This window comes from Miniopterus natalensis, chromosome 10, assembly GCF_054644295.1.
Source record: "Miniopterus natalensis isolate mMinNat1 chromosome 10, mMinNat1.hap1, whole genome shotgun sequence".
Classification (NCBI taxonomy): domain Eukaryota; kingdom Metazoa; phylum Chordata; class Mammalia; order Chiroptera; family Miniopteridae; genus Miniopterus; species Miniopterus natalensis.
Window position 1 is genome coordinate 77,221,216 of NC_142090.1, and position 130,747 is coordinate 77,351,962.

Consider the following 130,747-nt stretch of genomic DNA (forward strand, 5'->3'; position numbering starts at 1 on the left):
CGTATTTTTCTATCTTGGTGTAATATGACCTCAGAGAAAGGTTACTAGCTTGGAGCAGAAATGTTACTTCCTCCTAGTGTCGAGGTGAGCGCTGTTCCTTCTAGGGCTTGGAGAGGATTGTGTCCCGTGAGGTGCCTGCCCAGGATCGCCCAGTGCTGTCAGCAAACAAAGGCTCTTGGTGGGAAGGGTGAGAGAAAGCGTGTATAGGTACAGAGTTGCCATATGTGAGCAGCTCTGGGAACAGCAAAGTTCTGTAAATCATCCTGTTGCAGCCAGCTTAATGCTCTGAACAACAGTAAGAGCCCCCGTGCAGAAACCACCTGGCGGGCAGACTGCAGATCTTGCTCCAGGCAGAAGTTCTCGAAGTGGGAGAGGAGAGAACTTGGAAATCCAGCCTCGGGCCGCCCCCTCTGCGGTGCCAGTGAAGGGGCCCTGCCACAGTAGGGATCCTCGCTGCTGATTACAGCCAGTGTAATTCTTTCAGACTGAAGACTGCTCCCCAGTTGACTTCAGAGTCCACAGTGTTCACTGGCCGCCTCTTGCGTGTCCAGCATGGCGCTGGGTCTTCGGGAGGGATTTAGAAGACTCACCATCCGTAGAGTGATGTGTGCTTTACACAGTGTTTTCACTGAAGGTGGTGTATATTTTCGCCTTCCTGAGGGGTAAGAAAGGGTATAGAAGTGGTTTCCTTGGGAAGAGAAGTAAAATAAACTCATCATAGCTCAAATGTATTGATCATTGACCAGACTTATTTACTGAATTCTCGTATTTAATTCTCACAACTGCTTTACAAGGGAGGCACTGTTCTTATCCCCAGTTTGCAGGTGACAAAACAGAGGCTCAGAGAGATTAAGTGAACTGCCAGGTCATACCATTAGGATGTGGCAGAGCCGAGGCTCCACGCCAGCTAAGGCAGAGCCTGCAGTCTTTGGGGTCCCTATGATATGCTGCCTGTTCCCCTGTTTTGACACTTAGTCCTGTTCCTCCCCTAGGGAGAGACATTCAACAGGCATTAAGAGCCTACTGTGTGTCAAAAAAAGCTCTACTCTGGGGATGTATTCATTCATTCAACAAGTATTTCCTGAGTGCTCACTATGTGGAAGGCATTGTTTTGTGCTTGGAGCACATCAGTGAACCAAGCTCTTTACCCTCCTGGAGCTTACATTTTATTGGGGCAGACAACTCACAAAATATGTTTAAGGAAATGGTGTATATTAGAAAGTGATAAGCTCTATGGAAAAAAGAAACCCTGGGGCGCAGTAAAAGGTACGAGGAGTGCTGGAGTGGGGTAGGAAGACAGAATACACTTGTAAATAAGGTGGGTAGGGGAGGTCTCATTGAGAAGGTGTCGTTCAAGTACAAACACTGAAGGAAATGAGGAAAGCAGTGGTACCTTTACATAGGAAACAGCATTTAAGACAGAGGTAATGGACAATGCGTGTTGTGTTCAAAGAAAAGTAAGAAGGAAGTGTGGCCAGATCAGTGGCCACAGTGGAGAGCAATAGTGTCACATGTGGGATCCAGGCCATGGCAGGCCTTGTAGGCCATTGTAGACTTTGACTTTTACTCTGAGTCAAATGGAAAGCCTGGCCAGGCGCTGAGCAGAGGGCCAGCATGTTCTGACTTCCGTGTTTTAAGCACAGCCCTGGCTGCTGTTTTGAGAATGAACCCTAAGGGGGTAAGGTGGAGGCAGGAAGGCCAGTCAGACCACTGCAGTGAACCAGATAACAGACGATGCCCAACAGGCCTGTGATGGTGAGAAGAGTCAGATTCTGCAGGTTTAGCAGGTCGTGAGACCAACTGAAACCTGGTGAAAAGAAAGCTGTTTTTATAAAAGAGGAACCTCAAGTAGGAACTTGTGAATGGTGATTTTTAAAACAGAGAAATGGAGCCAGCTAGGAATGAACTATACTTATAATGATTCAACAGAAAGCACAGCAATTGTAAAACTAGAACAAATAATGCAGTCTTTGTTTTTATTACTTATATAATTAAATTCAGTGTATTCATGCAAATAAGCAAACCGCACTAGCAAAACCACTTCACTTATGACTGTATCCTCGTGATTGTGCTGTGTGCAGCCCATAGAAAGAGTATTTTAGGAGCCATTGCTTCTTTGTTTTCCAAGCTGAACTTGAATTGAAAGGAAGCAAAAGCGCGCATATTGTTTAACAGTTCCTGATCTCTGTGACTATGGACACCTTGTGATTATGAGAATTCAAGGGGGGGCTGTTTATTTTTTCTTCTTACAGATTCCCTCTATAGGACACAAATTGGAAAACTGAAGTAGCCAGGTGGATTTAACATCTCTAGCTCATGAGAGGAGGAGGAGCTGTACCTGGTGAGGAAGGCAGTCATCCTTGGCCTGTTGTTCTTACCCTCTCTGAATGTAGCAAAGGAAGCGTTTGCTATAAGATGGACTGGATCATCATTTGATCTTTATGAAGGTGAGTGTGGGAAGGGGATGTGCATCAGTAGTGCTTACTGACTGAGTCCTGGGTGCCACCACTCTGCTGTCTTACTCACCTTTGAACCCAGCTTGCGGTCTTTTAATTCAGCCTGACATTGCTCTTGACTGAGGTGCACACTGTCTTTAATGTTCACAGTTCAATGACAATCTTGCTTTCTGCTCAGCCACATGCTTAATGGTCTGATATTAAGGGAACATCATTCTCAGTGGAGCTTGCTCTAAAACGTGGACTCTGATGCTGGCTTCAGTTCTGAACATGACGAGCTAGCCTGGAAGATCTATACACTCCTGCTTGCCGGTGGCAAATTGTGCAGCCAATATCGGACTGCAGGTTAAGAAAGCTGTTTTTGTAAAAGAGGAACATTAAGTAGGAACTTGTGATTGGTGATTTAAAAAACCAAGCATGCCTGTATTATTTAATTAATATAGCGCTTTAATCTAATGAAGCGCTTTAGTCTAACGGAGTGCTTTGATTAATGAAGTGTCTTAATTAATGAATCGCTTTAATCTAATGAAAATTAAAGCGCTTGATTAGATCCCAGCTGGGAATTGAGCCTGAAACCCCGGCATGTGCCCTGACTGGGAATCGAACCAGGATCTCCTGGATCATAGCTCTGATGCTCAAATGCTGAGCCATGCCAGCCAGACTAAAACATATTTTTTTAAAAAAGCGCTTCATTAATCAAAGCGCTTCATTAATTAAGCACTAGATTAGATCAAAGCACTTGATTAGATTAAAGCACTTGATTAGATTAAATGCAAGTGTCCCTGAAGGAAACTACTATGGATAGATGTCTAGGCTTATTCTCTTCAAAATATGCTTAAACCCTCAAGGCATTCTTATTAATTGGGATCACTATTTCTGGAAGTTCTAGCCACAAAAAACAAGAAAATGAAATAAGTAAACAATACTATTATTATTTGTGAGAATTAATTAGAAATAACAAAAGTTCAGTAAGGAGCCACTGCTAAAAACCACATTTTGCATCTCTGAGGAAAAGCTTACAGAAGATCACCCCTGACTGGGCAGAGCCTCAGACCTCAACTTGCTCACTGAAGGCAAAAAGGGACATTAATTCTTACACTAAACTTTGTCTACACTCCAAGCTGAGATCAGAAGAAAGGGAAAAGTTTGTGAACTCTATATCCAAGAATAAACGAGGAGGGCCGAAAACTAAGGCTTCCTTATTTTTAACCATCTCAAAATTAAACCAGACATTCTAGACCAAGGACCACTGTTATAAGAATCTTGGATACATAGTCAAATTTCTCACATTTTTTAATACTCTGATTATTCTTCATATATCTCACTCTATTACCACACACACACACAGATTCATGATAAAATTTTAATAAGAAAAGAGCCTATGAGTTTGCTTTCAGGAACCGTGGTAAGATCCATTCTATCCTACAACCAGATTGGAGAAACCCCAAGGGATACAGAAGATGGTAGCAGGGACTGAGGTTGTCACTGGGCTGGATTTGGGGAAACAATGCCAGGAGTTCAAATGTACCTGAAACTCCTCTTGGAGGTACAGACAGGTCCAGCCCATGAGAATGGCTGGGGAGGCAGGGATAATAGCCTGAATCTTGGAGGTCATCGCAAAGAATATTAGAATATTTCTTTTGGTTTCAAAATATCTCCCTCATAGCGTTCAGTACACGGATCTTTACAAGTGTGTCTGAATCTAAGAAAATTGCTTCATGGCAAGGCATACGGTTTTCCTGTTGCCGTGGAAACAGGAGCTCTCTCTCATACACACATGCAGACTCTATCTTAGTCTATTCTCAGGGAAATGCCTTTCATGCCTTCTCCTTCTGGCGTTCTTTCTACTTCTAAGAAAGGCATTCAGAGCCCAAATTTTACTAATTCGTACCATCTAGTTGTCCATAATCTCCTTTGTTGACATTAAAAATTCTGATTTTAGGTTTTTCTTCAACATAATCTCTCCTGGAAGTGAAATAACCTATTACTTACCCCTTCACCTACCCCAGCTTTTCTCTCACTTCCTAAAGGGACATAGGTTGGGGGCTCGATCCCCGGAGGGGGGGCGTGCAGGAGGCAGCTGGTCAATGACTCATCATTGATGTTTCTCTCTTTCTCTCTCCCTTCCTCTCTCTGAAATCAATAAAGATACAATAAAAAAAAGAGAAAAAAACCTATTTCGGATGCTACATGAATCATGACGCAATTCATGTATTTTATTTCCTTAAATATTCTCTACCCAAAATATTGTTTTTAACTGGCAAAAGAGCAATTCTTCGGAAGAATGTTGATGAGTCACACGTGCATGTGAGTAGGGGACTGTCGTTGTCTGGTTTGGTTTTCAATCTAAATCAACTTGAGAAGAAACTGAGGAAACTCAGAGGAGCCATTGGTTTCAACGAGGCCTCCTGGGCCCTGCAGTCCGACCGCCCACCGCCCAGTCCTCTCGCGAGCCGGCTCCGAGCTCAGGACCAAGCACAAGGCCGGTGGCTGCGCGTGGGAGCCTGGCCCGGGGCTGCACCCCGGCTGTGGGCTTTCGCTTCCCTGAACGAGGCCGCGCCACCGGAACCTCAACATGAGCGACTGGAGCTGGGCAGCGCCGAGCGCCCGACGCCATCGCCCTACTTGGGCCTCACGCCCGGGCCCTGCGGGGCGCGCGGGGAAACTGCACAGATACGTGCAAAAGAATGAAGCCAGACCCCCTCCTTACCCCACGCAGTCCTCGGACTCACAGATGCGCGTCTGCAGGATCGGCTCCACCGGGTACCGAGGGTTGGCGCGGGGGATGCTGCGCGCACCCTTCACCCGGCGGGCTCCCTTCTAGACGCCTCCAGTTGTTTCCATCCGGTCCTTTAGTGCGTCACATCCGGTTAAAAAGAAATCCCAAGCTATGCCAATTACAAGGATACTTTTATTACATTAAACTAAACAAAGCGTGAGAACCGGAGGAAGGTGGAGGAAGTCTCATTTAAATGGCTCAGCCGACCACCTTGACACCGGAAACGCTGAAGCCTAAGGAACCTCCTTCCGCAAACAGCGTCGCTGACAGGATCAATGGTGGCCGGGGCACGTTGGCGTGGGCACGTCATGCGTCCTACGTCACACGCCCCTCTCAGCTGGGCAGAAGGGAGGGCTGGCTGGGGCCGCCGCGGGGAGGCAGCCTGGGGGCGGGGCCACGGCGTTTGGAGGGAAAGTTGCTCTTCGCGTCGGCCGCGTTCCCCCGCGAGGATCCCGCGTCTGCCCAGCGTGCGGCCTCCGGGTTGCGGAGCAGCGCAGCCGGCGCAGGGAGAGGAACTGCAGCGCGAGGCCTGATGGGGACGCGGGAAGCGGAGAGCAGCTCCTGGCTGCAGGATGCGTCAGACCGGTGAGTGTGGCGTCCGGCTTCTCGGGACGAGCCTGCGGGTCTGAGGAAGTTGGGTTTTTTTTAAAATTTTTTTTGGTTAATCCTCACCTGAGGATATTTTTTCCATTGCATTTCAGAGCGAGTGGAAGGGGGGAGAGGGAGAGAGGGAGACGTCGATGTGAGAGAGACGCAGCGACTGGTTGCTTCCCGCAGGCGCCTCAACAGGGGGTGGGACGCGCCCCTGATCGGGACGTGAACCCCGACCCTTTGGTGCACAGACGCTGTGACCACTGAGCCGCACCTGCGGGGGCGAAGTCGTTCTTGTAGATGGGCATCGACGGACTCGGCAGGTATGTACTAATCGACCGTGAAGTGAAGAGCCAGGCGTGCTCTAAGCCCATGAGAAGTGCTCCTTTCCCGCCTCCTGATGGCTCAACGGCCCCCGATCCGCCAGGGGCTGCGAGCTGGCCCCCAGATTCCTAAAGGGCTTACAACCCAACACACACAAAAAACCCCAAACAATCCAGTTAAAAAAATGGGCGAAGGACCTGAATGGACGCTTCTCCAAAGAGGATTCACAGATGGCCAAGAGACACAAAAGCCGCTCAGCACCAGGAACCCTCCGAGGTGCAAGTGAAAACCACGTGAGGCGCCGCCTCCCTGCGTCAGAGCGGCCGTCACCCGGGCGTCAGCAAAACGGCGCGTGCTGGCGCGGATGCGGAGACGGCCCTCTGCACTGCGCCCCCAGTGCAGTTGGTGCAGTGGCTGGAGAGCAGTGTGGAGTTTCCTCCAACGATTGAAAATGGAACCGCCTTATGGCCCAGATTCCACTTCTGGGAATTTATCCGAAGAAACACTACTTCCAAAGAATATATGCACCTCTCTGTGCTTTGTAGGGTTATTTACAGTAGCCAAGATCTGGAAGCATCCTAAGAGCCCATCAGTAGATGGGTGGACAGAAAACTGGAACATTGGCACCCTGGAATACTACTCGGCCATAAAAAAGGAGGAAGTCTTGCTTTTGGCGGCAGCAGGGATGCACCTGGAGAGTATTATGCTAACTGAAGTAAGCCAGTCAGACAAAGACAGGGACCACATGGTTTCACTTAAATGCGGAATCTAATGAACAAAATAAAGTTGCAGAATAGAAACAGACTCATAGATGCGGAAACCAGACAGACAGGTTTCAGAGGGGAGGGGACCCTGGGTGAAAAAGGTGAAGGGATTAAGAAAAAACAATCCAGCTCAGACGCAGACAACAGTATGGTGATGACCGGAGGGAAAGGGGGTGGCGGGAGGTAGAAGACGGTAAAGGGGTGATAAACGGCGATGGAAGGAGACTTGACTTTGGGAGGTGAGCACACAATATACAGATGAAGTATTACAGAATTGTATACCTGAAACCTATGTAATTTTATTAACCAATGTCACCCCAGTAAATTAAAATTTTTTTTAAATGCAACTCTTCTGAGAGCAATAATGCCCAAACCCCTCACATGTAAAAATAAAGAGTGGAGAAGTATCACAGCCATTTAATTAATACACATATAATATTTTTTAGGTTTTGTGACATTTGTGATTTTATCAGCTTTTAAAATTTTGTTATATTGTCTAAATAAATATCCATGTTTATATCTTAAAAAATCACTCGCATGTGAGTTTTTCTTTCAATAATTTGCTTATAGAGTACACCTCTTGGAAATAAAAAAGGGCATTAATGCCACTGTCACCATCCAGAGCGGTGTGGGCAGATGGACAGCTGCTCTACTTGTTCTGATGTCTTGCCTGCTGACTGGATAGGTGGCTGGTGGATTGCCCTCAAATCTTGGAATATTGGTTCCAGCTTTAAAATACGGTTTCTCATCCTGTTTTTACCGCTGAATCAATGTGAATTTGAAAAATCATTCAACCCCTTTATGTCTTAGAGTTTTCATATGCAAAATGGGAAGAATATCTGTCTGTACTTCTGTCCGGAGGAACTGTCTAACGCCATTGAAACTGGTTATGGCCATCACAATTTGATGGAGAGGTCTGATCTCAGGGCAGCACACAGATGCAGGCTGACTGGGGAATTTGTGGCACCTCTGTGGCTGGGTCCCACAGAAGGTTTCTGGAGCGAGACGCTGATTGGTGGAGTTCTGTGGCTAGAGAAGACAGATATGGTGTTACTTCTAGAACAGTGGTGCCCCAAAGGGCCAAGTCCAGTTGGGTCCGATCTATAGCCAATGAGAAAAATAAGAGTAAAGGTGGTATGTGTGTATCTGTGTATGACTGTGCGTGTTGTTGCCAGCTGTTCTGTCCTCTGAAATAGAGTCCTTCCTATTTTGGGGTGGTAAGTGGGTGTTTTTAATGTACGTAAAATGAACTCGCCCACAAGTTTCCAAAGTCTGCTTGAAAATGTTGAGCTGAAGGACAACCCTGCTATTGTTTCCTAGATGTTCTGTGACCTGGTTTTGCCAGTCAATGATTAATTTACTTTGGCCAGAAGAGATAATGCCAAGCTTTGGAAATTTACCCAGTGTAGTTTCTTAAGTGAAAGGACACTAACATTTATTGAGCGTTATACCTTGTGCCAGGAACATGTTGGTGCTTTCATATCCGTTATTGCATTAAAATCTTCTTAGTAATTCTATGAGGTTGGAAATATTACATCCATTTAAAATAAAAGAAATCTGAAGCTCAGAGAAGACAAGTTACTTGATCAGGTTCCTGAGTTGTTAACCGGCAAAGTATGAATTTGACCTGAGTTTGAGCCCAAAGTCCACAGTCTTTTAACCTCACTAGCCTATTCCCAAAACAAAACCACAAGACACATATTTCAATCTGGGGTATACTTTCGATGTTAACAAAGGGCTATTTGGGGACTGGCATTTTAATCCTGAGACCTAAAAAGAAATCATGAAAACACTTTAGGGGTACAGGAGACTCACTGTTAAAAGAGATAATCTTGGCTTGACCAAGCCTAGTTCATCCATGACACCAGGGCCTCTTTCTATCTGTAAAGTGTGTGAGGGAACCTGAAGGGGTCCCAAGGCCAAAGACCAAGTGGGACCCAGTGCCTAAGTCACACTGTGGTCCTGAGTGCATTCCAGAGCTAGACGTAAAGTATTCTGGATGATCTCTTTTTTGGTATCATCTGTCCTTGATTGTCCCCTGTCCCTAAGAATAACTGATGTTGACTGGATTTCATGACATAGAAACAATTCATTTGCTGTTCAGGGCCATGGCCAGGAATTGCCCTTGTATATAATGATACATGAGCCAGGGTTTATTTCTATATTTAATACCTTGTTTTATCTGTGATTGAAGTCTATAAAGAGGGCAAAGAAAAGCTAATGTCCTGAATTTTCAAGGTTTTAAGGGTAAGAAACCAGTTCAAGGGAAGGCAAATCCTTTGGACAGAATGACCAAAAGTCTCGTAAGCCCCAGGTTTGCAAACCTTAGTTAAAAATATAGAGTCCTGGTCCTCCTGCCTAAAGGTTTCTATTTAGTAGATCTGGGGTGGGATCCTGGTGTTAGTGTTTTAACAAACAAATCGGGATTCAGTGCAGGCAAAAGATTGAATGAACATACACTGGGAAACAATTCTAAGATATATTTCCTTCAAGGGGGATGTAATGATTTACTTGCTAGATAGAGGCTTATCCTTTATAATTTTTCTTTTCAACTGATAGAGACAAAGGAAAAGCTCTTTTTTACTCTAATGCTGAAAGGAAACCACATAAGCCTCCAAATAGTAACTCCTTTTCTGCATATGTTTCCATATAAAAAATGGGCCAAAGAGAAGAATCCTTAGCTGTGGAGAATTTCAGAAGGTTGAGGTTCAAGGTGGGGGCAACTACCAAGGAATGCTGAAGACCCAACAAAAGACACCCTCACACAAGCCCTTCATAATAACAAGGAATGTGCTGGGCCTGGGGAAGCATGAAGGCCACAAATCTGGACTGAGAAGTCACTCTAATTCAAAAGTCCTTTGGAATTTCCAGATGGTTCTGTTTTTATCGCGTGTACAAGTCAGCCTATCTTGCAAATGCTGCAGGAAAATGGCAAGCCCTGGCTGGCTGCCACGCTTCTCCAAGGTCACGCATCACGAGCAGGGCTGTCTTCATGGGTGTTCGTGGGCAGGGAGCCATTCTCCTTAATCAGCCCTGGACTGAGCCAGTTGTCAAATATATTGAACATTGTCCCTAACTGTACCAGGGCCTTTTGGGCAAGTTGTTACATAGAAGGTCACAAAGAGTGAAGAGCGTAAAGAGTGCCTTGAGGAAGGAGAGCTGGAACCTGAGGCAACGTGGCAGGAGGAAGAGCAAGGCATACAGATAAAAATACTTAAAATCCTGTCAGCTACTAATTGGGGAAACTAGGCCAGGGATGGCAAAGTTTCTTTAGGAAAATCAAGGCTGAAGGCAGAGTCAGAGATCACAATCCCTGATTGATTACTAATGTCTGCCAAGAGTTCAACAGTGGGTGTGTGTGAGTGTGTGAGATACTCATTAGCCCTGCTCTAGTTGACATGGAGCTACATTTGAAACTCTTTGGCCTTTGCTGATTTTTGTTTTCAAAAACACACAACAGCTTTTTCTTTCTACTCATAAATATACATGACCATCTACATGCTTCTTGAAGAAGAGATTGATAGTAGTTTAGGCAGGATCTATCAGAGATATCTAGGCTAATGAGCAGTAAATGCCACTCAACATATGTCTCTAAAAGCTACGAGCAGGGAAATCCCTACAGGTTGGCCTTCCCTGTGTAGTCACTGATTCTCTTGGCAACACATGTCCAACGCATCAGGTTCTCCCATTCCCTGGAAGTAACTGTCACCCTCAGATCTCCTGAAGTGGATCATGACTGTGGTTGGACTTATAACATCTGTCCCTGGGCTTCACACAGAACACATGGTAGATTAATATGAGTTATGACTATGAAATCACCAGCACTTCCATCATAACTGAGCTCTCTAGAACATCTGTACCACTTTGATGGTGGTGTTATTTCCATTGTGTCCAGCTGAGTGGATGAGAAATGGTACAGAGTGGGCACCCACCTTGCTTCTGTATTGTTCCTCTGCCTGCCTTTTGGCTATTTTTTATAAAATCAAGTTTCCTTCAGTATTAAATCATCTTGTTTTCAGGGACACCCTTCTCTTTAGAAGGGGTGTTTCCATTGGAAAACATCACCAAATTTTCTAACACCAAAGAATTCTCTTTGAAGTTTGACCTGAAAGTTTTGTGCTTTGGGCTTTTTGGGAGTTGGTGTACTTGTGGTATTGGGTTGTTTTAGTTGAGGTTCTCCAGAGAAATAGAACTAATAGGATATGTAAAGATGTATCTTTATCTATATATCTTTATCAATATATATGTATATGTATAAAGACATACATATCTTTATATATCAAGATAGGATAGAGATCTTTATACTGTATATTGAGAGGTCCCACAATCTGCCATCTGCAAACTGGAGAACCAGGAAAGCTGGTGGTGTAATTCAGCCTGAGTCTGAAGGCTAAAGAACCAGGCAGTGATGTCCAAGGGCAGGAGAAGATGTCCCAGCTTTACTTTTTTGTTTTACTCAGTTCCTCAGTGGGTTGGATGATGCTCACCTGCCTGGGTGGAGCTATTTTCTTTACTCAGCCTACTGACTCAAATGCTCATCTCTCCCAGGAACACCCTCAACAGACACACTTAGAAATACTGTCTTACCAGCTCTCTGGGCATCCCTTAGCCCAGTCAAGTTAATACATAAAAATTAACCATCACATGGGTTGAGAGCATAGAGCCTAAATCTAAAAATCATTAAGATTTAGAAAAATAGTGATTTGATTTCTAATGCTAATTGTAGAAAAAATGCCATTGGGCAACTGTGTGGGGAGATACAGGGGAAACAGCAGTAGGATGGGGAGAAGATAGTTTTTGGCCATTTAACCTGTTTTCTGTTAAGTGAATTGATAGTTCTGCTTGTTGAGTTGTCAGTATAATTTAGGAGTTCAAGAGCTACATCTGACTTCAGATCCTAATCCACTGCTTATTAACAGTGTGACCTTGGGCTAATTATTTAACCTCTATAAGCCTCAGTTTTGTCAGTTGTAAAATGGATGAAATAATAGTTATATGTTTTCAAAGAATCAACTTTTGTTTTCATTGATTTTCGCTGTTGTTTTGCTTTTCTCTTTCATTTATTTTTACTCTAATCTGTATTGTTTCCTTCCTTCTGTGTGCTTTGGGTTTATTGTGCTCTTCTTTTTTTGTAGTTGTTATTGATTTGATTTCTTTTTTCTTTTTTAATATAGGTATTTACAGCTATAAAGTTCCCTCTAATCATTGCCTTCACTGTATCACATAAGCTCTGGTATGTTGTGTTTTTATTTTCATTTATCTCCAAGTATTTTCTAATCTCTCTTGTTATTTTCCTTGACTTATAGGCTATTTAGGCATGTGTTGTTTAACTTCCATCTTATTTGTGAGTTCCCCAAATTTCCTTCTGTTAATTTCAATTTCATTCCACCCTGGTCCAAGAATACATTTTGTAACTTTAGTCTTTTAAATTTTGTTTCATGTTTAAAGTTGTTTAAAGTTGTTTTAGACTAACATATTGTCTAGGCTGCAGAGTGTTCCACGCGCACTTGAGAAAAATGTATTGTGTTCAGTTAAGTGTTTCATAGATGTCTGTTAAGGCCGATTGGTTTATAGTGTTGTTCAAGTCTTCTCTTTCCTTGCAAGAATTGCAGCCCTGGATAGTTGCGTCTTCTCATGGAGTTGCCCTCTCTATTCATTCTTCAAGGAAGCCCCCTTTCTCTGAACTTTAAATTACCTGGTTTTCTCTCTAGCTTTATATTAGAGTGGAGCCCACAAGTCTCTGTTGTTGGAGATGACCCACCACGAGGACCAGCATATGCATATCTTTAGGCCCAGATTCGTCAAGGCCTTGAGAATTCCGAGGAGCCCCACACCATCTTTGTCTTGGGGAAGTCACTGCTTTCTGCAGGCTCTGAGGGCACTAATCCAGCCATCTTTGGTCTTACACAGAATCATGAATAGTCATTATGTAAAATTCTTTTAATTGATCTTTTCACTGTTCATATTAGTTAAGCTATAGTTAGTTGCCTATAACACTAATGCGCAAAAGCATTATACACTGAAATGCTATAACTGGACCATTACCAAGTTATAGCGGAATACAAGCCAAGACATCAAGATTAGGGGCTGGAAAACACACTCTCAACCTAAGTGCTGAAAGCCACCACCACTCTGGATGAGGAAAAGCACTTCAGGGTCAGCTCTCGTGACTGAAAGTGAGATCCTGGGGACCTGGGAAAAATTCAGCGGCTTTTTCTTTAATTTTCTAATCACATGTTTGCACCAGGCTTAAACAGCATAAGGAAAATGAAGCGGGGAAACTGCGTCTCCATCCAGCTGCTGTAACTCCCTCTCCTGCTGGTCGCTGTTAACGTCCTGGAAAGAGGGGTCTGCAGTTGCCTCCTGGTACTCAGTCCCCTGCAGTCGTCAACATGCAGTGAGCAGCCTGGCTTCCCCCTCCACCCCTCTAGAAAGATCAACAGGGATGATGCTCTCCTGTCAAGTATAATGTCTGGGTTCATCATTCTCTACCTGTTTGAGAGTGCCGAGTGAATGAATTGATCCTCACACCCCAAACCTTCTCCTCCTTCTCTCAGCTTCTGGGGTATCATCTCATTTTTCTGCCTGCAGCTCTGGCTCCCTCTAACCTCCCTGGCTCCTCCTCTTCCTCTTAGTATTAGTACCTATAATGACATAATCTATATCTCCGGTGTCTGCCTGTGACTTCCATGCTTTGAGCTGTAAAGGCCTGCTGGACACCGACGTCGACACCAGTATTTAGCAGATATCTCCAACTCAGTGTGCCTCAGACTGTACAAACTGTTCCCTAAACTGCTCCTCTTCGTGTCTTCCTCAGTCCCCACACCTCCCAGCCTGGAAATGCTGAGTCATTAAATATTCTCTCTCTCTCTCATCCATTATGGTTCTCACAAGCCTTCTTAGATGTCTCTCCTCTCCATCCCCACTGCCTTCCTAGCTATCTCCCTGACTATAGGCAATCCTCTCTTTCTAGTCACATTGCTACTGGAATTTTCTTGATATCACAGATCTGATCAGTGTCAGGCCTTAGAGGTCTCCCAAAGGGAGGTCCCTGTTAACCCAAAACAGTGCAGTTTTATGTTGGGTGTTCTGTTACTCCATCTGGTTAGCATATCCTTTCACTCTCAAAAGCCACCCATTTAGATGATGAATTACATGGTCATCCTACCACGGCTAACAGGATAGAAGCCAAACTCTCTGATCTGGCTGACCATCTGGCCCCAGGCTGACTTTCTAGCTCCATCTTCACTCTGGCCACCTGCCTTTCCTTAGACATACTAAACTGTTTCCCATTTCCTTGTCCATACACTTCTCTCTTCCTAAACATCTTTCCCCCATTTCCAACTTCTCAACTCCTCCTTAACCTTCACTGCCCAGCCAAAATAGCACCTGTTCTGTGAAACACCGTATCCTGCCTCCTCCAAGCCCAGGCCCCCGTTGTGATCCTACAGCAGTAATTTGTTCAAACCTCTGTTACGGGTTCTACTTTGAATCTGGCACGACACCTGGCACATGGCAGGTCTTCAAAGTACTTTGAAAGAGAGGCTTTAAAGAAGTGTGAAACCACCAGTATTTTCTCTGGCTCTGATTAGAATTAAGAGCTTTTATTCTCCATCTGGGACTTGCTTGAGAAAATTCAGCATGTCAGAGCCAAGTTTCTCTCTTCTTCATCTGTAAAGCCTACCCATGTGAACCCAATAGGGTGCTAAGAACAAGTCCTGCTGTTGAGGTATAACATGGTGAAAGAAGGAGTGAGATGGGCCTCCCAATCTCCTGTCATCTGTCTCCTCAGCCTAGGGCCTTTTAGGGGGGCCAGGAGATTCATAGATGTGGCAGATGGTTAAGTAGAGAATGTACCTTGGGAGGTCAGAATGAATTCTCTCAATACGAATGAAACTAATTAGAAGAGTAACCATTTTTTGAATATGCACATGGGTCAAATACTGTGCTAAGAGTTTTATATACCATTTCTTTATGTGAAGCCCAACTTGTAAGATAGATATTGTGAATTCCCGTTTTATACTTGAGGAAACTGAAGCTCGGAGAGGTTAGGTAATTTACCAAGGGCACAAAGCTAGTAAAAGGATTGAGATGCATAATCAGAATAGTAATAATGCACATGTATATGCCAGGATCTCTATGAAGTGTGCCGCTTGGTCCTTACAACCACCCTATGAAGTAAAATACTATTATATCTCCATTATCAAATGGGGAAATCTTTAAGCAACCAGCCCAAGGTCACGTAGCTAGTAAGAAACTGTGCCAGTCAACTAATTCCAGGTCTTTTTAAATTGGCTCCCTCAGCTCATTCTCTGTTGCCAGCATCCATCTGATACTCTTCCCTTGCTTCTCAAAGTGTAGTCTGTAGACCAGTAGCATCAATATCACCTTGAAATATGTTAGAAAGATCTTGAGCTCCACTCCAGTTCCAGGGAATCAGAATCTGTTTTGTAACAGACCGGATCTTGGTCTATCCCAGTGTGTCTCAGCCTTGTCTGCATGTTGATCTCCCTTGGGGAGCTGTCAAGATTTCTGATGCCTGGGCTCCACTGGCAGCATTCCACTTTAATTGTCTGAGTGTGGGCTGGGTACTGGGCTTTTAAAAGCTTCCCAGGGGATTGTGATGTGAAAGCAGTCTGAAAACCACTGTTTTAAGCAAATACAGCCATTGGTTCCTTCCCTCCCTCCCTCCCTCCCTCCCTCCCTCCCTCCCTCCCTCCCTCCCTCCCTCCCTCCCTCCTTCCTTCCTTCCTTCCTCCTCATGTGCACCTAACCTTCCTAGGTATAAGCACAGCTTGTTGGGGAGATGGACAAACAAACAGTTCCAATATAGTAGAATAAACACTACGAAAATCCTTATCCCAAGGGCCAGGGGAGATCCAGAGGCGAGCCTAATGTCCAAGTGTGCATGAAGGAATCAAGGCAGATTGCTCAAGGGGAACCACATTAATCTCAAGGATGAACAGGGGCTCTCCTGGATTTGTTAGAGGAACAGTGAGCTGGTGCAGGTGATTTCTGTTTACTATGAAAGTGACATTCGTAAAATTTTAGGCTATAACATATTGTAGAGATCATTCAGTGAATCCAACGGTTTCTAACTTCTTTGACTATTGCCCACATTAAGAGATACATTTTATGTCTCAGCCCAAAATATATATAAAGTTTCATGGAACAGTAATTACCTTCACTACGTGTGATGCACTTTGATTTTTCTAGTCTCTCAATACTCTTTCTTTAAGAAAAAAATACTGATCATGCTTAACTGATCCACTGATGGATTGCCACCCACAGTTTGAAAGACCCGACTTAATCCCTTCGATTTCCCCGAGGAAACGATAATCTGGAATAACTAAATGGCCTGGCCTGAGGAGGACAGAAAAAGGTTTTCAGATTCCAGGGTGAAGGACTCACAGTGTTAGACATGAAGAAAGCCTTTCCATGGTATTGGTTGTTGGATATCCCAAGGGATGTGCCTTCCCTGGAAGTCCTACCCATGTTCTCGGAGGCCAAGGCACAGCCCTGTAAAGAAGACAATGTGGTGAATTAATAAATGAGGTGTCTGGGTCCTTTCTAGCCCCACTGAGATATCCTGGATGTATCAATACTATGGAGCAGGAATTCTCAGTTTAGCTAGGTTTGGGGAGTGGTCAGTGCCACCTGGGAGCGGGGAGAGGTCCCTTTTAGAACCTGTTAAGTCTTTGTCTAGTGTACAGGACTCCCAGCCATTCTGATATGCACCCTCCCCACTTCAAGGCCAAAATTCCAGCTGACAATAAACCCTATTGCTCTGGTTGATGGGGGTGTATCCTATCACCCCAGGAAGGAAAATCAAAGGTGAGGACTGCTGACCTCTCAGGGAATGGTTCCCTACCTTTTAGGTTTCAGAGGCTAAGAAAAATTCAAAATGAGTTTAGGAATCAATAGGGTGCCAATTTTTCACTGTCTCAAATAACAAAATTTAAAAACCCCAAATAAAAAAGAAAATCTCCCCAAATCTACTATTAAAAGAGTAGAACGGACATAAACTAAAGGGAAGTCTTATAAATTGAATACATTTAATTTAAGAAATTTTAAAGACATTTTTAATTCTGGTAAATATACATAACATATCATAACATTTATTATCTTAACCATTTTTAAGGTTTTCAGTAGTGTTCATTACATTCAATTGTTGTGTAACCAACCTCCAGAACTCTTCCCCTTGCAAAACTGAAACTCTGTACCTATTGACAACAACTCACCAGTTCCCTCTCCCCCCAGCCCCTGGCAACCAACATTCTACTTCCTGTCTCTATGATTTTGACTTCTCTAGGTCCTTCACGTAAGTAGAATTGTTCAGCATTTGTCTTTTTGTGACTAGCTTATTTCACTTAGCATAATGTCTTCAAGCTTCATCCATGTTGTAGCATGGGTCAGAATTTCCTTCCTTTTTATATTTTTATATCTTTAAATATGTTTTTATTGATTTGAGAGAGGAAAGGAGAGAGAGAGAGAAACATCAATATGAAAGAAACATCAATCAGCTGTCTCCCACACACACCCCAGCTGAGGACCGAACCCATGACCTGGGCATGTGCCCTGACTGGGAATTGAACCAGAAACCTTTCAGTACACAAACTGACGCTCCAACCAACTCAGCCACCTGGCCAGGGCAACATTTAGCCTTTCAAAGATAAAAAAACAATGCTGCATTGTCCTAATTTTTCTTGTTCCACTGTGAACACTTCATCACAGCCGGCGTTGGTCTGTAGCTTCTGCCTGGAGTTGCTGTCCCAACAGATATAAACTCCTTCTGGAGGCTGTTCACCCTTCACGTGAGGATTTCTGGATTCTTTATATGTTGCCTGACAAGAAAGATAATTACTGTAAATCATAAAATATCCATTAAGCAGTTCGGAAAATTATACAAAAGCCATTAGCTGGATTGCACTAAGTATGAAAAACAAGACAGTTTCTGTTATTCAAATGATCAAGCTATCACTGGGAATTGGCTGTGGGTCACTATCACTGCAGTATTGTGAAGTGAAAGTAACAGACAGGATTTCCCTGCATGATGACTGAGTTTACAGAAATCCTAGGGGAGATGGCCTGACTTCCCCAAACTCCTGTTTTTCTGAAGTCCCGGCATATTGAGCTAAGTAAATTTTCTGCTTGGTGGGGCTTAAAATTTTTTTTAAATTGTACTTTTTTTTTTTTTTAATTCTCACCCAAGGATATGTTTTTTTCCCCACTGATTCTAGAGAGAGAGGAAGAGGAGGTGGAGGAAAAGGGGGTGGGGGAGGGAGAGGGAGAAGGAAAGAAACATCAGTGTGGGAAAGAGAAACATCAATCAGTTGCCTCCCCCAGGATCAAACCTGCAACCTGGGTATGAACCCTGACCGGGAATCAAACCTGCAACCCTTTGGTGTATGGGATGACACTCTAACCAACTGATCCACACTGGCCAGGGCTTAAATTGTACATTTTAAGTTATTTGTGTGCTCCAGAAGAAACTCTTTTGTTATTGAAACTCATAATCTATTATCAAATAACATTAATTCAGTAGAAAAAAAATCCTGCTGCATGAAAATGAAATTCTAATAGTAGCTGTCAGACTCCTCATTAATATTGGTCTTAACAGTATTTTTCACTTCTTTACCCGATCCTTGGTGGAGGTGGGGATGAAGGAACAGAGCAAACTTAACATTAGTAAGCCATCTGTGAGAAGATATACTGGAAAAACCATGTAGTTGTATGTCTGAACGTTTAATTGAAATGTTAAGTTTTACTGAAGAAATTACAGATTTCTTCTCATTCCTCCCTGGAATTTCAATGAATCACTATTTCAACAGATTACAAATTCTGAAAAGTAACAAATCTTCATTACTGAAACCTATGAACCTGCTGTTTGCATATGTCATATCTGAAATTCCTTCCTATGTATCCTTTCCTTTTGTGCTCAGCTCACAGAAGCAGCTGAATTCTGGCAATGTTCTTACCTCTCCCATATTTCTGACAGTCAGAACTGAGTATAAGACAGGCCTCATGGTGTGCTCTGTTTTGCTCCTTTCCCCCACCCTTTCTTTGCTACATCTGTGTGCTTTTAGTGCGGCACATTTTATTTTCCCATCTGCATGCTTTGCTTGAAGCTTGATATTTACATGTCATAATAGAAAATGTTGTAAATGTCTGAAGAAAAGCACATTTCATTATAAAAACGGATTATTTCACGATGTTTAGGTCTGCTTGTTTCAATGAAAAGACTGTAAGAGTGTTTTGGGCATTAGTATTCTAGAATTTGATATTTGTTCATCTGCTCTTAATCTGCACATTTTGCCAATGAGAATGATACGAAAATGTATCTGCATCCATCCAATCATTTGATAAGACCTCTAGAATCTTCTTCCATTCCTACCATTATTGTGGATCAGGCTCCCCCCCCCCCCGTGGTGTAATATGCATAACATAAAATTCACCATTTTAAGAATTGTTAAAAGCAGACAGCTTAGTGGCATTAAGTACATTCACATGGTTGTACAACTCCGTCATTTTTTACCTGGGTACTGCAACAACCTTCAAAATCCAATCTTGCTTCTAATTTTGCCTCCATTCAGGAAGGAAATAGGAATCTTATCTCTGTCGACTTATTTTCACCCTGTGCACAGGAGAAAAGGGGGAAAATGGAAGGCGCAATATTTGCCATTTCCTCTGTGCTTTAGGCGTCATAGTTGCTGAGAATGGGATGTAGGTAAAGTTCTCGGGGCACAGGAGGGCATGGATTGACGGCTCCTGTTCCTCTCCTGGTGCAGGTCACTCCTTGCTCAGGACATCACAGCCACAGTGATGGTTCTGTGAACCTAGAAAGTAGAAATGCTCTTAAACTCATTTGGCATTCACATGTCTGGGCACCAGGAGCACAAAAAGACTTTTAGAAGTACAATTGTTAGCTTTAAAATGTGTGGAAATCATTTCAAAAAATTAAGAGGCAAGACTGTTAGATGGTTAAACTTTGCTCCGGTGCACAGGAGCACAAAGCAGCCCAACCAGCCTTGTCCGCGCCTGGGGGCGGCCGAGGCCGAGGTCTGCACGGAGTCTTGGGCCTCCTGGGAGGGCGGGCATGTAGAGGGCAGGGGCAGGGGCATCAGAAAGGAGGAGCCCATTGATGCTGACCACTTCAGGTTTCCAGCCTTTGGCAGTGCGGTTTTGTATCACTAGATGTCAGTGTGGACTTTCCCAGCGGCCACCTTCTCTCCTCCTCAGGGAACTTCCCAGACATCCTTACCCAGGGTCCTTCTGCAGCTCCTGGCAAACACAGGGCTCATCACAGAACCAAATCGATGCCTGCTTACAGATTTGGACTTTCCAGAGTTCTTTTAAAGCACAGAAAGCCTGAGCCAAAGGCTGCTCTTCGTAATGCCACGACTTGCTCATCTGAGTGCTTGCATTGCGAAGGCAGCCTGCAGGCGGCTCAGGCCCATAATGGGAAGTCCAGCTGGCACCAGGGTCTTTTAAAAGCAGCATGTTACCTCAGCTACCTGTAGTGCCCACCTTCAGGAAACCATGGTGGCCTGTGCTACCATGGCGTGCAGAGAGAGGGGCAGGAAGCCAAGAAAAAATATGGATGGTTGGGCACATAAGGATTTTATGGCCATGTTTACTAGTGTGTTTTTTTTGTTGTCTGTTTTTGAGCAGCTTGCAATCGGGGGCTTCTGAAATCTCAAAGAACAGTCAGTATATTAGTTTCCTGTGGCTGCTCTAATTACCACCAACTTAGTTGCTTAAAGCAACATAAATTTATTATTTTACAGTCCCAGAGGTCAGAAATCCAAAATGGGTCTCACTGGGCTAAAATAAAGATGTCAGTGTTCCTCTGGGAGGTTCTAGGGAAGCATGTATTTCCTTGCCTGTCTAGCTTCTAGAAACTACCGGCATTCCTGGGCTCATGGCTTCCTTCTGTCTTCAAAGCCAACAACAGCTAATCAACATATTGTACTTCACTGCTCTGCCTCTGTCTCTCCTCCTCCCTCCTTCACTTATAGGGGAATTTGTAATTATGTGGGGCCCACTCAGATAACCCGGGACAATCTCCTTATCTCAGGACCTTTAATTTATATCTGCGAAGTCCCTCTTGCCTTGTAAGGTAACTTATTCATAGGTTCCAGGGATGAGGGCATGGTCATCTTTAGGTGAGAATTTTTTTGCCTATCACAGTCATTATTTTAAAAATAATATATGATGCAAATTTTGAGGTAATGAACTTTTTAATAGGCTAATTCACTGTAATAGAAAGCTGCTGTTTGTACAGTAGACTGTGCTGGAAAATAACAAGGCCTAAATTTCCTTTGCTCATGGAATGTTAACAATGAAGAAAAATAAATTTGCCACACCCAGCATGAGTATTTGGTTGCCCTCCAATGACTGTGCAGAGCACTAACTCTGTGCCTCCTCATTTTCAGGATATCTGTCCTAGGAACAGCACCAACGAACACACACAGAGCAGGAGACATGGTTCCAGCACTGAGAAGCATTGTACAAAATGAAATCCAGTGCTCTGAGAAACCTGGCTAGGGTGACTTGTTTAGACCTCCATGCAAATCCAGCATTGCATTGGATGCCTAAAGCCAACAGAACTTAATTAACCCCATGCCTAGCCACACCTAACGGCTGACTTTGTTCTGTCTTGTAAAGCTGAATTCATCTCCCCACTTCTCGTACTTTATCTTTCCTACCTAGTGCTACAAGGGACCAGAAAGCTTACCTGTCACCCTTGAGTGTTTCTTCTCAGCCAAAGACAATATCCAGTTGGTCTCCAATACCTGTGGAGGCTACTTTCTTAATAGCTTTTGAGTTTACCCTACATTAGCCTCCTTGTCTTCTATTTCACTGTGCTTTCCTCCCTCCTATCAGTAAATTCTTCAAAATACTGCCTGTGGTCCTTCTAGACTGCAAATACAATCATGCTACTTCCTGTTTATGAAAGTGGTTCCCTTCTGCCTTCTGGATTGACTCCAGCCTCTTAGCCCAACACATCCAGCCAGTTGGACTCAGCCTCAACCCCCTTTTCCAGCCCGTCTGCTCACCCTGTCGCCTCCTGCTCTTCATTGCAGTTCTAACGAGCTGCCTGCAGTTCTTTGGGTGCTCAGAGCTCTGCCTTGCTCATGTTCCCTCACCTGGAATGCCTGCCGATGCTTGGGCCAGCGCTCTCAAGACTCAGCTCAGTGTCACTTCTGGGAATGCCTCTTTGTCCATCACCCAACCCTCATCCTGGCACTCAGCTCCAGCATGCATTGGCCGCTTCACACTTGAATCATCTCGTTATTTATCCATGTCCCCTGACCGTAGGCTATGTGCTTTTTGAAGGCAAGGACTCTGTTTGGTTTAACTTTGTATCCCCAGAGCTAAGCACAGGGCCTGGTACATTACAAATGCTCAGTCACTTTTTGTTCAAGGAATGAAAATATCTCCACTATGGGCCCCAAGGTGTCCTGAGGTTTCCACACATTGGGGATGACCCAGTTTAGGGCTATGTTCTGAAACCTACTGGGATTAGACCCATATCCCTAGAGTGCAGCCAGCTCCCAGCCAGCTTCTGGGAACTAGAGGGTGGGGCGAATTGAACACTAGCTCTTATGGCTCAGTACTCTCTTGTTGCCAGGGAAAAATAGTCCTTCAACTGGGAGCTAACCATTTCCAACCTGGCCTCACCTGGGGGCATGCATCAGTCAGAAACTCTAGGGAGGGGAATTGGCCCCTAAGATATGGACTGTCCCGGCTGAAAAATATAGAAGACAGCAAATCTGAAACTCACAGACTGTGTGGTAATGACAGCCTGAGAAATCAGCAGCAATTCAGGACATGTACTGTCACCGCTGTTCCTCACAGTCCACAGCAGTTACCGAATGTTTCCTGTGTGCAAATTGTCTTGGGATTCTAGGAGCAGACACTGTAAGGAGTTAAAAATAAAACAGAAACAGAGCTCCTGGACTTGGGAGGCACATGAGTCTAGGCCTAAAATAAAGGGCTTGCCTTAGTTGGGGCTTTTCACTACCTTTGGGGGAGGAGATGGTCAGGGAAAATGTCTTAAAATACTTTTTAGTCATTTATGTATAACCACAGTGATTTAACAAGTGAGAGGAAGCAGGGAAGGGGGTGCATATGCATTGGAGGAGGGACCACATGTATTATGTCGCAGAGAGCTATTTTTCTCTCCAAGCTGTTCACTTCTGTAGTCTGGGAAAACCCGCTGGTACTGACCCCATGACACACCTTTCCACTAGATTTAATATCTTTTCAGAAGTATGATCCTAATAAAGATCCAGGATTCCTTTATTCCTTTATTTGTGTGGAATCGGAAAGATTTCTTCATAATGAAGGAAAAGCATCATGGGTTGTGGGTTTTTTTTTTTTGTATTAAGGGGTTTAAAATAAGGACTTTAAAAGATTTTTTAAAAATATATTGTCTGCAAATCAAAGTGGATTGAGACTAGAGCATAATACAAAAATTTAAGCTCTTATTAATACTCCATACCATTTTGATAAGCAAGAATTAAGTTATTTTTATTGTCAGGTGCTGACATTGTTTCTAGCTGTTTTCAGGAAGGAAAATGATTCCAGAATCTATGTTTGACATAGTTTAGGCATCTGGTCACCGACTGATGAACATAAAATGCTTCACAATACATTTAATCCTATTCAGGACCCCAAAGACTCCTTAGTGAAAGTGTAAGTTAACTACCCTGTAGAATCAAGAGACATTTTTAATATATATATGTATCCCATGAGAAAGATGTAGGTTTGTCATCATGACATGTAATATTGTCATCAAGATTAGTGGTGTACATACTTACTAGCAAATTACTGCTAAACAATTATTAATAATAAATCCTTAATTGTGAATAATGCATTAAAATTACACAAAGTGCCCTGGCTGGTGTGCCTCAGTTAGTTGAGTGTCATCCAGTGCACCGAAAAGTCACCGGTTAGATTCCTGGTCAGGGAGCATGCCCAGGTTGTGGGTTTGGCCCCCGGTCGGGATATGTGCAGAAAGCAACCGATTAATGTTTCTCTCTCACATCAATGTTTCTCTCTCTCTCTCTCTCTCTCTCTCCCCCCTCTCCCCCCCCTTCTTCTTTAAAATTGGTGTAAAGGGGAAAAGAGCACACAAAGTGATAAAATCAATTGCAGTGGGTACCAGTATATATTAAACTACACAATTTACAAGCTGCTGTAGGTAATATGCAAATTATTGCAACCTGCTGGGAGTAATATCATTGAGATGAAAATTTGTTTCTCTGTTAACACATTTCAAAGTATTTTCAAATAGAGACCTGGGTCTTTTGGATTCAACTGCTCTGTGAGACTGGTCTTAAGATTGGCTGCGTTATACAGAGGAAACAGGTCTAGCCAGGTGAGGTGACCTGCCCTAAATCCCACAGCCAGTGCTAGACAGAGCCAGGGCCTAACCCTGGCCTGAGCTCACTCACTCCATGGTGTGTGCTCACAATCCTGTCATGATTGGCTCCATCCTTGGAAGACGGGCATGATTGATTAAAAAATCAATGAGAGTAAAGCGAAGGAAGAATTTGGCTTACTCATGACAGAAAAATAAAACTGTGTTATGTACACTATATAAATTATTACTGTCCTCTGAAAAATTACCCAACAATGTGATTGCTAAGTATTCCTAACTTTAGTTTTAGAATTTAAGATAAAAGTTTCTAATCATCACTAAAGCCCTAATCAGTGTTTTCTGTAGGGTGTATTAAGATAAACTTTAATGTTTAGATGGTCCATTTCTTTCTTTAAAATATGAAATATAACAATAGAAAAAGGGCCTATTTAAAGATAGGTAATTATACATACAGTCCTTTAGTTTGGAAAAGAGACTGGGGAGTGTGTAATACTTACTAGAATACAGAATAGGGTAAAAGAAATGAAAAGGCAAAGCATGGACATCTTTTAGAGGGAAAGTGGGATGGCAGAGACTTTAGTGGTGAAGAGGCCAGGCTGGTACTGTCCGCAGGAGATCCCGGGTCTGAGCGAAAGGATGGCTGTGATAGGTCTCCTGCCCCGTGTACATCTGTTGTCTCACATAGCAAAGGTCCAATCCAGCATAGCTTTAAAACAGTGGCCAAGAGAGGAAAGGGAAGCACAAAAAAAGAATAAATGCCAAAGGGAAGAGACTCACTGCAACTGAAATTCAAACCAGATAATAGCAAACCGATCAGATATTTTTATTGATGAGCCCACAACTAGCTTATCTGTTCCAGAGCGGGTTTCTGGCCACCCATTCTGTCAACATGAAGTGCTTTAACAATACGCTCTTATTTTGTACCCCAAAATTCATTGGTCAAAATATCATCATTGAACCATGTAAGGAGGAAGAAAAACAGAGCATAGGATAAAGCTTCAAATAGTAGGAATTTTAAAGAGCTGGAGCTCTGGTTTCTTGAAGAGTGATGAGACATCAAAACAACAGTTCTGATTATATCCAGGAAAGTGTCATTTAGACCAGTGCTTCTCCATGTGTGGCCTGAGGGCTGGGAGCATCAGCATCATTGGGCTGCTTGTTAGAATGCAAATTCTCAAGGCCCAACACTGATCTGTGGAATGAGGTTCATTGAGGGTGGGCCCAGTAGTTATTTTAACAAGGTCTCCATGATTCTTTTGTCCACTAAAGTTTGCAAAGCATAGATTTAAACCGTCAAATTGCAAAAAATTAATTCAATAGCAGTGGCCAGCATTTCACAAAAGTGAAATGGGATGGAAGAGGGAGAGCATCCAATGAAGCATGGGCATGAGCTCATAAAGCCTGTTCCAGCTCTGTATGTGTGTGTACACCTGTCTGTACTGATTTGGGAGAAGTAGCACTTTTAATTTTTGAAGAACTGGTATGGTATCATAAAGGAGCTACAAATTTTGAATGAAGTCAGAACTGTTTGGTCGACAGTAAAACATATTGACAGCTTAATGTGGATTCCTGTTTAGAGAGAGAGTGGGGAGTGAAGGGAAAGAGCCAAGGAAAGAACCTTGCAGGCTAAAGTTTTATAACTCCAGAATCGTCCTGGGGGCAAAAACCAAAAGGCCCACCCAAAGAGAAAATGGAAAGGACATCTGCCACAGGAGAGATGTCAAGGAGGATAAGGTCAAGAAACAATTATTTAAGTAGAAATATTCACTAACTCACAGATCATTTGTTACACTGTCACAGGTGCCAGGCACTGTGGTGGACGCTGGGAATACAGACGTGAGGCCTATCATGGACCAGATTGTTTAGTGAAAGCAAGATCAATGATAATAATATAATAACATGACCAATGCTGTAAAGGAAGTATTAATACAGCACTGAGTGGGAATACTGAAGCCAGTCTGTGACAGTAGGTTGGGAGTGGGGTGACAGGGGACATCCACATGAAGAGGGCATTTAATCAAAATGATGACCACATCTTAACATGGTATTCTATTTTAAAACTAATCAGTGACTGCATAGATCAGTGGTTCTCAAACATTAGCATGCATCAGAATCTCCTAGAGGCCTTGTTCAAGCACTGTTGATTCAGTAGGTGTGAGGTGGGAAAATCTGCCTTTCTGACAAGTTCCTTGGCAGTGCAGATCCTGATGATTTGGGGACCATACTTTGAGGATCACTATCTAAATGTCCGAATTAAGAGTTGTGCTAGATGGTGTTTCTAGAAATATTATTTAAAACAAATAAAACTTAGCTGATCCACTCTTTTATACACACACACACACACACACACACACACACACACACACACACATTTGTTTGTTTGTTTGACTACATTTTGATGGCTTAGTAACTCTCACTAGAATATTTTCATATAACAATTTTTATTATAAATGTTTTACTTAGATTTAATATTTAGCTTATGTATTTGACAGTCAGACATTTCTTGTGTGTGGCAAAAGCATGCTTGCTATGTGCTTGCCAAAATCATTTCCTTTTCTTCCTGGGAGCACACACAAAGCCACATTTCCTGACCCCTTTGCAGTTAGGTTAGACCATGTGAGTGATTTCTGCTGACATGGAGAGTGGGCAGGAGGGAAGCAAACCCTCCCAGGCATGGGTAAATCTTTCAATATCTGCCTTTTTTCTTTGGCTAGCCAGGTGTGCAGGATCTAGTGAAGGACTCTGAGAGGTCCAGGGGCCTGCTTAGCCACCAGTTAAGAGCCTGGGTCCTGAGTCACCACATGGAGAAGAGACATCCAGGATTGCCTCTCAAGTGGGGAACCATTTAGAGATGAGAGGGTGTACCAAAGGATCTTGCAATGTGTTTTTGTGGCATCACGGCCCTGAGGTTTAGGGGTTTGTTTCCTCTGTGTAGCTTAGCGTGCCCTAATATGCTGTGCTTGGCACTGAGTAACACATGACATATTTATGAGCTGAACGAATGATCATTACAAATCCAATTTTTATCCCTTATCTCCCACATTCAGCCTGTAAATGGTCTTCTCATCACTCATTTACTCAACAAATACCTATAAGCACTGCAGTGTGCTGCAGTGGTGATAAAAAAAATCACACACTTTCCATGTCTATGTGGAATTTACAGTCTTGTTAAGAATGGACACAAATCAAACAAATGTAACATTCCAACTATTGTGTGTAGTGTGAATGCAGGAAATCTAGCACTATAAGGGTTTGTTTTTTCCTAGTTTGGAATAAATGGAGAGCACTTTTAAGGTGTAATTACCATCTGGGTAAAAATGACTTAAAAAAAACAACCAAGTTTGGATGTGATGAATATAACTGAGAGTCATGGGATTTTATTGTTGAAACTGTCCATTTAATAGTTTTAACTGCTGAATGTGGGTTTCTGGCCACCCATTTTGTCAACATGGATTTTCTCTATATTATACTTAAACTTTTAAAATGTGTGTGTGTATACACCTATGTATATATTGTCCACTGGTATATCTGATATATATTTATACACATATAATGTATATACAGGGATGGGCAAAAGTAGGTTTACAGTGTGACTAGTTTATTCTTGTATTATTTATTATTGTATTATTTTCCATACGAACAACTGTAAACCTACTTTTGCAAACCCCTGTATATCTATACATATATTTTTCACTTCTGTTTAAAAACTTGATTCTCATACTTTAAAGAGTGATGAATATCATTACATAAATGACATTACACATATGGGGAAAAAAGACAAAGTATTTATTTCTGTAGTTTGTAAAAAAAATACCAATTGCTATTATTTTCACTTAGAGAACGCTTCAGGCATTTTCAAAATGGGAGAGTCAGAGCAGGCTGGCTAGTGGGCATACAGACCACTCTCTCTGCTACCAAGATACTAGGTCACAGGAATGGGCTAGTAATTTTAATAAATTCCGTTTTAGAGAAATTATCGGATTTTAAAGCTGCAGGTGCCCCAGGGATTTAAATACAAACGTCCCGGGAAGGAAACTAAAGTAAAAAAAAGGTTAACTACTGTAATTTAGTTTTGGTCCCAGACCTAGTCCCAGGTCTTCTAAATCGGGCGCAGCTTTCTCTGCACCACAGCCTTTGCCTGCAACTGAAGGTCAGGCTGGATTCTCCGTCGTTCTTCCAACTCTGCTCTACCTCCAGGGTTGGAGAGTTTGATCGGATAGGGCTAATTCAGATTAAGTTGGCTTCTGCTGCCTTTGTTCTTTTGTTTTCACTGTTCTTAGTTTTTATCCTCAGCATTGCTGAGCTTCTGTTTCAAATAAAAGGCACACTCATTTAATAACACCAACAAGGAATTTAACACCCACCCAAACTGATTGGCACAGGATACAGGATACAGCCATTTCCAGCCGGGAAAAGGTGAAGGGGACACACTGCGTCGGAGAGCCACGTGCGGGAGGAGGCGCCGCCTTCTGGTTGGTGCCCCGAGGGGCTAAGTCCCTCCAATCCGCGTGGGCCTCGCGGTGGAGGAGGGGGCGCGCCCCTGGGGGGCGGGGCCAGCTACTTGTCCATCTCCGAGTCCTCGAAAAGCAGCACCTACCACACCGCCGTACCTTGTCGAGGGCGGGCCCGGGCGGGGAGGCCGCGGCCGGGAGGCGGGGCTAGAGCGACGGGAGCCAATCCGCGGGGCGGCATGAGGAGGCGGGGTCACCGCGCGCTACCCAAACACACGGGCCCCGCTCACCCCGGAGCCGGGCTGCTCCCTGGCCTTCCGGTGCCAGGGCCCGGCCACCTCCTCCCCTCCTCGGCACCCCCGCGTACGCGGGCCAGGCCGCCCCCCGCCCCTCCTCCGCGGGGGCCGCGCGGTGGCGGTTGCCGGGAAGCGCGCGCCGCTCTTCCTCTATCCTCCCCTCGCGCGCCACCCGTTTTTCCTCTTTCTCAGTAACAGCTGGGTGTCTGGGGGAGGAGGGAAGCTGGCCCCGGCGGAGTCTGGGCGGGCGCCTCCCACTCACCCGCGAGCCGCCGAGCGAGCAGGAGGATGGCGGCGGTAGCTGCGGCCGCCCGGGAGGAGGCGGTGCCGAGGCCCGGGGCGCAGAGCGCGGCGGTGGCGGCAGAGAGCGGCAGCAGCCCGTCGCGGCGCAGCAGAACCGAAACCAGCGGCAGCCGTACCGCCACCTGAGCCGCCCTTCCCGCCGGAGCGAGCGAGCGGCGCCCACCGGAGCCCCGACCTCCTTCTTCTCCGCCTCTCACGTCTCCCGCGCCCGCCGCCCCCCAGCAGCAGAGCGCGCCGGGCGCTGACCGCCCTCCGGGGCGCCGGGAGGCGGCCCTGGACGTGCGGGCTTCCCTCTGGGCCGGCCGCGGCGCCTCGGCCCTGCCCTCTCGCTCCCGCGCTCGCTCCCGCCCTCCCGGCGCTCCGGGCGCTGCGCGCGGCCCCGGCCCGGGGCAGGGCGGACATGGGCGCCAAGCAGAGCGGCCCGGCCGCCGCTAACGGCCGCACCCGCGCGTACTCGGGCTCGGATTTACCTTCCAGCAGCAGCGGAGGGGCCAACGGGACCGCGGGCGGCGGCGGGGCTCGGGCCGCGGCCGCCGGGAGGTTTCCGGCTCAGGTGCCCGGCGCGCACCAGCCGAGCGCCTCAGGCGGCGCCGCGGCGGCCTCGGCCGCCCCGCGCAGCCGCTCTCTCGGCGGGGCCGTGGGCACCGTGGCGTCGGGGGCCCGCGCCGCGCAGTCGTCCTTCAGCATCCCCAACAGCAGCAGCGGCCAGTACGGCTCGCAGGACTCGGTGCACAGCAGCCCGGAGGACGGCGGCGGCGGCGGCGGCGGCGGCGGCAGGGACCGGCCGGCGGGCGGGGGCCCGGGCGGGCCGCGCCTGGTCATCGGCTCCTTACCAGCTCACCTCTCGCCGCACTTGTTTGGAGGTACGGCCCCCTCCCCCCCGGCTCCCGCGGGCCGCACGTGGGCCGCGGCGGCGTTTATTTTTACCCTTCTCCTTTTCTCCTTCAGCCCGAACGCCGGCGCTCGGGCGGGCCACCCCCCGGGAGGAACCCGCCGCTCCCCCCGGGACGCCGCTCCGGCCAGGCCCGAGCATTGGTTGTTCAGACGTGTGCGCCTGCCTCTTGGCGGCCCCCCGGACAGGAAGCCCTCGTTTCCCCGCGAGGTGGCCGACCCGCAGCCCCGGTGCTCGCGGCGCCCGCGCTGCGTGCGGTCCTGTCGCGGGGTCGAGCGTGAGCGGTGGAAAGGCCGGAGGCGGAGGGTCTCAGATAAGCACGAGTGTTTGAGAGCGGAGGGAGCCATCTCCTTTGGATGACTGTTAATGTAAAACTGATTCTTAAGTTTGCAAATAGTCGCACCTACTATGCACAGTTTAATGGGATGAATGCGTTGATGGAAAGTATTTTTAACCCCAGTAAACTACTTTATATAATGGTTAATGTGAGTCTTGCTTAGTTGGGACAGCGTTTAAAGAACTGAAAACAGCCTGAGAGGAATTAGTGATTGTCACAGCTCTGCCCCCGAGGTGCAGCCGAGACCTCGGTGCTTTTGCAAAGCGAGTTGACTTGAGTTCAGAAAAAGTCACTTGTGAGGAACGGAAATTTTTGGTAGCAAAAGGAGGTGCTTTTATGTAGAGACAGGAGGAAGGGTGCGCTTGATTTGAGGAAAACGAGCTGGACCTCCGCACTCCTGTTTCGTGGATGCCCCGCTTCCTCTGAGCAGCTGTGGTCGGCGAGCCTATGCGGCCGCCCGGGCGTCCGCGCGGGCGGAAGGGGACTGGGGTGGCCCCGCCCCCCGCCGGGGGTCCCGTCCGCGCGGGCGGAAGGGGACTGGGGAGGCCCCGCCCCCCGCCGGGGGTCCCGCAGCGCGCCGTCCCTCCTCTCTCGGGTCCCTTTCACTCAGTTTATAAACGTGAGAAATGGGAGGGACGTTCAGGAACTCATCTCTCTGTGCTGATGTCCTACTGTCAGCCTTCACGTTAGTATAAATTAAAAGTGGGAATGTCGTGTTTCATCTGTTTTCCACCTTTTTAATACTTTGCACATTCACAACTCTTTACCTTATTTTAATTGTTATAAAGTCATTTTGCTTTGTAAATAAAAATATTAACATTTCCTAAAATTGGGCCAGTTAAAAAAGCCTTTGGTTTTTGAGAAAAAGAACTAGTGTTTTCCTTCCTGAGATTTGATTATAATTAACAGTTGAAGGTACTGGAGTCGCCGCGGCGAAGCATAACAAGAGAGTTTCTTAAGAATGGGAGGTTAGTGCAATAATAAAAGGGTTTTAAAAATATGTATCTTTTTAAAATGAAAATTTGCCCTTAGCAGTTATGACCATCAAAAGAAGTATGTTTAAAAGTTTGCTAAAGAAGGGGAACCAGGAAAAGGCCTGTCAAATTAATAGTTCTTATTTCTTTGGCATACTGATTACTATCTTTACTTTTAAGGGCTGGTATCCTTTAACAAAGAGTCAGTATATCTGTATGAGTTTATTTTCTTAAAGTACGTTCTGCTCAGAGCAGAGGACAAATAGTTGACGACCGAGCTGTTAATTTATAGTAAATTAGCAAGTGAAAAGGGCCTAGTGGCTGCAAGTTAGGGAGGTGACGCATTTATCTCCTCTTATCTCAGTCTAGATTTGTGCCCTCAGTTCTGTAGGTACTTTCGTGGTTGGGGTAAGTGGGGCCTAGTAGCAGAGCTCATGGCCGCCTTTCTTAACCCTGTCCTAGAGACTGAGCCCTGGTGTCCTGCGGCATCCTGTTGTATACAGTTAACTTCTATTCATTTAGAAGGATTCTTGGAAAACTTGAATAATCAGTTGAGAAAGGCTGGAAGGGGATCAGAGAAATTACCTGTTCCAGTTATGTGATGGGAGTAGATCAAAGTATTTGTACTTCAAATCCTAGCGGAGACAGGAGATAGAATACAGATGTTAAAAATCATCTTTCTAGTGACATTTGCTTCGGTGAGGTTTTTACCTCTATTTCAGAGGGTGGGTTTGTCAGGGAAACTTTACAGAGCATGTTTCTCAGCATCCCAAGGTTTAGGGAGCCAGATGATAATTCTTATTATTTTAGAAATTAGACTTGACTATACTTCACATTGATTTAATGTTTTAGCATGTATTGCAGTATTAATATGTTTATTCAGTTACAGATTGTACAAATGTTTATGCGTATATAAAGTAACTATCTGAATATTGAGAAAAGGAATATTTCAGAATTAGTGGACATTTATTGCTGTAATTTTGTAAAACTTATCTTAATTGATAAGTTTGCATTCATATCTCCTAATAAGAAAATACGGTATTATTAAGATTCAAAATTATCATTCTCTTATGGGCTGTTAGGTAATTAATAGAAAAGGAAAACCTAAACCAGTACTGCTTTTGTTTTTTGTTTTTTGTTTTTTAATTTAGGAATCTAGCAAGGTGAATTGTTGCTCAGACCCATCATAATGAATCACCAAATTGAATGAGGTTTTCTGTGTTGGTTTGTTGTGCTCTCTCTCGCACATATATTTTGGCTCCATATGCTCATTTAATTCTCTCGAGAGAACCAGTAGAGAGGTGCTTAATCCAGATGTTTTAGTTTACAGAAATTTCCTAGAACTGAGTTGTTGGATATCAGAACATAATTATAATACACACAGGAGCTTTTAGGTGAGGTAGGTTTTTCTTGGTTTTTGTTAGTTTCAGACTGCTGAGTTTAATATTGTTAAAGTGAACAAATGCCTTTTGTCTATCACCTTTGTTTTAAAACATGTGTTAAGGGTATATTTAGTCTAATACTTAGAAGTTTAGTGGTATCTCACAGGATTTTGTTTTTATTTTATGTCTACATTTTTTTCCATTGTCAAATTGCTAATGTTCATAAAAGTAATTCTTATGGGTGCTAATGATCCAGTCTTTAAGATCCAGCAAGGATTGGGTGGTAAATTGAACTATAAAAATATACCGGTGCATGGAGATTATTTCTAGAGAAATTCTGTGGACTTCTCATAAAATATTCATGAGTCTGGGAGTGAAAATGTAAAATGAATTAATCTAGACAGTTAACCGGTGGGACTGGATTGCTTTTGACCTTCTCCTGATTGGCTTGAGTTTTTTAGGTGTGGTGTGCCCCTGAGTATTTCAGGTGCCTCCTGTTATCTAAGAAACATGCTTCCTTTTATTGAAGGAGTGTGGGTTATCTCTTAAAGCTGAGTATGTTAAATAAAATCTGTATTTTTAGGCAGACTTATTTCTCTTAATCTTCAAGACAGATGTAGGTTTATTATGATTAACCTGCTTCCTATTCCTGAATGTTTTTTATTCAATGGAAGTCATTTATGGAGTGTGACAGAAGAAAATGACACTTCTAACCACAACCCCTGTTACCCCTCCCCCAAAACAACAAGAACTCTGGTGATTAGTGTTTCTTACTTGTAATTCCACATACTTTAAACCCAGGAGATACCTTGTGTTTTTTGCTTTCTTATGCGAAAGTGTGGACTCTATCATGGAAGTTTCTGCTTTGGGAATATTTTGAAAGTTCTTTTGACTGCAAAGTGGATGGTGGGCTGGAGGGAGGAGTAGTTTGTGTTACACTGGGCATCATCTGGTATGAGAGCTGCCTGACCTAAGTACCTAGCCACTAAGAGCTCTGCTGTCTCTAGCCCCCTTCAATTTGATTGTTTTGCATGATAATCAGTAAGTAGGTTCTTATTTATTTTCTGGTTACCAATACCGTTAATTAGATACCAGCTTGTGTTTATAAGGAGAATTACCTTAGTGTTATACTTATTTCATATACAAATGGGCATATTAGCAAATGGGTTAAAAGAGAAGTATAGGAACTGCTTTATGTACCAAAGTACATCCTAAATGTTTTAATTTTGCATGTACTTGGTTGGTATTAACTAGTGAATTAAGTTTGACAGTTTAGAAGTTGGGGAAAACATGCCCTTTGTGTGAACAAAAGGTTCAGAAATACCTTAAGTTCTGATTGTTATTTTATGTGCTGCTTATTAACAAATTACTACAAATTCAGCTGCTTAAAAGAGCACATATTGATTATCTCATAGTTTCTGTGGGTCAGGAGTCTGGGTGCAGCTTATTTTGGGATCTCTGCAAGAATGTAATCAAGGTGTTAGCTGGCGAGAACTGGGTTATATCTGGAGACTCAGTGGGGATAGGGTCTGCTCCCAAGCTCCCTTCCTCCCTCACGTTGTTGGTAGAATTCATTTTCTCATGTTTTTAAAGCTCAGAATACCTTGCTGCTTCAAAGCCAGCAGAGAGGGCCTAGCAAGATGGGCTGTTGCTGCACTCTTACGTAAGTATGTACATGTGAGCACATACAGCCCATCGCGTGGGCTGCATTCCATTGGTTAGAAGCAAGTCAGGGATCCTGTTCACACTCTAGACAGAAAGGTGTAGATACCAGGAGGTGCAGAGGTCAGTGTGGGCAACCTGAAGTCTGCCACATTGATTATAGACAGGTTGACCAGCTAAACATGCAACTGTTCTAACTTTAAACTCAATTTGCATTTACTTTAAAAAAGTAATAATGTATGTGGTAAGTGTGGTTTAGTAAACAGGAATCGATCCCCTTCTGGGGCTGGGCATTGTGGTGTTATGGTTGCTAACATGAGGCTTCTTCCTGTTCCTGCTCAGCTCTCAGTTGAGACTGTTATACACTGTAACAGTGCTATAATAGGACTATTAACAATGCTTTGTAGGGTATCATTGTCTAGGGCAGTCAAAGAATACTTCATAGGAAGGTAACATTTGAACTGTTTTGAAGCATCTAGAAGTTTTATTCTGGTAGGACACTGTAGACTCAAAAGAACCACCTACAAATGCCACAGATTTTGATAGGGCGTACTAAAAAGTTAAATGCATATGGATTGTAGGGTGCAAGGAAGTATGATGAGAACATGAAGCTAGAAAGGTTTGGACCAGTGGCTGAAGGATTTTATAGTGCTCCAAGTTGTGTAACCTAACCAACTTTTAAAGCCAGGTAAGTGTCATGATCAGGCCAGAGGGCACCATTCATAATCATAGTTAGTGTGGATGGTACCCATCCTGAGTAGTGCTCAGTCTTGGAAGCCGTATACAACATGATTAAATTGCTTGTTAGGAGGGGAGAGTGGTAGCAGGAAGATAAGCTAGGACTTTTTTTCGAGTATAGTTGGTGGATGCCTAAACTGAAATGGCATTGGTGAGGAGAGGAAAAGTTCAGTTTGATTGAGATTCCTAAGGTAGAATTGATAGGATTGCAAACCTGGGTGCCTAGTGATGTTATTAACAAATATTAACAATGAAGAAGGAACGAGCAAGTTTTAGAAGTGAAAATTAATGAGTTCTTTTAGGCCTATTAAAACTCTGAGTGGCTGTAGAATCTCCATCTAGAAGCATTCTTTAAGCAATAGGAAATACGAGTCTCTCATTTAGAACATTACAAAAAATGGAGAAATTGTCCATTTAGGTTATAAGTGAAGCTAAAAAGTGGATAAGATTTCTGGGGTGGATATAAAAGGAGGAGCGAGCATGAAATTCTGGGGAGCAATTACATAAGTAATTGAAAATCACTTGTAATCTGATCACCAGAAATAACCAGAATAAAATATTAATGTCTATTTAATACAGATATATATGTAGGTGTAGATATATAGGGTGGAGCAAGTAGGTTTACAGTTCGTATGGACAGTAATACAATAATTATATATTACGAGAATAAACTTTCACATACAACTGTAAACCTACTTTTGTCCCGCCCTGTTGTATGTATGTGCATACGTATACACACACACAAACACATATTTGTTTTAGATACAGAATTTGGGGCCTTTATTTTATATATTCTTTTGAAGTGTTTTTGTTAACATTCAGTTAATGTATCTTTTTCCTTGTGGTTTCATGGGTTACATATTCTCTGATAACATGCTCTTTCACATCATCAGTTTCTTCTATCATTAAATTATTTTGTAACATCATTTTTTAAAATGATTGCCCCGTATTCCAAAGTTTACTCAATAAATATTTAATGAGGATTACTTTGCCAAGTACGGTCTAAAGAAATAAGACACATGTCCCTGGTTTTATGGGTAGTTGCATTTTGAGTAATGTCTGTCAGAATCATTCTATTCTGTGCTCTTTTTTTCTTCTTTAACAAAAAGAAATTTAGTATATCAAAGAAGAATAAGTACATTCTGTCATCTGAATTTAATAAATTCTGACCGTCTTACATATCCTAATTTTTGTTGGAATGTAGTTTGTTTCAAGGAGCCAGCTCTTGCTTTGACAATAAATTTTAGTAGTTTTATTATTTTTATTTCATTAGCTCTGCTTTTATCCCTTAGTTTCTTTCTCATTTGTAAAGTTAATTTTGTTCTTTCTCCTAGCTTCTTAGTTCATTTTTTTTTTAAGTGTTGCTTCAACATTTTTAAGTGGTAAATTTACTGTTCTTTTCCTTATTTCTAGTGTTAACTAGAAGTATTGCATTGTGGTCAGAGAATCAAGACTTTTCAGTTGCAAATGATAGAAATACAGCTCAAAATAGCATTAAGTGCACGAACACTATATTATCTCAAATTATTAGAAAGGATCCAAAGATAGCTTACAGAATTTCAGGAACCAGTGGAGGAACCAGGGTCCCTGGAGCTAAAATGCAGCAATTCTTTTGAATGTGCTCCCACCCCCTCCCACTCCCACTGCCTGATCTCCTTTTGCGTCTTGCCTAGTTCTACCCCCTTCTAGTGAGTATAGGCCTTCTTTACACTAGTGGCCTGCAGGTTCACTGCTGCTTCCTTCCACCTGTGATCTAAGAGGCCTGAAGGAGGAGGGAGTATTTTGCTCCAATTCCAACAGAAGGACTCTGATTTGCCCAGTTAAGTCATGTGTCTATCCATTGATCAATCACTGAAGCAAAGAGGGTCACATGCTCTGTGCGTTCAGGCTGCATTCTGTTAAGGTGGGGAAGAACTTGGGTCTTCTAGTCAGGCTTCCTGGGTTGAGTCCATTCACACTATGTGGCCTTAAGCAAGTTTCTTAACCTCTCTATACCTTATGCCTTAGTTTTCTTAGCTCTAAAATCAGGTTAAAAAGAATACTTGCTTTGTAGTATTATGAGGATTAAAGTAATTTACGCAGGTACGTTATACCTGTATATTTTTAACACTTGAACCTCTCTATCAAAAATGAAAGCACTTAACATGCATAGGCCACTCCACATCCTCACCTCTTCAGGAAGACCATGTACATTCCTCTTCTCAATTTCTCAGATTTTGCAAAAATAATCGAAATTTTAGTTTTAGTTTTTATCGTTATTTACGTGTGCCTTCTATTTCTAAGAATCTCCCCCGAATATTTGAATTATGTTTTATAGCACATTTACTGTGCTAGTCACATGGTAAAAGAACTTTGTAAATGTTCACTGTTCTTCAAAATGTATTTTGATAACAAGGTTATTGATCACCAAATTATTGTTTATTTAAATCATATATAAATCATATACTACTCCAGAAAGAAGTGATATATTTTATTTGCATAAAGAAAATATATGTAAACTGAATTTTGAACCAAAGCAAATAGGTATGTACAAATGGTGACAATTATAAAATTGTCTTAGAACTAAAACTGTTGTGCTTAATAGCTCTTCTTTTATAACTATTTGAATGTGCTATAAGATATTCTTAATCAATCTGAATGTGTTTTGTGGGTGGTTAGAGATGGTTGGGATGGTTGGTGAGAAGTTAAAGCAGGTCATTCTTTTTGTTAAGTGTATGCTACTTCTCCAGGGCAGAATCTGAAAAACTTAGCTTTCTTATAGGTACTTATGATTTACTGCATCTCAGGCAACCTGGATGACTTGGCATTTGATAAGTTCACTTTTGCTGGTGCCTTGGCACCCTCCACTGTGAGAGCCCTGAGGTCCTTATTTGGGATTCTCTAGATTTCTTATCCATCATAGACAGCACCTCTTCAGAAACAGTGCATCTTGTCACCTTGAAATCTGTTTCCTAATTCCTGCTGTTTAGTTCTTCCACCATTTTGCCTTGTACAAAGTTGTTCAGGGGAATGTCATTAGTTTCTTTTAAAATAAAAGAACAACCAAAATGAAGAATACTTAATATCACAGACCACTTTTAGTGTTCATAAATATTAAGCTAATACTAACACTTTTCTATAGTAATTTATGGATTAGGAAAGTGTTTGCATATGCATTAACTCATTTGAGTCTCATGAGAAGTATATAGGGTAATTGGCTGTTATTTGGAGCTGAGAGGTTAAATGAACTAGGTCCCATTGTATTTTAAATGTTATTTATTTTATATCTTGGTTGCAAAGTGTATGGAACCTAATTAACTTTATCCTATTAATTTAGCATCCTATGCACAATTGGCTGTTTTTCTTTTCCTACACAATTTTGTGAGTTTAAAAAAATTTTATTAGTTTTATGTTTAGTCCCCAAATCCTCCCACAGATGTATAAATCTCTTCTCAGTTTGTTCATATACTAAATTAGTTCTGTGAATTTCATCTTAAGTCTTTTCTGGGGCCTTCTGATTAACTCCATTCTGAATTAGTTTTCGATTGAGGCCTCTGCGCATTGTCATCTGGGGATCCCATTTGCTTCTGGTTCTTTGGGCTTGTGTCTTTTCTTTTTTGATGTATTTCATTGTTTTTAGTGGAACACCATCTCCTATGTCTTACTGAGAAAGAATGTGTATGAAGTAAAAGACATTGGAACTTCAGTGTCTGAAAGAAAAGATTTCTTCCCTCCCTCTTGATTGACAGTTTTGCTTGAGACATAATCCTAGATTGGAACTTATTTTCCTTGGCATTTTAAATGTGTCCTCTGTCACTTTCTGGCTTCTGGTGTTGCTGTTGAGCACACTGATGTCATTCTAGTTACTGATTTTGTGTGTGAAACGTCTCTTCCTCCCACCCTACCCCAGGCTTTTAGGATTTTCTCTTACCCTAGAATTATAAAATTTCATTATACATCTTGAGTTGTGTTCATCCACTGCACTACACATTTGGGTTTTTAAATTTTCCTCTACCATTTTCTTATTATTTCAGTGCTGGCTACCTAGAGAGATCCTTTACTTTATCTTTTTCCTTCTTTAATTCTTGCTTTTTGTTCTTTTAGGGGCGATCCCTCCAACTAGTCCTTTAGTTGATTTTTGTTTGTTTTTATAATCTTATTAAGTCTCCAAGAGCTTTTTTTTAAATTGTGTTTTTTTCATACACTCTGTTCTTGTTTTGTGGGTATAATATTTTTTCTAAGAATATTAATGATATGTACATATGTGTGTATAAATATTTTTTTCTCCTTTATTACTAACTTCTTCCCGGTTGCTTGTTCTCGTCGTTTGGTTTGAGTCATTGGTTAGGTTCTTTCTTCAAATGTTGGGTGGTCATTGGCTGGTTACTCGTACTTGGTGCTAACAGAGCTGATCAGAAGCTCTCCATGAAGGGGGATCATCTCTCTGCCCTTTTCTTAGGAATAGTATGTTACCGTCTTTTTTCTTGGTCTAGTCATGTTTTCCAGAATGGCTTTTCTCCTTTTTTTGCCTGGAAGACATCTTTTTTTTATACCTGGCTTCTAGGGTCAGAGTGAGAATTAAGTTGAGAGTCTTAACACTAAATATGGTCCTTTCATTTAATTGTCATACTCAATAGGTACCTCTGCCCTTAGATATTTCTGTTGTCCCCAAGTGCAGAACCTTTGCCCTCTCCAAATAACAGTCTAATGCCAGAGTTGGGGAGGAACAGTTGCGTATTTGCTTGAAGTCAGGGAGGATGGCTGGGGAGCTCTAACTGCTTCTTACACAACATGCAGTGAATATTTCAGTTTTTAGGCCCCTTTGTGCCTGCCAAATCCTGTGCCTGGTGTAAATAGGGCTGCTTCTTTGCTTTCCTAGTTCTGCAATTAAAGTTACCACTCATTTATTTCCTTTAATAGCCTAGTGGTATTGCTTTTTTTCTTTTTCATTTTCTTTATTCGTTTATAGTCTTATTCCCTTTTAAAAAAAAAATTGTTTTTAGTGATTTCAGTAGGATGTTTGGTCTGAGCAGAGACTGATAAATTTGGTCAGGAAGTCATCTTTAACTGCAAGTCCCCCCCCCCTTTTTTTTTTTTTAAAAAGTTGTAGAAGAAATATGAATCCATTTTTGTGAAATTTAGACAATGCAGATACAATGAAAGTCACTTTCAGTTTTCCTCTGGTGATTCCATTCTCTCCCCAAGTGTCACTGTTACCATTTTTTGTTTGTACGCATTCTAACTTTTTAATAAATTTATGTACATATAAATACACAGAAAAAGTTTTCATTTTGTATCTGGTTTTGCCACGGAGGCTGTTATTGTCAGGAATGTGGTTATACTATATTCTTCTAAAACCTTTTTTCTTTTTAACGTATTTAGACATGAACACTCGGGCAGACATAAATATAACTCTAACTGCTTAGTGCTTACTGTTCAGTAATATGCACATACTGTGGTTTATTTAGGCCTACTGTTGGTAAGTATTGAGGATGTTTATACTTTCCCAGTGTTACAGTAAACATCTTTACGTGTATGTACACACATTTATTATTTTACAGTTACGCAAGTTGGAGGTCAGAGGTACTAAATAGATCTCACTGGGCTAACATCAGGGTTTGGGTAGGCTGCTCTGGAGGTTCTGAGGGAGAGCTATTCCCTTGCCTTTTCCAGCTTCTAGTGACCATCTGCATTTCTTGGCTTATGACCCTTCCATCTTCTTCCATCTTCAGAGCGAGCAACACTGGGCCAAGTCTTTCTCAAACTGCCCTCTCTCTGGTTTTGAGTCTTCTGCCTCTTCCACATTTTTTAAGAAACTTGGGATTAAGTTGGGGTACCCAGATAATCTAGGATGATCTCCCTATTTTAAGATAGTCATTAGCAACCTAAAGTCTGCTTTGCCACATAACCCAGCAGGGTCCCAGGGATTAGGTTGCAGCCGTCTTTGGAGAGTCATTATTCTGCCCTCCTCAATCCGTTACTGTACAGCAACACTGTCCTCTAATGTGTGGACACTAAATCTAAGAATACCCAAAGTGTTTATTTGGTAGAAGGCTTGAGTGTGTAAATATCTCAAAGATAAGGTTAAGAATGGGATTTGTTTATACAAGTATATCATTTTTAGCAAACTCCAAAAGGTAATTAAATTGACTGTATAAGAACAAATGAGTAGGTCAGCAGCCTGGAGAAGCACCCTCTTGTGGGCTAGTGTGCTAAAGGGAATCGCGGTGGTACTTGTAGAAAGGGGTGCGCCGTTGCTGGTTCAGAGAAGGATGTGGTTTTACTTTTTTCGGGGGCAGGGTGTTGTGAACTAGTTCTGTCAGATCATTCTTTGGTGTTCTGAAAGCAGTCTTCCTCTGAGAGAGGAGGAGCTCTGGAGGAATTCAAGAAGTTGGACAAACGTCACAAAAAGCTGAGGTCTTTTGGGGATTAAATTGTCTACCACCCCGCTGATATTATTCTTGCTTTTGCTATGTGTTCTTCACATTCTTAATGTCTTAAGGTTTATTTTCAATGTAGTGTTATATGTAGCAAAGACTTAGAGAAAACTATTCCTTAGCTATATATGGAAATATGGTAGTGGACTTGGACAGGCAAAAGCAGCACAGGCTTAGGTACTCTTGTGTTTTAGCTGGCTTTACAGTGAAGCATGGAGGAAACTTGAACTGTGCTCTTATACAGTCTGTGCGTCTGACTTTTCTTTGTTGCTTTACTTATTTACTCAGTCAAATATTCTGCCTGCTGTGACAGGTCAGTTAGGCTTTCCTGTATTGGGGATGCAATGGTGAAAAACACTTTTGTCCTCAAAAAAGTCTGGTGGATAGATAGCTTAGAAACAAATGAGTTAATATCAGTGTGGCATGAGTTTTGTTTTGGTAATTTTCTTACCAAATTAGAGTGTATATGTGTACATTAAAAAAAAGTCCAGAAGGTAATTGATATCCATTTACTACAAATTGGTTATTTCTGGCTAGTAGGAATACTTCTACTCTATTTTCTTCTTATGTATTGCCATCTGTTTTTTAGAGTAATACTTGTATAACCTTTATGAAGAAAAAAGAATTGGTAGTGGTATCATTATTATTGCTATTCTTACTACTCCTGTACGATCATTGCTTATACTTTCAGAGCTCAGATTCATACTCAAGTCTGACTCCCGGGGGGGGGGGGGGGGGGGGGGGAACCCTTAGCCCTCAGGCCCTAAGGCCCTAAGGAGCAAATCTACATTGGATGGCATTTTTGAGAGTTTAATCTGGTCCCGTAAGATTCTCCTGAAAGGAAGTGTTCTGTAACCAAGCAAGTTTGTAACCTATTAAATTTCTACAATAAAGAAACCTGGTTCATTTATTTTAATTCAGCATTTTCCAAATTAATTTCACAGTAACTTGACCCTTGTTTTTTCATTAATCCTTTGTTGATGTTCTGTGGCTCTCAAACTTCAGTGGGCATGAGAATCACCCCCACCTTCACAGTTTTGATTCAGTAAGTTTGGGGTGTGGCCTGAGAATTTGCATTTCTAACATGCTTACAGGTGTTGCTGATGCTGCTGGTCCTGGTCCAGGAACCATACCTTGTATCCCCTTTGTTATGTGATTTGCAGTCCCTTTTCACCTTGAGATATAAACTCATAGAACTCTTATGTTAAATTATGATAGTGTTTTCCAGCTAAAATAGGGTATCTTACAAGCAGGACATAATTGTGTTTAGCAATGGAAAGAGACTCCAAAGGTGGCTTTATTAACTAAATTACCCAAAGGGCATTCTTTCCCTTCTGTCATCAGTATTTTTCTGCTAACCTGTGAGCTTCAATTTAGTCATCTTTAGATAAGAGGGATTAAACCTACCTTACAAGGTTGTAATAGATTTAAATGATAGAATATTTGCAAATGCACCTAGTACAGGGCTTGGCACATTCCAGGTGATTCTAATGCATGCTGAAGTGTGAGAATTTCAGCCTAGAGTTTTTAGATCACCTAGGAATTATGAATTCAAATTCGAAGGGCAAAAGCAGCATTTTCATATTCTCATTGGTGATTTTCCACACCCTCCTGACCTGGTGTCAAGGTCCAGTGGATTCTCCTTGAAGTGCCTGGGGGGGGTGGTGCTGGTAAAAAGAAAATAGTGAAATTATAGCCCTTTGAGGGCATCCTAGCTCAAGGCAAAAGTCTACTGCTGCTGTTGACTTTACTGTGTTGGGCTCCAGCCTTCTCCCATTTTAAACCCTGGATTTTGAGTTGTTTCTCTCAGGAGGGTTGGTCTAATCCCCTGTTCCAGTATACTCCTGGAACAGCATTCTCTGTTATTAAATTCAAAAGTTTTTGCCAGATTGCTTTGTGGGGAAATGTAAGCTGGAGTAGTAATGCGATAGCGCTTATGCATGTCAGATTGGCAGAAAGTACAGTAATATACCATTGCTGGTGATAGGGGTTGTAAATGATATTGGTGTAAATGTAAATTGTCCTGGTCTTCTTAGGAAACGTAAAAACCACATATTGTAAGGCAAAAACTGTCATGTCAAAGGAACAAGTTGGGGGAAATGTGTTTGCAGCAAATGCAAGTAGCCAATTTTCAGTGGTGAGGACTGGAGAAAAATATGAATGAACGCTGCCAGTCTGTTGTGTTTAGGGGCATGGAGGTTGGCCTTACTTAACTGAAGAACAAGAGTAGGTGGATTTAAGGTTTACTTAGGCTTAGAAGAAATAACTTGAGAGAGACGGTTGATTAAAATATTGCAGCTTTCTTTCTGCTAATCCACCAGAAGGTGGAATAAGAAAACGACGCCAGTGGTGTAATAGAGGCAGCTCTTCTTGGAGCGGATTGTTAAATTCAGGATTTTGGCAACCATCATTAAAATTCAATTATATAAACTTACAGTTAAATTTATTTAAAACAAAGGTAATACTCAAAACTCATCGCTTTCTAGTTGTTTTATTACATCTTCCTTTTGTCTGTGTTCTTGAGGTTATTGACATCCATTGTATTTGTATAGTGGAAGTACTATGTAATGACCTGCTACTGCTCACTTCTTCCCAGTTCTTTGGATGACACTTAGGTAGCTTGAAATCAGGTGTAGACAGTTTATACGGTGGAAATAGCAAATACTGAAAAATCAGGATCCCCCCCCCCCCCCCCCCCCGGAAAGCAGTTGTTAAGCATCTACCAGGACACTCCTGGGTGTAACATTTTGCTGTTTGAGGTACCGATTGCCTTTCATCTCTGTAAATGTACTTATTTTCTGAAGTTTTGAGCCTCTAATCTTATGTATAAAACTTTCATTGTCCTTAGGAAAATGGGGAGTTACTAGTTCTACTTAAATGTTTTTAAAAATATATGAAAGCTTAAAGTAAAATATGCCTTCTTTATTTAGCTTCTACTTGTATGTAGACTGTATTTTTGCAAATTTATTCTCCTGGTCTTTTAAAACATTGTTATTTAAAGGTATCCGTGAAAAATCTTTATAACAAATAACCGCATAGAATTTATCTTTCTTATAAGCCATTGGTTTCATTTATTGAGCTCCTATAGCAAGAAGGAGTATAGGGATATACTCTTTTGTTCTTTTTACCGTGGACTTGTGTGTGTGTGTGTGTGTACGCACCTGTGCGCACCCATGTGAGTGATTTAATTCGTATAGCAGTGGTATAGATGAGGTTGACTACTTAACACTAAGAAACATTACTTCTCTAGTATTTTTACTTATGACTAGAATTTGATTTTTTATAAAACTAAAGTGTTTTATATTCGGTGTCTTTATGTTCTGGTACTTTAGAAAATCAATGAATTGGGAAATTTTCCATAAGACTTGTGATTTGTGTTACATTTATCTATCATTTTCAGCACTTACAGGCATAAGAAAACAAGATTAAAACTTGAAAATATTATTCTAAGTTGCTTATTTATTACTACCTGTGTAATATCGTGGTTTAAATTTGGGGGTCTATAGTTGGGTCTTTATGATTTTGGCCCAATCATTTAAACTCTTAATCTCTATTTTCTCAAAATTAAATTGGTGACGATAGTAGTACCTATCTCATGTAGTTTTGAAGGTTAGATGAGATGATGTAGCATGTAGCAAATTGCTTGGCTCCTAGTAAAGTGCTCTGCAAATGTGAGCTAACATTCTTATTATCAAAATAATAAGTTGTTCTATCTACACGTTGCCTTAAATGGTGGGTATGAAAGGTTGTAGTAAGTACAAGATTTCCTTCTTGAAACAGTCATGAAGGTAAAACCCAATCTTTGACAGCATAGTAGATGCATATGAGCAAGGAGATTCCGTGTGTTGTCACCTTTCATTTGTTCAGGATAACTGTTAGATACCAACCATACCAGCAAATAGTAAAACCACTTATTTTATTCACTGAGGTGTTAAATGGCTGCTTTGGATAAATATATTTTGGATAAAAATAGGTGGTTTTCCCAAGATACTGATAGTCCAATTGCTATAGAATAGAATTTAAGAAAAGGGTTCTCGGTTCCCTTGGTAATTTAAGTTGCATGTTGACTGTTGTCCATTATAAAAATTACAGACTTGACTTTCTTTGCCTTCCCAAGTCTGCTCTTTGTTGAGAAGCCCTATGTCCAAATAATAAGCAAAATAGGAATGAGAGGCAGGGGGGGTGTTGGTACCCACCTCTCAATACTATTAGAAAGTAGGCTGCCTAACCTCATAGTTTGTATTTATTTGCTATTTTGTTCTTGGTGCCTAGAGTTGATACTGTGTTGCCACTTTTTATTCTTAGTATTGATTGGGTTTTCCCTCTTTTTTCTACTCTGCTACCTGTATTCCTTCTGGAACCAGTAGTTTAATGGTAAGTATGTAAAAAAAATTTACAAAGTTTTTGACCTAGTGAGGAAGTTTTTACCCTCACCTGTCTTGGTGAAAACTTTGTAGACTTCAGATATCTCTGTGGTTCCCCAGGTTTTCATTGCTGCCTTGTTTGTGTGTAGACAGAGAAGACTAGTTTGAGGTTTTTTGTCCTTGCATGCTGTTTCAAATGTTATCCATCATTTGTGTGTTTCATAGTGGTGTTTTTTTGGGAGCTTGCACTCTCTTCCCCTTCTTTCTGCTGTTTTTTTGGGAGGGGCTTATTGGGGTGGGAAGGAGAAAAATCTTTTTCATACCTGCATTTTTATTTTTCCTACCATATTTGGAATCTTTCCAAACTTTGCTAGTTAGCTATCTGTAAGATGTTTATTCTATATACATTAAAAACATAATTACTATTATCTTTGGGCAGAATTGTAGATTAAGTCCAGGTTCATTAAATGGTATTGTTTTCACTCATTGACTCATAACTGCTAAATTTTTTGTCACATTCTGTGGTGTTTAATTTCTCATTCATATTTCAAGATACTTGAGCTTTTTAAGTATTTTAAAAGGTAGAAATATGAATTTTAGGATTTATCATAGTAATATCTATTTGTCATGCTGTTGCCTCAAAACTTTGTATTTTAATTTAATGAAATTTGCATTTACCACCATGCCTAATATTTAATTCTTTGAATTTAGATTATGAAATATAATTTAATTGATTAAAAGGAGGAGGCTAGATTTAGAGCACTAAGATTCAATTAGTAAACTTTGGGAAGTCATTTTCATAAAATTGTATCATCAAAGAAAATATCATAAATTTTTTTGTTATACATAAGAAAAATGCATACGACAGAATACAGTGTTACAAGATGGATACCATTGCCCACTCACCTGTGTGCACAAATAGATAGAACCTTGTCAGTGCCCCAGAAACCCTCCTGTGTCTTCCTCACTCTAAAACCTTTCTCTCAGAATCATCATCATATTTTATGATGATCATTTCCTTTCTCTTCTTTGTTTTATCATTTGCATTTATCATTTACAGACTCCTGTAATAAAAGACAGATTAACAAGAGAAAAACAAGCAGAAGTTTATTAACATATATACCTGCTGTGTACATGGGAGATGCCCAGGAAAAAGGAGTAACTCTGGAAGGTGGCTTAGAATTCAGGCTAAATACCATCTTAATAGGGAGAGGGGAGAGGGGAAGTAGGCCCCTCAGGAGAGAAGAAATGGTTTTTAGGAAAGATAAATGGGCCCTTAGAAGAATAGATGAGAGGTGCTGTAGTTGGTGACAAAGTTTGTCTGTCTGTCGTGTCAATGCCTGGTCTCCTCTCCAGTGGTAAGAGTCAATGTTCCCTGGCTGACGACACTCCCAAGGAGGACACTTATGACAGTTGAATTCCTTTAGGAGGATCTGTCTTTAGGCAGATAAGGGGAGTTCACAGAAAGCCTCTCCTAGCATTTGTTTTTTAAGTGCCTTACAGCTCAAAATAATATCCCAAAGCGGCATGTTTGGGGCTGGCGTATTCTGCTACCCTTCCGAAGCTGTGGTTAATTTTTATCACTCCATTCCATGAACGCGCCACAATTGAGCCATTCCATTGTTGGATATTTGTTTCCATTTCACTCTGAAGAGCACTGGTGATGTGACTATGTAATGTGCTGGTTCATATGTGTACAGTTCTCTTTATGTTAACTCAGAGTGTGGTCCTCTGACCAGCAGCACCAGTGGTGTCACCTGTGAGCTCGTTAGAAATGCACAAAATCATGGGCCCCACCCTCACCTACTGAGTCAGTGTCTCAGAACCAGGGAACTGAAACAAGCTCTCCAGATGAATCTTAGATGCATGAAAGTTTGAGAATCAATGCTCTGGGACATACCTCCTGAAGTGGAATTGCTGATTACTGAGTTATACATGCCTTCAGCTTTCTTTTCAGTGGTTTTCCAGTGTGCGGTATCTACCTTTGCTCAGGCTGGTGATGTTGAGAGTCTGTCATTGCTTAGCAGCCTCTGTAACAATTAGTACTATCAAACTTTTGCTTTTTAAAATTAGAGTAACAATATTTTCTGAACTCACTTTACACTGTAGTTGGATTTTGCCTTTTCAGATTTACTGAAAAAATTGACTACTTAGATTTACTGAAGCCTTTAAAAAATATTAGAAAAAAATATTATTAGAAAAGTTTTCAAATATACTCAGAAGTAGAGAGAAATGTTACAGTGAACTAAAACATTTCATATACTCTTACCCACATTTACCAGTTAATTATATTTTGCCATATTTGCTTAAAATCTCTTTTCTCTGAAATATTTTAAGCTAGGTCCCATATACTTAAATGTACAGAAGCAGGCATTTAGCCCATGGGTCCATGGTTTGCCAGAGTTACTCCAAGTACAGTTTCTTTATAAGAATCTTTTTTTAAAAATAGGTTTTTATTGATTTCAGAGGGATGAAGGGGGGGGCGAGAGAGAAAGAAAGAAACATCAGTGGTGAGAGGGAATCTATCAGCTGCCTCCTGCACGCCCCCTATTAGGGATCGAGCCCACAACCCGGGCATGTGTCCTGACCTGGGAATTGAACCATGATCTCCAGGTTCATGGGTTGACGCTCAACCACTTAGCCACACAGTCCAGGTTACAAGAAACTTCCAAGATAAATAACAAATAAGCTGTAAGAGAATTACTTTTATCCTAAGGAGTTATAAGTCATTAAATCTGTAATGCTGTTATTCAATTCTTCCATTTGTGAGTTTGGGGAGACCCAAGAGACAGGAATACACATAGAAACAAGGAGCTGTCAGCAAGCTTAGTATAGCTAGAGAAATTTTTAATGTAAAGTGAATTCCCTGCAGAACTGTATCTTTAAGAAGGTAATTAACACCATGCCAACGAGAAGTTGTTTCCAGAGTTCAGCCCCTGTGGGAAAGGAAGTCACTAACTTTTGTCAGACCGAATATGTTTAAAAAGTAGAGTTGGCTTGTCCTGTAGTAGTTGGGAACTTGATTTGTTCTTGGGAGCTGGCATTTTTTAGCCTTTGCTATTCTTGGAATATCATGTATGAGTGATTGTACATCTTCTGCTAAACTTAAAAACTTAAAAACTCTTGTACAACCAGCGCTTTTAATTCTAAATCAAACTTGACTTGGTAAATCATAAGGATTAAGTTATGTATGCACGGTATTAGAAATTACTGGCAACATTGGGTCTGATTATTTGAATACTCAAAAAAAGTAAGTCCTCTAAGAGAATGTAAGAGATACCATGTTCCCTGTTCTTCCAAAAAAAAAAACAAAACAAAACAAAAAAAAACCTGCCATATTTTTATGGTCTATTAGGGAGAATTTATACTATGATTATCAGAAGATGTGCCTGATTGTGTCAGCTTCTCCTCATACTTCTGTGGCTGAGTGGAACATTAAACCACTTAAAGACATGTTTTACCTGAAACAGCAGAAATAACTAGCCCAGATTTATACAAAGAAAGTAACAAATCTTGGAATTTCTACCTCTTCTGGTCTCCACCCCATCTGCTTCTACTCGCTAGAAAGTGGTTTTACACATTCTGTTGTCCTGGATTTAAATTTAAGTATGATAGTTAGCAGCAGTGTAAAACCTCCATGTTGCGTGTGAGTGTTCATGTGCATGTGGGGGAGGGAGGAGAGAAACAGTGGGCCATACTTCAGATGTTTAGGTAGCTGTTCAGAGCTGCTCTTGTTAAGTTGAGCACTAAGGAGAGAATTGTGGAGAGAAAACTCCACGCTTTATCTTCAAATTTGGGCGAGAGAGAAGGTGTATTAGAGGGAGGGCGTAGTTGTTCATTCAGTAAATATGTATTTTTTGAGTTACCTACTCCGCCTTGGCATGGTGCTTTGAAGTGAGTAATATCTTGATATGAAACATGGGTATGTTTTAAAATCATTCCTTACGTTATTGAGTGGAATATTTGATGTTTTTATTTGAAAGCTGTGAAGATGATGTTTAACAGTAGTTGCATTAAGACTATAACTGTGTCTGTATTTTTAAAATAAATCTTAAGTCTAATGAAATCTGGTAACTATGTATTAAAAGCAGTAATTTTGTTTTCATTTACATTTTTAAAAAGACTTAGAGCTTTAGTAAAATTCACTGAACCTTTAGTAAATAAATTTTGGAATAACTAAAACATGGTAAGACAACAAACATAAATATGATAGGAACAGTATGTATATCTTACAGACATGACCTGAAATGGAATAGGTGGTAAACAATTACAAGCTATGGAGGCTCTACCCACGTTGCTACCTTATTTCTAGAACTAATTATCAAATTTTGGTGGTAAGTTTTCTGCAACTGAAGGGAATTACAAGCAAATGTTTAGAAGCAAACTATTTGGGGACGTTGAATTTACTGAGAATTTTAGCTGTGTCCTGTATAGAACTTTCAGTGTTTTGCTTTAAGCTAGTGCAAACAGTTGCTAGCTGTAGTGGTTAGAGTTCACTGTAGTAATTACTCTGAAATTTATAGTTAATTTCTTTTGCTCTTCATGTGACTTCTGTGTTAATCTAGGACCTTGGCGGCTGGTGAGTATTATACAGCTGTACTGTGTCTTGGATGACAAACTGTGGCTTAAAGATGTATTTCTCCATCTAGCCTGCGAATTCCCAGAGCAAATGCCATTACTCTCTCCTTTGCCTCCTCCCTTCCCCCAACTGAGAGAAAATTTTTGAGCAGAAGCTATTTTTGTCCTATTTATGAAAATAAACAAATAGACTCTCTGTTGAAGCTCTCTCTCATGCTCAGCTCGGAAAGTGCATTATTACACACCGCTGTGGTTTGAATGAGTGTCCCCCAAGTTTAGGTTGAAAACCTTACGCCCAAGGCCATGATATTAGGAAGTGGGGCCTTTAGGAGGTGATTAGGTCATGAGTGCGGAACCATGAATGGGATTAGTGCCCTTAAAAGAGGCTCCAGGAAGCTCCCTAGTTCCTTCCACCAGGAGAGGATGCCATGATTGATTGTGTTGGCACCCTGATCTCCGGAACTGTGGGAAATACATTTCTGTTGTTTGAAAGCCACCTAGCTTCTAGTATTTTGTTACAGCTGTCTGGGTGGCCAACCGTTAGTATCTTTCATAGTTATTCTAATTTAGCATATTTCTAGGTTATATGTATTTAAAATAACCCAGACAATAAAAAAACACCAAAATATAGGATGAGAAATAAAGCTAATGGGATATTGGGTGTGGGAGAAAGAAAAGAAAGCTGGCAGAAAGTTGACTGATAGGCTAGAAGACAATAAAAGAAACAATAAAATAATGAAAAATAATAAAAGCAAAAATGGGCATGTGTGTAGTGTTGTTTTTAAGTTATGAATATGTGAAAGAAACACATACATGTTATTCTTGCATTTTATGACTGAAAAAATGAACTACAAATTTGTTTTTCAACTGGGTGGAGGAAAATTATTAATTTTCAATACTTAATCTCTCTGGATTTCTGAGTAGTTTCCCAGATACGGGAATTGCATTTGTTAAGATTCCCCAGATTTAATACTAGTATGGGTTTTGATTTGCTCGTAGTTCCTAATGTATGTTTTTAATTGTAACCATTCATTTTGTGGAATTTAGCCACTATTCACAAGGACTGTCACCTGTCCTTGAAAACAAACAAGCTCAGAATAGATCCCCTCTAATGGTTGCATGGATAGAACATTTTTATGTATAAGATACTGTAAATTGTTAGTTTAATTGGTTACAAATGCTTATGAAAGAGATCTGGTAGATGACTGGAGTACAGAGTGCAATGAAGAGAGCCCTAGTCCTGGCTCTTCTGCTGCCTTGTTTTATGACTTTTAGCAAAAATTTTACTTCACTGAGTTTTCTTATCTGTAGAAGGAGATTAGAGTAGATGCTCCCGTAGGTCCCATTCACATTCTCATAAACTTTTTGCCCAGATGGTGTGGGAGTTAATTGTAGTGAACATGGAGAAGTCACTCTTTTTTAAAAACACTGAGGGCATTGTCAGGTACACCTAGTGTAAAGCATGTAAAAATGCTACTCCCGAAGTATTTTTTTGTGTGTGTTTTTTAAATCAGAAACCAAAAGAGGGAAAAGAAATTGCCCACCACACATCTTTTTTAATCTACAGAGAAACCTTCCTGGCATATTTAAAGAACCTTTGTAGAATATTTTGTGTATTGTTTTAGTCTGTTGATACTTAATATTTAAAAAAATAGCTTTGAGGATAGCTTTTCATTCCAGCATTTGAGTGCCTACTATGTCATAATAGGCATACCTTGCTTTGCGACTACAAAAAATCAGATCGTAATTTTCACTTACTGTTTTATTCATTTCTTTCCATTCTCACCAGAAATAGTTCTTTTAAAAATAGTTCTTTTCCATAATATATGAAAAAAAAGTGACACAGTTGTCACAGATGGGTAGATAGTAGAAAGTAATGACTTTCCCTAATAGGCTAAAATATGATTTTGATATAAACTAAGCTTTTCAGGAATGTTTATTATGCAAATTGATGTATACTGATGTTAGTTTTGTAGGTTCATCAGATTATTTTTGATTTGTAGAATTAGGTATTTAAACATTTAATGTGGTAAATATGTTTGTTGAGCAAGGTTAAAATGTATTCTGCTATATTTTATGGGAACATTTGCTATTCTTTTATTTTTATTTTTTTAGAAATATTTTAGTCTCTTAAGTAGTTGTCACGGTTTTTTTAAACAATATAGGTTTTACTTAAATGCTTCCCTTCGGCTTCTGGAGCATCTTTTATAGCACAAGTTTTACCTATTAGAAACCATGACAGTTCGAAGACAGGTAGTCTGCTGCTGCTGTTGCCTGTGGTTATTTAGGTAAATTCGCATGCATTTTCTGAGGAAATTTTTCATAACAGATAATCCTCACCAGATTACCAGCATGTAAGTGACATCATCAGCCTTCAAAGTTTGTGTTTTCATGAGGCCATTAAAGCTGCTAAGGAAGATAGACACATAAATGAGTAATTATAGTACCGTGTGCTACACTGCAGTATTGGAAGCATCATCAACATACAGAAGAGATACAAAGGGTATATAGTCTAAATGAAATCATTTTCTTTAATAACTTTGAAGTTATTGCTTCATTTGTCTTCTTTCAAGTGTTGCTGTTGAGAAGACTAATGCCATTCTGATTCCTAAAAGCAGCTGAACTAGACTCTCCAAAAATATTAATATCATGAAAGACCAAAAAAAATGTAAAAGCCTGGGAAACTGTTCTAGATATTTTAACATTGCTCTTTTTTCGTTTTGAAAACACTGGCCTTTGCTCTTTATTGCTGATGCTTTGTTATTTCATAGTAGTGTACCTTGGTATGCCTATTGATAATAATTTATTGTATCAGTGCACTCCCTCAGCCTGTATATTGTTGACGTAAGAAATGTTTGCATCTGTAGGAATTTCTATAAGTTTCTTCGAGCCAAACTGACAGCATTGCCAGGAGCAAGCTCTCCAATGCTCTGGAGAATGACAGTTTGCAGTTTATTTTGTACATTTGGAATTAAGGAGGGAAGTAAGATCACAAGGAGGTGGGAGAAAGCAAGGCGGGGATTGGGTTACAGGGTAATTAAGATGATGTGCTCCCTTGAGGGTGGTTATGCCTCCAAAGGGTCTGAAAAAGAGCATTACTCTGGCATTTCTAAGGTGTGTTAGCCTAGATGCACAAGAACAATGGACAGGGCTTGCTTAAGGCAAAGGTAAACCTTTTATTAAAGAAGTTATATGCCTGGGGCGCTCAACTGCCCAGTTAGGAATTTATGATCAGACCACCCTGTGAGATCACTTTCTGTCACTGGATTTGTCATTTTAGTACAGAACCCCTTTTTTATACACAATAGCCATGAACTTCAACTTGGGAAATTATGTCTTTGGTAATTTCTTCCTCTTAAGTCTTTTTCTAGTTGGTTGGATGTTAAACCACCTGGATTAATTCTTCAGATTTCATTACGTACTCATTTTTGGCTTTTGGGTCTACTTGAGATGTGGAGAGGGTTTAGGCTCTCCAGGTCTGTTTGAATTCTGGCATTGCCAGTCTCTAGCTGTGTGACTACATAGATTACTTATCCTTTCAGTTTTTCATCGTAAATAGAGTTCATACTGCTACCTAACTCAAAGGATGTGGGGATAAATGAGTCAGTCATCCAGTGTGCTTAGATAATTTCCTGTTACATGGTAAATGTTAATTTTTATTTTCATTTGGTATTATTACCTCAAGTTAATATTCTGCCTATTTGAATTCTTATTTTCTTTCAAAGGTTTAATTATCAAGAGGTTTTGTTTGCTTCTCTGTTCTTAGTTTATAGCCTCCTGTTCTTGTTTAATGGATGCAATATCATTTTGAATTTTTGAGACAATTGAGAAAATTTGGAAAAAACCTTCAACATGCAAGATGGACACCAAAACAAATCAATAGAAACAAAAGCAAATAAATAGAAAAATATAGAAATTTTATAAGATTTTTGAGGATTGGCAATGCTTAAGTCTTCTTGTTTCCTGCTTGACTGTTTTATCATAGTACCCCTTTTCTATTAATTTGTCTTGGTGTACAATTTACATGTTGGAGGCTGTTAAAATTTTTTCTCATAAGTAGATTCAAAATGTATTTTGCAGAAATACACATAAATATCATGTCCTCGGTGAATCATATCATGGGGCACAGATGTCAGCTTGTCCATTTGTTGGTAATACCAATTTGAACATTTGTTTAAGGTGATATCAGCCAGTTTCTCCATTTTAAAAGTACCTTTATCTTTGTTAATTAAGTGATCTTGGCTTGATTCTTTAAGAATGTGTAATAATTATTATGTAATTTTGCATTCCTCTTAAATTTAAAATAGCATGTCATTATTCATTTTGATTCTGAGATTGTCCAAATTTGATGAGGAGGAGCCCTTTCAAGCTGGCTCCTCTGCCTTGTTATGTGTTTGTCAGTGTTTGAGCACTTCCTTAATTTGGCACAACAAGCTCTTCCAGGCTCACCTTGTATTTTCCCTGCCCCAGACCTGGAGCCAGCATTTCTCCAAGGAGCCCTGGTTTCTTTTCATGGGGAATTGATATTTAGAAGCCCAAGATCTGGGGGCTGGATTTTACTATCGAGGTGCTATTGCTTCTAAGGCCTTTCAGTGGACTGAGCTGTGTGTGCCTGTGAATGTATTTTTCTTTGTATCTATTTTATATATAGTTAAGTTCATTTGTTTCCATTTATTTCATTTTAATGGGGTTTTTTCCCCCCTAATCCTTGTTCATTTTTTATTTTTAAATTCATATATCATTAACATTATTTAAAAGTCAAAAACTGTATTAAAAGGTATCATCAGGAATACCGCCTTCCCTGTGTTTTTCACCACATTCTCACCACCTGTAGGCAACATGTATGTAAACCTTAGTTTGAAGCGTATCCCTTTTGTTTTTCTTGCGGCAGATACATATTCATGTATTCTGTTTTACAGTAGCTAGCATAACATGTACATTCTTTTTCATATTGCTTTTTTCACTATAAATACCTCTCTATATCAGTTTATAGAGACCTTCCTCATTTCTTTTTTTATAGCTTTGTATTACCCCATTGTGTAGATGAATAATGGTTTATTCACCGGATTTGTTATGTGTTTCTGATCTTGGGCTGTTTCAGAGAGTGCTGCAGTAAATTACTGTGTGTGTGTGTTTTAATTACAACATAAATTTATTTCTTGCTCAAGGTTCTGTGAGTAGACATGGATCAGTTGATGGGATTCTAGGGTTCTCACTTGGAGTCTTTTAAGCAATTGTAGATGGAAGTTGGGGCGGAAGTCTTTTCAGCCAGGGTGGGAGGAGCTTAAAACCATGGCAGGGTGGTCCAGCAACAGTGAGCGCCTTTCTCTTTGTGCCTCCTGGATCAGAAGCAGCAATCAGCCATCAGAGCACAGGTTCCCAATATTTGGAGGACACGGCCTTTTTGCCCACCCTGGCTTCTGGAAGCTATGTGCAAGCTGTTCCAGGAACAAGTGCATTGCTGCCTGTCATGTGGCAGTGGTGGAGGACGAGAAGCTGCTACTGTGCTAAGGAGCTAAAATTAACCACAGTATACTGTTCAAGTCTTCCCCTGGGAGTTGCAAGCTTTCAGTAGACTCCAGAGTTCCAAAATCGTGACGTCAGATAGAGATAGTCAGATGGCACCAGTGCAGCGGTTGTCTAGGTGGGGAGAGATTCCTCCAGTGCTTCCTACTCTGCTCTCGTCCCAGAATCCTCTATCTGGGCATATGTTATTTGGTGGTGTTGGGGATATACCTTCAGGGTGAGATCCTAGTAATGAGATTGCTAAGATAAATACATAGGTAATCTAGTTAGATATTGTCTAATTACTTTCTGTGGAGTAGTACAATTTTGCATTCCCAGTAACGCTGGGTAAAGTGCCTGTTTCCCCACAGCCTTACTGACAGGGCATTGTCAAGGCATTGCCCTAGTCTCTCTCACTAGGTTGCAGTGAGTTTCATGTCACAGTGAGGAGAAGCGAGTGCCGATGAGAATGCACGTGTACTGCAGTGGAGAGCTGCTGGACTGAGGCAGCTTTCGGGGCAGGCTTCTTTCACTGCCCTTCTTACTAGCTGTTGTTTCTGTGGCTTCCACTCCTCCGCACATCTGCTCCAAGACCTCCACGTGCACCGTTTTCCTCTGTTTACCTATAGTGTCTCTTCTCTTGTTCAGCTTATACATGAGCCAGGATGGGCACTCCAGGCTCTCTCTTACCTACATGCCACCTTTTGGCTTCAGCCCTTTACAGCTGACCAGTGTCCCCTCTCGCTGTTTTTAGTTACATTTCTAAGAAAAACAGATTGGCTCAGACTATCTCTTTATGCCATTTTTGATTGTTGTTCCTAGCTAAACTATAAAGTGGCTTTCTTGGATTAGGTGTTAAGCACCTTAGGGATGTTAGAGGGAGCAGGAGAGCAGCAGGGAAATGGTAAGGGACCATGAAAGGGACTGTTCCCATTGGTGATTGAGGGGCAGGAAGGAGCTGAATGCATAACACATTACAGACTGAATATTGTAGGAAACTAGCTAATATTTAAGTGTCAGGATTGACTGAGAAATCTGCCCTGTTTGATGCTGCTGTTCCCTGTTTGCATTGTGACTTTAGTAGCATGGTGTGGCAGAAAGGCCACTGTACTAGAAGTCAGCAGTCTTAGATTCTAGACCTGAGTTTGCTGTTCTGAAAGGCTTCACTTTCTTCATCAGAAAAAATATTTAAAAGGCCAGTGGATTAGAATAGTTTCTAAGATACTGTCTAGCTGCAGAACCCATGACTCAAATTGTACTATACCAGGCTGGGGAAGGCAATTTCCACAGCACGGACAGAATACAAAGCTGTTACAACAAAATCGTAAGTTCAGGTTAATGTTAAGTTAGATACGAAAATGATTGGACCCCTACATAAGCTTTGTAGTGAACCAGTTCTCCTCATTTGAATTCATTTTATTGGCAGTGGGATGATCTTCATAAACTGATTTTTAAGTTGGATATTACAGTCACAAACTCTTTTCCCAATTTTAAATTGTACATAAGTAGTATATTGTTGTAAGTGTAATATCGAAGTTTGAAATGCTGTTTGTCTTCCATGCTTATAAAAAAAAAAAATCATAGTTGGATATTCAGAAAAGTGAAGTAACATGGCTTTTTTTTTTTCCTTTTTAGGATTTAAATGCCCTGTATGCTCAAAATTTGTACCCTCAGATGAAATGGATTTACATCTTGTGATGTGTTTAACGAAGCCAAGAATAACCTATAATGGTAAGTCCTATGGTTTAATATTTTAAGTTAGAATTACCTTAGTTTTATGAACTTCATGTTTCAGGTAAAATTTAAGAGGCTAGGAAGGACTGGCCACCTAGGAGCCCTGGAGGCCAGCTGGTGTTTGAGTTAGGCCTGGTGCTTTGGCTTTGCCATTATTTCCTGACAACAGTGTCTCTAGATATTCAGAACCCTAGGAGAGATTTTCAGTGTAGTTTCGGTACATTCTGAAATAAATTTGAAAAAAAAATCAAATAGTTCACTCCTGACTTTAAATAAATGGAATAAAATAAAGGAAAAATGAGAGCTTTTTTCAAAATTTCATGAATAGAAGGACAAACTTCAAAGGCATATGAGAAATTTCAAGATTTTTCAAGTGTATAATTTGGTTTGTATTAGAATAAGTAGGAAGAGCACCAGTAAGCAGTGAAGCCAGTTGAAAGGTTGTTTCAAAGAGTGCCCCAACTTCATTGAACAAACGTCATCCTCTCAAGTATGAGGTATGGTATTAGGAGCTTGGGATGAAACAATGACTAAAACAGAGCTGGGTCCTACAGCCTAGGATCATCCAAAGGTTAACCTACGTAGGAGCATTTACTTAATCTGGAACCTCTCCTCAAATTAAAAGAATTAAAGTTATTGTTGGGAGAGGTAGAATATAATGTTGAAATGAACATGTTACTTTGCATAGCATTTTTGCAAATTGATTTAGGAATCGCTCTCTGATAAGGTAGTGTTTCGGCCACATTATTACAGTAGTGACAATAGAGAACTTTTTCCCATTTCCAGCGAGTAAGTAAAAGTATCTTTTAGTAAATGCACCTGTTGATTATATCCAAATCTTTTTGCATTATGAAATTGAATTGGCTATTTTGCATAATCTAGTCGAAATTCAGTTACTTAAGAAATAAAAAGTATTTGCATTTTACCTCAAATTTGAGGTAAAAGTTATTGGGCTTGTTGTGTTGTTTTTTTTTTAATATATCTTTATTGATTTTAGAGAGAGGAAAGGAGAGGGGGAGAGATAGAAACATCCATGATATGAGAGTCATTGATTGGCTGCCTCCTGCACGCCCCTGACTGGGGATCAAGCCTGCAACCTGGGCATGTGCCCTGACTGGGAATCGAACCCCAATCGCCTGGATCCTAGGTCGACGCTCAACCGTTGAGCCACGCCCTGCCGGGCGAGCTTGTTTCTTATACTTACCTCCATTATCTTATCATTATCTTCTCTAATTATTATGTTTATTACAGGTGTCTTTAAAATAAATATCCTTAAGTCTTAATACTCTGGCCTTGAACTTTAAAAGCACAAAAGTATTTACTTTGACCACGTAATATAGTTGCACACAATCTTAGTAGTCTGTACGTTCACTTTTTGTGTAATGTATCTAGAAAACAGTCTTTGTGTGTGTCAGTATTTTGCAGTTTTAATTTCCTGATTTAACTATGCTAAAGCCATTCAAGTTTTCTACTATATCACTTACTTGGTATCTTAAAGAACCAATAATGTTATCTTAAAGAACCAATATGTAGTCTTCTGCTTGGAGATACCGTAAACAAAGGATGTAGGTTTTAAATATTTGACACTATTCCATTTCAAAAGTTAGTAAACAGTGCAAACAGTAACTAAAGTTGCAGCCATTTTTAATCTACACTGTCTATAAACATTCACAAGAAGCAAAATAGCTTCTTCACAAAAATATTATATATGGTTCTTGAAGTTTTAAATCTTGGACAGTGACCTACAATGGGTAAAAGGAGGAGGGGCTCTGATTTAGGATAGAGGTGGCCTATTGGTCCTGTGCTTCTCCATCACATGGTTGTAGGAATTCTAACACTGCCCTGTTTTGAACGCAGAGCCCTGTAAGGGCGGAATAAATAATTCTTATACCCTTTTGAGTACTTGGCTGAGACCCCTGTAATAAAAGACAGATAGCAAGAGAAAAACAAACAAGTTTATTAACAAGTATACCTGCTGTATGTGTGTGAGATAACCAAGGGGAAATGAGCAATTTTCAAGGTAGTTTAGAATATGGCCTTAAATATCACCTTTAACTAAATACTAGAAGAAAATGAGGGTGGGAAGCCAGTTATGGGAAGTTACCAGGGAAATCAGGAAACAGTGGGGTTTGTTGTGCTGATTTTAGGTGGTGCCCTCTCCCTTTAGTAAGAGTCTTTATTCTGTCGTGATTTTGAGTTACCCTCTTTCTGGTACCGAGAGGGAGACACCCTTACCAGTTATTTCCTTTTAAATGTAAATTTCTCTTTCTGAAGGGTAACTTCTACTCTGTTTTTAGAGCCCCTCCTGTGTCTGCTCTTTCTGAATCATCTTAAAATAATCCCTTATGCCAAAAAAATTACTTTGGGGTAGCATATTCTGCTGTCTTTGAGGCCCAAAATGTCATCTATCACAAATGATGAGTCTCTGTGAAAATTGGTCTCTTAACACTTTGTATGCGGGAAACGTATTTATACATTTTACGTTGACTGGTAGTAGAACGGGCGATAAAAACTACCCGCAAACAATGCGTTTAATGCCTAGGTGACGCATCTAGGATTATTACATTTTAGAACAAGGCAAGTCAGAGAATCTTTGAAACAGACTCTTTTTAGTCTCCTTTTTAGTTTCCTAGACTCTTTGGACTCCTCACAACTTTATATTTGAATTCCTAGAAGTTGATTCTGTAGAGAGAGATGCATCGTAGAGACTGGGCCTCTAAATTGTGTTAGTTGTTAAACAAAACTCAACTGAGTAAATTTGAATATCTAATTGGCTTTATTCAATGATTCAGAAATCATGCAGCATCCCATCTAGTAGATACAAGGGTCGTACAAAATGAAGGGTTTTTATAGGCAAAGGGGGATCTAGAGAAGGAACTTGTTCTCAAAGTGCAAATAATCTCAGGCAAGGTCATCTTCCTTCGGGGAAGGCAGGGATCTGTCTGGCAGATTACCTTACTAGTGCTGATCAGCTAATTTCAGATTGCCTGGTTATAGGTTACATTCCTGGAAGAGGCTGAAACTACAATTAGGTGAGGTATTAAGTCTTGGTTTACTGACTTGGGGCTTGATGCAAGTGACCCCATCTTTGGCCTGTTGTCTCTTTTTTAACAATTTAAATCACAATTTTATCCAGCATAGTGCTTATTTATACCTTTTACTGCCTTATCTAAAGTAGCAAGGAGAGCTGGACTTGTTTTGCAGGCTGGATACATTTACAGTCAAATTCCAGAAGAGGAGGAATTGTAGAAATTTTAATGTAAGTTGGTAATTTGGAGTTTCAAATTTGTATTTACAGAGATTACATTCTAAATGTTGGTTTGGTTTCCAGACTAGCCCACAACAACTTTCTTAAAGAAAATGTAGTATATATCAAAATACCCACCTGCTAGTAACTAAAGAAGAAAATTGACCAGCTAGGTGGACGCTCTCAGGGTTTAGGCAGCTGCCCCAGCAGAGGTTTTAGGTAGGAGGCCCAAAGTGATCACGGCAGGGAGTGATTCAGAGTGTTGCAAGTGGTTATCTACTGTGGGTGGTATTTTGGCAGGATGGAAACAAATTCAAAATGCCACAGTGAGTGTTCATCTATAAAGATTGCCCTTAAGTCAGGGACTGCCTACCTCATATACTTTTCCTCTTTCATGTACTTCATTGTTTAGTTTATGGACCTAGTAACTTGTGTAGTTGATGGACGTGATACACATTTTATGAGCATATCCTCTCTTCATTTCCTTGTTCCTCATCTTCTAAAATGTTTCAGAACAAACAAAAAAATTAGATAAATATCGTTAGCAAATTCTTAGTCTTGATTTTGTTGGTTTTTAAATGTCACTGGATCATAGCATGTTTTGTATCATCTAAAGTTCCATTTTTATTTTAGACCTCTCTGAGGGCAGTAAGATTTCTATTTAAGAAATCTTTGTTTTATTTATAATAGTTGGTATATTTGTGTGTGTGCACATGTATAACTGGAGGAGGTGTAATTTGAAGTAAGTTCATCTTCGGACAGTTTATTATAAACTCACGTGAATCAAAGCAGAGCGTTTTCAAAATCATCAGAAAGAAGTAACTAACTTTATGGGCAGACTAAGATGTGACTCTTACCTGTTAAATTAACATATTTGGAGAAATATGTATTGAGTCGTTTGGAAGGGAACTTGTTCTGTAATGAAAGTGAGTTCAAACGATCCCACCTTATGTGCTGTCGGTGGGATAATGTCTGTTATGGTCGCTGGACTGATGAAGACAGATTGCAGCAGGCAGTCAGCGCTTTATCCCAGTGTGTACGTGTAGCCTCCAGATGACCTGGCTGTTCATATAGTGTGTGTGCAGGAGACAAAATGTTTTCTCCCTCTGTAAATACTGTCTGGCTTTTCAGCCAGTTGTGGTTCTCATTTTAAGTTATAGATTTGCTTTCTGCCTTACAACTGCATTTTCTAGGTTTTAATATAAACCCCTGCCCCCAACACACACACACATTTTAATGTTTCTGAATTCAGGATGTTTTGTAATGAGCATGTCTCTTATAATTGAGGTTTAAAAAAAAAAAGTTGCCAACAACCACCAAGCAGAATTTTTAATAAAGAGGTAGCTATTGCCTGAGTTTCTGTGAACTTGCCCTTTTGTGGAAGATTTCTATTATCTTCTTTGATGCGTTTTTTTTTTTCCACTTATTTGTATTGGTGATTTCTGTGGTGAGTTTTAACCTAAATGTGATTCCTGATTGTAGTTTTAAATGCCTTTATAAAGATTACATTATGGGGTGGCATTGAAGTGTAGTGATTTTTTTTTTTTTTTTTGTACTATAAATTAGTTGTCAAACCATGCGGTAAAAATTAATGCAGTAGAAAGTGTCAAATCCCTTATACTATATTATGGAAATTTCAAAGTAGATGATGTCCCAGGAGAGGTTGTGAAAACTACTCTAAAACCCACATGGGATTTCTATAGAAAAATAGTTACCTTCTGTAAATGTACCACAGCTTCTTTATCTACTCATCTTCTGATGGGCACTTGGGCTGCTTCCAGATCTTGGCTATTGTAAATAACGCTGCAATGAACATAGAGGTTCATATGTTCTTTTGAATTAGTGTTTCAGGATTCTTCAGATTCCCAGAAGTGGAATTGCTGAGTCATAAGCCGGTTCCATTTTTAATTTTTTGAGGAACCTCCATACTGCTTTCCACAGTGGCTGTACCAGTCTGCATTCCCACCAACAGTACACAAGGGTTTCCTTTTGTCCACATTTTTGCCAACACTTGTTGTTTGTGGATTTATTGATCATAGAGCCATTCTGATAGGTGTGAGGTGATCTTACCTTTTGCAACAATATGGATGGGCCTGGAGAGTATTATGCTAAGTGAAATAAGCCCGTCAGAGAAAGACAAGTACCATATGATTTCACTTACATTAGAATCTAGTGAACAAAATAAACTAACAAAATGGGAACAGACTCATAGCTGTCAAAGGGGAGGTGGTAGAGGGGGCTGGGTGAAAATGGTGAAGGGATTAAGCAGGAAAAAAAAACCCAAACCTCAGAGACAGCAGTATGGTCATTACCAGAGGGAAATGGGTGTGGGGGGAGCCAGGAGAGGATAAAGGGGGGATAAATGATGGAAGGAAGGAGACTTGACTTAGGGTGATGAACACACAATACAGTATACAGATGATGTATTATAGAATTGTACACTTTAAACTTATATAATTTTGTTAACCAGTGTAACTCCAATAAATTCAATTAAATGTAAACTGAAAAAAAAATAGCTACTTTATATTAAAAGTGAACTTGTGATGAAAAATTAAAAATATATGAGGCATGAGAGCCAGCAGATGTGATTAGAATTAGTACTCCAAGAACTTTAAAACTATAAATATATTTATTTTCAAATCATTCAAATCCTAAAAGGATAAAATAAGAAATAAGTAAAAAATCTGTGTATTTACTTTATAAAGGTAATGGATCAGAAATGGTCATAATAAGAAACTTTACCATAGTCTTATCCAGTTACCAGGGTTATACACCTATGGCACTAAAGTCAATTTTACTGCCCTTCTGTTAACCACTCAAAAACACCAATTTGCTTTTAAAATGTTCATAGCAGTGTTATATACAATAGCTAAGATCTGGAAACATCACAAGTGCCATCAGTAGGTGAGTGCATGAAAAAGCTGTGGTACATTTACACCATGGAATACTATGTGGCTGTAAAAAAGGGAAGGATCTGTTACCCTTTGCAGCATTATGGATGGACCTGGAGACTGTTATGCTAAGTGAAATAAGCCAGTCAGAGAAAGACAAATATCACATGATCTCACTTACATGTGGAATCTAATCAACAAAATAAACTGACATACAAAATAGGTCCAGAGACGTGGGTGCATGGAACAGACTTACAGATCTCAGAGCAAAGGGGGGTGAGATGGGTAGGGGTGGCAGGAAGATATTAACCAAAGAATTTATATGCACATATGCATAACCCATGGGGTGGGAAAGGGGCTGGCTGGAGTGAGGCAAAGTGGGGGAAATGGGGAACATCTGTAATACTGTCAACAATAAAAGTAAAGACTTTCTTTACAGACCAGTATGGTACTTTGTGTGGAAAGTGGTTACATGATGTGCTGGGAGAAGAAAGGCAGATATCACAGAGAGGCACAGGAAGAAATGGGTTTAGTTATTGCTGGAATTGGAGAGGGGAGGGGTCACCAGTGACTGGAGGGTTGTCAGTGGGGTGACTCACTAGGTGGTTGAGAGAGTGTAGGGGAGCACCTAGCTGCTCTAAACAATATGCTAGAGATGTGAACATTATGAAATGTGATTTTTTTAAAGGATTTTTCCCAAATTGAGGAGTAAGGATTTTGCAGGGGGTCATTGAATATTTTGTTGTTGAGTTCAAGAAAGATTTTAAGAGGACTATTAAGAAATGGCTTGTGAATATCTTTTCAGTGACCATTTATCTGTCAGTCTGTTCCATGCATCCATGCATTATTTTAAATTCCTTTTCAACCTCCCTGTAAGTCACCTTGGCCCTGATAATTCAGATCACTGTCCTGGATTTGCCTCAGAGATGGCCTTGAGATGGCCTTGAGAAGTATCTCCCCAGCCACTGAGTGGTTTGCTTTCAGGGTAGGCTCTGCCTTTTGGGGAGTTGTTTTTAACTCTTAACATCTTAACAGTGTATTAAGATATTGTAAGATTAAAAGTAATAAAGAAAAATATTCTAGATAGTCTTACTCCTTTGCCATCTAAATATTGATAGTATTTATGATTTACTTGATTTCTTCCATTTTCTGCTAAACTGACTTTGGGATCTCCAGGGTTCTTGATCCCTCAGTACCTCCTAGTTTATAGTTACTTTTGTCTTAATTCCTTTAAACTGTACTCCTTAGCATTCACCTCAATTCATAGATCTTTCCTTGTAATGCTTTTTTAGTGTGAGAGACCTATTTATAACTGAAAAAAATATTTGACGCCCAGTTCTTGGTTTTTAAATACCATTCTTTGATAGAAAGAATCAGGGCTCCTTGGAGAGAGGGCTGGAGCAGAGAAAATAAAGAACAGCCTGGAGATCTTGTATTGTCTGAAAGGAAGGAGGTGCTCAAAACCAAAAAGAAGAGATTATTATGTCAAGGGACACAGAAGCCTAACCTGAAAGAGCTCCCAATGAACAATTTGAGCAACAGAATTAATATAGCATGGTATTGGATTACAACCCAAAGTATGCAATAAATATATCTAAGTGAATCAGTCAATCAATAAATCATACAGAAGAGTAAAAGTTTAACCTGGAGACTTAATCCTAAGAGGCAAGTCATTTATTTCTTCAATTAAAAAAAAAAAGTTAATGTTCCCATTTGTTGTGATGTAAAAGAATTTTCTTCCAAAATTTTCTAATGTGCCATATGTGCTTTCTAATTTTAAATATCCCCAGGACACACCAAAACATACTTTATGTGGTACATGTATAATTTGAAATAAATAATCTTAGTGTATTATCAACATTATAGTGGATGAAATGGATTTAGGGTGATGAGAGCTACTCTTATAAGCCTCAACAACAGAAGACTATAATTTTCTCTTCCCTAGGTTTTACAGGGAAAGTGTGAGTTAATTTCGTTAGGTTTTCTATTGTGGAATTCTCTTAGTGAGGACTCCTATTTATGAAGTTTTTCTTACTCTCCAGACATTTTCTGTTTGTTATGTACAGAGTACAGATGAGTACATATAAAGTATACTTTATTATTCATCAACATAAGACTTAACTGGACTCCATGTGTTTTACCCTTCATTAAATCATAAATCACTAAGAAAGATGTACATTGTCTTTTGCTCAACACTGTGTGCTTTGTTTAAAGATTTTTAATTTACCTGTCAAAGAACATGGTTTGTCTCTGCATTTGTTTTGATTGATTGAGAACCAATATCTTTAGTGTTGAACTTGTTAAGTAGGTTTATGTCTAGTATTTTATAGTCTTGTTACTGTTATTAATGGCATTTGTTTTTGCCATTTGAATTTCAAACTGGTTTTGTTTTAGTTTTTCCAGGCATCTCTCGGTTAGCTGAAATTCATCCTGATATAAATCTTTTGAGAAGAGCTTATGGGAAATAGTACCCTAGACTTTTTGCATGTTTAATATTGCTTGTCTATAGTTTGTTTTTGAGGGACAGTTGACTGGGTGTAAAATCTTTGGATTACACTTTTTTTTTTTTTTTTTTTTACTTGAAGTTATTATAAGCATTCTTCTAGGCTTTTACTATAAAATGCTACTATGGAGAAGTCTGAAACCAGTCTGCTTTCCCCTGCTTTTAGAATTGACAGCTTTTTTGCCCAGGTGGTCAAAGAACTCTATTTTTATTTTTTTCTCTTTATTTTGTTTTTTTCTTTCACCGTTTATCCCTTCTATACCCTCTTCTACCTCCATCCCCTCCCCCCAAATCACCACATTGTTGTCCCTGTCCACAAATTCTTCTCTCTCTTTTTTTTTTTGGCTCAGTCCCTACCACCACTACCACCTCCCTCCATAAAACTGTTTTTTTGACCATTATCTACCAGGATATATTTTAAATAGTTTTGATTTTCATGATTAGTTTTTTTTCTAGGACTCATTGGGCCCTTTAAATATATAGTTCTACTTTTGTTTCTGTAATATTTTCTGGAATTTTATTTTTGACTATAGATATGTAGTTAGATCTCATTTTCTTGTCTTGCATAGATAACATTTTTTCTTTAATTCTTAACAATTTCTTCATTTCCAATTTATTTTCTTGATTTTTGACACCCCACTGTCCCTGACTAATTTCAGGGATGTCTGTTCTTTCTTATGCTCCTCTGATCTTGTCATTTTGTGATCGCTTCTTCTCCTCAGCTTTTATCTTCACCCCTGAGCTCTTATTTCTTTGCTTGTGCTCTCGGACAGTTGCTTCCCTGTGCTTCCTTATTTTCTATTTTAAATTCATGGGAAATAAGTTGATGTGTTGCAGCTGGGTGTGGACATATGCTGTTCTGTTATACACATAGTCAGCGTTGATGTTATGGCTGGTAAAGCTGGCGCTGCTCCTGCTCTTCCTTCGAATGTATTAGTGCTCTTGCCCAGCCTTCTGGATTCATCACATTGCTTTCCTTTTCCTCTAAATTAATTGAGAACTTTAACTGTGCATTTTGTACTCCTGTTGGTTGCTTCACATAAATATGTATCTTTAAACATATATTTCTATTTTATTCTATTAAAATTGGGGGATTTCTTTGTGCTCTTCCTCCTAACATATTATTCGTGCTCACTTCCCTCTTCCCCCACGACCCTCTTCCTCTATGTCCAACTCTTGGATATTATGAAGTAATTTAGACTTAACATTCTACATTATTAAGTTTGCACTGGCAGTATATTGCTTTTGTTTTAAAACCTGTAGTTATGTTACAGTCTCAATCACAATATTATCTATTTAGGTTTAAATTGCATTTGTACGTGTATTATTGCTCATTGTTGTTTTTTATACTCTTCACTTATCTCTGTTTATTGAGGTTTTTGTTATTTTAATTTTCTTCTTTTAGAAGCATTTCCATGAATAATTTTTTTAGCCTTTCATGGATGGTATACGTAATAATATGCTGTTAGGTGGTCAAATGCTTTTGTTTTCATATATGAATATTATCTTAGTTGAATATAGGATATTTTAATTTCAGTTATTTTTCTCCTTTTTATGTCTGTAAAACTGTTCTACTCGCTAACTTCCAGTATTATAGATGAGAAGTGTGGCTCGGTCTCATTTTTTTAAATTTCATGTAGCCTGTTCTTTCCATTTGGAAGCGTATAGGTTGTTGATTCCTTTTTCGAAGACTGGAAATTCTATTTTTTCCCCAGGATGCATCTATTTAAGTGTTTTCCCCCTCTTCCCATCTCTGATTAGTCTTGCCTGAGACTTCATGAGCTCTTTCAGTCTAAAACTTAAGTCTTTAGTAAGTTCAGGGATTATTTTCTTCTAGTATTTCTTTAATATTTCTCTGTTCCTTTGTCTCTTTTTGTGATTCCTGTCATTTTAATATTAGAGCTCCTGGATTTTTCCTCTGTGTCTTATGTTGTCCTATGATTTTGGGGGTGTTTGTTTTTGTTTGTACAGTTACTTAAATGATACTTATTCTCGATTACTAATTTAGTTTTCTGCAATGACCTTTTCTTTTTAACTTTCTCTGAAATATTAAATCTAAAATAATGTATTTTGATTCTAGGAACTTTTACTTATAAAATCATCCCTCCCATTCAGTGTGACATCGTAATAGATGTCTATTTTAATTTCTCGGCTTGGTTTACCTTCATTCACATTGCTGTGTGTACTTAACTTATGACCTTTCTCTGTTACATAATGGTAGCAGTTGTAGAATCTCTCAACATACATGTAGATTGTACTGTTATTTCTTTCTCAAGTAGAAGATAGAGTGCAAGATGATTTATTGTGAGCCCTGTGGTCATTAGCTTGGCACACACTCAAGCCTTTTTTTTTTTTTTTTGGAAGGTGTGAGGAAAGATATTTTCCTGTTCTGGGATGCAGGGAGAGGTCTGTCCTCAGCCCAATTTGGAAGCTTCTTTCTGGTGCTTTTAGTGTCCGATAGGCCTCTTCCCTTGTCCCAGGGGCTCCCAGGGTGACTTAAGGATTGGGAGACTTTGAGCACACCCATGGAAAAGAAAAAAACCTCTTTCCAAATCAGTCTGTTTTCCTTCTCCTTACAACAATTTAAAAAACAAATAACTTTCATATTTGCACTTTCTTGATTTTCATGGGGTTTCAGATGAATTAGATTCAGAGTCACCAGGATCCAGTAGTTAATCACAGTTATTTCAATAATTTAGTAACAGGTTGAAGGGAATCAAGAAAGACCTCTCAGTTGTTAATATTACATACCTGTTAATATCAGAGCTATTGTGTCAGCTTCTTGCTTTTTCCAGATACAGTTGAGTTTCACACTTTGCTTTCTTAGTGGACATTTTAAATATCTTTCCTGTGCATACATACTTCTAGTAATTTTACCCTTACATACTAATCAACCTATAATTATCTGTTGGCAAACTTGGCATGTATTCAGAGCTTTCTGATTGATTGGCTAATGTGAACCTCTTGGATAAAGACATTAATACGCCGAAAAAGTAGGTCTGAGCTCAGCTGAGTCACCAGACTGCAAACAAATTGCCCAAGTCACTGAAGCGGCAACCCCAGGCTTTTGGGCATTTGTTGTTTTGTGTTTTCTCTAGTCTCCTGAGATCTTATTAGCTGTTCAAAAAATATTTATTTAGCACTTTTACTGTGTGTAAAACACTGTGCCACTTGCTGGAGTAAGCAGAACCTACTGGGTTCCCTGCCCTCAAAGAATTTACTCTTGTTTCTTTAATACAGAGGTTGCAAAGTATTGGCTACATCCGGCTCATAGGCATTTTTTTTGTTTGGCTTACACAGTATCAAAAATGTTTTTTCGAGTCAATATTTTGAAAATGAGAAATTTCACCTAAAAACATAACTTTGCAATTAGCTCCTTTAAATATATAATGCCCCTTTAATAAGACTGCATGCACCCATTTGCCACAGTTACTTATTACTTCCTAAAACCAAGACCAAATTCATTTGGCATTTATTGTCACAACTGTGCTGTTCTTATAAAATAGTTTTTCAAAAGATGAGCTACTTCTTGAATGTTTTCTGGCAACTCCCCTTAGGCATTTGAGTTTGTGACCCTTGTGCAGCATCTATCACTCAGCCTGCTGATTTTCTTACAGATCAGTGGAAACCCAAGGGAAAGACCGTTATACTTTAACCTCAGTCAACAAAAGCAGTAGACATACACATTTGAGTTGACATTTCTCAGTTTACTTCAATAATGCAATAGGTAATCTTTTTATATTTAGCTAACAGAACCTTTTAAGTATTTTCACATTGATTAGCTCTTTTATTTTTCATCATCAGTATTAAAGACCATGTCAGATGGAGGTATTATGGCCTGCAATTATTTGAAGGAAATGAGGCTCAAAGAGGTTTGCACCAAGTTCAGGCCTGTTCTTTTCCATGAGGCTGCCTCTCATTTGCATCATCTCATGGCATCTTCACAGTGATCTTGAGAGACAGGCGGAGCCTGCAGGTTTCGTCGTTTGGTTAGCTTGAAGAAAGCAAAGAGGAAGAGTTCTTTCTTGCTAGTAACCACATATCTAGCCCTCAGACAAACCTGCTCCTTGCCAGGTACAGTGCTAGACATGTAACAGGTATTGTTTTATTGTTACCACCTGTAAGAGATAGGTGGTATTATCCCCATTTATATTCCTGCAAAAGTTGAAGAGTTGAAATTTGAACCCAGAACTGTCTGTAAGTAACATCTTACCCAGATTGCTTGGTCCCTTTCTTACTGCCATTAAGAGCCTACGTTATTTGGTGTGGTTTGATTTTTTGTGTGTTTGGTGGGGTGGGGGGGTGGACTGCTGTTTTTCTCTGCAGTGATTCAAAATAAAAATGAACCTGAAACTTAAGTTTAGTTCAAAGTATATTTTATTCTTTTTTTGTATATATTCAGCAGTTTCAAGATTTTTTTTTTCTTTTTAATGTAGACAGCACATTTAAGAAAATACTTGTTTAGGGTTTAACAAATCTGTAGTAATTGGTTTTAAATTTTGGTTTATTGTTTGTGACAAAGAGGTAGCATAGGAAAGTTAATTTGATTTGAACATTAGGCAATAATTTAGCAACGTAATAATTTTTTAGGTGATTTGTATGACTTTTTGTAGCTTGTTAGGTACCCAATTTTATAAAATACTTAATCCTAAGATAACTTCTTTAGGTAAGTTAGAAACAAAAAGCCCCAAGAAAGCTGAATATATACATATTGAGTTAATGTCCCTTTCATATATTTACTTTTAGTTTGGGTTCCATTTTATTTTACTTATATTTTCTTGGAGAAGGTGCCAAATGTCAATTTTCAAAATATTCCCAAGAATACACATTTTTGCTTAAAATTCAGAAGAGTCACAATTCTATTTCCTTTTGAGGAATTAGTCTTAATTTTTTTGTTTTTAATGTTTTTATTGATTTGGAGGAGAGAGGATAAGGGAGAAGAAGAGAAAACATTGATGAGAGAGAAACATCCATTGGCTTCCTCCTTCCTGCATGCCCCCTCCTGGGGATCAAGCCCACAACCGGGCCTGTGCCCTGCATCCAGCTGGCAACCCCCCGGTGCCTGGGTTGATCCCCATCCAACTGAGCCACACCAGCCAGGGCTGTCTTAATTTTAAAATAGGTTTCTAACAATGCAGATGAAAAGTGGCTACTATGTTGGTCAATTCTCAGTTGTATTTAAACTAAAGAAAGTGTTGCAGTAATTGGCATCTAGGCAGAGGAGAAGCTAGTAATTCCTACTGGAACCAGAATAAGTTTCTTAAAAAAGTTATAAAAGCTGACACTGACTAGGAACTTTGAGTTTTAGACAGTTTAATAAAAACCATTCCCATGTTTTTATTGTCTTAAAGTAAAAATGACAATTCCCCTTTGTTAAAATATCTCTAATTCTCCTGAGTAACTTCTTTTAAGTCCACTGGCAATAACTTTATATGTGAAAGTATTTATTAATAAACCTTGCAAGCCCCAATTTTTCATACTTTGAGTAAATGCTTCTTACTAATGTTGTGAATTTTTTTAATTCTTGATTTTTCTAGGGATTATTTCACATTTCAGCTGCTTTTGTTTTCTACTGCTATCATTGAGGGTTCAAGAACAAAAAATAAGTCTTCAGGTAAAATGCCTGATCCATAATAGTGCTTGGTATTGTATTTTGCTGAAAAGATCATATACCTGTTTGGATGCTTGATCTGAAAATAGAGTTGTGATGATTATGAACTTTTCGCATGGAGTTTTCTTGGCTGCCTCTAACAAATTTGGTTTTGTTTGTTGTTTTCCTTTTTTCTTTGTTTTTTCCGAAAGGATTTTGGCTGTCTGCTTTTTTTCATGTGTCTCTATCTGCAGTAACTATATGGGTATGTGCTTGTATTTGCTAAATATTATAATTTTGCATATTTGGCTGCTTGAATTTTAAGTAATTTCTTTGGGCAATGCAAATTAAGAGCTTGAGGCTACAAGTGAAATACCAATTTACAGTTTTTAATTAGTTTATAAATGTATGTTTCTTATCTACTATATATTTTAAGGTTTCATATTTCACTAAAATTAAATAAAATTTAAAATTTAGTTCCTCAGTTCCACTGGGCACATTTTAAGGGCTCCTTTTGGGCCATATGTGGCTTTTAGCTACCATTTTGGGCAGCACAGAGGAGAGACTTTTGTCGTTGTAGAGAGTTCTGTCGGACCAGCACTGTTTTCCTGTCCAGTAGAAGGAAGTTAGCAGCAATGTGTAAGCTCATCTGACCCCAGTGTTTATAACAGTTGAATAACTCCAGAAGAGGAAGCATATGACAAGTCTTGAGCTATTTTCTTTCAGTATGGTCACCATCTCCATCTTGAGTATTTCAAGTTTAAAATTGCCTAAAACAGTTCATTTGCTTCAGTAATCATGTTATTTCAAAGTGAAATTGTTTCTTGTAGCAAAATTCATGAAGTAGTAAAAAAGACCAAGTACTTAGCCTAAATTTGAATTCTGATCCCAGGGACTCAGTAGTTTAGAAACTTCTGGTAAGTTACTTAACTTCTTTGAGCCTCAGTTTGCTTATCTGTAAAGTGGAGGTAACATTGTTACCTATAAAATTAAAAAATATAAATGACTTAAATACATCTGAAAGCATGTAACAAAGTGGACATTTATAGTACTTCTAAATATAGAATGAAGCCAAACATTTAAATTAAGTAGGCAGTGTCATTTGACTGGAGCTGTTCCCAGCCTCAATTACAATAGTTCTCTAGACATGGCTAGGTAAGGAGTATACTGTAGAAGTTTCTGGTGGCCCAGGGATTACTTATGACATTATGTAAAGTTAAAATAACTGAAATACCAGAGTGGGGGGGAAAAGAAATAAAAAAAATGAATAACTGTTTTTGAAGTCCATAAAGTACTTTCTAATAATAATGATAATAAAAATTAGTATTTTGTATAATTTTGTAACAAAGTTTTTCACACAGTTCTTTAAAATTTCATGTCCATAATATTTGAGTGCTTTTATTATACTTATATTAAAGAAGAGTAAAAAGGAAACTCAAGGTTGACCAACTTTTGGGGGTTGCCTAGCTAACCAGTAGTGAGAATGGAAATTTATATTACATTTTCAGCTTTAAATCTTATGCTCTTTCTATTTTAATATGCTGCTCCCTTGATAGTAGTTATATTTCTCAGGCAGGTGTATATTTCAGAATCTCTAGGGATGGGTCCAGGGATAATGTAATTTTTTTTCCTATGCTGAGACAAAATACATACCCAAGTGATTCTGGTGCCCACCTCTGGTTAAAAATCATTGCTCTCTTCCAGGTTTAATTTTTCTTTTCCCATTTCAGTATATCTAATTTTTGTTTTTTTAAAATATATCTTTATTGATTTCAGAGAGAGGAAAGGAGAGGGAGAGAGAGAGTTAGAAACATCAATGATGAGAGAGTCATTGATCAAACCCACAACCCGGGCATGTGCCCTGACCGGGAATCGAACACCGATCGCCTGGATCCTAGGTTGATGCTCAACCGCTGAGCCATGCCCTGCTGGGCTCAGTATATCTAACTTAATGCATAGTCCATGTAAATAAGGCAAAGAATGAGACTGATAAGTGACACACTGATTTAACTTTTACTGTTCCAGATATTTAGGTAGCTCATCAGCAGTACTTTTGAAAAGGCAACACAGTTTAGTTTCCTGTTCACAACCTTGAGCGTCTTTCTGTTTGATCAGTGCTGGTGGCAAGGGGGAATCCAGACTAGCCAGATCTGTTGGTGTTCCCCTTTCTGCTTCCCTGAGATCGTTTTAGCCAGTTAGTAGTCTGCTCTCACTGTATCCAGGTGCTAAAGCATTGACCCCTTATCCCTGTGGGTAATATCTTCATGAATGTTTTCAGTTGATTGGCTGAAGGTTTTTAATCATCTTTCCTCAGTTGTCTTGAAGATGCTTCAGTGTCCTGGATTTAGTGGTATTTCCAGGCCATTTTTAACTTGGAATGTATCATATTACTAAGCTCAAAACAATGAAAAGACGGTGTCATGATGGGGGTGGGAGAGGTGAATACTCTAGCAAACCCCCAGGTACACAACAGCCAGTCACACTGCATAGTGAATTTTCAAATATGACAAATATTTTCAAAAATACAAAAACAAATTCTACTGGAAATAAGACTTTCAAATTTAAAAATTAAGCATTTGCTATTTGAGGCAGTAACTGTGAGGTTTTGCAGTGAGAGCGAACTCTTTTAACTCAGAAATGCTTGTCAGAATGCAGTTGAGCAGAGGCAGTATGTTAACATTGGCTGAGCAGAGATCATTTCTAGAAGCTATTTACAGTGGGTATCAGGCCACTTCCATGTTGGAATTCAAGTGTTGGGGTGCTCTTGTATGCAGGGGTGCCTTTCAGCATCGGAAATCCAGTTCTGACCCTTTTTCATTAAGACTGAGAGCCTGTAAGACTGACTGACGTAGACACGACAATTCTGCACTTAACTAAGATGTTTCGAAACTTAATACCTGCAAAGCATAACATTACTTTTTTCTTCTCCAAAATACATTGTTAAGATAGCTGTTGCTCTGTTAATTATACGCAGGTTAGATTTATCTTTGTTGTAGTATAAGTAAATTTTCTTATAAACAGGATAAAAACAAGGCCTTTTAAGATTTTAAAGTTTTTCCAACCCAAAGATTTTTTAAAACTTATTGCAGTTAAAAAAAAGAGACTTGCTAGTCATAGATCAACTTGAAAGTATTGTAAGGCAGTTATTTTTCCGTGAATGATGCAGTGAGTGGATTTCTACTTATTTTCATTTGGTGTTGAGAATCTGTTAGATAGTCTTATATGGCAAAAGTGTGGTAATACTTTTTCTTTTTTTAAAAAAAAAGGCGGTCCATCTCATTTTCTTAATTTATGATATGTGAGATTTTATGGTTCATTTAGACTTAAATCTAGATGCCTTGTTAATATATTCCAAACATAGAAAATGTGATGCCCTATTTCATCAATTCTAAGACATGCTGCTTCTTTATACTTTGAAAACTGAGATGTGTCTTAAAATTGATTTGTATCCTAGTTCCATGGAGGCATTTTTTCCCTTACTTGGTGGTTTATAATACTAATGGATAGTCATTGATGTCTTAGGCTTGATAAAAAGTGATTTTTGATTTTTTTTGAAGTTTATGATGTATATCTTTTTGGTACAAAAAATCTGAGTGGTGAGAAATATTTTATTATTTGGAATTACAGACTTTTAGTGTTTCCTTTAGATCCCTTTCTTTTTGTTCTCACTACTATCATCCTAGTGTCAAATCTAAAGCCGTTTAGCTATGAGTTCAGTGTTCTTTATTCAGAAACCAGTGCAGGGATTGGGGGTATATGTTGCCTAACTTGGGGCAGGAGCACATTTTACAGTGTTAGAACACGATAGACAAGAAAGGGCATGACTGGCCAGGAGGTGGGCCCTGGGCAGGTCCTGTTTCTAGGGTAAGGTCAGCTGGCTGGAACTGAGTTGGAGGACTGATTGGTGTTAGGTTTCCTTGACAGTGAGGTGCTCCCCACAGTGCAGGATGATTTAGGGTTAGATTTGTGACATGGGTGGGGCCACTAGGGTGGCCTCCATTTTGTGAGTCTCTATATTCCAATTAACTTGATCACTAGTTAGGTAGCTGCTTTACATTAAACTGGTTCCCTATCCGTGGAAAGCTGTCCAGAATAAAAAACAAAAAACAAGAATGGAGATTGAGAGAAGGAGATGAAACTTGGGGCTGGGGTGGGGTGGAGTCAGGGTAGAGGGTGGGCAAAGAAAAAGGGGGGAAGAAAGAAGAAATACGGGAAGGACACTTAGGGGTGTTAATAAGCAGCATTTTCCATTGACTCTGCTTTACTTATTTAGAAATCTTTTTCTTATTAAGTGTCTTGATTGTGACATGTTAGCTTGTGAGCTACTCAGTGGGTAGCTGAAGTCACCTCAGCCGTATTCCCCAGATTCCAGAAGCATAAACCCTTCTTGCCAAGGCCTTTCCTTTGCTGCGGAAGTTTCCCTGGTAGCCCCTCCAGCCTACGGGTAAATCATCTGCTGCTGCTTTCTCTGTTGGAGACCTAATGGAGTCTGTTTCCTCGTAATGCGCGGGCTCAGAATAAATAACTAAAAGGGGAATGCTAACGGAATGTAGTTTTCTACAAGAAGTCTTAAGTTATGTATACAATTAAATTTGTTGGTTTTTATAGTACAAATACTTAATTTTTGGAATCTTCCTTACCTTACTCTGTCTTGCAGCATTTAGGTACCAATTGGTGCAGTCTTTCCCCTTTATTTCAAATATGGGTGCTGAGTTTTATATATTTCTAATAAAATATGCCAGTCACCACTCTTTATCAATTAGCATTCACATAGTTCTTCTTTCTATTGTATTGTCCTGAATTCGTTTTCTCTTTCCTCAGAGGATGTCCTGAGTAAAGATGCTGGGGAATGTGCAATATGCCTGGAAGACTTGCAGCAGGGAGACACTATAGCACGGCTGCCTTGTCTATGCATCTATCATAAAGGGTGAGTCTGTTTGCATGTGAACCAGGTTGATGTTAGAAAAAGATCTTCCTCAGAGTTTCAAGCATTATAGTTAGGGCAGGAAAGGTTTCTTCATTGAAACTCCTTCCCTTCATTTCTTAAAAAATAATGTTCTTTTTTTCCTGTTAGAACTAAGATTTAAGCCCATCCATATCTGTCTGCATCCAAAAATCTATCATTTATTCAGCATTTACTGTGACCCACGTATTGTTCAGAGCTTCTTAACTAGGAACCATACAAATATAAGTTGGGTATACTTGTCAGACAACTCTGGAATAGCTCTATTCTGTACGTATCCTATCCTGTAACTCAACAGTTCTACTCCTAGGAATATGCCCTGGGGAATTCTTGATTTTGTGCTCTCAGACAGTGCTAGTCCTCAGTGTGCAAGTCCAGGGTAAGAAGGAGCTTGTGCCAGAGCGTAAATCAATATAATGGTGTCTTCACTGAGAAAGCCCCACAATGTGGTTTTTTTTTTTAAGTTCATTAAAACCATATGTTTAGTGGCAAAATTAATGTATATTTTGGCTCAAGCCCCTTATCTCATTGAGGGACTGGTAACAAACAGCTCGCAGATTAGCACTGTGTGTTTGGACCATGCTTTGGACAACACTGCCCTAAGAGACATGTATAAGAGTGTTCATAGCATCATTGAAAGTGTCCGTCAGTAAAAGAATGGATACATAAATTGCAATATGCTTATCTTGTGGAGTACTATACACAATGAAAATATAAAGGCCTGAGCCTTACTTATTAACAATTGTAAATCTCAAACAAATAGATTTTAAAAAGCAGTTAGAAGAAACATACTTTATGGTAGCATTTATATAAAATTAAAAATATGCAAACAGAACTATATGTTGTTTTGAAATATGCACATACATAGAGTAAGAAAATGCCTAAGAATAAAAAGCACCAAATTCAGGATAGTAATTTCCTGCTGATATTAGAGGAAGCGAATATAATATTTAAATAATGGGTTGATAGCAGTTTACGTGAGAAGAACCTGGGGTTTTAAGTGATTATTTTCTCAAGATGAGGCAAAATTACATGGTTGTACAATAAGCACCCATTTTAGGTCATGTAGGTGCTGTTCAGATGTTCTGTGAACATCTCTGGGATGTTTTGTTCAGTTCTCAGTACTTTGTTTCGAGAGGTATTCTGGTGGACCAGGGGACCTAGGAACCTCGTGAGTAGGATAGAGAGAGGCTGAAACAATGTCATAGCCCAATTGGGCGTGTTTGTTTAGACAACAAAAGTCTTAATAGCCACAGAAAGTGTTTTAGATACTTGAAAGAATACCATGTGGCTGAGATACTTATTTTTCCCTTTTAGTTTTGTCCATCATTTTTACCTACCATCCCATCCTGTTGGCACATGAGAAAGATAAATATTAATTTTTCCCTTCTACATATTAGCCACACCATCTTGCTTTATGGCATGTGCAAACTTGACATGTCAACAATGAGAATGTTAAACACTTTGAATCCTGCTTGGGCAACTTCCTAGCTGTTGGGCAAGTTACTTAACCTTTTCAGGGCATTGTGTTTATCATTTGCCACGGTGAAACAGAACTTTCTGCAGTGATGGAAATGTTCTGTATCTGGACTGTCTAGTAGAGTTAGCCACCAGCCGTATGGCTGTTGAGCACTTGAAATGTGGCTTGTGTGACTGAGGGACTGCATTTTTCCTTCATTTAATGTTAATGATTTTAAGTTTAAACAGCCACACATGGTACGTGGCTACTGCATTAAACAGTGCAGTACATCTACATGAAGATAATTGTGTGCACCCTAATATTTAACTTCAAATAAAATCATAAAATACTTGATAAATGTGAGTGGATGATGATATACTTATTTGTGTATGTATATGTACTGCAGGATGGAATAGAATTAAGTATTTAATATTCACATATAAATATGGTCTTTAAAAATGTGATGCAGTATTGTCAAGAATTAAAATTTAAAAGCAGTTTTTGATTACATTCATAGGCGATATGAACAGGTTGATATTTGCATAAATGAGGAAGTATTTTGAAGAAAGATGAGCTTTCCAGATTTGTTACTTAATTTTGAATATTGGTAAAGTGGTAGTTCTTTAGATTCTTTTTTTTATAATGATTGTTGCTTAAACTTTAAAGTATTTTATAGCATAATTTTACAAAGATTATTTCCATAACTGCTTAGAATAAGCAAACTGTAATAAACACACCTTTGTCTCTTACTGACGTGTATATGCCAAATACGGTCACTTAAAGTATTTAACTTTTCTTTTCCAAAGATATAGTAAAGTCAAGAAGTAAGTGTTTTTATTATGGCGGTCATGGTATTAATAATTAAACATAAGTTTCACTTTTTCTGGCTTTATTTTTTTCTAGCTGCATAGATGAATGGTTTGAAGTAAATAGATCTTGCCCTGAGCACCCTTCAGATTAAGTATCTGCTTCCTGTTTTATAGGTAATTCTCCATTTTTCTGTTTTAATTGCTTTTTAAAGTGTTATCTGAATTATATACATTCTCAACCACTTTCTTTACTTATCCATGAGAAGCTACTCCTCATCTCTTCAAGTGTTGCCATGAAATTGCCTCAAGTCAGTCACATCCTCAGGCTCCACTTCTGATTCTGGTTCTTTTGCTGTTCCACCACATCTGCAGTTACTTCCTCCACTGAAGTCTAGATCATCCCTCAAAGTCACCTACAAGGGTTGGAATCAACTCCTTAACTCCTATTAATGTTGATATTTTGCCTTCTTCCCATGAGTAACTGATGTTTTTAATGGCATCTCTAATGGTAAATCCTTTCCAGAAGGTCTTCAGGGGAATGACTGTCTATAGCAAATACAGCCTTGTGGAATAAATTTCTTGAATAAGATTTGAAAGTCAAAATTAGTCCAACATCCAATGCAGAATGGATGTTGTGTTAGCAGGCAGGAAAACAACATTAATCTCATTGTGCATCTCCATCAGAGCTCTTGGATGACCAAGTACATTGCCAGTGAGCAGTAATATTTTGAAAGGAATCTTTTTTCTGAGCAGTAGGTTTCAACAATGGACTTAAAATATTCAGTAACTGTGTTGTAAACAGATGTGCTGTCCTCCGGGTTTTGTTTTCCTATTTATAGAGCACAGGCAGACTAGATTTAGCACTAGTTCTTAAGTGCATAATTCTGAAAATTCTAGAATTTTCAGGATGGTAAATAAGTATTGGCTTCTACTTAAAGTCACCAGCTGCATTAGCCCCTCACAAGAGAGTCAGCCTGTCCTTTGAAGCTTCAAAGCCAGACATTGACTTCTCTCCAGTGATGAAAGTCCTAGATGGCATCTATAAGGCTTTCTTCTACATTGAAAGTCTGTTGTTGCGTGTGGCCACCTTCGTTCATTATCTGAACCTGACCTTCTTGATGACTTGCTGCAGCTTCTGCATCAGCACTTGCTGCTTCACCTTACCCTTATGTGTTATGGAGATGGATTCTTTCCTTAAACCTCATGAACCAATATCTTCTAGCTTCAAACTTATCTTCTGCGGCTTTCTCACCTCTCTTAGTCTCCATAGAATTGAAGAGAGTTAGGGCCTTGCTCTGGATTAGATTTTGGCTTAGGGGAATGTGGCTGGTTTGCCTTCTCTCCAGACCAATAGAACTTTGCCCATATCAGCAGTAAGGCTCTCTTGCTTCCTTACTCGTGCATTTACTGGAGTAGCACTTTTTTTAAAATATGTTTTTATTGATTTTAGATAGAGAGGAAGGGAGAGGAGGAGATAGAAACATCTATGAGAGAGAAACATCAATTAACTCTTGCATGCCCCCTGCCGGAGATTGAGCCCGAATCCTGGGCCTTTGCCTTGACTGGGAATTGAATTGGTGACCTCTTGGTGCATGGGACAATGCTCAATCCACTGAGCCACACCAGCCAGGAGAGTAGCACTTTTAATTTCCTTCAAGAACTTGTCCTTTGCATTCACTACTTGACTAACTGGTGCAAGAGCCTAGCTTCAGCCTATCTCAGCTTTCAGCATGCCTTCCTCACTAAGCTTACTTATTTCTAGCTTTTCATTTAAAGTGAGAGATGTATGACTCTTTCTTCCACTGGAACACTTAGAGGCCATTGGAGGGTTATTAATAGGCCAAATTTAAATATTGTGTCTCGGGGAATAGGGAGGCCGGAGGAGAAGGGAGAGAGACTGGGGAACTGGCAGTTGCTGGAGCTATCAGAACACACACAACCAACATCTATCGATTAAGTTTGTCTTACATGAGCGTGGTTTATATGAGACAATTACAATAGTAATATTAAAGATCACAGATCTCCGTAAGAAATGGAATAATAATGACAGAGTTTGAATATTAGTACAGTCTTAATTTGGAGGGGACATACAGCTGTTACGTGGGGATGATTTTTTAAGCTTTAGCTGGCCCTCTGCATCCTTGATCTGTTCTTTTGCGGATCACTACTTGCACGAGTTTTTAGAATAGTAAGTGTGTGAAAATTTACAATAACTAGAGCGGTGTTTATGGGGAAGTGAATGTTGTGTTTTAATTCATATTACTATTGTGGACCTCTGCTTAAACCAAAATGTATCTACTTTTACGCAGATTTTCTTCTCAAGATGCTTGAAAAACCAAGAGGACTTGAGGACCTTTCTCTGGAAAAATGAAAACAAAAAACGCAGGCATACTCAGCCAAAAATCTGAGTTCTGTGGGACTCAGTTGATGCAGAGATGGACAATCATATAGGGAAAAAAATCCTGCTGGAGGGAGGACATTTGCCACAGAACTCAGTGTACCAAACATGATATAAGGACTCACAGGGATTTTGAAAATGCTGCACATCCCTAATAGTCATCTACATAGGTAATGCTGATAAACATTTTGTATTCAGACGCCAAAGTTAACTGATTTAAAAGTTGATTTACTTTTTATTAAGTTCTCTAGAGCTGCACAACTAGTGTTTTGATTTGTTGTGTTTTTTAGTTTGGGGTCTCTTCATTTTCCCCAACATGATGTTTCTGCATTCGTCTAGTTTTAAATTGAAGACCACATAATTCTCTTCCTATAAATTAAAGTCTTAAATGTGAAACCAAGAAATGTAATCAAGCAGTGAAACATTCTCTGAATGTAGACCATGATCTCAACTACTATTATTTTTTCTCCCAAGAGAGTAGAGAATAGACTTCTACATAGGAAAGCTGAAATACGTTAACATGTTAAATTAAAATTTAATATTATCAGAATGCAGTCCAAAGAGTAAATCAGGTTACATAATTACATTTTAATGAATTAAATATCGGATTGTCTACTGAATTGCAATTTCTTAAGTATATTGTTTCCTCTGAAATAAAACTGCTCCACAGCTAATCAGCAGTGAATCATCTTGCAGCTATGCAATTTCAAAAAAATACAAATTACCAGTTTTAAGTGCTGCCAGCTACAGTAACTTTGTTTTAACGGGTATTTTTGTTTGTTCTTTTCATGTAATTATTTTATTGTGCTTTGCATCTCCAGGCAGTTTTCCCACTTTTGGGTAAAATGCTTTAGCAGGTTGTAAGCTTAATAACTTATGAAAAGAGTAAAATAAAATTTTCTTGAGTGGAACCTGGAATAATTTGAGGGACTTTTATATACTTTTAAAAATCAGAATTCAATTAGGATGCCAGATTTATAGCAATTTGCATCTTTAATTTTCCAGATAACCTGGAAGTTAGTGTTTGATAAATGATTTTTTAAAGCAAATATGAAGATTTTGTTAATTTATAATTTATTAATGTGTTATTACTGTAATTGAAAATGTTATAGAACTTTTAAATTCAGTCTGTGTAGAAAGAAATGTATTAAGCAAAATTATATGAATAAATATTCCCACAAAATACATCTGAATGGTTAAAAAATACTGGAAGCCTATTAGGGCTACAATATGAAATGTCCTCCCTTTTTTTAAATATTGGAAATACCAATAGATAGATTCCCGTTTTCGACATGGGGAAAATGTTCCCGGTGAGCTGGAGCAGCGCACGGTGCCTGGCTGTTGAAAGTGGCGCAGCACCGTTCCCTTGTCTTAGCCTCTCGTGTGTGTACGCGTTTGCTTTCTGTTGAATGCTGCTCCTCTTTATTTGCCTCAGTTTTTTTCTCTACCCTGTTGCTTCTCTTCCTTTTTTTCTTTTGTTTCTTTTTTTTAAGGGCATGTACAGGAGCAGCTTCTGCTACCCGGAAAAATTGGTATATTTTAAACAATTGAAAGAGTTTTAATTGCTCTCTGTGTAATTCTAGACCGAAAAACATTTTCCCCTAAGTTATGCTATGAAATGCCTTTTGTTATGCTGCATTTGATAAAAGAACCCCAAACCTCCAGTGTGACAGCTGACACCACAGTTTTCATAGGTGCTTTTTTAACCAGTTTTAGAAAATATTTTTCCTTCAAGGAAAATATTCTTTCCTTAAATTTTTTCTGTTATCATGAAGTCTTAATATGAATCCATTTTATTTCACATTTTCAATTTTGTAAGCTCTCACACATACACATACACACACAAACACACCCACTGCAGGAAAAACCTCTTAGAATGTGAATAATTCATTTTTTCTACTACTAGTATAATGTTATTTTGTCGACTTTCATTCTTAAAGGAAAGATTTACTCTGGCTGTGGTAGTTCACTGGAAGTTGGTTTCTGATACGATTTACTCGTTGACTTTTAGAATGTATCGCATAGGTTCACATCTCCGTTGTATCCTGGACCACATGTCAGCCTTGCTCTGTTTGTGGAGTCAAGTTCGGTGCTGCCGCTGCTGCAGGAGAAGCTCCTGTGCTTTAGAGGAAGCTCAGCGTCAGTGTCGAGTGCAACTTGATCGTTACATTTGTCTAAAACAGTATTTAGTTAATTTGTTTATAGCAGTCCCTTTTTTATTAAAATTTACAGAAGTTACATCTTTTACTTTAAAGTCATTTTCCATCATCAATGACTTCATAAAAAGAGCTGAGAAACTGAAAATGTTTTAAAAGCCCAGCTGCTCCAGTTTTTATTCAAAGTCACTATTCTGAAAAGTGTTGTAAGTAATACTGTAAGTGATATCACTTATATTTGTAAACTTATATGCAGACACTGAATAGTGTAAGTAGGACATAAATTCGTGTTAGATATTTAAATATGTACTTGAAAGTACTCTCAGTTGAATATTAATGGAGGCAAAATAAAGATTGAAAGCCTAGGTCATCAAGTTGTTATAGTTTTCCAGAATCGTTGTAAATAATTGTTTTCAAATAAGATCACACTTGCGAATATAGAAAGCAGTATGTTCTGAAACTTACTTTGGTGCCACTCTTTTCTTCATAACGGATTTATTGCCAATTTTGGCTCTTTATCTTACTTAGATCTGGCCCCCCCCCCCCCCAACAATGTGTAAGAGATTACTTTTGGGCCTTTGCCAGAGATATAGACTAAGTAAGTAAGCATGTTAATCTGTGTTTTTGAGATCTGGTTATAAATCAGATATAGATGGTGTTTTAAGAGCAGTGTTTATGATTGAAATATAAACAATGGTTCCTATAACTGATTTTTTTGTGGTAGCCGAAACAGCATTTAAAAACTCATATGTTATTGACTGTTGCATACTATATAGGTTCTCTATTTCTTTACTCTGTTATACAACTATTTCAGTTTTCACCCACTAAACATTAATAGAATTTAGCCCCATAGTGGCTGAGGGGCACCCTCAGCATATTTACAGTATGTATTCCCAAAAGATTCAGTTTAAATGAGTTAATGAAAACGGCAGATTCCATTTCAAAGCTTTTTTACTTTCTAAAATTGTGTATAGTAATGTGTAAAAGCAATCATTTAAATTAACATAATTATAACAAGATGTAGGGATCTTCCTTTAAATGAAAAAGATTGTAAATTCAATGTAAATATTACCTAATTTTTTTTTTTTACTAACTTGAAGAGTGGAAGAAGGGAAATTTCCTGACAATAAGCTAAATTTGAATAGAGCATGAGGCTTTTAAAACTCAAGAATAATTGAATTTACCATCTGGTGACATCCATACTATGTATTAGTGATAATATTGAAGTCATCTTACTCTTTTGCAGAGGAAGTTTCCATGTAAATTCGGTTATTGGGAACTTTGCAAAACTACGTAGAGGTAAATGTTGCTTATTAAATATGAATACTGTTTGTTAGTTACAGGAAGTCTTCTAGTTCATTTGGGCTTTTTTTCTTGCAATTTGATTTATCCTGAGGTGAGCTCGGTGCATATTGACAGTGGGTGGTGAAATGTGAAGTGTCCCTTGTTCTTGTACAGATATTCTCTAAGTTAAAAAAAAAAAAAAATTCTGGCATGCTAGTCTTTTGTCCTTGGCCTGTCCCCTTTTTTGCTGAGGTCTGTAACTTCAAATGTTTTCTTTGCTGTATCGTGAATAATAGTAGTCAATGATCTGTTTCACTGACTACTTTTCATCTCTACTGGTGCCTTTCCATCTGAAACTAAATTGCCACTTGGTTTTCTTTAGAGGAAGTGGCTGCTTGGTGTCCTCCTAGTAGTGATTTTTATTCAGGAAAAGCTGGTGAAACTCTTTCGTAATGCTTTGCCCAGACAATACTTTTTGAGTACCTGCCGTATTCTGTGAATGCTGTGCTTAAGGTAGGGAACTGAATGTTCGTTCTTTTTAAATCGCAGAATTCCTGTGTTCAGTGGGGAATAGAATACCTGGTCTTTTAAGTCAGGTGATTCTCTGGAAAGTAAAAGGCATTGAAGAAAACCAGATATGTTAATATTGATGAAAATGCAGCATTAGTATACTTAAGGGAGTTGGTATATTTGGTATATTTTCAGATATTTAAACCATCATTAGTTTAGACCAGTGGCTAATAATAAGATAGACTGTTGGTTGCTTGTTTATAGAGAGGCAAAGAGCAACGTGGCCTAAACTCACAGCCTAGAAAATACATGAAAAATTTTAAAGTGGTATTGTACTCTGTATTAACCAACATTGTCCTCCTCAGCTCTGCCCTGGACTGTGGGGCACCTGTCAGGACCCCAACTCTTAGAGCCAGAGTGACTGGCTCCTTCGATTACTCGTGCCTGCTCTTTTGATTGGATATGCTGAGATCGATGGGTACTGATGATCTATGCTTGTAAACTTATATTTCTGCGTCACCCTGTTACCATTGAACCTGCGTTGTGAAAAGGTTCATTATTAGTCAGTAGCATTTTGAGCACCTGGGTGCATGTGACACAGCAGGCTGTATGGGGAGATACAGAAGAGACTGGGGGATTTTTTGGTGATATCAATCTTTGTTATTACAGCAGTCCATTACATTTTATTTCTCTGCAATGACTATATGAGTTTCATTGTTTGAAAATCAAGGTAATAATAGATATTTACCTCTGTTGCTTTGTTCGTGGTTTCCACAACTCTTCTGTAATACCTTAGTTTCCTCCATTAGAAAGTATTTTTCTGTTAAATATGGTATCAAAAGCATCAATCTCAAGAAATATAGAAAATGTATTCGGAACAACTTGTATGTTCTTAACTACAGTGGAGCAATTCATTATTGATATTTTTAATAAATAAAGCTTCCAAATGATCTTGCCAAATTACCCTGTTATTTAGAAGCAGAATGTAAGAGAATGCTTTCAAGGAAATGCGTCATTTCTACCCTTATGTCTAGAAGTTGACGGCACATTACAATAAAACAGAATTACCTGAATGCTGAAAGGTTACCATGAATTAACTGATGTCGCAGTTTCTTTATCTGTTTTTGTACAGTCTTTATCACAAAATTGAATCCAAACTATTAGAATTTTGTAATTGCTTAAGAAATGACCGTGGCAGTGGTGGATTAAAAGCTCTTTCTTCAGTACCTTCACCATGTGTAGAGATATACTTTGAAATTTCTAATGTAAAACCTGTGTGTGAATTTTGTACTTGCAGTACGATGGAGAACTATTAAGTTTTGCAGAGAGATCGTCTGTCAGTGCATCGTCATAACTTTTAAAATTTAGATTGTATTTAGTGACGTTCTGTTAGGTTTTAAGAAGTGAAGTGAGTAGTTGATCTTTGGAAGCACAGTCTCCAGGCTGTAAGAAGTATTGAGTTTGTAGCCCAGTGGTTAAGAACATGGTTCTGTCTGAAACCAGCCTGCCTGGTTTTGCCACCTCTGTGACATTAGGCAAGATACTTAACTTCGCTGCACCTCGCCTTTGCCTACCTCAAGGTGGTTGTGAGGATTAAATGGGAGGGAACATGCATGCACCACACACATAGTGAGTACCTAATAATGCTAGTGGTTATTATAAACAATAAAAATGTTTGTGCCCATAAGAATGAATACTTGTTTTGTTTTTCCCTCCAGTCATGAGGTGTAGGAGCAATGCCTTAGACCTGAACAGATGTGTTAAGGAAGCTAAGTATAAGAGAGGACGTTGGGAGTCCTGATCTTCCCTCTTGCCAAAATCAAGAGATTTACTATTTTGGCAGTTATGTATTAAGCACTACGTGGTTCTGTGGACTGTTAGGGACCAAGAGTATTGAAATCAAAGATAGGTGACCGTTAGTGAGTGAAGCAAGTAAGTAAACAAGCATGTAAGAAAGTATAATAAATGCTGTGGTAGACGTATGCACGGGTGTTGTGAGGGGGTAAGGAGGTCATTGAACTCAGGCTTGGCGAGGGAACAATTAAACTAAGCCTTTAAGAGCGAGTAGATCATGGCTCTAGGGAATGTGGACTTGTGGAGTGGGAAGTTTGGAAGGGCATCCCCAAGGCAGGAAGCATACCTCAGATGAACATGACACTCTTGGGGAGTTGCTGTATCTAGAGAGGTAAGCAGGTGACAAATCCTGAAGGGAAGTATGTGCCAAACTATGACGGAAGGATTTTAAGCAGGAAAAAGATTTGTCCTTAACAGTAGACAGGCAGAGATGCCTCTTAGAAAATTTATAGTAGTTCAGGCAACATGCTGAGGGGCAAAGCTGAAGCAATGACAACAGGGAAAGCAAGGATGGGAGGACTTAAAGTTTAGGGTAGAATTAATTCATCTTGGTGTAGTCATTTAGGTATAAGGGAGAACCTGAGATAAAGAACCCCAGTTCTGACACGAAGGATTGGATCCTAAATGGGAGGCGGAGCCTTGAGAGAAGCCAGACAGGAATACTGGGCAAGTGTGAGAGAGCAAGAGCGTGCATGTCTGTGTGCGTGTGTGTGTGTGCTCCTAGGGCCCAGGAGGTACACTGTTAGAGGAGTCAGTAGGTGCATGGTAAGTACACTGAGCGAGTTTAATGTCTAGGTCAGATGAGTTGGACCTTTCCCAGCACCCTCACCCTCCCCCCTTAACCTCAGGTGCTGGCCGGAGTAGGGCCGTGCTTCCCAGGTTTGCTAGGTGCACTCTGACACATTCCCGGGGTTTTCTCTTTGGTCATTGGTTGCGTATCTTCCATCCTACCTGTGTTCTCAGACGTCCACAGCAGAAGAAAGCGACTGGTGGGAAGCAGAGTCTTCGTGGAAGTGGAGAGACAGGAAGGATGCATCCTGCTGTCCTGATGGATGCTGCTGTCTGGGTGGGTGGGTCAGGCTGGGCGAAAAGAGGGCCAGAAAAGGTCGCTCCGTTCCTGGGAGACTGGGTTGCCATTGGCTGCAGCATGATCTTTGTTAGCAAAGGACAGAAAATGAGGACTGGAACGCTTGTCCTGGAGACATCCTTATCTTAGATTAGGTCACGGAGTCGCTTCTCCCACAGGTTGCCTCACCGAATACAACGTATCCGTGGGCACACCAGTTCAGGCTTTCACAGGCTCTCCATTGGTTCAGAGGGGCTCCTGTGGAAACTTAGAATTTCATAGACCAGCAACTCCTGCCGAGCAAGGCCTGTGAGAATAATAGGAACCGAACACCAGAAAGAGAATTGTCCTAAAATATTTTTAAATCCCTTATAGTTATAAATATGCGTGATTTAAGATTTGATTTCCCACCAAAATACAGTAAAAACTGTTCTGTAGTACCTAATGACGCTGTAATTAATTATAATACAGAGTTGTTAAATTCTGCCACGTGGTGCCTTACTGCTAGGGCTCTTTTCCATGAACAATATTCATTATTTTGTGAGGTTTTAAAAATACATCTTCCCAACAAAGTCATTTTGAGACTTCAGTGCTTTCTGATTGGCTTGATCTTGTAGCAGCTGGGTAACTGGAAGGAAACTATACAGTGTCTGCAATGTAAATTTATATTTCAGAAAAATACTGAATAATCGTATGTCACAAACCTTTCACAGTAGCTCGTTAATCGAAATGTTGTTAAATCTGTAAGTGTTAAGAGTATTCATTATACACACAGGATAATCCAAAGAAGCACATGGTGTACAGTTCATCCATTGCTGGGACTCAAACACTGCAAAGACTGCAGGCTGCCTTAGGGTGTTTAACTATCCAAACTATTATCATTTTAGCATGTAATCAGGATAAAAAGCATCAATGAGATATTTCACACTTTTTTTTTTGCAGTCTTGGAAACTCGGTGTAGTCTATGTTTATGGCACATTTGTATTCAGAACTGGCCACTTTTTAAGTGCTCAAGAGCCATAGGTGACCAGTGGCTACTGTATTGGACACAGCTCCTGGCTATCCTTACCTGAATATGTTCGAAGGTCTTATAATTCCACCTTTGTGAAAACCTCTGTCTCTCAAAGTTAATTTAGCTACTGTGCATGAGCAGAGCTGGTCCTGTGTTACTAAATTGATGCAGTTTCCTAATTTTTTCAATGAAAGGCTGAAAATATCTTGAAAAGGTTGATAGTCTAATGAACCCTCTCCGTGTGCTTTCACAGATGTCACTCACTGGCTTGTGTCCTGTTTGCAGTTTTTGGTAAGAACACACAGGCTCTGAATAGCCGGTCAGTTAGGAGATGGTGTGCTCATGAAGTTTCAGCCAATCCACCAACAGGAATTTAAGCAGTGCTGATGAATAGTTCTCTTCTGGGTTGTCCGAGGATTGAGCTCTGTGGGGCAGCTTCATGAGTGTCGGGCCTTCTAGCAATCCTTGACTTTTTACCATAGTCATGCTTAAAACGGCTGAGCTTGTCCACTAGACCCTCACAAATCCAGGCTTCAAATCGAGCTCAAGAGTCACCAGGAGTCTGGTCTCAGCTATGTCCAGTGAGATGCTCCCTGGTTTGTGGGAATTCCGTGCTCAGGTGCCCTGTTGAGTCGGAGTGGGACTGCCAGGGAGTTTTTCTGCCAGGCTGGGCTGTACCATGGGAAGACAGGTCTTAACACGCTTCTGCGTGGGGAGCCTCAGAAGCCAAACATTCGCAGCACTTGGCTAAAATGCTTCCTACCAACTCAGCAGGTAGGAAGGGATGGGCAGAGGCAGCTTTTTAAAGATATTAAGGCCTTGTCACCACCCCAGAGATTCTACATTAATTGTTCTGGTGTGATCCTGTTCTGTGGCCAGTTGTACAACCTTTATCTGGGTTTTATCACACCTGCAGATAGGGTGCCAGCTCTTGAGGAGAGAGTTGCCTGTCTCAGCTCTGCAGCTAAAGCTCTTGCTGTGTCTGCTCTGATTCTCTGTACTGCTGGATCGAACTCCTGGCTCTTTCTGAATGAGAAATCTCCTCCTGTATCATTGTTCGTTCTCCCCAGCTCTGTGGTTCGTAGAATAAACTGCCTGATTCAGCCCAGCTCCAGTCCTTGATTTGCACAGCTAAGTTTGTAGATTCCTAAAAACCTTTCCTGCCTCCAGAATGGGGCTCTGACAAATCAAAAGCCCTTTGGTTTTCAGGCTCTTGTCTCTCCTTTTGGCTTTAAAATACTCGACTTTGATGTCTTTGTTTTATCCTACTGTCTCCCTGCTGAAGTGGCAACTGCCAGTGTAGTCACTGAGCACGTTGCCATAAGCAACCAGGACGCAGGGAATGAACAGTGTAGCAGTTAGTTCAAAACAGCATTCTATTACACTCATCTCAATCACTAGAGAGCCACTGTGGGTGACTCGGAGCTGTCGTCTGACTTTCACTCTTAAGAGTTATTTTGGTAATCCTCAGAAGTTGTCTCACCCTGAAGGAGGTGTGGGAGTTACTTGAACTAGAACTCTGGGTGAATTGAGTGTTGGTTCATTCATTTAGTACGTTTTATTGAGTAGATGTGAGATACTGTGTGAGACACTGCACACCCACTGATGGAAAAAATGATAGTCCCAAGCAAAAGTTGGTCACGGGGTAAGGCGTGGCATATATATGAATAGCATAGGTGTGCGAAACCTGCTGCTTTTGAGTAAGCATCTGTGTCAGATCTCTCAAGATGTAAGATTAGTAAAGTCACTGGAAAGTACTTCACTTGACTGGTAGGTCTGAGTGCTGCTAAAACAGGTGAAAACAGATGGAAGTACTGCAAACACTCGGATTTCACTCGAGACAGCCAGACACAGATTTGTGACCTCATTTCTGTTTTGAGAGGCCTGTTTCCTCAATAAGAACAGTTATATTTCTAACCATATTTTTTCTTGACAGCTTTTGAAAACCTCCTCAAATAAGTTCCAATTTACATACAACAAAAACAGCCATTGTAAGGGTACGATCAGGTGAGTTTGGACACAGGTACACACCTGTGCAACCATCACCATGACAGAGAGGGAACGTTTGCGTCACCCCTCAAATACCTCAGCCCCTTTCCAGTCAGGTCCCACCCTTCCTTCCTCAGCCCTCGGCAGCATTGGCCTGCTTCGTGTCACTGTAGATTAGATGAAAACATTCAGTAGGTCCTTTATTTGTGTAAGACTTGTATCGCTGGGCACATCTGTGATGGGCGTCAGTGTTGTTGCTTGAATCAGTTCTGTTTTTATTGCTGAGTAGTGTTCCACTGTATGAAGATACTACAGTTTGTTACCCAGTCTCCTATCTGTGGACACCTGGGCTATTTCTAATTTGGGGCTATTGTGAATAAAGTGTCTATAACATTTACATATAAATCTTACGTGAATATGTGATTTCATTTCTCTTGAATAAATGCGCAGGTGGAATTGCTGAGTTGTATGGTAAATATTTTTTTAGTTTTGTAAGATACTGCCAAACTGTTTTGCGTATTGGCTGTACCATCCACATTATTGCCAACACATAGTCTTTTTCATTTTGGCCATTCTGGTGGGTATGCATCTCATGGTTTAGTTTGAATTTACCTAACCACTAATAATATGCGTCTTTTTATGGGCTCACTGACCATTCCAGCGTCTTTGGTAAAAGGTCTGTTAAAATATTTATTACTTTTAACGGTTTTGTTGTATAATTTGCATACCATAAAATCCAGCTATTGAAAGCATACAATTTCATGGTTTTTAGTATATTTACAAAGTTGTACTATCCTCAGCATAATATAATTTTGGAATATTTTCATCACCATAAAGAAACTTCACACTCCTTGGCAATTGCTCCCCATTTCCCCCTCCTCCACCCCTAGGCAACCACTAATCTCTATTTGGTCTCTGTATTTTCCCAGTTCTGATTATTTCATACAGATGGAGTCACACAACATACGGCTTTTGCATCTCACTTCTTTCAGGTTACATAATGTTTCTGAGAGGTTCACCCACGCTTAGCACATATTATCAATTGTTTACTTATTTTTGCTGAATGATACTCTATTGTATGGATATACCACATTTGTTTATCTACCAGTTGATGGAATTTGGATTGTTTCCACTTTTTTTTGGCTGTTATGAGTACTGCTGCTATGAACATTTGCCTTCAAGTCTTTGTGTGGATGTATGTTTCTCATTTGTCTTTGGTAAGTACCAAGAAGTAGAATGGTGGCTGGGTTGTATGCATGTAGCCTTCTATCCCATCCCATTCTAGAATATGTTGGAGGCTCATTATCTCATCCCCAGATCACTGTGTTAAATTTCTGCTGTCCTGCACAGCTGTTGCTGGCCGCAACCAGTATCAACCTCAGGCTAACTACAATGCTTGTCTTCCTTGATGGCTACCAAGATCAACATCGTTTGCAACAATATCCCCTTAATATAAGTTTTCCCCACATTTTGCTCCAAATCACTTCAATCCCCTCCACCAGGGGAGCTGTAGATCCCCAGAGCCTGGTGGAACTACAGTGCCACACAACTGGGGAGATGGGGGGAAGGGGAGCTGGGAGATGCTCTGGGCTGAAACGCCAGATCCCACTGTTTTTACCAAGGTTCAGTAGGTTTTCTTGGGTAAATGTTTCTCAGTTTGCTGCATGCCTTTGGTCAGTTTCCAGAGTTCTGAAGTGATTGTTTTGACAGTTTTGTCAGATCTTGTCATTACTCTTTGGGGAGAAAGTTTGCTATATTCCATCCCAAGTTATTCCTGAAGTCTAATGGGGCTGTTCATTTTTAAATTGGGTTGTGCCTCATATTAGTATTGAGTTGTTAGAGTTCTTTTTATATTTTGCATACAAATCTTTTCTCAGATAAATGATTTGCAAATGATTTCAGTCTATAGTTTGCCTTTTCACTTTTTAGCAGTGTCTTTGGAAGAGCAAAAGTTGAATGTTGATGCAGTCCAGTTTATTAGTTTGTACTTTTCCTGTTCAAGCTTTTTGTTTTCTTAAGAAATTCTTGCCTAATACAAAGTTACAAAGATTTTCTTTATAGCACTTACATTTAGATCTGTAATACAATTCAAGTTAATTTTTACATATTGTGTGAAGGTAAGTATTTAGGTTCAGGTTTGTCCATATGACTCTTCAGTTTATTTCAGATCATTTGTTGAAAAATGATTATCTTTTCCCTATTGAATTAACTTAGTGTTTTTGTTGAAAATCAGCTTTTATGTATGGGTGTTTCTGGGCTCTTTTTTTGTTCCATTGATAATATATGTCTTTAATTATGCCAACATTACACTGTCTTGATTACTGTAGATTTATAATAAGTCTTGAAATGACTTCCTTCAGTTTTGAAAGAAATTTTGTTGGGTATAGAATTCTAGATTGTCATTTTCCCCTCCAGTGCTTTAAAGATACTGCTCCGTTGTCTTTTGTCTTATATAGCTTCAGGCAAGAAGTTTGCCATTATTCTTCTTAAAAATTTTAATTGAGATGTAATTCACATACCATAAAATCCATTCGGAAACATACAATTCAGTGTTTTTAATATAGTCACAGAGTTGTGCAACCACCACCGCAGTCTAATTCCAGAACATTTATATCACTGTTAAAAGGAAGTTTCTACTAGTAGTCACACCTCATTCTTCCCCTTTTCCCTTGCCCCTGGTAACCATTAATCAACACTCTGTCTCTATGGATCTGCCTATTTTGGACATTTCATTAAGTGGAATCATACAATACGGTCCTTTTGTGTCTGGGTTCTTTCACTTAGTGTAATTTTCTCAAGGTTCATCCATGCTGTAACACATACCAGCACTCCATTTCTTCTTATGGTTGGATAACTTCTGTTGAATGGATACACCACATTTTGTTGATGGACATTTGGGTGGTTTCTACTCTTTGACTATCTTGAATAATGTTGCTATGAGCATTTCTGTAGAAGTCTTTGTGAACATACGTTTTCAATTACCTTGAGTACGTACCTAATGGTAGTGTTTGCTGGGTCATACCTGTGGCAATCCTGTGTTTAACTTGCTGAAAACTGTTTTGTCCAAAGAGGCTGCACCATTTTACATTCCCACCTGCAATGTATAAAGGTTTTAATTTCTCCACACCCTCACCAGCACTTGTTACTGCTTGTTTTTAATACAGCCAGCCTATTGGCTATGAAGTGGTATCTCTTTGTGGCTTTGATTTGCATTTTCATGACTAATTATGCTCAGCATCTTCATGTGCTCTTTGGCCATTGGTATATGTTCTTTTGACAAATGTCTGTTCAAATCCTTTCCCCATTTTATTGTTGAGTCTCTTTATTGTTGAGATTCAAGAATTCTTTTTCTGTGTTCTGCATTCTAGACCCCTATCAGATATATGATTTGCAATTATTTTCCTTCATCCTGTGGGTTGTCTTTCCACTTTTTTTATAGTGACCTTTGCAGCAGAAAAGGTTTTTATTTTGAAGGTCAATTTATCTATTTTTTTCCTTTGGCTGCTTGTGCTTTAGATGTCATCTAAGAAACTGTTGCCAAAATCAACACTATGCAGAATTACACCTATGTAAATAAATGATTAAGGTATAAATTAGGTACTTGCTCACTTCCCTTTAACTTCGTTAGGTCACCCAGAAAATCACTCTTATGAACAGGATGCTCTTTCATTGCTCAGGCAAAGTGCCCTTCACTGCTTTACATGTGTGATGGTAGTGACTGGAAAAGCCCGATGGTGGTTCAAGGCCTGAGTTCCAGTGCCAGGTGCCCAGGTTCAAATACTGTCAGGCCTGCTCGTGAGTCATGTGACCCCGGGTCATTCATTCATTCAGTGCCTTGGTTTCTTCATCTATAAAATGGAGATGATTACAGTTGTGAGAATTAAATGAGATAAAATATCTAAGCCCTTAGTTCAGAACCTAACTCAGCTTATAGGAAAATTCATACTGATTTTCACTTTTTAAATTTCAGCTTTATTGAAGTATAATTGACAATTTTATTTTTTAATTATTCTTCAAACCTATATATGTGAGAATGAAATACTTACCAATATATCCTAAGTTAGGGTGTGTAGATTACCTATTTTCTTAGGAGATACATGCTAAAAATACTGAAAGTTTCATGATGTATATGAATTAAAAGGAAAAAAATGCATTGAAAATATAAAGTGAGAAAAGATCACACACATATGGTAAAATGTCAGTACTCGTTAATATGTGTAGGATCTGAATGGTCATTGTATTTTAAGTTTCCTGTGCATTTGAAGTTTTTCATAATAAAAATTTTAGGAAGGATGGAAATCTTTTCTTCTTTTCTCTCCATCTCCTGTTTTTCTTTCCATTTTCCCAGCTGCCTCCCAGGTTTCTCCCAGGCGGGGCCTCATATCTCTCCTCACCTGTGGGTTGGCTCTTTACTGTTCCTTGGCAATAGCAGCAGGGAAGCAGTTAAAATAGGCGCTGGAGCCGGCCGCCTCTGTTGGCACATCTGCCACCTCACTTGTTGTAGGGCCAAGGGCAAGTTACTTTAAACTGTGTAGTGCAGTTGCCTCAGCCTCGTGGGTTCAGCGTGAGGAGTGAAGGAGCAATGAGTATAGATAAACGATCAGGAGAGGGTCTGGGGTTCCAGGAGCCCTCGACCGGGCTTCCTCAGGCTGGTCATCGGCTCCCGGTGTCCCTGACTTCTTTCCGTCTCAGTGGGGTGGGCCCTGAGCTGCCTCCTGGGGAGAGGGAGCTGGGGGAAGATTTCACATGCTTCTTCCTTTTCAAACACACAAGGGATTGAAATGGGTAACAGTCCTGCAAGAGGTTTCTACATTTAGAAAAAATATTTCTGTGTGTGTGTATTTATATGTATTATATATATTACATCTTATTTTTCCATTCATCTGTCTGTCGGTGGACACCTAAGTTGCTTCCCTGTCTCGGCTGTTGTTCACTGCAGCATTATTTACAAGGGGACATATTTTCTTTTGAATTAATGTTTTTATATTCTTTGCATAAATACCCAGAAATGTAATTGTTGGGTTGTGTGGTAATTCTATTTTTAATTTTTTGAGGAACCAACATTCTGTGTCCCATAGTGCTGCACAGTTTGCAGTCCCACCAACAGTGCCCAAGGGCTCCCTTTTGCGCCCTCGCCAACACTTACTGTTTGTGGATTTGTTGTTGGCGGTCGTTCTGACAGGTGGGAGGTGATACCTCGCCGTGGTTTCAATTTGCGTCTCCCTGGTGATTAGTGACGCTGAGCGTCTTTTCGTGTATTAGTTGGCCATCTGTATGTCTTTTTTGGAGAAATGTTTATTCAGGCCCCCTGTCCATTTTTTTAATCGGGTTGTTTGTTGTTTTTTTGATGTTGCACTGTATGAGTTCTTTATAAATTTTGGATATTAACCCCTTATCGGATATGTCATTTACAAACATTCTCTCCCATTCAGTAGGTTGGTTAAGATACTGCAGGGAACAAACCTTTTCAGAACAGCCAACCATGCTGGGAGTTATTCTGGGATTGTGAGGGAGGTGACTGAGGAGACGTGAGGTTTCTCTGGGCTTATGTGCCTAACTGGAGAATATGTTGACCAGCCAGCTCCTCTTCTGACATGTAAAGTACCCGTCGGGGGCAGTCCTATTATCCCAAGTCACTTGAATCAATGGCATGTCCTGATACCTCGCCGAGCTTGGCGGCGAATCGTGGCGGGTGGGCAGAGGCCCGGGCTCCGTTTCGGAAGGGGAATTCTGGACATTCCTGGGTCTCTTGCAGGGCGTGTGAGGGCAGGGGAACCAGGAAGTGAGAAAGGGAAGTGGGGCGAGCAGAGGCAGCTGTGGTCACCTCGAGTTCTGCCTGAAGCCCTGGTGGCAGTAGCCGGGGACTCGTCACGGAAATTCGCCTCTGAAGCTGCCGGCCCCAGAGTGCTTCAGATGGCAACGGTCCCTGTTAGGACAGATTTCCCCTGTTCACAAACAGCGTTTTTACAGCATAAGCAAAGTTCTTGCACATAGATAAAAGTGACAAGAGCGAGAATGTTAAATGAATAACCTTTAATAACATTTATTGACTTAGAAGCTGAACTATGCGTAGAAGGGCGAACAGCCCTGAGGGTGACAGGGGATCTTGGAGGTGGCAAGGGTGACAGGAATTACCAACGGCCCACCTAGACCGAGCATTCTCAACAAGGTGGATATCACCCCTGAGGAGGTGAAAGTTGGTTCTTGGGGGACAGAAAAGAACTTGGATGGCTTGTGGCCCTCCAAGGGGCCCAAGTACATAAAGCACATAAGTATAATATATCTGGTATCAATTTCCTGGTGGGAGTGGGGGTAGGAAAAAATGTCTTACAGAGTTTCCTTAGAAGGGGCAATCATGAAAACGAGAGTGAGTGCTGGCCCGGGTGATTCAAACGGCAGGACTGGGGACCGCCACTAAGGGAAGTGGAAGGGAAAGAAGCGCCCCGGCTCGGCGGGAGAAAGCTCGACCCACTGGGCAATGTGGGAGCAGCCGTGGGCGGCCGGACACCTCACAGCTGCTCGGGAGGTGAGGAGCTGCTGGCTCCCCTGAACTTGTGTCCGGGACGTGGGCTGATGGCCCCAGACACACGGGGCCGGTTCCTGGACACGGCAGTAGGAGGGTGTGGAGCAGGGTGGAAGTCGGGGTTCCAGGAGTTAACCTTTCTCGTTTGTTCTGTCCTGTTCTCATCTGCCTCCCTCTGTTTCCTCCTGCTTGCCCTCAGGACTCCCCTCAGTCCGTTCTGCAACAGGCAGTGTCCACACTAATGAGTGAAAGAAAAAGCTCGCTAGGAACCGAGAACCACATGCTGACCTCAAAGGAAGCAGTGACCTCCAGCCGTCTGACCTGTGAAAAGCCACATAGTCCACTCCCACCTCTGTGAAATCAAATCAGAGTGCAAACAGGCTTTTGGCTCTCCTGACCCATGCTCTGGACATGACCTGGACATGCAGTTTCTTAACGAAACAAAGATGAAGACAGTGTCAGTATAGGGGCTGGTTGGTTCTCACCCGACAGGTGTTCAGCCTTGGAAATGGCTTCCAGTCTCTGGGCTGCTTAAAAGTCTAGAGTTTGCTCTCAGTTTGAAAATAGCGATGTTTTGGAGGGGCTCTCGACAGGAAGGATGGCCCAGCACGGGCCCCTCTTCTCTCGTCTTGTTCCTGATCTTCATTAAGACAGTGCTGGAAGGAGAAGGTCCTGTTAGATGACCAGAGTTACTAACACTGGAACCCTACTACATGTCGGGTTTTAAGTGCTCTACAGATGTTAATCTACTTCGTAATCAGACAGCCTTGGGAGGGGAGCACTTACTACAGGTGGGAAACTCTGGCACAGGAAAGCTGAGTCACTTGTCCAAGGTCACACAGCTTCTGGTAGCACTGGGATTTGAACCCAGATCCTCAGCACCCATAGAACGGACTGTTAACAGTGCTGTTGTGTGTGCCTCGGGGCCAGCTCTCCCTATTTACCAATGTCTCTGGACTCAGATGAGATTGCTTTTAACACCATGTACTTTGAACGGAGTCTTCCTAATAACCTCAGTCACCAGGCCCCTCCCCTGACTCCTCTGGGTAATGGGTAATTGCTGGGCATATGCTGCCCTCTTGTGATAAAAATCACTCAAATCCGACCTCCAGCTTTCCCTGTGCATCTGCTTCCTTTGGTCAGTCCCGTCTTGGGAGTGGAGGGCTGGTGGCCAGTGAGGAAGCTGCTGGCTCTGTAGACAGACTCCTGTGTCACCTGACGTTCTCCAGGGTGTTCCTGTCCTTGCGACTCAGACAAGGCTTGTAAATGTGACTCCTGAGTCCTGTCACTTTTAGCACCATGGACATAGGCTTAAATATCAGGCCTCCTGGAGAGTCCTGGGGACACTCAAGAGACCCTACATGTGTCCTCAGGGAGAGAGGCCATTTGTTTAACCCGCCCTAGTGGCTTGGGACCAGGTGTAAGAGATGAGGCAGGAAGGTCGGTTGCAGAATGAACTGAAGGTCACATGCTCTTATCAGAACAGGGAGATGTCCTGGTTCTTGCTCTGCCTGTAACAGCGTGTGTGACTTTGGGCCTGCGTTTGCTCCAACACCAGTTTCCTCACTGGTAGAGGCAGGAAACTGAACTAAGGGAGCTCAGAGTCTTCGATACCGTGAACTTTCTACATTTGCCAAAATCCCTTTCCTGAAGGGTTTTGCCCTTTTTTGGTTCCATTTTTATACACGATACGTATCCATGCTCGCTAGTTCTGTTTCCTCATGCGTGAGATCATTCCTGCTTCACAGGGTTGCTGGGAAGACGTTGCCATCTGACCCAGGGAGAGTGGACGGGTTCTGTCTGACTGGGTTTGTTTAGGCAAAGCAAGGGCATGTCCACACATATATACACCTTTAAATCAAGGAGTGCTTGTTTTGTAGATACCGACACCGGTACTAAGTGGTTCTGGCACCGTATCGCTTTCAGAGATGCCAGCTTACGGGTCCCTCATTCTTCCTGCAGCTCAGCTGGGGTTACTGCCAGCGCCAGTCTTAGCCAGAGTCGTGGCTGTAATCTGCGTGGGGGGGGGGCGGTGTCTGAACACCGGCTAGGGTGAGGGTCCAGGGCAGGAGCGTTACTCCTATCAGGGGAGACACTGCTCCCTAACCCCACTTGCTTCCAGACCACGCGTTAACACCCCTAAACTGTATGGGCTCAGGTAGGTTGAAAGACAACCAAACCAGGCACAAGTAAATACAGCAAGAGTCCACGTGTATGGGGTACTGAGAGTAGCCAGAGTCACAGAGAGAGCAGAAGGGCTGCTGCCAGCGCTGGGGAAGGGGGACTGACTTAACGGGGACAGAGTTTCAGCCTCACAAGAGAAAAAGAGTTCTGGAGCTGGGCGGTGGTGATGGTTGTGCAACGCTGTGAATGCATTTAACACCGTGGAACTGTACGCTTAGACATGTTATGGTGGTTCTATGTTATGTGTTTTACCACAGTAAAAAGGGGAAAACATGCCTTAAGGCAAAACATGGGACGATGACATGCCAAAATTAAGATAGAAGCACTGAGACAGAGGGAAAAAAATCACGAAGGAAGTTTTGAGATATTTAGATATTTGTTATGGCCCCCAAAAAGGAACAGTTGTCATGGGAAAAAACAAACTTGCTTAACATCCTGGCACTTATTTTATAATTTACTACTGTTTATATTTTGATTGCAGATCATTGGGGGCCCATGACCTTTTCAGTGCTTAGTGCCTCTAAAGTTTTAAGCTGGTCTTGGGTGCAGCTTGCTGTTTTAAGGCTGAGAGAAGCTCTGCCAGGAGCCCACCTGTGTGGTAACTTGGGCCTTGGCCTCCTCAGGAGCTAGTTCCACTTTTAAGAAGATTCCCCTCTATGGACCTGGGGTAATGGTCATGGTTCTGCCTTTCCGCTCCAGGGCAAGGTTGGTTGGTTGTGTTGTTGTTTAAGTGATTAGTTACTGGAAGTAGGTGTGTGCCATACCTGGAGATAGACCAAAATATCAGTGAGCCAAGGACTCTTTCCCAGTTCAGGAGCTGAGAAGGCACCTGGCCAAGGCTCCTGGGCCTGGCTTTGTGTGCTGTGCCGGCTCCCTGCTGGGCCGTGAGGCCGTGGGTGCGCCTCCCGTTCAGTGAGTGACACACAGTAGGGCTCTTGGTAATGATGATGGAAACTAACGCCTGTGCTTTTCACTGGCAAAGCTCCCAGGATATTGCAGGAAGCTCGATGTTGAACATTTTTGGACTTGACTTTGAGAACTTCCAGCCCCATGTTTGACCTTGTTGAGAAGTTCCCTGAGCCTAAGAGGGAGATGAGAACCACCCAGGGGTTCCACGGTGAGCAGAAATAAGAAACACTGGTTTAATAATAACCAGCGTGTACTGTGCTAGGCGCTGTGCTAACTGCTTCCCACACATCAGTTCATTTCATCTTCAGACCGCCCTATGGGTCGGTGCTCTCGCATTCCCGTTTCCCAAGAAGGAAACTGAGATTCCGGCCCAAAGCCACGTGGAGGCTTCACGTGGCTTTTTCAGTAAGTTCACCATCAACATGAATGTGCCAGAAATGCAGGTCTGAAACATGGGAGCCGTGGTTTCTTTCTCAACCAACCGAGACGTCCTGTGAAAAGAAATAGTTTGATCCCAAGTTCATGGAATTTTTCCCAATTGCCTTTTTCTCCTGTTTTTAAACCTCACCCAAGGACATGCTTAGAGAGAAACGCTGATCAGTTGCCTTCCGCAGGCATCCCGACCAAACCTGCAACTCAGGCGTGTGCCCTGACCGGGAGTCAAACCGGCCACCCTTCGGTGCACAGGATGACGCTCAGCCGGCTGAGCCACTCTAGCTGGGCTCAGCTGCCTTTTTCTTGATGAGGAAGCATCCCCACGTCTCTGCCTGGAAGCTCACCTGTGAGGAATGGAGATGCTTTCCAGCCAAGTTAGGGGCCCAATTTCACCTTTATAAGAGAAATAGAAAAACCCTTCATTCACCATCTAGGAGACCATCGTATTTCCAAATAGAAGTTAAGGCAACACCACACGTTTCGATAGTCTCTAAAAGCAGTCATCTGTGGTGGTTTCTTAGGAAATTTTAGACTCAAAAGTTTAGAGTTAGTGGTTTAATCAAATATGGGTTTGTGGGCTGAGAGACGTGGTTCTTTGGTTGTGTCCGAAGTCTGCCCGAGGCACCCTTGGCCTCCAGCTCCCATGCACTCCTCTGTGCTTTCTGGGCATATCTGCTGCCCAGATTGTCCAGTAGGGAGAGAGTTGCTGTCTTGGGGTGACTGTTATGTGAATATGCAGATCTGAGGGGGCGCGGGGGGGGGGGGGGGGGCGTGTTAGGAACCACCGAAGCAGTGCCTGCGGGGATGGCCACCCTGTGGCTGAATGACTACAGGAGTTTCCCCATAACTTTCAGGGAAACTTCTAGAACTGCACCCTTCCTAACTGGGCTGCTGTACCAAGCAGGCTGCACCTCTGAGAACTCAAAGGTACTGTTGGAGGGCCCCTCCCCCTTGCCCTCTCATGTTAGACCTCGATCAGCTCAGCGCCTCTTGCCACAGTGGGTGACCGGTCCACCTGGGTCCTCCACTCAGCCCACAGCCAAGGAAGGTAGTGGACGTCAAGCCTGGGCTGCCAGGGCCTCTCAGGGCACAGTGGGGAGGGTGGCGAAATTCAGCCCATGCCAGCATATCCTGGCCCAGCCACCCCGCCTCAAGTTACTTCCTCTGAGTAGGCACCTATTTGGACTTGGTGGTCAGAAGGGGAGGCCTCAGTTGCTTCCTCTACTTTTTTTTTTGTTCCTTGGTAGTGGAGAGTCTTATGAAGAATCAAAATGATGATGCCTCTGACCCTCTATCAGGCTATCCCCACACGTCACCCCATGGCCCACCCAGCGCACTCTGAAGGGCGTCGGCATGGAGCTCAGGAAACGTAGCGATCTTACCAGACTCAGTCCCTTCAAAACGTCCCAGACTCGTGCAATGAGAAATAGCGTGTATTTCTAAACAAATGAACTGGAAAAAGAACAAGGCATCTGTTCTCCACCCCACCATGTGCCCGCATGGTGGTCGGTGTCACATGCTCTGCTTGAGGGCCCTCAGCAGCTGCCTGACTCTTGGCTCCAACGCAGTCACCCTCACAAGCACTCGGGCAGGAGGAGGCTTCCTCCGGAGGGCAGGGGGGAGGAGCTGCTGCGCGGATGCCAGGCCCCGTTCCTGCTGGAGGGCACAGCAGCCTGGCCCACTGTCGGTCTCTAGCCCTGCGAAAGCCCCGACTGGAAACCCAGCGTTACGAAGGCATCGCGCTCTCTCTCAGACCTGCCAAGAGCGCAACCAGTGGTCTTGGTTGGCAGTGAGACCCCAGGACTAAAACAAAAGCGAAACACTTCTTGTTCGTGGGCAGCTTTTCTCCAGGAAACTCGGCACCAACTCTGCGCCACGTCCTCGGCTACTCGATGAAGACAGATGACAGTGCTCGCTTGCGCCCCCCGGTCCTCAGGGCAGGCGGCGTATGAATTCAAAGTCATTCCTCATTCGGGTTAAAATAATGACGGATATGCATCCACGTCTCTTCATAGTATGTTCCCAGTTACCAAAATGGCTCACAAAGCCCACTGTCCCCTGCCAATCTGTAACAGCCGTGCAGGAGTTTCCCCATCAGAGTGTGTGAAGGCAGTGGCTCCCGGCAGTCACAGCTCAGCAGAGCCCTCTCAAGGCGACATCTAAGACGAGGTGACTGCAGAGCGGCAGCTGCCGCCAGAGCGCCTCCCAGGACCAAGACCCAGGGACAGGACAGCATCCTCTCAGAAACAGACAAGCCGCTTCTCATCCTCAAAGCCTTTGGCCTCCTCCGGCTTGATCAAGTTTCCATTTAGGCTGTTGGGGGAAAACAAACCAAGTAAAATGCAAATCTGATCACATCCTCCCAACGCTTCGATGACTTCCCGTTGCTTTTAGGGCAACGCCCAGCTACGCAGCATCACACACAGATCTTTTACGGCCTAATTTCCCCATGTCCTCGGCCTCCTGCTGACCCGCTCCCACACTGCCTGAGCCCCAGGGCCCATCACGCGCCTTCCTGCCTCAGAGCTTTTGCACATGCTGTTCCCTCTCCTGGGACACTTGCCCTCCCACCGCAGCGGGCTACCTCCTAGTCACCTTCTGTGGCTTAGTTTCGATGCCACCCCCTTAAGGAGACCTTCCCTGAAGCCTCACCTGTCTTAGGTTCCCTTCTTAGCCTTCCCCCTTATAGCAACTCCTCACAATTGTAACTAAATAATTACTCGAATGATTTTTTTACTGGGCATCACCCTCACTAGATGGTAAACCCATGAGGGCAGGTCCATTTCGTTCCCCGCTGGATTTTCAGTGCCAACACAGTGCCTGGCACGCAAATACTTGGTTATTCAACAAACGAATGAAGATGCAGCACTAGTCCCTGGGGACACAGCAGTGACCAGGACGCCCGTCCTACCCTCAAGGAGCTCGCAGTCTGGAGGAGACAGCCTCACAGGAAGCTATTCCAATGGAGCGTGATGACTGCTGACCAACCACAGAATCAGCAGAATCCCTGTGTTTCTAGGGAAGGGATCACAGGTGTGAGGGGGGCTGGGAATGGATGGGAATTGCCCTCCAGTGTACCCGGCATGTAGCCACAGTCGCTGCCATCATCACGAGTGGGGGATGGGCCTCACCAAATCTCCATGATGCCAGTGTTGCTCTGTAGTGCGTCTGCCAGCTGGGCCACCCCCTTGGCTGTGATCAGGTTCTGGATGAGCCTGGAAGAACGTATCGTTTGGATCAAACACACAGCACTGGATTAAATCTGCCCCTTCCTCGGGGGTCATTTTAATGGGATGGTGGGGTAAGAGATGGGGGGGGGGGCTGAATCCACTTTACTTTTAATCTGGCTAAGATTATCTAGATCCAGTCTAGATCAAATGTTTAATTTTCCTGTATTTTTTATAGTGAGCAACACATCTGTGTGTTCCCACGGAGACAGTTTAATACGTGAACATGCTGTGTGTGCGCCTGACGTTTGTCACTGCAGAGGAGCCCAGTCAGAAATGTCTGGAGGCCACAACAAAGACTAAGAAACACACCAGGGACCAGGCAGCCAGGTCTCCGTCTAGGTGTTTAGGGAAAGGCAAGGCAGTTTCTAAAGTTAAGTAGCGACCAACTGCCATTCTCTTCCTTGGGGGAGACAGAGGCTTCTAAGATGGGACCGAGTCCTCCGCATCATCTGAGAGGGAGAGGAGAAGCCGTCCTCCTGAGGCCACGCATGGTCCCAGTGGGAAAGCAGCGAAAATGGGGCCCCTAAGGGTAACCCCATTATGTTGGGCAGCAGTGATCCATCGAAACAAAGGCTCCAGACACGGCTGGGAAGCCCGGCAATCCCTGAAATGCTCCCCACCAGGAACTCGGCGCAGCTCAAGGCAGTGATGTGTCTGCCCTTCACCACAGGCTCGTCCCTCACTCTGCAGAACTTGACCCTTAGAAGTCCTGGGCACTGACCCAACAAGGCAGCCCTACCAGGAAGGTCCTGAGGGCCTCAAGGTAAAGGGCAACCCCTAAAAGAGGCAGAAGAGCACAGTGTTAAAGCTTCCCTCACACTCCCCATTTCTCAGCTACACAGATCCTTAAAGAAACAAAGCTAGCCCGGCCAGGCGTGGCTCAGCGGTTGAGCGTCGACCTAGGATCCAGGCGATCGGGGTTCGATTCCCAGTCAGGGCACATGCCCCGGTTGTGGGCTCGAACAATGACTCTCTCATCATTGATGTTTCTCTCTCTCTCTCTCCCTCTCCTTTCCTTTCTCTGAAATCAGTAAAGATATAAATCCTTTAAAAAAAAAAGAAGAAGAAAAAGAAAGGTAAGCTATCTGTGCCTCAGTTGCCTGATCTGTAAAATGGGAATAACTGTAAGAGAACCTCCCCACCCCGGGTGTGTGAGGTTTCAACGGGACCATGTGTTTGAAGCAGTTCTCAACGATCTGTGCCACGGTGCCCAGTGGAAGGGAGCTCTTGTCACGCATTACTGCCCAGTGTTCCCAGCCACATCTCCCAAAGGCTGGGACCCCCAGGCTCAGGGCCAGAGGTGGTGACCTCCTAGTAAGCATGCTCACAGTGTAACTTCACGTTTTTGCAAAAGGAGAAAGAACAGAACCTGGAAGTGGGCAGAGTTCTGCGTTCAGTTAAAACTGCTGTTTTCTAGCCACTTCCTTCACGCTGGCCCTGCTGGCCTGGCTGGGAGCAGGGTAAGCTGCCTCCAGCCCAGTTACGGCAGGAGGCTGGGTAGGAAGAGAGCTGAAAAGCCCAGCAGTGCTCAGGCACATGCCCGCTGGGGCGGCCCTCACTGGGCACAGCAGCCCAGCCTCACTCTCCAGTCCTGTGCCAGCTCTGTTCTCCCGCAGGGCTGGCCTGGCACCCGGGGAAGGGCATAAAAGAAAATCTACAGGCCAGGAAAAAAATAAACAACCAAGCTAAAAGTTGCACAGTCTGTTTTCACAGAAATTGATAGTGATCTAAAATGCATATGGAAATGCAAGGGACCCAAAATAGCCAAGACAGTCTTGAGAACAAAGGACAAAGTTGGAAGACTCACACTTTCTGATTTAAAAACCAACTACAAAGTTACACTAATCAGGACAGTGTGTCGCTGGCATGAGGATACACGTGGATCAATGGACTAGACTCAAAAGTCCAGAAATAAACCAAGAAGCCCAGACATTTACGGTCAGTTGCTTTTTGGCAAAAGTGCCAGGGCCATTCGAAAGGAGAAGATAGTCTTTTCCACAAGTGGTGCCGGGACAACTGGCTACCCACGTGCAAAAGAATGAAGCTGCACCTGACGCCTCCTTCCACGCACAGAAGTGAGCCCCACACGGATCAAAGGCCAAAACAGAAGAGCAAAACTGTAACGCTTAACAGAAAACTCAGGTGGAAATCTTTGTGCCCTTGGATGAGGGGAGGATTTCTTAGTAAGGTACCTAAAGCGCAGCAGCCAAAACAAAAAAATAAACTGGACTTCCTCAAAATCAAACGCTTAGGTGCTTCAAAAGTCACCATCAAGAAAGTGAAAAACCGGAAGCAGCGTGTGGCCGTGGGCTCTTCCCTTTTGTGGCCGTGGCAGGAGAGCCAGCGGTCAGAATGCAGTTCAGTCCCCTGTGACTGCTGACCGGAGCAAGAACCGCAGGAGGCGTCTCAGTGCACCTCCCGCGCCCGTGGGAAGACGTCCCCTCCTCCGGGAGAGCTGCGACAGAGGCAGGTCGTGCGAGGGCAGCAGACTGGCAGAGCCGCCCAGGTTCACAGGGAGAAGTACATCATCTCGGCTGAAGGGCCGCGGCGGGGGGAAGCTAACGGTGCGCCTGTCTGCGTGGGCCTGCCCCCAGCACGGTGGCATCGCTGGACAGAGACCATAGAAAGATCCTTCCGTGTAGAGCCCAGTCTCGCCCAGTACGAAAGGAAGAAACAACTGAGAGGGTGCAGGACCAACCTTATGTACAACTTTCATTAAAAAGTTAAAAGGGAGGAAAAACAAAGTGAAAAGCCCCACAGAGAGGAAATATCTGCAAATCGTGTACCTAATAAATGTCTGGTACCCAGAATATATAAAGAGCTCAGCGATAAAAGGGCAAACAACCCAATTTAAAGATGAGAAAGGGTGTAAAGGCATCTCTCCAAAGATACACAAATGGCCAAGAGCAACATGAAAGACACCCAACCTGGCGAGTCAATGAGTCAGTCAACAGCACCGTGAAAGACACCCAACCGGGTGAGTCATCGACCCTAGAGGATGAGTCATCGGACAAGTGAGAACCAAAACCACACCCACTAGGATGGCAGGAGGCAAAAGGAAGGACAATAGCAAGTGCTGGGAGAGAATCTGGAGAACTGGGAAGCCTCCTACATTAGTGGTGGGAACGAAAAGTAGAGCAACGCCTTGGAAAACAGGTTGGCAGTTCCTCAAAAGTTAGCAGTGGTCGCATGACCCAGCAACTCTACTCCTAAGTGTACACCCGAGAGAGATGAAAATGTAGGTTCACACCCGAGCCCGTGCATGAATGTTCACAGCGGCATTATAACAGTCAAGGAGAAGCAACCCAAGCGTCCACCAACTCACGAATGGACGTGCAAAGTGTGGAACGTCCACCCAGTGGAATGTCACTCATCCGTCAAGAGCTATGAAGTATTACTGATACATGCTGTGATGTAGATGGACCTGAAAACTTACACTAGTGAAAACACGGAGACAAAAGGTCACACGCTGTTTGATTCCATGTCTATGAAATGCCCAGAACAGGCAAATCCATAGACACTGAACGTGGATTAGTGGTGGTCTGGGACTGGGGGATGACTGTTAATGCACACAGGTATTGGGGGGTTGCAGAGGTGGGGAGGTAAGACTGTGCTGGAATTAGTGATTGACAACCTTGTGAATATACTAAAAATTACTGAATTGTACACTTTAAAAGGGTGAAAATTGTATGGCGTGTGTATTTTAAATCAGAATTTTTAAAAAGTAGCACAGCCTGAAATTCCAAGGTTCCCTGAGTTACCATAAATGTTTCAGCGTCTGGTTGACTTTCAACATCTCTGCCAAGCTCTCTGCCACTTCGTCGTCGAGTTCATTTTTGGTGAGCCTGAGAAGGAAAGGAGGTGTTTACTCAGAGAGCCCTGCCTGGCACACATTTTTAAGTGAGTTCCCAGAAACGGGATCCCAGCCCAGGTGTCCCCAGCTCATGCAGCTGATCACTTGCTGAGAACCCGGCAAACAGCCAGGCTCCAAGCCCAGCCTCTGAGCTCCAGAGGTGACAAATGGGAGGACGTATGCCACCCCTAGAGAAGGAGGTCGTATAAAGACGGAGGCAGAAGGCACGGTGTTTCAAGTGCCCTGGAGCCAGACATGCCGGGTGCGTAGCACCCACTAGCAGGCGACCTCGGGTGGATGGTTCACCTTCTCTCGGCCTCGGTTTTCTCACCGGTACATGCGGACAGTAATAGTACAGACCTCACAGGATGATTGTGAGAGTGAGTGGGTCCATGTAAACGCTGAGAATGATGCCTGGTGTCATCGGTACTCAGCAGGTGCTGGGTTTGACATCACTCATGTAGAATACTGGTCCTCAACCTCCAAGGGACATGTGCCAATGTCTGGAGACATTTCTTATTGTCACATTGGGGGGACTACTGTTCTGTAATGGGTACAAGTCAGGGATTCTGCTAAGCATCCCTCAATGCACAGGACAGCCCCTCCCAACAAAATGATTTGGACCAAAATGTCAACAGTGTTGAGACTGAGAAGCCCTGACATAAAAGGACATGTAAAATATGGATGCTATGTGGTTAAGATATTTTTTAAAGCCACTTGCAAAATGCTGTTCTATTTTGTAAGAAAGGGGATATATATACGTATACATTTGAAAATACATATAGTGCTAGAAGGCTAGAATGTACACTCAGGCTAGAAGAAAAGGTATTTGGGAAACACAAGGAAGGAGGTCCTTTCACTTTCTACTTTCACTTTCACAGGCCTCAGTGTCTTACCTGGTTTTCAGAAAAGCATATAGTACTTTTCAAAAAAGTTAAAATACTTTTTGAAGGGAAAAGAATTAAAAATGCAGGTGGTTTTCCTGAGGCCCAGGCTGGCCCAGGCTCAGGCCGCGAGCTCAGGCCCCCGGGCCCACTGCCCCTTCTGTGCGTCTGTGCTCCTGGGAATGCTCTGCTCTGCTCTTCAGCAGGAAATGATCGGCCGACTTAGAGGAAAGGCCTGGAGCCTTTTCAACTGAGAGGCAGCTTCTCAGTTAAGATTCCCGCTGTGCGCCGTCTTTGGACTAAACCCTGAGACCCAACCTTTCCACGGGGCTGGTAATTACCAGAATATTCTCAGAGTCGAGTTGTGCTGCAGGGCCTGCGCCAGGCTCTTTCCTCCTCCTGTAGAAATGCCGTTGAAAGCGAGGCTAGGAAGGCAAACACATGGGGGCGGGGGGTGAGTCTATGGGGCTTGGGCTTTGGCAACCAAAGCAGCAGGGAGCCTCCCGCCGGCGGGCGCGGCCCTGCCCGGGCTATCGGGGCAGGAAGCAGTTCCCGGCCCGCGGCCGCCACCGAGGCTCCGCTGCCCCCCAGCACACGCTGAGCGCGAGGTCAGGCGCGAGGCTCATCAGGGACGGGCCTGACCGGGACACTGGACATCGGGGAGACCAGTCACGGTGCAGACTGGAGGCTGATGGGGCCTGGCCAGCTCTGCTCCAGGGAGCTGGCATTCATGAGCTGGAAAGGTTTCCTCTGCTCTCCTAAGGAAGGGTCTCCGCCATGGCCCCCCACCTCAGACTCTCTTCTAGTGGCAGGAAGAACACGAGCAGTTAGGGGCCACCCGAGGCTCTGAGGTTTGGCCAGAGGCCTAAAGGACAGCTGGAGGAGCAGGTCTGTGTGCAGAAACGGAGGGTCCCCTCTGTCCCAGCACCATCCTGAGAATGGGGAAGGGGCAGGAATCCGCTGCCCAGTGTCCCTCTGAACTTAAGAATTCCTCCCACCCCTGGGGGGCACGGGGAGATGGCCGAGGGGCTGGCAGTGTCCTGTGCCTTGAGTTGGGTGGCGGTCACACTGGTGTGTGCCTATGAACACTGAACATGGAAGAGTCACGTACTTTACTCTGTGCCTCCTATATGTCAATAAAAACATTAAAAAAAAAAAACCCCACACACACAAATTCATCTCTCGCTAGGAAAGCCAACTACCCTCTTCCCCTCGGCTCCTCCCCTGCTGAGCCAAGAGGCACAGGGAGTGACAGGCTGGCCCTGGCGACAGCGGGTGTCAGAGGCAGCGGCTACCTGAGGTTGGTCAGGCTGGGGTGGTCCCGCAGAGCTTCCGCGAAGGCCTTTGCTCCCTCGTCGCCGATCTGGTTGCCCCACATCCTGAGGGCAGAGGCAAGACAGTGCCAGTGAGTGCCCGCCGCCCCTCACCCTCTGCCGGTGGCCACGCTGGACTGTAACAGCAGGTGGGCGCTTCTGCTGTCCCTGGAGCTGTGGCCTGGAGACAGCTCCTCACCAGCCCCTTAGTGCGCTGCTCGGGGTTTCAGCTTCAAAGGCAAGAGCCGGGATAAAGAGCGTTTCCCATGCAGAGGCCAGTGGGCCCCCAGGGCCTCCATGTTGAAAGCTCTGTGCCTCCCCCACAGCGGTCCTCTTGGTATATTTATACACGAGACCAGGAGGGGCTCACGGACACGGAACAGGGTGTGTGACACACACGCGTGCAGTTGTCTCCACTCACCCAATTTCAAAGATCGACTTGCTGTTCTTCACAGCCAGGGCCAGGCACTTTCCTCCCTCGCTGGTTATTTTGTTTTTCCCCAGTCTGCAGAGAGAGCCGTGCACATGTCAGCCTCCAGCTCCGAGGGGACTGGGCCGCCCTCGTCCCCAGCACAGGGCCCTCTGGGCCCTCTTGGGAGGTGCAGCCTTTCTCCTGAGACCCACAGCAGCTATGCCCTGCACTCCCACTCCGGGGAGGACCCAGTGCCCAGAGGAGACCAGTCAGGATTCCTCTCCAGGAGATGGTAACAACCTGCAGAAACGGAAGAGACCCAAGCTGTCCCGGGGGGGGGGGGGGGTCTTTAAACGACCTCTGAGAGTCAGTCATTTCCATCGACAGACCAGGGAGGTGCCCGCTTCAGCTGCAAATGGTCAAGTGAGTGTTCCCATCACCAGGGCAGCTCCAGGGGCTCCTCCAAGCCTGGTGCTCTGTCGCCCTTGGTCAGGCACGCTCTTCCTTGCCACTAGATGAGTGCTATGATCTGAATGTTTGTGGCCTCCCCAAAACCCATATTCCAAATCTTAACCCCCAGGGTGATGGTATTAGGAGGTGGGGCCTTTGGGAGGTAATTAGGTCATGAGGGTTAATGGCTTTTAAAAGAGGCCCCAGAGAACTCCCGTCTCTTCTTCACCAGGTGAGGTCACAGCAAGGCCCCACTCATGGACCAGGAATAGGGCCCTCACCAGACACCTAATCTGCCAAAACTTTGATCTTGGGCTCCCCAGCCTCCAGAACTGTAAGAAATGAATTTTGGGTGTTTATAAGCAGCCCAGCTTGTGGTATTTTGTTATAGAAGCCTGAGGGACAAAGGCAAGGGGGAACCCCCTTGAGGGGAGAAAGACCTCCAAAAAAGGGTGACAGCTGTGGCCTTTCTTCCTGTTGTTAATTAATGAAATCAAAATGCCAAGCTTTCCTCCCACCAACGGTAGGTGGTCCGTCCAAACTCCGAGCCTCGGCCACAGGTCATAAATCCTGCACGTGGCTGGCTCACCTTCCACACACAGGTCTCCTAATTGCACCAATAAGACCCCCTGGCAAGTAGAAGGTGGTTTCAGGTGAGAGCTCTTTATGGTGACATTTGTTTTAAATAAAGAGCCTGCCATGCCCACCCCACTTACTTAAGGTGTGTGAGGCCTTTGCATTCCTCCAGGATTCTGGCGATGTACCTGGCTCCAACATCGGTGATCTGGTTGTTGTATAAGCTTCAAGAGAAAGCAGTCATAAAACTTGATGACTCCCAATGTCGTCTTAATGACCCCCATTTTTTTAAAAAACCGAGTGCTTGCTTTCTGATTTCCAAAGTCTGGGTTGAAAGAGGAAAGAAAGGGCATGTGGGGACCAGAGTTTATGGATCTGGGGTCTCACAGGCTGGGTTCAAAGCCGCTCTGCCCCTTTCCAGCTTTATGACCTGGGGCAGGTTACTTAACATCTCTGTGCCTCAGTTTTTCCATCTATAATACCAGGGTAAGAATACTAGCTCCCTGACAAGGTTATCAAGAGGATTATGTGAGCTCATTCCAAGCCCTTGAATGTCAGTGCTCGATAAATGGCAGGTGATGGGTATTTCTAGATTAAGATCCCAGTCAGCATCTTGACATGGGGGGGCCAGGGGATTCCGAGTACTGGGACCTTCTCAGTGTCTACCTTTTCGTCATTTTACCACTTGATGCCAATTCAACAGTTGCACAAAGAAGTGGAAAGTGGGGACTGTACAGGGTTCAAGGGCTCCACAGTCACACAGAACTCCTCCTGGGCTGCCATCGCTTCACTCCTCAGCTTAGGCCCAAAGAAGCTGACCAACGGGTTCCAGCTGACGGAGTCAACAGTGGCCTTGGGGCTGGTTGGACGGGCGCCCAGTCTTTTATCTCAAACCCCAGAGTTCCGGGCTCTCAAAACCCCAAGTTTTTCATCACTACTTTGGCAACTGATATGGAGCCATTCATGGTCTTCATCCCAACTGGCTTGAATATTCATACATTTTACTGCAGAAATGTTAAAGTCTTTAAAAAGGGGGTATTGCCCTAGACCCCGCTGACCATGTCACTCACTCCTACATAGCACGGACACTGAATTCTGATCCGTGTCTTGCCCCGAGGGTTCTGGATGAGGGATCATGGACCCATAGCAATGAAGTCTAATACATTAAAGTATTCTACTGTTTAAAAAACATATCCAAGATACCCTCCCATTGCATCCCCCAGCCACCACTCATAAAGCCACTGGCCTATATTATTAGGATTCCAAGGATACAAGTGAGGAGGCGGAGGCCCAGCACGACTTCCTAACTTGCTCAAAGAGTGGGCTGCTGGCTGAACCCAAAGCAGAACCCAGGACTCCTGGCTCCCAGTCCAGTGCTCTTCCCGATGCCCTTGGTCATCAGTCTCAACCATCAGATCACGCACGTGAATGGCAATTTCCTGCTGCTCTATGTTATTACTACGTAGCTAGCAGTGTTCTTGAGAAATACGTACCCTAAAAACGTCAGAATTCTGTACTTGGTCAGCTCTTCATATAGCACCCTGACCCCACTGTCAGTGATCTGGTTCACGCTGAGTCTGAAACAAAACAGCAGTGAAAGTTACACATCGGATTATGGGAGCTCATTCCAAGGCCTTGAATGTCAGTGCTCGATAAATGGCAGGTGATGGGCATTTCCAGATTAAGATCCCAGTCAGCATCTTGACATGGGGGGGCCAGGGGGTTCCGCAGCTGCTCACTGGGAGGAAACATTTGTTCCATAAGGATTCAGAAGCCTGTAGGTCTTGGACTTCTCCATCCATAAAGCCATAAAGCCCCCGAGAGAATGGCTGTAGCAGTCACCCAAACAGCCCCTAAAGAGCCTGGTTGTCACGGGGCCCACAGACCCATTCAGAACCAACCCGTCCAGTGAGGCTGCAGCACAGCCCTGATTCAAGACAAGACTACAGAGGACACATGAAGGACAGGAGAGGACAGCCACCTCCGACTCCTGCATCTGTGAGTGGCATCCATGTGAAGGAGCCAATACGTAAACAAATAGGTGTGGCTGTGTCCCAGTAAAACTTCATCTACAAACACAAGCCATGGGCCAAACTGGGCCCAGGAGTTGACCTTTTTAGTCAGTAAAAGGCTGAACAGGCAAAAGCTTGATGTTTAGGCTTCATCCAAATGAGCAGGTCAGACACTCGGGTCCCCTCCCCCAATGGTACCCACCTTGGTGCCGGAGTGCAGTGTTGAATGCACAGTGCACCGCTATCCCAGGGCGGTCGAAGCTGCTAGTCACTCCCAATATCTATGCTTTCTTAGAAACAGTTCTCTGTTTTTTAGCTGGGCACATGTGATCAAGTTCTGCCCAATGAAATCTAAGCCGAAGACTCCTTAGCAATAGCTGAGAAGTCTTCTTCAAACAATGGGAGTGTCCTTCTTTGCCTTTCCTTCCTCCTAGTGGCTATAATGTCGACTGAATGGCTGGAGCTTGAGCAGCTATTTTGGGCCAAGAGGAAGAAGTCAGGTAGTGAGGGCAGCAGGGTAGCAAAGCAGAAGAAAGCCTGGGCTCCTGAGGCTCATGGAAGCACGTCGCAGCCCGGAACTGCCCTCCTCTAGACTTCTGTGTGCAAGACAAGTAACTTGTAAATTATCTAATATTTACCAATATTTTGAGTTTTCTCTCTCAGCCGAAATTAATCCTAACAGATGCCCTCTGGGAGCTCAAAATGCTTCCCTGAAGTGGCCCATTTCCTCCTGCTTTCCCCTTCACGGGTGTGGAGGAAAACTTGGGAACAGCTGCCTGGGGCAGGACCACCACACTGGAGTGGAGCTTTCATCTGATGAGAGGAGCACAGGGAGGTGCTGAGTGTAAGATTGCCTGAGGCTGTAGACAGGGAGGTGCTGGCTGAGCGCAGAGAAAAGACTCGAGGCCTCCCAATTCCCAGGCCAGGGCAGCCTTGGGCTCCCTATATCCAACTGTCTCCACACAGTATGTACTCTGATACCGACAAAACAGGTACCCAGCAACAGCTCCAATCCCCTCTGCTCTCCAGAAATGCAGGAGCACAGTAACAGAGAACTAAACCCCGGTGCAGAGATTTACAAGGTGTATACAGGAAATGCTAATAGAAGAAAGCGACTGGCCTCTCTTTTTATTCTAATCCTCACCGAGGATATTTTTTCCATTGCTTTTCAGAGACAGTGGAAGGGAGAGAGACATCAATGTGAGAGAGACACACTTCAATTGGCTGCCTCCCGCACGTGCCCCAACCAGGGCTGGGGATCAGGCCTGCAACTGGGGTACATGCCGTTGGCTGGAATCGAACCCAGGACCCTTCAATTAGCAGGCCGACTCTCTAACCACTGAGCAAAAGCAGCGAGGGCCTCTCTTTTCTCTAAATCGGGGGGGCGGGGAAGCTTTTTTCTGCCAAGGGCCGTTTGAATATTTATAATTGTTACTGAATTTACTGAGGTGTGTTAGGGGGACTGAATCAGGTAATATCTGTAGTGGCTTCACTCATTCTCAATAAATGCCAATTGTTCTTACAGTTGACTCTTGAACAACATGGGTTTGAACTGTGCAGGTTCGCTTATATGTGGATTGTTTTCAATAAATATATTGAAAAATTTTTTGGACATTTTCAAAAAATTGAAAAAACTCACAAACCGTATAGCCTAAGAATATTGAAAAAATTAAGAGGAAAGTATGTCATGAATGCATAAAAATACGTATTTTCTCTCCATAATGATTTTCATAATAACATTTTTTCCCCTCTAGCTTACTTTATTGTAAGAATACAGTATATAATACATGTAACATACAAAATACATACAGGGGTGGGCAAAAGTAGGTTTATAGTTGTATGGCAAAAAAATACAATAATTAATAAATAATAATACAAGAATAAACTCTGTGTTTCCAGTACTCACTACTATAAACCTACTTTTGCCCCACCCTGTATTGATCAACTGTTTATGTTCTCAGTAAGGCTTCCAGGCAACGGTAGGCCATTAGCAGTTAAGTGTCTGGGGGAGTCAAGAGTTACACGTGGATTTTGGCCTGGAGGGGGAGGGGGTCAGCATCCCTAACCCCGGCATTGTTCAAGGGTCAACTGTACTGTAATTGCTAGGATATGAGCATCTCCTTTTCCACATGAGGACACTAAGGCTCAGAGAGGTTAAGCAACCTGTTCAAGGACATTCAGCTGGGGCTGATGCAGGTCCGCCTGACTTGGAAGCTCTGAACCTTGCTCTCTGCCACCCTGAGAGAGAGGGTCTGGATGTTCCAGGACCAGTGGTGGTGGTTCCCAGGGTGATCCAGGAGATCCCGTTCGACAATGCCAGGCCCGGGGTCCCCCAGCCTGGCCCACCCTGTGCCCGGCGGCCTCACCTGATGACCGTGAGGCAGCTGAAGCAGGGCTGCAGTTCCCGCACGCCGTAGTCATTGAGATTGTTGTTGTCCAGATCGAGGGCGAGCCGCTTGCGGAAATGGTGCAGGACGAAGGACAGGGCGCTGCAGTCGGCCGAGTGGACGTTGCAGTAGGTCAGCTTGAGGTAGTTGGCGCAGATGCCCTTGGCCGCCAGCTGCCCCACCTTCTCGCTCTGCGTCTCGTAGATGCAGCGCAGCATCCAGATGAAGGTGGGCATGGCCTGCACCTGGTTGAAGCCCCCAGACTGAGTGCGGGGCAGGTTCTTCAGGTAGGTCCGCAGGCTGGCAAACAGGTGCGCCCGCAGGGCCTTGCGCTTCCTCTTCAGGGCCACGGCTGGCACCAGGTGGCGCAGGAGTTTCTGTCTGGCTTCGGACAGCAGCCCGCACAGGAAGAGGTTGGTGAACTGAAAGTGATCGTTGTTCCTGAAGGGGTCATCCCCTGCCAGGCCACTGTCGCCCAGGCACTGGAAAGGGAGGAAGCGGGGAGAGCAGGACGCCGTCTCAGGAGGCACCCACTCCTGGAAGAACTTGAGCAGCTCCCGAGTGCCCACGCTGCCGTCCACCACGAGGAAGAAGGCGGTGAAGAAGGCCTGCAGGGTGATGTGGAAAAACTCATAGGACTGCTGGTCCCCTCCCAGGCCCGGCTCGGGCCCGGCCCGCAGGAAGCCCAGCTGCAGGTCCGCCTCCTGCATCTCGGAGGCCCGCACCTCCTCCTGGCTGAAGACAAACAGGTTCTTCTCCATGCCCCAGTGGGCCACCTGCCCCAGCGAGCGCAGGGTGGCCTGGCTGGCGCGGAAGGTCTCTGCCTGGCTCCGCGTGTTCCTCTGCACCAGGCTGGTGGGCCGAGTCCTGTTGAGGTGGACCTCGGTGACCAACAGGAAGACGTCGGTCAGGGTCACGGTGCAGTCGGGCAGCTGCGGGGCGCTGTCGAAGGCGTCGTGGAAATGCTGGAAGCAGCGGAAGATGATCCAGCAGAAGAGGGGGACGGCACACAGGCTGCAGAGGTTGGGGTTGGCCTCCAGCTGGTCCAGCAGGCGGTCCTGCACGGCCCGGTCGGGGAACATCCTCCGGGTGTAGGCCCGCAGGTGGCTGGGGGAGAAGCCCCGCAGGAACACCTTCTTCCGAAGGAGCTGGCGCGGGATCTCGATGCCCGTGCGGGCCGTGAGCAGCTTGGTGGCCCCCTTGAGCAGCACCCCGCTGAGCAGGTTGGCCAGCAGGACCAGGGGGTGGGCAGGCTCCCAGGGCGACGAGGTGTCGGGCACGTGGCTCAGGTCGAAGTCCGAGTGGAGCTCGTCCAGGCCGTCGAAGGTGAAGAGGGCCGTGTGGGGGAAGCGCAGCAGGAAGGCGAACACCTCCTCGGGGTCCTGCTCCGGGTAGCAGCAGTGCTTGAAGAGCAGGTCCTGCAGGCTCAGCGCATCGCCGTCCTTAAAGCAGCTGAACATGCGGCAGCGGAAGTGGAAGAAGAACTTGAGCCCTGCGTCCAGCAGGCCGGCGGCCCAGAGGCTCTGCAGCCGCTGCAGCAGCATGGACTTGCCCACACCCGCGTCGCCGAACACGAAGATGGTCTCGCCCTGCTCGTCGAGGACGCCCGTGGAGTGGTCCAGGAGGCAGGCCAGGCTGCCCAGGTTGCCCAGGCTCTCGTTGCTGAAGCTGACCAGCTCCATGATGGTGTCTGTGTACGTCTCCTCCAGCAGCACCTCCTCCTTCTGCGAGTAGCACAGGATGAACTTGGAGTTGCGGCCCAGCTGGTGTCGCAGCTTCTGGGTGTACCTGCTCACTGGAGGAGTGGGGTGCGAGGGGCACAGGCGTCCCAGGGGTCAAAGAGGCAGAGACCAAACAGCATCAACCAGGGAGGCCCCAGGAGGAGAAACGAGCACACAGACAAACCCACAACCTGGACCCTGAGGGCAAGGACGCCTCAAGTGCAGGCCCTGAGGACTCTCGAAGAGCCAGAGCTCCAGTATTTGCAGGTCCTCGGGCCTTGACAGCTCTGCTCGACCTCAGACTTAGCCGGCCAGAGGGTGACAGCTTCAACTGGGATCAATGTCTGAGACAGGCTCCCTGTTCCTCTGCACAAGTGGTCGTTGAACTCCAGCTAGAAACTGAAGCTCCCTCACACTCCAGGGCCAGGCCACAGGGCCCTGCCGCCCCACCCCATCCCCAGGGCCCCAGTCAACTATCTAAAGCTGGGCCACATTGAAACCTGTATCGCTGAGGCCAAAATTGCCCTGACCTTCCTATGGCTTATCACAGTGTTCTGGAAACCCCACCACATAGTCTCAGAACTGAATGCCAAGACTTTGGGTGATAAAATGCAGCACTGGATGTTAATCCGGATTACAAAGGAGCAAGGTCTCATCTGAATCACCACAAGTGAGTAAATGAAGATGAAACCAGCCTCTTACACTAAAAGGGCACACCAGCCCTGGTCCAGGCTGACACATGGGCAGCACTGATGTTTAACACGTGCCCCAGAGGGAGCCTCATGCCTGCCGGCAGGGGAGCAGACACTGTGACATGCCACATGGGCGCCCCTCTCTCAGCAATCCAGAGCTCTGAAACAGGGCTCATGCCAGGAGGAAGGTGGACCTTCCCCAGACAAAAGGTGTCCCAGGCCCCGGCATCAAGCCCACTGCCCTGGCACATTAACCCCCACTGAACTAATCAGTTAGCTAAAGGGGTGCCCAGGTGCTTTGTAAATAAAGACCAGCAGTCGGGGGCCACAGAAGAATATCATGCCTAGAATCAGATCCAGAAAGATGTTTAAAAGGGGGGAAAAATGCAACCTTGAACTTGTGCAACCATGAGAATGTCTGCATGTGTCAGAATAAGAAGGAAGAGGTCAGGCCAGAGGTCGTTCCCACATTCCACAGGCCCCCGCACAGAGCAGACCAGCTGCATGCGGCCACTTGAGTGCCAGTCCCCTGGGCTGCACTTGGGCGGCAGGAACCAGCTCTCCTTTTCTAAAAGGAACCCAGCACCCGGGCCTGCAGCCTGCACGGGGAGGCAGGCAGGGCTGGCGGTGGTGCACCAGCTTGCCTGTCCCCTCGAGCCTACTCGCTGCAGCATTTCCAAACCCCAGGGTCTGCTGTCCCCCCGGCTGACCTGTACCTGGGTCAGTGTTGACAACAGTTTTACTCTGAATGAGCTCAGAAGGGCAGAAGCCGATCTCCGACAGCCACGGCCCGAGGTCCACGTAAGCATCTGCGAGTTGCTGGAGCACGTAGAGGAAGAACTCGGACACCTCCTCGCCCTTGCTCTGTACCAGGTCCAGAATTTTGCGGACCTGGTGACGGCACAAGCATGAGGGTGTGAGCATGGCTCCCACCAGAAAGGCCCACACAGCAGGGCCCCGAGTCTTACTACTGCCTGGAGCTTGACGTCCACCTGGCCAGAGGGAGATGCTATGCACCAAAGGCCTAGAATCTGTGAAATGGGCCACGTTAGCTAGAAAGCCACCCATACAGCTCTAAGAAACCAGGAGGCTTCCATGAGCCTAAAAATAAGGTTAGACTCACAATTAGAGCCACGCCCTCCTCTGGAATTTTCTGTCTGCTTTTCTCTCTCTAACACTACTGCTCTCCAGGAATCGGTGCTGAGGGGAGAAAGTCACCCCTCAGGCATATGAGGTGTGCACTGGGCCACACGGCAAGGGGACAACAGAGCCCCTATAAGTTATAGCTTTAAGAAGACTTTTTGTATTATTAAAAAACGCACGGGGGAGTTACAAGAGTGAGCTACTGCGCCTTCCGCAGAAACCCTTCTGGCTACCAGGCCCCCCTTGCTGACAGTCCCTGTCACCTGCACCTTGTCAGGCTGCGTGGGGCAGGCACCCACGATCTCCGCGTCCTCGGCTGAGAAGTAGTCATTTTCCAGCAGGTTGTCCACCAGACACTGAGTGTTGCGGATGTGAGCAACCAGAAGTTCCCGGTTGGTTTTCAACAACTTAATGTGGGAGTGAAGAGGCTCTGATGGGATCATGTCCACCTCACTGCGGCCTGGTGTCTCCATGGTTAAAGCAGCAAGCGGCCGCTGGCCCCAGAGTCATCCTGGCTGCATGTGTCTTCCTGGCAGAGGACAAGCGGGATCCAGGGCCCCTGCCTCTTGGTGCGGCCCCTGAAGAGACAGATGGAGTCACCAACAAGGCCAAGGCCAAAAGGTCCCTCCCTCTCCCTCTGGTCCTGGAATGTGTCTATTCGAGCAGGCGGATCTGAGATGTACTGAAGACAAAGTCCTTTCTTAAGTGCTTCTGCTTTCGGGTTCTACTGCTAAGGTAGGTGACCAGAGGTAAATAAACCTTTGTTTTAGTTTTAGCAAAACTTTTAAATTATTATTATTTTAAAGTGTGTCTCAATCCTAGACTAGAGATGAAAAAGTAGGTTATTTTCCATAAGAAGGTTAACCGGGACTAGAAGCCTTTCCAATACCATAAACAGTCGATAAACGCATATTTTGTATGTTATACGTACTATATGCTGTATTCTTACACAGTAAGCTAGAAAAAAGAAATTGTTATTAAGAAAATCCTAAGGAAAATACATTTACAGTATTTAGTGAGAAAAATCCACATCTAAGTGGACCAGTGCAGTTCAAACTCATGCTGTTCAAGGGTCAATGGCCCCTGTATTTTCTGTACCTTTACCATCATTGCATGTTTCTCTGTAACCACCCAAACCCTCTCCTGAGCTGCAGAAGCAGGTTTTTGCAGATGCTCTGTTACCTGGTTTTTATTTTATAAGGAAGAGCAAAACCTACCCACCACTCTGCCCTTTTAAAGCCCTGTACCTGAGAAATCCCATGTGCCAAACAGAAAATCAAAGATGATGCTATATGGTAGCACCCTCCTTGGCCAGGCCCTGCCTGCCTGAGCCACCAAGGCAAACTTGAAAGCTTCCACCAGCTGCCAGTCATGCAACAAAACACTGTCACCAATGGGACCGAGGCAGGGGGCCTGGGGAGACTCCAGGACGTCGAGGTCTCCTGCAGCCTTCCCCTGTGATCCAGTGTCAAGCCCTGTGTTGTGTGGGGATCGCAGCAGGGCGCAGGACGATCAGAGCTAACAGTGAGTGAGCCCTTTACTGGGCCCAGCATGGGTCTAATGCTTTCCACTCACTGTGAGAGGCAGGATAACACAGGGTCTCGGGGGCCAGCGGGTTCATCAGCAAGTTAACCATCCTCTCGGTGCCTCAGTTTCCTCACAATGAGAGTCCCTACCTCAAAGCGTTGCTATAAGGACTAAGTTAATGTTCACCAAGTGCCTGGCATTCAGCAAATACTCGGTACTTATCACGTCATTTACTCTTCAATCATCCAATCCTTAGAGCAGCCCCAGGGGGCAGAGGTCACTGGTATTGTCCATTGACAAACCAGGGAACTGAGGCACGCAGAGGTTGAGCAGCTCCCTGCCCTCACAGGGTTTCGGATCAGGCAGGGCAGATGCACAGTGTGGGGAGCACAGATGAGAGCTGAGCAGAGAGGGCCGGGGCATCCACAGCTCTGCCGAAGGAGCCCCACTGGAGCCCTCGTCGTGGAAGGAAAAGCGGTTAGAGCCCCTGTCTCTTAGGGAATTTGAACTTGCGACATCCAGAGAGTCCCAATAACCGTTAACACATGAGTTAATACACAGCACGGGCCACGCTGCAAGCACTCATCACAGCCAAGGTGGTCTAGGCCGGGCTTTCCGTCTGGTTCATCTCTGAGGCCCAGCACTTGACTATGCGGGATGGTGTCCACCTGGTAGGCCACTGTATCTCCATCACATAAGAGGATGCCCAATAAAAAACGGGCAATGGAATGAGCCTGGCACAGTTGCTGCTTGCAGCAGGTGCCTCATCGGCGCTCGATGGACACATTTGCGGATTTCCAGGGCTCACCAGCTCACTCGGAATGTCACCTGCTGGGTTCACTGGTGGATAGATTCCGATTTGCAGGCGTCAGTACTTTTTACTGCTCTGAGGCATTTATATCAGCTGCTGCCCTAACAAGTTGAAACACAGCCCCGCTCTGTTTCCAGAGCATTTTCTTGGCACAGAATCGCCTCCTGCTTTGTGACAGTGTCCCCGCACGGAGCCTCATGGGCTCGTTGTACTTGTTGACTGACATTTTCCTGGTGTTACCAGGCTTTGAAACCCAAAGTTCCCAAAACACCCCACTTGGTATTCATCTCCGAGGGGCCAGTGAACACAGATACCTTAATAAAGAGAGACAGCGGGGCCTGGAAGCAATCAGAGCCCATGTCTGCAGCGCTGCAAATGGGCCTAAGTGCTTCTGCGGAGAAAGTGCTGCATGGAGACAGGTCTGGAAGCCAGGGGACATCTGGAGATGGCATTGAAGACCGACACAGAAAGTGTCTGGCGTTTCTCAAATGAAAGGCACTCCACGAGAACAAAATCTATTAGTCATCTCAGGCTGGCAGTGAGCTTGGCCTTGAGCAAATAAACACTCTGCTGATCGCTGGCCAAGACACTCAGCCTGACACTTTTACTCGCCCCACTTGAACGTGTGTCCACAGTCAGCAACTGTCTGGGACACAAATGGGCCCTGGAGCTTGGCCGGAGGGTACCTGTGGTGTGTCAGGGTGACTTTAAGGGGCACTGAGAGGTTAAGAAGATGGCAAGTTCTCCTGGGTGGCACACCCTCTGCCTGGGCCGCCCCGTGGGGTGCTGTCTTAGGAGCAGGCCTGCCCAGCCACACCTGACCTGCTGCTGCCTCTCACTGTGACCTCAGGGCCACTTCGCAGGAGCGAGGAGGAAGGGGGCTGCATGGGCACCCCGACCCAGTGGGCATGCGTGGTGAGTTCTCGGCCCCTGGCAGCTTGGAGGCTTTTTCTGTGACCAGAAAGCTCCACAGGGTAACCCTGTGCCTTTTAAGTGTATGCAGATTCCCCGGTGAGCTACTGGGGTGTAATGAGGGAGGGAGGGAGGGGAGTAAGGAATATTTTGAGAGGTTGAGTGTATGTGGAAAAGGCCACGGCACCTCTGAAGGGATGTTGTTTAAATGCTGTCGTGTCCACCTGAGCCCCATCCTGGGAGCTGCGAAGCCCGGTTTTTGTCTCCCCAAATACCCCACACACCTGTCTGGGTGACATTATGTTTTACTGCAGCCAGGCTAACAATCTCAGTGCATGCAGAGGACATTTATCTCAAAAAAACAGCCTAATCCACTTTAATAACGCTAGTGGATACCAGTATCAGGGTTCCCCCACCCTACCTCACCCCGCCCAGTGGATATCAGCTCATCCAAGGTAAGCAATGGTTGAGGTTAAAAGTTGCAAATCTGGGGTGGATTCTTAAGCAGGCAGTTCTTCAGAAGCTGGGGTCCAGAAATACAGCTCTATAAAGAGCATAAATAAGCTTACCTGCCAGTCAGTGGCAGGAAGTGAGCACGAGAAGGCAAGGGCGGTGAGCACAGAGGCTGGGCACTCACCGGTTCAGTGGTTGGCAGCTAGGACCCTGCCTCTAATCCTGGGCGCTTCACTTGCAGTCTCTTGACTTTGGACTAGTTACTTAATCTCATTGAGCCTCAGTTGTCTCCTCTGTAAAATGGGGGAAATGAAAACTACTGCATAGGATTGTTGGGACGATTAAATGAGCTTTAAAAAAGCCCCAAACCTGAAGCCTTTGGAGCAGTGTACATAGTAAGTCATGTAAGTGTTTGCCGTTATTCTTTAGGGTCTACCAGATCAGCCATATCGTCATTTAATTTCATTTAGAGCCTCAGACCAATCCTTCCAGATAGGTAGAGTTACCCCATTTTACAGATATGAAACCGAGGCTCATGAGGGTTAAATACCTTATTCAAAGCCTCACAACTAGGAGATGGCAAGACCAGCCCTTGAACCCAAGTAATCATCATAACTATTATTCCCATAATAATTATCACGTACTGAAAGCCAGGTGGTGTGTGCTGAGCACTTTACATCGATTGTGTCATCAAGTGCTCAAAACCACTCTAAGGAAAGAATTATTATAACTATTTTACAAAGGAGGGCACAGGGTTAGAACAGTTAAATATGCTAGCTGAGGTCACACAGTAAGTTAAGGAATAAAGCAGGGGCCTGATCCCAGTTCTGACACCAAAACCCATGGTTTCTTCCATTAAAGGCCTGACTGGTATTTGTTATAAATCTCTTATCTCCACTTGAAATTATCAATGCACTTGAATTCATAGTAAATGTAAAACACTAGCCTTGTCACATGAAGCCCAGGAATGGCCCTCTCCATGCAGGGACCCGCCCAATGTCCCGCAATACAAAGAGTTAAGTTATTCCCCCAATAAAAGCCTAGTTTTCCACCCAGTTCCTTCCAGGTTTGGTTTGGGGGACAGAGAAAGCAACTGGGCAGTGGGTTAAAACAAAGCACAGGAAGCTCTTAGTCATTAGACTGTTATCTTTCGGGAATCAAAACATCACAAATACTTTCTCAAGTAAATCAGCATCCGCTCACAGATCGTCCGCCGTGGGAGGGGGTTTCCTCACCAAGGCCTGACTGCCCTACCCAGGTACACGTGGCTCTGAAAATATCTACCTGTCGCTACACCTTTTCCGCCCCAACCTGTATGGTGGTGATAAAACACAGACAGGCAAGGGATATCAACATTCCCAAACAAAGATATCACGGTGGTGACTTCATGTTTTATTAAAGTATGAACCAACCAAAACATGGTGCTCATCTGGGGCTCACTTTGCAGTTACGTGGGCCTTCATGTTGCCCTATTTATTAGCCCTTTAAACTATAATTTTCTATAATTTATAGGAACATGACTATTTAGTAAAACAAATTCCAAAGTGGCAGTTTAATCAGTTGACTAGAGGCACCCTATTGATTTTAGGGAAGTGTAACGAAACTGCCTTGCCGACTCCAAAGAAGTACATTTCTTGTTAGGTCACTTTGCCCCGTCAAGAGGGCCAGGCTACCCTCAGAGTGACAGCATCCCCGCCCGGCTGGCTCACTGGCTCCAGAGGCTGGTAGGATGGCAAAAGGGAGGGGATGGTAGCAAGTTTGCATTGGCCGACTCTGCAGTGTAATCTCTGCCCACAGTCTGGTCTGTGGTAGTCCTGGATAAAGCACAATAGGAATTCAAGCCAGGAGGTTGCTGTGACAGCTTCCTAGCACTGGGTAAAAGCCATTAATTAATGGAAATGGCAGTGGGACTACTCGCTTCTCAGTGCAAGAGTCAAGTTTGGGAAAAACACTTGTCCCTCAATGAGCATTTGATGTGCCAAAGAGTTTTCCTCCAAACAAGTTCAGACTCTGAGACAACAAAAATTCAGCACAGGTAAAAATTTTAGCTTTTCTAATTTCATCTTGCCTAAAATCCCCCCAAAAGAAGAATCATAAAGAAACTAGTAGCTTAAACCTCAAATCCCAGGTTTATATCTCAGATTTTGAAGAAATACTGAACTCATTTCTTTGGATAAAAAGTGACAAGAGTTTGATATTCTCGTTAAGTTAAATATCAGCGATTGCATGCTACAATTGTCAATGCCAGCATCCCGGCTGAATATTTCACCCTGGTATCCACTCTGTATGCCACCGACAAACTCGGATACTAACAGCAGCACTGTTCCATTAGAAATATAAAAAGTGACAGAATATAGGTATAAGGCCAAGTGTTTTTACAGGGTATATGGATGACTAAAAACAAGAATTCATTGTTCCTAGGCCCAGAGTTAGGAGCAAAACACCAACAGCCTGGGTGTAGCCTAAGGAAACTGCCAGCAGGAGACCCACGTGTGTGTCCAAGGCAATTCTAAGACGCTGTAGACAGCCCAGCTTTCTTGGCAGCCCATTTTCTTAATACATGCGGCAATGGGGCGTAGGAAGTCTCAGTTTCTTTTTATCAAGAAATTCATTCCTATCCCATGGAGTAAAATTGTATTCCAGAGCCAGTGATAAGTCATCTTGGTGGGGAGTTGCCTGAGATTCCAGACCTCAAAGCACCCAGGGCCTGGAGCCACACAGCCCTCCTCTGAGCAGGGCAGGAGGAGAGCAGGGTAATACTGTTTTGAGGGAGACCATTTTTAGACAAACCCTTTCCCTCATTGTGGCTGGACTAAATAAACAACTGCCAAACACAAATCACCACTACTGTGCCTGATGACAGCACCTGTCACGTGCCACCTGCCTGGCCTTGGATACACATGATCTCATTTAACTATATAAGCCCCAAGACAGTTACAATTTTAACCCCCATTGTCAGGTAAGAAAACAGGGGCTCTGAGAGCTCCTATCACTTGACCATGGTCACATATGACATGTGACAGAATCTCTGAATCTTTGCCCAAGATCGATGGGCTTCAAAGCTTGAACTTATTTCTCCATTCCACAAAAATAAACCCTACTTCTCAGACCCTTTCGAAGTCCAGCTTCTCCTAGCTCTCAGATGTTGTTTGTTTAAAATCCCCCTTTCTTACCTGCCCTGCCCTGCATATTCGGTGGCTGTCTGTCTCTCGTCCAGAGGTCCTGCTTGGTGGGATCACACCTCTGGCCCCAGCATCTACCCCAGGGCGAGATGGGCCCACGCTGCACGCTCCTAAAACCCACGGTTCCCTGAGCGCCGTAAATCTTAGATGTGCTTTTGGAAGGAGGGGCGCACCGGCTGAGCCCTGTGGCCAGCACTCCTGGCGTCATCCTTAAAGCAGGAAACGCAGAAGTTGGCGGGCCACGGGTTTACTGGGTTCCCCAGCGTAACCTGAAATGCCAGCAACGGAGGCATTTCCCAGGACGCAGAGGCAAAGGGCAACGTAATCCGGCATCCCTTGTTTTCACAACGTGCCCAAAGACCGACAAGCAGAGGCTCTTTCCAACACGCCATCCAGGCGCCCGCGCCCGGCGCGGTCTCCTCCCCGCGCGGGAAGCCCGCTGCCCTGGCGGCGCCCGGGCAGCACCCGGAGTTTCGACGATACGGAGGCTGGGTGTCCCCCCACCCCCCGGGCTCTGATGGGACTGGTGTGGGGTGCGGCCTGGGCATCTGGATTTTCAAGGCGCCCCAAGTCATCGAGGTGCAGGCAGGGTCGAGAACCCGGGCCAGCCGGGACAGCCGATTCCGCCGGCGCTGAACTTCATCCCTGCGAAGCGCCGCCGCACTCCCCAACCCCGCGTTCCTCCGCCCCCACCCCCCGGGAGCTCTCCCGCGGCCGCCCCGCGCCCCCCCAGGACCCACCGGACGTCTGCGCCGCGCACGGCCGCCCGGCGCCAGGACTCACTCGGCCTCCAGGTTCGCAGGGCGGGGAGCGCGCGGGTCGGGGCGCGGAGGACCGGGCCGGGCGCGCGGCGGCCGCAGGGGAGCGGGGCGCGGGGAGCGGGGCGCGGGGCGCGGGGCGCGGAGAGGGCGCCGAGCAGCGAGCAGGGCCGGAGCCGCGCGGGGCCGCCCAGACCGGAAAGCGGCTGGAGGGCAGCGGCGGCCGCGCCCCTCTGTGGCTGCGCCGAGTGCCCGGGCGGCGCGGGGGCGGGGGCGGGGCGGGGGCGGGGGCGCAGGGGGCGGCGCGGGGGCGGGGGCGCAGGGGGAGGCCTCGGGCAGCCCCTGGAGCGCTCCCTGCAGGGGACCCGCGGCCAGGCCACCGGGTTCGCCCAGGGGTGACACTTGGAAACTCGTCGCGCCAGCTGGGCCAAGGCCGCCTCGAGCCCAGGCCTGTCCCCTAAAAGTGCCGAGCCAGCAGCTGCAACTAGAGGCAACGCCTGGGCACGACGGGGAAACTTTTTTTTAACTTTTTTCCCCCCAGTTGAATTTATTGGGGTGGCATTAGTTAATAAAACCATACAAGTGTCAAGTGGAAGACCCTGTGACACATCATCTGCGTCCTGCTTCCAGCGCTCACACCCCAAGTTAAGCCTCCGTCCGCCGTGTGTCCCCCCCGTGCCCCCTTCCCCCTCCCTCCAGACCCGGGAACCTTGTTAGAGTGCGACACGGGCTCTGCGACGATTCTAGCTCCGAGCAATAGAGCTCACGACAGAGCGCACCGCGAGTTACACTTTTTAAAATCTAAGCTGCTCTTCCTGCCCTTAATCTGCTCTTGGCCGTGTGCATTTTCTATTCTATACCTTACGCTGCAATGACTTGTAAAGGGATTCTTAACATATTAATAAATTTCCCCAATAAAAAATATTTTAAACGTTTGAAATGGGGAAAATCTAAGCTGCTCTTCCTGCCCTTAAATCTGTTCTTGGCGGTGTGCATTTTATATTCTATACGTTACGCTGCAATGACTTGTAAAGGGATTCTTAACATATTAATAAATTTCCCCAATAAAAAAATATTTTAAACGTTTGAAATGGGGAAAGTCTACATTAGGCATAGGGACGCTGTAAAAAATTTTCACTTCACACTAAAATACGTTCAGTCGTGTGGCCACACGTGCTCACGGACACTGACACACCCATCTAGGTCTGCCTTCTGCGAAAAGCATTTTGGTAACGCAGAAGTGAAACTCTGGGAACCTAAAACTGGTGGGATACGTTGTGCAATCTTCTAAACGGCAAAAAGATGCTAAAAATACTAATTCTCCCAGTTCGCTCTTATATTAACCTCCAGGATTCTGAATTTTATTTTCCATGTTTTTTAACTCTTTCGTTGTTTCCATATCCTGTTCGTCTGGATGCATTCTGAGTAACTTCCTCAGTTCTGTCTTTCCGCTCATTAATTATTTTGTAAATATCTGAATCTGCTGTTTAACCCATCTGGGACAGGCAGACGAGTCCCTCCACCTCCTCCACGAGGTCCACCTCCTGTACCTGGGACCTGTGAACCTGGCAGAGGAGAGTTCAGGAGCAATGGGCTGAAGGGTGCTAATCGGCGGGCTTTGAGATGGGAACAGGATGATGATGGATGGATGGATGGATGGATGGATGGATGGAAGGAAGGAAGGAAGGAAGGAAGGAAGGAAGGAAGGAAGGAAGGAAGGAAGGAAGGAATGTGGGCCCACTGTGGAAAAGGGAGACAGACCCAGAGATGGCAGCCTGAGCGGGACTTGGCCAGATGTTGCTGGCTTTGATGATGGAGGGATGGGGCTATGAGCCAAGGAATGTGTGCGGCTTCTAGAAGCTGGAAAAGCAGAGGGAACAGATTCTCCCATAGAGCTGCCAGGAGTGCTGTCCTGCTGACACCTTGATTTTAGCCCCAGTGAGACCCATTTAGACTTCTGATCTCCAGAACTGTAAGATAATACATTTGTTTTGTCTTAAGTCACTACATTTGTGGCAACTTGTTACAGCAGCAACAGGAAACCAACACACCATCCATTTAAGTTCTTAATTTCAACAATAGATTTGCTTTCTAAGAGTCTTTGGTTCTATTTCTAGTTTTCTTGGTCATTTTTAAGTCCCCTGTTCTTTGCTGATTCCATTTTAAAAAAACCAAACATATATAGTTTTGTTTGGTTTTCATTAAACTTTTTATTTTGAGATAATTATAAATTCACAGACAGCTTTCAGGAATAATGCAGAGATCCATGTACCCTTAACCCAGTATCTCCTAGTGGTAACACCCTGCAATAGCACAGCCAGGATGCTGGTGTTGATAGTCAGGATTCAGGACATTTCCCTCACTACAGGGATCCCTCCTGCTGCCCTTTTATACCTCATCACGCCCTCTTTAACCACTGGCAACCACTAATCTGTTCTCCATTTCTTTACTTTGTCATTTCAAGAATGTTATGTGAATGGAAGCATACAGTATGTAACATTTTGAGATTGTTTTTGTTTTTGGTTCACTCAGCATAATTCTCTGGAGACCCATTCAGGCCAATGCATGTATCAATAGTTCTTTCCTTTTTATTGGTGAGGAAGTAATTTCACAGTATTACCACACAGATTGCTTAACCATTCACATATTGAAGGACGTCTGGGTTATTTCCAGTTTGGGGCTATTATGAATAAAACTGCTATAGACATTTATGT

The 130,747-nt window shown here is 43.0% G+C and overlaps 2 protein-coding genes across 4 annotated transcripts; one reads left to right on the forward strand and one right to left on the reverse strand.

Annotated features, from left to right (window-relative positions):
• Positions 1-29,718: 29,718 nt before the first annotated feature.
• Positions 29,719-84,321, forward strand: ZNRF2 (zinc and ring finger 2). 3 transcript variants are annotated; one of them, XR_015715197.1, is made up of 6 exons: positions 29,723-30,216; positions 57,837-57,932; positions 76,988-77,093; positions 79,492-79,571; positions 79,664-79,818; positions 81,707-84,321. XR_015715197.1 is itself a non-coding variant. In XM_087821239.1 (5 exons), exons 1-4 carry the CDS (start codon positions 29,754-29,756, stop codon positions 79,547-79,549), a joined length of 723 nt encoding a protein of 240 aa, XP_087677365.1. In that variant the 5' UTR covers positions 29,731-29,753; the 3' UTR covers positions 79,550-79,571; positions 81,707-84,321. The 3 variants fall into 3 exon arrangements, 2 of the variants coding, with proteins under 2 accessions (XP_087677366.1, XP_087677365.1); XM_087821239.1 differs by lacking the exon at positions 79,664-79,818 and having other exon boundaries at positions 29,731-30,216; XM_087821240.1 differs by lacking the exons at positions 79,492-79,571; positions 79,664-79,818 and having other exon boundaries at positions 29,719-30,216.
• An 18,315-nt stretch (positions 84,322-102,636) lies between these two features.
• On the reverse strand, positions 102,637-121,217 carry NOD1 (nucleotide binding oligomerization domain containing 1). Its single transcript, XM_087821241.1, has 11 exons — positions 120,660-121,217; positions 119,964-120,138; positions 116,814-118,629; positions 113,929-114,012; positions 112,576-112,659; positions 111,419-111,502; positions 110,980-111,063; positions 110,026-110,109; positions 108,709-108,792; positions 104,849-104,932; positions 102,637-104,030 (listed from the first exon to the last, which is right to left on the reverse strand). Exons 1-11 carry the CDS (start codon positions 120,861-120,863, stop codon positions 103,958-103,960), a joined length of 2,856 nt encoding a protein of 951 aa, XP_087677367.1. The 5' UTR covers positions 120,864-121,217; the 3' UTR covers positions 102,637-103,957.
• Positions 121,218-130,747: the final 9,530 nt, after the last annotated feature.

Coding starts and splice junctions, on each gene's coding strand:
- NOD1 (XM_087821241.1), bottom strand. CDS start 120,863: ATGGAGACACCAGGCCGCAGTGAGGTGGACATGATCCCATCAGAGCCT. Junction 110,110..110,979: donor CCCAGCCTGACCAACCTCAG/GTAGCCGCTGCC, acceptor TTGCCTTCCTAG/CCTCGCTTTCAACGGCATTT. Junction 104,031..104,848: donor ACTGGCATCATGGAGATTTG/GTGAGGCCCATC, acceptor TTCCCCCAACAG/CCTAAATGGAAACTTGATCA.
- ZNRF2 (XM_087821239.1), top strand. CDS start 29,754: ATGGGCGCCAAGCAGAGCGGCCCGGCCGCCGCTAACGGCCGCACCCGC. Junction 30,217..57,836: donor CTCGCCGCACTTGTTTGGAG/GTACGGCCCCCT, acceptor TTTCCTTTTTAG/GATTTAAATGCCCTGTATGC. Junction 57,933..76,987: donor GCCAAGAATAACCTATAATG/GTAAGTCCTATG, acceptor CTCTTTCCTCAG/AGGATGTCCTGAGTAAAGAT.